This window comes from Erpetoichthys calabaricus, chromosome 5 (assembly GCF_900747795.2).
Source record: "Erpetoichthys calabaricus chromosome 5, fErpCal1.3, whole genome shotgun sequence".
Lineage (NCBI taxonomy): Eukaryota > Metazoa > Chordata > Cladistia > Polypteriformes > Polypteridae > Erpetoichthys > Erpetoichthys calabaricus.
In genome coordinates, this window is record NC_041398.2 from 67,458,177 (window position 1) to 67,602,355 (window position 144,179).

Genomic DNA, 144,179 nt, shown 5'->3' on the forward strand with positions numbered 1-144,179 from the left:
AGGAACTATGTAATAGAGGGCAGAGCATGCTCTTCTTTCTTAGGAGATTGTGTTCCTTTGATGTGGGAAGTGACATCCTTCACATCTTCTGCAATTCTGAGATGGCTAGTGCAATTTTCTCTGAACCCCCCCTGGAGGTATAGCAAAGTAGAAAATAAAAACAAAACTGAGTGCCATTCTGAACAATGCTGCACATTCTCTCTCTGACTGAGTATGTTAATCCAACATATCATTCAGCAAGAGTGTATCAAGAAATGTTACTGGGGCTCCTTTGTACCAATAGCAATGCGCCTGTATAATGCCTCTCTGCTATAGGGCTGTGAAATCAATATCTATCTATATCTATCTATCTGTCTTTTATTTATTTATTTATATAGCTTCTGTAAAAAAAATTTAAAAATCACATGGGGAAAGCATAAAAATCTATCTACTCCACAAAGGAATTGATCACTGAAGATCAGGTATGTTCACGAAAATCCCACGGCTGTCAGATCTTTGCTTCTTCTAGTGGCGCTTGGGTTTTTTATTTATAACACCAAGTCCTGTCCTAGAATTATAGGACAGTTATAGGACTTTGTTCCAGTTAAGTATTCATCCTCTTTCTTTAAGGGACAGGTAAAGAGACTTGCCCTTTTAAGAATGTCCTACATTAAGATCTTATTTGGGGAATCATTTTCTGATTTGTTTTGGAAATACAGTTACTTCACTATTAATCCACATGATTCAGTGTAACAGCAAGTTGAACAACGTGGTGTCACAAAACATGTATTCCCTTACTACGAACGACCACATCTGCCCCAAGTTTTAGATTATGCCCTTGAACCGACGCCGCATCATCCAGCTTCTCTCGTTCTCTAACACTCCATATAAACACCCAAGCACACGCGTACATCCATTCATTAGTGAAATCAATGGGCGCAGCATATTCTCAAATAACAGCATGGTAAAAGACCGGCCGGCCTCTTGTAAAATGATTTAGATGTGTTGAGCTACTTTTATGGTGCCATAAAATTGCCCCGTCAAAACAGGCTAGAGAAATGACACTCATTGTCGCTCATTTACGATTTACTTTTGCCAAATTAGCGGCACGGTCGTACCACTTTATGACGCTAATTGGCTCATAACCCTAATGAGGACATGATAGGTTTACTTAAACAAGCAATAGACTATAAACAGTTCAACAGGTTGTCTTGTTTGAAACAGATTTTTACAAGTATACGTGCTCTCCACGCCAATTAAAAGTATATACTGTAAATAAATAAATTGGCTATTACAGTTTTTCTCAGTGCGTAAATATTGTAATATTTGAACTGTAAACTGTAATTGCTCCACTTTTTAAAAGTTGTTTCATAAAGTCACTGATATGACTACAAATGTATTTCGTGACAGCTATATCAAAAAAAAACTGATCTTATACACCTCTCTCTGTGTGAAAAGTAGGCCTATCTATACATCAGCATCGTATAAGAATGCATCTGTTTCAGAAAGAGTGCTAAAATATAACGAGCCAGTAGAATAAACAGCTGCGAATACGTAGCCAACTTCAGACTCGTATAATTGCTTGGAATAAGCAGTGCTGCAGTAGTGCACATTAAATTAATTATTAAAAAGTTAAAATACCTATCGCTGAAACGTTTTGCGCAAAAAAAAAAAACTGAATTAATCCTGATCTACAAATTAACGCGTTAGCAAGTACAGGTATACTTCCTGGATTTGTCGATTGTCAGTATATATTAAACAAGAAAAATAATATCGAATCTGGAAACAAATGTGGCCAAACGTGTGTCTGCAAAGTGTCAACAAATAGTTAATTGAGATATGAAGAATGTCACTTTAATATTCTATGTATAAAATTGTTAACTCTAAAATAATTTATAATCACATTTTTAAAGTATCCTTAAGACGTTCTCGAAGAGTTACAGTTTACGCGTTGCTTCTTAGATCTCACAGGACATGTCAAGAAGACATCGCGAACAAGTGAATGAAACTAAACGCGATGTCTTAATTACATCGCCAGTGGAATTAAGAAGAGGGGGCAGTGTGTAGTGCTGGCGATCTTATAATTTATTACAGAGACTTCTGCAATTCTAATGAGGACCTGTGAATCAGAGTAGATTAGAGGCGCCTTTATTTTGCGAAGCTGCGGCTAATCTCTGAGAGAGTCATGAAGGTGTGACCTGGGCTGAATGGTTACTGTGACTTTGTGTTGATTGTCTTCTCTCACGGAACTTAAAGTTACAATAGAAAGAAGGGAGCGCTGCAGCCACTTGGTTTGCTGGAACCGCAGGGGGGCTGCTGAGCGCAACAGAGCCCTAAATCAAACTCAACAGCTCACAAACTTTTGTTTGATGAGCTGAGGACGTGTGTTAGTTTGGCTCCGGGTGGCCATGGGAGTCCTCCATTTCCCTCAAGCTTCTGTCAAAAAGGCTTTTCTTTAGCCAGGCTGTCCGAAATGATGTATAAATCATGTCAACACCAAGAGATGCAGTTCGCGGAGGTTTAACAATCTCCCAAGCGCTTCAGTAATGTTTGGTTTTTGTTATACTGAAAACTTGTTACTGAACGCACGGAACGCAATTCTTTCTTTCTTTCTTTCTTTCTTTCTTTCTTTCTTTCTTTCTTTCTTTCTTTCTTATAACCTAGATATATTAAAATCAGGGAAAACACATTGTGACTATACATTCTCCATTTTGTTGTCACTTATTTCTAATGTATAACGCATCATGGTTTACTGAAATACATTCCTAGGCTTTTCTTCCAACACCAAAAAGGGACTGGATAGCATGGTTACATAGTGGAGTCCATATTAGAATTACCTGTTTTAGTTTAATTCCATCATTATCATATACAGTAATAAATCGTAATAAATAATTTTCTTGGCTGAAGGTGATCAACCTTTTTTTGCTACAAATGTCGAAGTCGTGCATTACCAGTTTCATGGTTCCTATATAGGTTATGAGGTATACATTTACTGTTTGCTGCGACACTGGCTGACCATATACCTGGATATTGTGTTGCTTTGTTGTGTTTGCTCAGAGAAAAATACTAAACAGTTTCCTGCTTAAAATAGGATATGCTTTAGTTCTGTTGTTGTTACTTCAATAGCACTGTCTCACAAAACATGGCACGCTGTAACACGGACGTGGGAATACCTCAGCTTCACAGATGTCTAACGGGTTAGCTTTTGATTGTCTTGCTTCATTCCCACCACTCCCCAATCTGGACTTCAAACCGCAACTATTATTAAATTACGTTTACTTGTGGGTGTGTGTGTGCGTGTGTGTGTGAGTGTGTGTTTGCGCGCTACACTTTAATATTTCATTGTGGTACTTTAAAACGCATATATTGATATAGTTTTCAACTACTGCTTTAGCACGATTTTTCCTGGCTTAACAATGTGAACTTCTATCGCCACGGTCCTCGGGAAACGAGATTAAAGTAAAATAGTTCTGCTCCCAAATCTTTAAAGTCACCCGTATACACCATCACGGTGGACTGTTTTTACTTTACAGTAACTTTAAACTAAGTAAATGCAATATGATTTTTAAGTAACAGCTAGATATGAGCTATTTACTATGACCAATACAAGGCACAACCACTCATTCATTCATTCATTCATTCATTCATTCATTCATTCATAGATAGATAGATAGATAGATAGATAGATAGATAGATAGATAGATAGATAGATAGATAGATAGATAGATAGATAGATAGATAGATAATGCCTTCACCGCTGTCGTTTGGAGTTCATTACAACTCATAAAACTTTATAACAGCGGACAAATGTTAATAAAGCCCAAAGAAAGGATAAAACATTTCTGTTTAATGTGTTGCTTTGCAGATATTCTAAAATCTAGTTATGTTTTAATGCATAAGCCCATATCCAGCGTTCTTTCTTTCTTTCTTTCTTTCTTTCTTTCTTTCTTTCTTTCTTTCTTTCTTTCTTTCTTTCTTTATCGGATACAGTTTACAAGACATATTCACATATGCACATGATCCATATGAACAACAACAACAAAAATGTTTAAAATGCACTGGGATGAATATGCGCTTTCTCTTAAGGCAAGCTCTGCCAGGATAGGAGGCTGCGTGTTTGTAGAGTGGCAGAGGGCAGCTGGCTCGGTCCTGAGAAAAGGAGGACTCTCATTTACAAAATATGTTAATCGGCAAACTCACGGGTGTATTTCTTTGTGTTAAAACCCCTGCCCCACGGTGAGTTAATTCGCATTCCTGATTATTGCACATTTCATTACGCCCATTAAAAGAGGATTTAGAATAAAACCCCGAAGCGCTGACGAATTAGTAAAAAAAAAGAACGAATTGAATAAGCAAAAGGACGATTTTATCAAAATCTAACGTTGTCATTTGGTTGCGTTGTACTGGTTACTCCTTTCTCCGTTGAAAATTTAAGATATGTGGTAACATTTCTTTTTCTAAAACTTTTGCTTGTCTTTTCAATATGTGTTTCCCGCTGTCTTTAGTAACAAACAAGCGAGGCATCTTTATCAATGGGCATTTATTACGTCAGGGTTCCCAAGTTTATTTCACGGTTTAATCTGTGACTTGGAAAGGGTGCGTTGCTACTGCAGTATATTTGTAAATTAAATTACAACGGCTGACCTTTACCTAAAAAAACAATTATGTTTACTTATTATTACGGTCAATTTAATAGTATGCAATGATAGCTGTATTACCTAAGGAAAAAGACAAGTCTTTATCCTAAATACAGCTTTTTAAATTCTAATATTGTGGACGGGACAATAGGCAAACAAATTGAATCTCTGCAATATTGACCTTGTTCAAAGATGAAGCACGTTTGTGGCAATTGGGAACAGCACCGCCTAGAGTATTTAGCATGACAATACAAATAGATGATCCTCTCATTGTCACAGTATTCAGCAGCACTATAATCAGAGTCCAGGACTTCCAAGTAAGTATGAAATATTTTTCCGTAAGAGAATCAGACCTTGCTTTAAAGGCAACAGCTAATATGCACCTTTCACTTACTACACTTACTCCAGACAGAAGAGCAGCTTCAGCGACAGAATGCTGTCACTGTCCTGCTCCACAGACAGATTGAGGAGATCGTTCCTCCCCCAAACTATGCGACTCTTTAATTCCACCAGGGGGGGTAAACGTTAATATTTAACATTATACATAGTTATTGTCTGTTTTTTTCACCTGTATTATTATCATTCTTTAATTTAATATTATTTATTGTATCAGTATGCTGCTGCTGAAGAATGTGAATTTCCCATCGGGATTAATAAAGTATCTATCTATCTATCTATCTATCTATCTATCTACATATCTGAATGTTTATTTTACAATATATTTTGTTATTCACATATTTCTTCGTTCGTTTTGTATTATACTACAAGTTATTATTTGAATATGCAGTAGACTCATCTTTTGGTATCTTAATTTTATGAGTTTTGTTACTGTTCGTCCTGAAAGGCGCTATATATTATATAATATAAAGGTTGACTGGTTTACTCTATAACCCGTATGTTATGGGACTTACTTGTTAGAGCGGATTATAATTGCAAAAACTTTGTTTAAACAGTACGACCGTATTTAAACGTAGAACACAAGGATAATGACAGTGTTTAGTTTTGTGCTTAGAAAAGGGGCATAATACCAAGAAAACATGTAAATGCAATGAGTTCATTTCAGATGCTCGGAAACATAATATGAAAGCTCAAACGTTTCTGTAATTATAAATAAATCAAGTATTTTATTTAATTGAATATTAAGCAGTTTAAATGGTGATTAATATCATTATAGAGCAAAGCTTACTATCTGAGTGACATTCGAACATGCCACCTCAACAAAGCTTCTAAACTAGACAATGGTAAAAGAGGTGCCCACCCTCGAAAGACAGGGGGGAGGGGGGACATCGATTAAGTGTAAAGATATCATGCTCCCCTTCATGTTAGCGAAAAAGCTAATCATTTTACTAACATTTTTCTGTTCACAAAACCTGACGAATTTGTCAGCGTTAATAAGCTAACATTTAATGTTGCACGGCTGAGGGCTGCAATGAGTTAAACCAAGCGCGTCTAAACATTTATTTAAAAACCGTGATTGCGGATGAAGTGGGAGGTGCTACGAGGAATGGCCCCGCCCCTTCTCCCTAATTTTCTTTTGCCAGTTCCTTTAACTCTCATGGGGGTGGGACAAACGGGGCGCTGCGAGTGGGTCTGGAGCCTGAAATCTGATCCTCGTTAATTTTTTTCTGCGTGCCTGCCAGTTGTGGTGTGTAAGCCAAGCTTTTACACACACACACACATACATACATAGATACGTACAAAGATCCCCAGGCTCTCACACACAACAGTGCATCTCAGATTTTTCCCTGGCGCTGCTGCAAGCAGAGTAGCACGCTTCACCGCCTAGCACAAGTTATCTTCAACCCGGGACCGGCACTTTAAAACTTGCACCGATCGTGTTTTTTTTGCTCCTGTTCGGATTAAAAAAATATTTTCTGTCTTTTTCTTTTCTGCGGGTCTTGGACACTTAGAGATACAAAACAGATTACAGCACGAACACGAACGCGAACGCTCTAATAAGGATTGTGGTTCCACCAGATGATCTTGAAAGGCGACTAAAAATTTGGGACCTCAAGTACTGATTTTCCTGAATGGATTTATAGCTGTTTCTTTGGTTACTTTTTTCATTTATTTAATGGAAGTGACGGAAAGAAATTTGTTGTAATAGTCGTTCTTCAAAGCAGTCAGCGAGTCAGTAATCCTATCGGTTTTTAAGACACTTTCGAGTGCAACTGGACTGACAGAAGAAGAGAACCTCAAAAATTCTCATCCAAACTGGTCCCTGTGTGGAGCATCACTCTGGCTGGAAAGGGGTTAGTATTTATATTTCACTACACGCTTATATGCTTCTATCATTTTCTAAAAATATTGGCGTAGAGGTAGGATTTGGGGAGTACACAGATAAATGTGTTGGCTGTGTTTATTTTATAATTCCGGTAGAGCAATTCCAGTAATTTGGTTGCAATGTGATCTGGGTATAGCTATATGGAGTGCTGAGCACATCGGTTGGTCTTCAACATATGCAAATAATCAGTACCCACGTAACGCCGATTTTTGTACACTTAAAGAGATGGCATTGCTCTATTATGAACTCACAATGAAATCTTGAATGTTTGAATTTAAGAGGAAGTGATTGGCGTCTTCTCAAACGGGTGGAGTGACTAGATGGTGCAGGAACAATTGCGAAAAATCTGTACCCCGTGCCTGTGTGTATGTGTGTGTGGAGGGGGGTCTCTCTTTCTCCTCGGGACTTCAAGGCTCCAGGCTAATTAGTTCAGCGTGTGCCGTATAAACAGATACAGTCTGCAGTAGAGCAGCAGACTGATTTTGGAAGTGTGAAATTTGCTGTACGCGCAGAACTGGAGAGAGTGAGCGGAGCCTGTAGTTAACTTGCAGACGAGACTCAGATGCTGAACTCTTGCAGAACATCCCGGTTATTAAATATGTCTCTGAAAGCAGAAAAAATATAGGGAGTGAGGTTAAAAATGATGCACACTCTTTAATTAAGCTGCTCATGATTGCTTTCTTGATATTGTGGTAAGCGGAATAACAAATTCATTTAGTATACCTAACAGAATGACGTGCATAATTAAATAACGAGTAACTAAATGAGAAACGGGGAAATGACACAATCGCAATTATAAAATAAGAACTGGCTATCTATATAAATTATTATTAATATACGTGGATTTAGTAAGACATATAGAGGACACGTTTGCAACGTTAAAATATTGACTCGGCGCTGATAATGTATAAAGCCACTCAATGGTACCTTAGCAATTTCTAATTCCCTTAACTGCTTACTGTGCCCAATACAAGCCAGTCAGTGGTTGCTAAGCGTTGTGTTACTCACGCGGAGACCCCAAAGATGAGCTCAGGTTATTGAATAAACTAAGAGCCGGTTCCGAGGGTGGACTTCGCGATGTTATTGCAAGGCTTCAGCTTCACAAGCGCTGCGCGGAGTATAGGCTACTGTAGTTTGGTGAACAAACTAATTCATTATTTAATTGGTGCTGTGCAGCTCACGATATATACTTAAGTTTAAACCCAGCGATTCCTGAAATGGGATTTACATTCTGCCTGTTAATGAGGAATATATCGGAGGTTAATTATATAAAAAAATATTTTATTTGGCTCCTTTCTCACCATACCTTTTAATGATAAATTTGTATGCATTTTGTATTAAACTCTTGATACTAAGATACTTGCATTAGTAAAATTACTTGTGAAGAAACGCTGCTCAATCAGTAGAAAAAACCAATATAAACGCTTAACATAGATTTTCTTTGTTGTTTTGTTTCACATTTTTTACACATCTTGACGGCACCTTATGCTGAGGTATGCAGGAGTTAATGTCAACAAATGTTTATTATCGTTGGCAGTCTTGACTTTTGCTTGCCTTTTAATGTTTTAATGATAACGATTGAATAGATAAAAGGTACTTAGTCGGGGGTAAAGCGTTTTTTCATTTTATTTCCCAATAGCTCACTATTATTTATTGCTGTTCTTCTTTCCTGTGCTAACACATACCAAGTGATAAACATGCGCTAGAAACTCGCCAATAACAATTTGATATTGATGAGGTTTAGTTGAATGCGCCCAATGTGTAGCAAATAGTTACAGCTGTGGATACAGTGCTATATAAACATGACGATATGCAGTCGATTTTCTGTCTCATTAATCATTAAAGCATTAAATCACATTCGCAATTGTTCTTAATTCTTCGTGCAGGTTACTCAAATCATTCGCTGCTTATACCGGTTTTCTTCTATAGCTTACGTCATAAAGAAATGGAAGTAGCAATAATGAAAACAAGCCGGTTTAAACGGTTACCGATGCCTTTCGTTTTCAGGTAGGCTTTTTTAAATTAAATAATGCACCGCGTGCTAATGAGTGGACATTATGAGCGATGTATATAATATGTTTATAGCGCATTGTACGGGTTTCCCCAAATGTGCCTACAATTTTGTAATGTTTCCTGAGCCCATTCATACATTCAGTGGGTTCGCTACTGTATCCTGGTGCCGTGTTCACTGATCCACGCGTTACTCATTGCAGGTATTCAAAGAACACACATGTAAATTAGTCGTCTTTTCCCAATGCACAAGGAACAAAGTTAGTATGTAATACAATAATGAAATCACACCTGTACGCTGTAGGGTGCGTACTGCAATGCAGAAGGGAAGAAAAACATACCTGTGGAATATTAGCAAATACGATCATTTAATACAGTCACACAGCTAGAATATATATATATATATATATATATATATATATATATATATATATATATATATATATATATATATATAACACATGGAAGCAAGAACAGCACATTAACGCAATCTCGTGTGGTTCAATTGTAAGCTCCCTGTTTTGGATGAATAACATCGAGAACGTGTCTCTAAAACTAAAAATAAGGCTTGATTTCACATTGATGTGCTATATTTTGATGCTAACCTGAACGTTTCAGAACAATATGAATACACGCTACCGTGCAGCGGTACGGGACTGAACTAAATTCTTCTTGACTACAAATAACTATGGTGTACCCTCGTGCTGTAAAAAAAAAATCTACGTTAAGTTCAAACGGGTGGTGCAACACTTGGACTTTGACAACTGGCACCGACCTCGGTCTTGCTATTGAGAGGAATGAAATGGAACACGTGGATAGATGTAACAGACGAAGAGTTTTGGCGCCAGCATTCGGTAGAGTGCAGGCGCTGCGAGGCTGAGAGAGAGAGCGAGAGAGAGCGAGGGGCAAAAAAGATAAAGACAGAAAAACAGAATGGAAAGGGAGCGAGATGGGTAAGTCGGTAGACAGCCGAGCACAGTCAATGACCCGTCGGCTGTCGTGCTGCAGCGGCAGTGCTACGTGCTGTTTAAAAGTGCGCCATATGAGATGAGCTGGACTTTGGCGTGTTTCCGAAATTGGGAAAAGCTGCAATAAATGCGTTGTCTCACAGCTCTGGGTTGAAATTCTAATAAGGGCACTGTCCGTGTAGTGTTTGCATGACCCCTCGCGCGTGAGTCTTTATCGGGTACTCACGTTTTCATCCCTGGGGTGAATCTGACAAGATGAGTGCCGGAATGTTCAACCTTCGCTATAGAATCGATTTCCGCCTTGTGCCTAATGCTGCCAAGATGGGTACCGACCTTCACCTGCCGACCTGCAAGGAGCTAGAGAATGAATTGAAGGAAAGCTGGAGTTAAGGTAGCACATAATCTGTACTTGTTAGTAACATTGAATATGTAAATCGCAATATATTAATACAGAATAATAGATGTTAATTTTTGAAGTTGGATAATCTGCATAATGAACCTAGTTTTAAACAACAACAAAATAATTAACCTTTAAATATATACGTATATACAATGTGTATATATAGCTATATATATGTTTGCATTTAGAAAAGTGTTTTTTTTTTTAAAGTTGACCTTGATTGTTACAAACACCTCAGTCACCTGTACAAAGTTACAATGTGGCAAAGACATCTGCATTTATGTTAAAAGTAAACACATACTTAGTCATTTAATAGCCTGGTTTCTGCATTATTGTAAAGAAGAAAAGTGTGGGCGTAACTGTAATACTTTAAAAGTCTCATTACCAATAGCTAGCCTAGTGGATGGTCGTGAGAGGTAATTAAAGGTAAGGCCCTAGTGGATGGTCTTGAGAGGTGATTAAAGATAAGGAATACAGTACAGTCCTTTTTGTGCCTGCACAAACAAATCAATATTTTTTTTCTCACAGTGCTTTTTGTATCTCGGTTTAAATTGTGCAACATGTGTCAGTAAATATTTACAGTATTTATTGGCAGTGACTGTTTAAGAGATCTAAATATGTAAAATCAGTATCTTGAGTAATAATGTCAGGTCTTTTCTAAACTCCACCTATCTGTCCATTCTGCATTCCTGTTTCTACTTGTACTGCAGGTTTAATGTACTTGTGAGTTTTTCTGTGTGACACTGGAGTCTAATCATGTTAGTTCTGTTAATCACCCTGCAATGAAGCATACTGTTAATAGTTGTTTTCCCCACAGAACAGCAATCCTAAAGCAATTGAGCTCTGAAAGGTGATAAATTTATATTTTAGGAATACATATTTATTTTCTTGCCAGGGCAGAATGGTGACAGAGTGGTTAATTTTTGCAGATCCAAAGATTTGATTGGTCAATTTCTGTTTGGAATTTGTATGTGCACCATGTGTCTGCAAGAGATTTCCTCCAGGTACTCAATTCTTCTTTGCACTTCTCCAAGACATGCGGGTTTGGTTGATCGGGAACTATAAAATCCACTGTGATTGTGGGTGTGCCCAGTGATATACTGGTGTCCTGTCCAGAGTAGATGCTTGACTTGTGCCTGATGCTGCCAGGGTTGGCTCCAGCTTCCAGAAACCCTGAAGTGGGCAGAGCAAGTTTGGAAAATGAGTGGATTGAAATCACTTTACTGGTGAATAAAATCACTGATTTAAATTTTTTTTTGAGAACTTTATAAAGAAATGGAATGTTTTTAAAGTGCCATAAAACAGTAAGCATGTTAGGTGTATTTGATTATAGTAACCCATTTAAAGTGTAACTTTATTTATTGCTATGCTGAGAGATGCTGTTTAAAATGCAGACCATGCAAACCTGTAAAATTATTATATGCCTGAGTGCTTCAAGGGGTAATTTACTAGTCAGTGTGCTCAAATTGCCACATTATTTTTAGATTCGCTGTGCCTCTTGACTCTTGTAGAAGTGTTTATTAAAATGATGCTTTAGTAACGTACAGCAGGGATTCTGCTTTTAATTTCAAATACCTAATGCTGGTGTTTTTTTTTTTAAAAAAAGGAAAAAACACAGATGCCACAGGGACATTTACATTTAAAAAAGTAAATGTCCTTGTCATTTTGTTTTCGTGTTTCAAACTTTGTTTTACCAATAATGACCTTTTTGTATCTCTAACCCAGTGAGGACTTAATATTAGAATACTGAACTGAGCTTGCTTTTAAGTACATATAAACTATGGAAATTTGGTACACTGTATTAAACCCAGAGGAGAAATTGTCTTTTTGCATGACCTTTGTCATATAGATGATTTTGAGGTAATAGATATAATTAGCTCCATGTATTCTATTTCTTGATTATAGTGGCATTTGTGTATAGCAATTTTTTAAAGTCAAAATAGGCACATAATGTGTTTGTTTTGTTACTGGATGTAATGTGTTTAGTTAGTGAAAAGTGAAGTTCATAGTCAAACAATTTTATTGGATTGCTCATGAAGTTTTAACTTGTGCAGAGCCAAGTAATGCCAGTCTGCTTGACTTCTATCTTTAGATTTTTGAAGTATTGATAGGTCAGGTTTAAAATTCAGATTTTTCACTTATGATTTAGAGAGTGGGAGACATTTTGATTGTTAAATTTACTTGAATATTACTGATAGTTATTAAAATACTAGTCAAATTAATACTTACATATTTGGGGGGAAAACTGCAGTAAAACCCACACAGATACAAGGAGGTTGTAAAAGCATTACAAAGACAATGACCATGCACAGGATACAAATCCAGGACATTGAAACTTTGAGGCAGCAGAGCTAATAATTCTGCCATTATGCCCTGTTTGAATGTAACTCATAAATACATTGATTAAAGCATTCCTGTATTTATGTATTGACAATCTTGTAAAATGCCTTTAATGCAAATCCCTCCATTGCATTAAAACCAAGAAATGTAGGAGAAGTTCTGTTCATGTAATATCTTTCTCTTATATTTCTGGCACCTTTCGTGATTAATTTTAATGATTTTGATGCCCTCTTAAATTGCAGTGAAGGTCATCCCATTTTAACTTCACTCTTTGTTCAAGAAAAGGTGCTGTTTTTAACATAGTATAAATTAAACTGGTAGATATGGCATCCAGCTTATTTCTCTTATTTCATTACCTAAAATATAATAATCTCTGTAAATCAAACAACTGTGGCATGCCATTGCATGTGTTTTTGATGTGGTTGTTGGAGATCTATAAAGTACTTTATATCTAGCAATCTGGAAAAAGAGGAAATATTTTGATTATTGTTTTACTCTTATTCCATAGATAGACAATCAAAAGTTACATTTCAGAATTTGTGTGGGGAGGAGAGTAGCATCTGAGAGCCTTCTTATTAACTTCTCAATTACAAATCACTAACACAAGGTGTGCATTTGTAGCTGTTAACACTTTTAGCTTAGTCAATGGGTTTATGTCCAGTGATTAATAAGTAAGAACATATGCAACCTAAAACAACTTTCTTGGTAAATAGAATAAAACATTAATAATTTTCTACTGCCTCATTGGTAAATGCATGTTTCATTTCAGGTTCTGTCCCTACTGCCCTCAAAACTGCTACAGTTACCCCAATCCTTAAAAAACCTGACCTGGATTCTTCTTCTCTCTCCAGTTACAGGTGTATCTCTAATCTCCCTTTTTTGGCTAAGGTGATGGAGTGCGTGGTTGCTACACATCTCCATGCTTTTCTTCTAGAAAATACACTCTATGAACCTTTTCAGTCTGGCTTTCGTACACAGCACAGCACTAAGACAGCTCTTCTCCGTGTAGTCAATGATCTTGTCCGGTCTGCAGATTGCGGTTTCCTTAATATTCTCCTCCTCCTTGACTTTAAGTGCAGCATTTGACACCGTTAACCATGAAATCATCCTGTCACGTCTCTCTGCTGTAGGCATTTCTGGCTTAGCCCTTCAATGGCTCACATCATATCTTTCTAATAGGCAACAGTTTGTCACACTCTGCCTATATAAATCCTCCACCTCACCTGTCGCATGGTGTCCCTCAAGGTTCAGTCCTTGGGCCATTACTTTTTCTACTTTATATCCTTCCTTTGGGTCAGATTATTCGCAGACATGGCCTTAACTTCCACTGTTATTAAGACAATATACAGTTATATCATAGTACAGACTCCCCTACAGATTCACCTCCCAGCACACTCACTGAATTCATCACTGATCTTAAGCTATGGTTGGAAACTAACTTTCTCAAACTTAATGCCAATAAAACTGAAGTGTTACTGGTAGGTCCAAAATCCCAACTTTCTAAGTCATCCAGTTTCTCTATTTCTGTTGATGGTACACTTGTCAAACCTGCTCCTGTTGTCAGAAATCTTGGTGTTTTGTTTGATTCATCACTTAACTTTGAGCTACACATTAGGTCTCTTTCCAAAATTTCATTCTATCATCTCCGTAACATTGCCCGCCTCCGTCCATTTCTGTCCTTTAATGATGTTCAAACTCTGGTTCATTGTTTCATAATGTCTCGTATAGATTACTGTAATTCCCTCTTCATTGGCCTCCCTGCAAAATCTATGCAGAAACTACAGTATATTCAGACCTTACAGCTAGAGTCCTCACCCACACAAAGCGTTTTGCTCACATCTCCCCTGTTCTCTCCCAGCTTCACTGGTTACCGGTTCCATCAAGGATTAAATTCAAGATTCTGCTTCTCACCTTCAAAGCCCTACATAACCTTGCCCCCCTCTACCTCACTCAGTTACTAGCTCCTTACACTCCTTGTTGTTCTCTCAGGTCCTCGAGCAGTAATATCCTTTCTGTCCCATGCACTAGACTCTCCACCTTGGGAGGCAGGTCCTCCAGTGCTATAGCCCCTCATCAGTGTCTTTGAGATTGCTCCTGTTTCTGCACTTTTAAATCTCAACTGAAAACTTTCCTCTTCTACGAACTTTTGTCATCTGTGTAATTTTTTATTTTTTTTACTCTGTATGTAAAGCGACCTTGGGTTTGTGAAAGGCGCTCAAAAGTCAAGCAAAATGACACCTTTTATTGGCCATCTAAAAAGATTACAATATGCTAGCTTTCGAGGCAACTCAGGCCCCTTCTTCAGGCAAGATGTAATGTTGTTAAGAAGAAGATGTCGCTGTTCGTGTGTGCCAGTTTCTTCCACCGGGTCTTCAATTCCATGTAGTAGCGGTACATTTCGGTGTCTTGTATGTCTGTAGTGCTAGAGTGTTGTACCGTGTTAGCCATTATGAATGTAGAGAAAAGTCAAGCAAAATGACACCATTTATTGGCTAACTAAAAAGATTACAATATGCTAGCTTTTGAGGCAACTCAGGCCCCTTCTTCAGGCAAGATTACATGTCGTCCATATCGTCCTGTCTTCTGCATCTTGCTCTGTTACACCCATCACCTGCGTGTCCACTCTCACTACACCCATAAACCTTCTGTTAGGTCTTCCTCTTTTCCTCTTGCCTGGCAGCTCTATCCTTAACATCCTTTTCCCAATATACCCAGCATCTCTCCTCTGCACATGTCCAAACCAACGCAATCTCGCCTCTCTGACTTTGCCTCGCAATTGTCCAACTTGAGCTGACCCTCTAATGTACTCATTTCTAATTCTATTCATCCTCGTCACACCCAATGCAAATCTTAACATCTTTAACTCTGTCAATAAACATAGATAAAGTCAATGCATATATTTTTCTAAGGCCTATACTGCAAACCCTGTTGTTTTAAATATTTTATATATTTTATTATTATATAGTTATTGTTCTTCTAAAAATATAACAATATTTAGGACAAAATACTTTATTTTAGGTTCAAAATGTAGAGTTCCTGGTGGGCTGAAGTTAATTAAGAGGTAATGGAGACCTTCCAAAAGACTGATTTTAAGTAGGAGGTGAAGCTATTAAAATGTATATGTGATATCTGCTTTGATAAAAATAGCAATATGGACAGTTTCTGTATGGTTTAAAAAGCAATCTTATTATTGTCTTGGAACCAAATATGGATAATATTAAAGGACATATGAGATTCAAAATTAAGTCAATTGATATTTTTTCATATATTTTTATAGCAAGTAACATGGCATGGCACTGGCTAACCATGCTCCCTGATAACTCCAAGTATCGTTTTTGACTCTGGATAAATCACTATCTGTGGGAAGTTTGAACATTGTTTGTTTTTCTCAGGGAACTTCTGTTTTCTTCTACATTCACATCAAGTGCATGTTAGTTTGACAGATGACCCACATTGGCCATGTGTGAATGAGTGAGGGTGTGTGCATAATGCTGCCCTCCATTGGACTGTAGTCCTGTAATGGACTGGTTAATGTCTTGCACCTTGACACTGTCTAATGCAATAAACAGGTTTAGAAAATGGATTAACGTTTACATTTGTACACGATCGTTCAAATCTAAGGAAATTTACAGGGACTTATGGAATCTCCAAGTGAGGGTTGAACAAATGTTAAAAACTCAGTATATTTAGAATTGTAGTTACCATAAGACCTTACATAGTATATTAGATAATCTTTTAGTATGATAGGTACAAAATAATCCTTTTTGAATTCCAGGTGAGCTTATGAAAACTCTGTTAGATAAACAATTCTTAGACAAGCAGAAATCAAGATGAGATCTTAGGAATAGTTTAGTTACAGAGTATTGGGCTGAGACATTCATTTTAATTTTGTTCATTGGTTGTGCACTTAATCTATTTTATTGTATGAAGTGCCACTAACAATAAACAATACTACAAAGTATACTAAATGATATAGAAGATATGGCATTTAGTGTGAAACTGATTGATGTGTTTGCAGGATCCTGACAGAGAGATATTATACATAACATTTGCTATATAGTAATTTGTAAGACTTTTATCCAGTATCAGAAGCAGTGGGTATAATACAGGAACCAGCTTTGGATAGGGTTTTCAGCCTATCACAGGACAGAATATCTACTGTACTTATCAAAAGAAAGTCAAATTAGGATTATATAGGATAGGATATAGGATTTTGCCTATATATAATGTTGATTCAGCCTGTGTGGGCCAAGAAATCCTATCATTTAAGTTTCAGATGTTTTTAATGTGTGTTTTAAGGAGTGGTGGCTCTGAGGCTAAGGATCTGCGCTGGTATCCCGAAGGTTGCCGGTTCGAATCCCTGTTACTGCCAAAAGAGATCCTACTCTGCTGGGCCCTTGAGCAAGACCCTTAACCTGTAATTGCTCCAGGGGCGTTGTACAATGGCTGACCCTGCGCTCTGACCCCAAGGGGTATGCGAAAACTAATAAATTCCTAATACAAGAAATTGTGTAAGGCGAAAAAAAAAAAAAAAGCTTAGCATAGTTTGTTTGAATTTGGTATTCTCTTTTGTTGATATTTTAAGATTAGCCCACTGTTCTTGTAATTAATGTTTAGTAGCAAAGGTCTCTAGGGTCTGTTGACCAGTATTGCAGTAAGCAGCCCTGCTGAGTGGACAAAACTTGTGCCAGGGCATGCCTCCAAAAAAAAGCAGATGGCTCTTACAAGGGCACAGCATTTGACACTTGGAATTTTTGTTTATGTAATGTAACTAGTGTGTATGTAGCTTGCAAAATACTAGCCTTTGTTTGAGTGTTATTTATGTATACATGGGTTATACTAAGCAGATAACAGCAGTAGCAGCTGCTTTGACCTTATAAAGTGCTTTTTATGACAAGAGTATTAATTAAAGGGACTGTGTGAAAGTTTGGCTTGGAAAGTATCAGTTAAATTTCCAAACGGCCATATTTTATAAATGTATTAGTCAAACACAGGTTTGAATTATAAGGTTAAAACGAGAAGCTGTTTATATTGTGTGCTTGCTGAAGTGTTGGAGCCACTGGTGGGAACTGAGCTAGCAACTCTGTGGTTTCAGGCCCAAGTGCTGGCACTAGATGCAGCATCCTACATTAGTCAGGTACTTTTATTTTTTCTGCTATGTAGTCATGAGTGCTGTCAGATTTGGATATATTTCTTGACAGGATAATGGATCCAGATACTATAGGTAGGGTAGCTCTAAAATCCCCAAAAAACAGTACATCACATGCCTTATTTAGTTTGTAAGATGAGGATAAATAACCGTTTTTTACAAGTCAAAGCCACCACATTGTTTCAGTATATTCCAACACATAGATGTGCTTAACAATCTAGCAACTGTTTTACACTCTTGTATAGACGTTTTTTTTTTTGATAAATCCTTTCTGAAGTTTTCAATGATTGTTCTTTCAGAGGGAAAGTATAGCATGTATTGTAAATCAGTCACAGTTTTAATCATACATCAATGGATGTTGAATTTTATATTTGACATTTTTTTATTGTGTGGTGTTGGTTGTGTGGTTAGCATAGCTTCCTGTTGCCTCCATTAGTCTTGTGTCCAAAACCACACTTAATTGGCTACTCTGAACAGTATGTATGCATGCCAAAGTGTCTTGGGTTTGATTGGCATCCCATTTATGGCTGCTTTCTGACTTGAGAATGATGCTTCTGGGATAAACTCTGACTCTCTGCAATCCTCTATATAATGCATATTAAACAGAGTAACAGAATTATTCAGAAATGCAAAGGGAGTAAAGACTTTAACAAGGATGAGCTTAAGGAAAGTGTGACATTTTTGATTGGGTATGAAGTCTTTCATTCATTATTCACATATCATGTTTTCCAGATGAGATCCCTCCTTTGAATCTGCTGCTGTTTCTTCCTCATATGTAATTAAACTCCAGCTTTCTCATTTGCAGTATTATAGTGTGTTATGATCTAGGTGGTTGGAAGGAACCATGTGGAGTAACAACTGCAAGAACCATAAAAAATTATTTATTGAAAAACAGTAAATAACAGATTAAAACCCCTGAAACACAAACAATTCAACTTTAGAAGGCAAAACCTGATTTATCTTTAGTCTAAAACAGAAATTCTAAACAAAAAAGGTCTAGCAATGGTCAAAGCTATTTTACTAAATTTAGAGAAAAAATTGAAAAGCAAAGCAAAGTTCTAAGAATGATTTAAATAATTATAAATGAAGGATCTCAATATCATGCTTTCTCAAAAAGATAAAGAAAACATATCTTAAACTTTTGCCAGTTTCTAAAAGAAAGAATCCTTCTTCTACAGAAACAGAGAATACTAATTTAAGGTAAGGAATCAATTGAGACCTTTAAGACAATTTCATCTTACTTGCCATTAGTTGTATCATACTTAAATGATTATAATTGATGTCCCAGGTTCAATTTGTAGAACAAATTTAAGTTATAAATAAGAAGCAAAAGGTAATTAACTAATTTAAAACAATTAACAAATACTAACAAAAAGCAGATGTCAACAGTAAATACGCATGAAAATTGGTTGTAATAATTTGGAAAGTAAAAGCAAAATACAAAAACCAGGAACAAAGTTCAAGCTCAGCTCTGATGGAGTGGAACAGATGCATAAGTGACCTTAGTAGCTGAGCCAAAGAAGAAGAGTCATAGCAGTTTAGGACATTTCATTGTTATCTATAAAACTATAACAGGCTTTCTTGTCAAACACTATTGCACTCTCCCCCACTAAAATCTGTCATACTCAATAACAGTTCTCCCACCTCTAACAATATTATAACCAAGATCATACTGACCTGGGGCAACTGTCATGACTCTTCCTACAGCTAGGATCAAACCTCAGGCCTTATAATAAAATCCCCACATGGGCCAGCTATACACGTGACACAGTTAAGTGAGCTAAATAAAAATGTATCTAGTAGAAATGGCTGACATCAAACTTCTTTGTGGAGGCAGTGCCTCCATTTAATGTTTTTTTATTATTATTTCAGTGTTTTTTTGTTGTTGGATTTTGGATTGAAAGGGAACATTTTAAAGATAAATACTCTAAATAAACGCTAACAATGCCTGGTAAAAAGTGTTTCAACAAAATAACTGCCTTTGGAATCAATTTTGTTTTTTTTGTGTCTACGATACACTTACTGTAATTAAACAAGACCAGACTTGTGCTTTAGTTTATGCAAATTGAGCATTGCAGTACCTTTCCTTCTATTCTGGCAAAACTGAGAAAAGAAAAAAATTAAGTTTTGAATGCATAATGGCACGCCTTTGAATCTGAACTTGTTTTCAGACATTTTTCTTTTTCTTTTTTTTTTTAAGAGGTAGGTGGCAACCATCTTGGCAACCATGCTCATAAATATTCCTGACTATTACACTAAAATTACACTAAACAGTTACTCTAAAAGTTTCTTTTACTTTCCCCAACTCTGATATACAAAGTAACCATTGCGATTTCTGAACATTTTGGGCATCACATGATAAAAGAAATGTGCTGTGATTGCACTGTGACTGATTAAGATTGAAGTACGGTGTGCTAAAAATAATTTCAGAGTCGTTTGGCACAAAAAATGCCTCCAAGGCCTCACATAGAAAACACATTTTTATTTTCAAAGCATACTGTTGCCAAAAACCTAATGATAGTGCCAGTTACTGTTTATCAGCAAGATGTTTTGTTAATAGCTGTTGTAATAGATTTAGTATTCGTTACTTTTTTTAACAACAAAAAAGACATTTCTATGAGAAAATGTAGCATGAAATGGGTTTTGATAAAAAAAAAAAAAACTGTTTTGTAATACCATTCCATGCTTACTAGAGCCAGTAAGGAGTTCACAAAGTTGTATACAAGTTTTTTCTTAGCAATACCTAAAACATGTTTCATTGTGCTTTTGCCAGACAGCTAAAATGTGTCATCGAAAAGCAACAGAGCACATAACACACTGCTGAATTTAATCTTTATTTTCCAATTTTCTGTCTTCTAGTGTGCGTCCATTGGGAGGAGCAAGTAGTGGCCACAAGCTTAAAGCATGAGTCCAGAGGATGCCTAAGGCTGGACAGGGCTCTAGCAGTCGGCTTCTGTCTTTCATTGCATCCAGAGGAATGATTACCTTGTGGTATACCATCTGTTTCTCCTTAGTGACTGTGAACAGCATACCTGCAGCCCGACTACCTGCAGCCCAGCCTTTCGAAAGAACAAGCAGCAGAACAGGTAGGAATACACAGAGAACAGTGATCATACTGGGGACATTAGTGATGTCTTATTCTTGGCTGAAGTCAGTTAAAGTCAATTTTGGAGAATGTGATCTAGCTATTAGTGGACCACTGAGCTATTTTTTTTCTCATGTTGCTAATAATATTTTTTAAAAAACAAAGTTGTCTAATAGCAACTAGAATCTTATTTTTTGACCTTCCTGAATTGCTGCTGTGGTTGCAATGGTTGACATTTGATTTTTGTATGTGGCTTCATTGGTTTGGAGTTTTGCTCTTGCGTCCAGTTTTATTATCATTATTGTTGTTGTTAACACTCATTTCTGCACTTGCACAGTAGTACTGAGATACTTTAGTGTCATGGGCAAAAATAATGTAATTTCTGATATTTATTGTTTTATCAACAACTCAAATACTGTACATCATTCATTCATTCACTTATAAAGTTTTCCAAACCCATTTATTGTATTCCTATAAAAGGATGCAGAAGTTGTGTTATTCAGCACATGGTATGGAACAACCATACACTCCTTAACACCCCTATAAAAATGATTGTGTGATTAGTTTACAGTTGTCAGTTAACCTGGCACACATCTATGGGATGTGGGAGGAAACCAGAGTTCCTAAAGAGAATACACATAGGCACAGTTAGAAAATGAAACTCTGCCCAGACAGCATTTTAGCTGGGATTTGAATTAAAGAGCTGTAGAATCACTGCACAACCATGTCACCTTCAATCAATTATGTGCAGCAAAAAATAAAATGGCAAAGGAGAATTTCAAATAATTGGACATTTGCAGGTGATTTACCCTGTTACGACAACTTGCTCTCATATAGCCACAAAGCTCTTATATAATGTGGTCTGAAAACAAAAAGGCCAAAGGGATAGACTCCAGCTAAAATCCCAACAATCATAAGCTGCTTTAAAATGTAAATTAAATATTTTAAAGAGAACAACCAATTTACTGTTTTTAGAGCTAATTTGGAATGAACCCTACACTTCTGAACACCAGAGTAACTCATGTTTTCATTTTTTTTAATGTGTTGATAAAATATGAATTAAAAATACCTTTTAAAAAGCAGTAAAAGCAATTGTTATTCATAAGCTTACAAATAAAATTAAAGTAATAAAAATGTGAAGAACTGCTTGTTTCAGACAAGCGGGAGAATGGGAGTTCTAGTGCATTGCCTGCAGACATATCCTGTGCTCTCACTACATTACTACCTAGTGAAACTCTAAAATATCTCCTTCTTTGTAACCCTTTCAGACAATGAGCAAATTAGGGACACTGCTAAATGTTCTTCTGCACAGTGTTACAACTTGAATTAGCAGGTTAGGAAGTTGCCAGCTGCATTTCCCCTTTTTTCACTGAGAAGCTCTCTTTTCATGTCAGTTTTGGTTGTCAAGATCAGTACAGTAGTGTGCAAAATCTACACATTTCTTCGATTTTCTTGTTCTTCCCCAAGGGCATTTTTTATTAGATATCTTTCACACTTTACTTACAGATAAGCTTTAATACAAAATCTTTGCTAACAGTTTTAGGTTAGAATTAGCATTCACACGAAAGTTGACACATAGTTAGGTAATTCTTGGATATTTCTGCTTTTCCTGCTTGACAATGTTTGTGATTGTTTGAACATGAACTTCCAATTCTGAAAATGAGCAAACATGTGTATATGCAGATCACTGTGATAAGAATCAAAATAAGAATCAAATCCAATTATTAGGAAGGAGTTACCGGTACTTTAAATATCCAATCACGGTGTTACTACATGTAAATGATGAAGTATTTTCTTAATGTGCTATTTTATACTTTTAGCTAGAACCTCATTGCTCTTTGATACAAGTGTAAAATCTTAGCTTTTTTTATCACAACAGCACTGAAGTGGTGTCAAATATTAAATTAGCTGTTAATATATTTATGGCCTTTCACAATGAGGACTATCACAAACAGCCTCACCAACCCCACAAAATTAAAACATTGCAGGATGGTCATAGGCTATCATAAATCTGGACTTCTTTGCTTGGCCACAGTGGGTCATCTCCAATTTCTACATCTCTCTTAAAAACTGTAGCTATGATTTATGTTGATCTTTTAAAAAATCAGTTACTAAGCAAGGTCATAACAATTATTGCGTTTTTCACTTTGTAAAGGCCCCAGAAGATTGAGTTAAAATCCTGGCATGGTCACTTTCCATATTCACTTCATTTAATCTTCTCTCCTTATTGTTTTTCTCTTGGTACTCCAGTTTCCTCCTAAAGATGTATGGGTTATGTTAATTAGCCAATTTTGATGTTGTAGGGAATGTGTGTATTAATGGACTGGTGTAATTTCAAAGATCATTTCCTTCTTAACACCTGATACTACTGGGGTAGTTTCCAGCGGTACATGCATCTGATTTGGAATGCACCAGTTTCGAAAAATGGATGGATGAATTAGGCATTCTTTTTTATTATTCTTGTATTAACCAGCACCCCATTCAAGATTTGTTACATTATGCTACTGGGATAGGCAATGGCTTTTTATAATTCTTTACTCAAATAAGTGGATTAAGAAAGAATATTGATGAAAGTTATAATTTAAATGGAATAATGTGTATGTCTTTGGATTGAGTAAGTCAAGCCATTAGACAGGATAGCCAAGTTTTTTTAACTTTGTCATTTGTTTTTTAAATGGTCACATTTGTTGTTTGAAACTTTTGACTTTATTTTTATTGATGGGAAGTAAATAAAAATTTGATCCCAAAAAAGATGGTAATTGTTATAGTAATCAGTAACTTAATGAATTTAAATAAATTTCAACTTGTGCCTGATGTTGCAGGAATAAAGCACTTCACATTATGGTGAATATCACATCTGAGACTGTCTGGAGTTTAGTGACAATATAACTCTCACTAACAACCCTCCCACAGATAAGCACTCAGTTTTTTTTTTAATAAAATAGACCTCGCTGGAATAACAACAAGTGTGTAGTGATGCGTGTGCCATAGTACTTGTACCAACTTTATGTTTTATTAAATGATATAAAGTGAGAGTTAGATAAGGATATATCAGATATCTTCATACACAACACAGCACAGACAACTACACAGTATGTATTCTGGAAATGTATTGGGAGTTTGTTTTTTTTTTTTTTTTTTTGGAGAATACTTGTTTGACATATTAGAGGTATGTTTCCACAATGAAGATTGTTACCTCTTACTGGCACTTTTGCTTTTTGGTGTGTCGCTGTGAAGGGCTTGTTTTAACTTGGCTACTGAATAAACTCCGCCTTGGTCAAAATGAGGAAGGTTGAGAATGAATGGGAAATGGATGATGTCTTTGGCTAGTCTGAGCATTTGTGTTTCCCTAAGTGTAGGTAGGATGGCATGGTGAATGAGTGGTCAGTGCTGCTGCCTAAAGCTTTAAGAGTCTTGGATTTTAGTGTGTGATTTGTACATCCCAGTTTTCCTCCAGACACATCTATCATTGGTTAATCTGTGTGAGTCTGACTGATTATATTATGGGTATGAATGTTTCAGTTTCACTGTGATCAACTGGTACTCCACCTGTGCAAACTCAACATAGATAGGATTTGAAGCTGGAACACTGAATCCATGAGGCCTCAGCACTAAATTCCATGCCATATACTAAAAAATGTTTATATCTTTGAAAAGTACATGCCATGTAATGAAAACTTTTAAGGACAGTTGAAATTACAATTTTTATTAAGTATATGTGAAAGTTTGCATCTTGTAAACCAGTCCACTTACTGTACCTAGTCAGTCCTATATTATGGTCACAGAAAGCAGAAGCCTGTCTCAGCAGCCCCGAGTGTAAGGTTGGAATCATTGTAGGGATTTTGTCCATCCATCCATTATCCAACCCGCTATATCCTAACTACAGGGTCACAGGGGTCTGCTGGAGCCATTCCAAGTCAACATGGAGCGCAAGGCAGGAAACAAACCCCGGGCAGGGCGCCAGCCCACCGCAGGACACACACACACACCAAGCACACACTAGGGACAATTTAGAATCGCCAATGCACCTAACCTGCATGTCTTAGGACTGTGGGAGGAAACCTGAGCACCCGGAGGAAACCCACACATACACGGGGAGAACATGCAAACTCCACGCAGGGAGGACCTGGGAAGCGAACCCAGGGTCCTCCCTGTGCCACCGTGCCGCCCAGGGATTTTGTTTTCCTTGTAAATGTTCTTGTAAGGTCTGATTTGATGTTTTGGGAAGATGAACTCATTTTTATTGCTTCCCAACTTCTATAAGTACAATACAATACAATACAGTTTATTTTTGTATAGCCCAAAATCACACAGGAAGTGCCGCAGTGGGCTTTAACAGGCCCTGCCTCTAGACAGCCCCCCAGCCTTGACTCTCTAAGAGGACAAGGAAAAACTCCCAAAAAAAACCTTGTAGGGAAAAATGGAAAAAACCTTGGGAAAGGCAGTTCAAAGAGAGACCCCTTTCCAGGTAGGTTGGGCGTGCAGTGGGTGTCAAAAGAAGAGGGTCAATACAATACAATACACAGAACAGAACAAATCCTCAAAACAGTATAAAATACAAATTTTTTTAGAAGTAAAAAAAAAATAAAAATTTTAGAAGTACGGAGCAGAATTTAACAGTCGATGATATCACATAATAAGATTTGAATATTTTTAGAGTCCTGGAGACCTCATCCATCAAGCTGCCTCTCCCATTTGGCCATTCCATGGCTGAAACAGTGCTGGGCTAGCCAATCCGATGAAAGGACCCCTCTTTCCCATGAATCCTGCGATCCTCCATCAAGGATGACTTTAGCTTAGGCAGGCAAAACAACTTGGCAGGTGGGCCGTGGCACCAAGTGCCACAATTGAGTACAGAGAAGAGAAACAGAATAGGTGAGGGTTAGTATCCAATTCTAACTATCATGTTACTTATGTTTAAGTGCTAATGACTAACAACGGAGATGCAGTATGTACAGTTAATCAGCAGCTCTAGTCAGGATATGCTAAACTGAAGTAGTGAGTCTTCAGCCGGGATTTAAAAGCTGAGAACGAAGGGGCATCCCTTATAGTAGGAGGCAGACCATTCCACAGTTTAGGGGCCCAGTAACTAAAAGCTCAACCTCTCATTATTATTTTATTAATCCTTGGAACCATAAGCAGACCAGCATCTTGAGATCTTAATGTGTGCTCTGGTTTGTAAGTCATGATAAGTTCAGACAAGTAAGCTGGACCTTGGCCATTTAATGCCTAATATGTTAAAAGGAGGATTTTAAAATCTGCCCTAACCTTAACCGGGAGCCAGTGTAAGGATTTAAGAACTGGAGCTATGTGTTCGTATTTTCTTGTTCTTGTAATAATTCTTGCAGCTGCATTTTGGATTAACTGGAGGCTGTATAGAGAACAGTTTGAACATCCAGTGAAAACCGCATTGCAGTAGTCAATCCTACTATAGATAAATGCATGAATTATTTTCTCAGAATCCTGTTTATTTAGAAAGCGCCTTAATTTCCTAACATTTTTAAGATGGAAGAAACATGTTTTGGACAATTTTGTAATATGCGCTTTAAATGGCATGCTAGAGTCAAAGATAACTCCTAGATTGCGGGCTGATTCAGTTAAATGATGACAAAATATTGTTATGATCAGCGTCATTCCCTCCAACAATTAACATCTCTGTTTTATCTGTATTTAAAGACAAGTAGTTCTCATTCATCCACTCCTTTAATTAGCTAACACAGCTAATTAAAGACAACATCAGAGAAACTTCATTTGATTTAAATGAAAGGTATAACTGGGGGTCATCTGCATACAAGTGAAAATTAGCATTATGTTTCCTAATGATAGATCCCAGTGGAAGCATGTAAAGTGAAACAGTAAAGGTCCCAGTACTGAGCCCCTGCGGGACACCATATTGAACTTCTGTGTATAATGATGGAGTACTGTCAGCACATTTCGGTACATATTGGAATCGATTTGATAAGTAAGAACTAAACCAAGCGAGCATGGTGCCTGTAAGCCCAACATCATTTTCTAGCCTGTGCAGTAAAATAGAATGGTCGATGGTGTCAAATGCTGCACTTAAGTCCAACAGCATAATTACAGTGGAGTTTCCTTCATCAGAGGATATCAGAATGTCGTTTACAACCCGCGTTAGTGCTGTTTCTGTACTATGACCAGTGCAAAAACCAGACTGGAATTTCTCAAATAAATTGTAATGCGTAAGGTGTGTCTGAAGCTGACTGGCGACTACTTTTTCTAGTATTTTAGAGAGAAACGGTAGATTTGAAATAGGCCTATAATTATTTAGTATGTGTGGGTCTAGGTCTGACCTTTTAAGTATTGGTTTAATAAGTACAAGTAACACTTTTTCATAACATGCTAGTTTATTATTTACATGTGAATATTTGTACGTAAGACACAATACAGTAATATAGCTTTTGATTAAAATACAGTAACTCTTCTATGGGCTCAGCACTGTCTAGCTGTGCAGAGTGTTTGAAAGAACCACCTAAATTAATTTGTAGTTTGCAGAGCTTCTACTGGAGGTAGGTCAGAGAGTAGGGTTTTGCATCTGACCTTGTACTCCTTTCTTCCAGCCTTCCTGCTCCCTCATTCTATTCACTTGACACTATAAATCATGCCAGGGGTTGGTTTTGTCGTTAAAGTGGCAGTAATAAAACACCAGATTCTAAATGCAGGGTTCATTTTTCACTGCTGAAGTGAGCTGATTTATAGAGCTCACTTCTTAACGCCATGGATAGTGTTAAACTGAAAGTAAACAGCCACTCTGCTAGATTTTGTTCATCCTTGTCCCAAGAGTGTTATTACTTTAGATATTTTCCCTTTCGATTGAGTCTTTTTCTTCAATAAGTGAATGTCTGAAAATAAATACTGTGCAGCCAGTAACAAGAGATCTTTATTTCATGTGATGTCTTTCGTTGTGATACATATTACAGAATAACTCACAGGGTTGCTTACAGAAACAGATGCTATGTTTATATCATTTGTCAGAATTTTAAAAAAATCTTCCATTTAATCAGCCACCTTTGAATAGTATACCTGATAATAGGGTACAAGATAAATTCAGGATTGCAGTATAATTGTTGATATATATCTTTATCATTGGAGGGAAGCTTAGTGACTTGCTCAGAAATCTACATAGATACAGGAAGACGATGTGACAAAGATTTGAACCCAGCACACTGAAGCTGTGAGATGAACCTTCCAGTCTTTCAGCCTGTAAAGCATTCTGTCAGTGATGTAAGGGTTGGATCTTAATGTGTGCCAGCTCTGGCGTCTGCTAGAAGCCAAAGGACGCTACATTCAAGACTTGAGTCATTCATTGTGCAAAGTGAATACAACTGCCCAGAAATGTTGCTGATGCAGACATCCCATCTTTGCTCAGTAAGATCAGGTTAAGTAGACTTTATCACCCTATTTGGAAATTTGTTTGCAGCAGGAAACTACAGAAACAGAGAACATTTGTTACACAGATACAAAAAATAAATAAGCAAGACACAACATATAACAGTATTTTTTGTAATCAGTGCAGACACCCACAAATTTTCTGTAAATAAGTCAAGAGCACATTTGAAACAACAGAAACTGACAGAAATTCCATACAGTTTCCATAAATACACCAATAAATACATACAGTCAATAAATATAACAAAATTATATAAATAAATTTTAAAAATAGTACTCTGAACCAAGTTTTAAAAAGCTAAGGTAAAAAGATAGGTTTTCAGAGTAGCTTTTAAAGTGCCCAAAGTTGGTGCTGACCTAATATAAAAAGGTAGACTATTCCAAAGCTCAGGGGCAGCTACTAAAAAGGCACAGTCCCCTCTGAGCTTAAGTGGAGGCCTTGGCACAACCAGTAAGTTTTGGTCAGAGGACCTAAGTAATTGTGAGGGAGAGCAAGGTGAAAGAGATACTGTATATACTGTAATAATAATGTGACATTATTAATCATAATTATATTATTCATAAGTGTCTGAATCACTTATTCTAATGAAACAAGTTAATAAAACAAGTCATGTGGACTTAGCCTTCTCCTGAAAAATATCTGCTTTACTCTGTTATTATTTTTATCTATGCAAGAAAAACATGACAAAGTTTTAACAACCTGCATTTTGTTAAGTAAAGATGTCCTCTGTCAAGGTAATTAAGTAGGTTAATCAATGTGTATCTTATTTGAAGTTGAATGAGACATGACAGAAACACAAAATAATAGCTGTGAAAATGGAATATGTTAAATCGAAAGTATTTTTAATACTGAATTAAGCTAAAAAAAAACTGGCCAATTGGGCTCTGCTTTTTAAAGTGAGACTGTCCAAGCTGCATAGATGTATTCACTTTTTCAAACAATGAAAACCTAAAGTGAATCATTTGTACAAAATTAATGTATAATGCTGTAATAATACCAGAAATCTTAGAGCTTATCTTAGAGCTCCATGATTCATAGACTGAGCTGTAAAAAGTACTCATGCAGATTTTCTGAAAGCATAGTGCTCTTTCACATTCTGTTATTAGCAGCTCAGTTCTAAGCAGCATTTAAATATCATTAACTATATGCATGGTTTTATTCATTGGCATAGAGCCTAAGTACTAATTTCAGCCAAGTCGACTGTATAATTACTTGGTTCTATTTACTGCAAGGCACTGGAAGTACCCTTACTATCTGGTGCCCAGTATCCCAACACATGTGCAGCACTGCTTTTTCTGAACAATAAAACAATTTAAAATAAGAATTAATCTCTGGTGTCTGCACCAAATAACAACGTGCAGATGGCTTTGCCACATCAATCTAAAAAACCCCATCTTATTGCACTGACAGTTTGATTTTAAGCTTCACGATGGACAATTTTCTGTTTTTTTATTCAGAAGAGCTAAGTAAATTATAAGACTTTTCTAGTTATTGATGCTATTGTATTTAGATGGTTATAATGTAGAGGTTGATTAAGTGAAAATGTTATATTATCCAGTAACAAATAGCGTATTTTAATTTGTTAAAGTATGTATTCAATAAGAGCTGACAGTAATGAAGATCAGCTGTAAAAAAAGTGCACTATTTATGACAATATACTGTTGTCTCGCTCTGTAATATTCCCCCCTTTTCTCCTTGTATACAGTTCTGTAGAGTGTGCATATCTTGGATATACACCAAAGTATGTACGTAAAGGTTGATTTCGCAGAAACATACTGTTTACATCTATAACAACATCAAACTAGAAATTCCATTGGCTCCATGTGAATGTGGATATTTGTTTTAATTCTTCCCCACTGATGGACTGGTGCACTTTCTAGCATAGGACCTAAAGTCAATTAAGTCTGTTTGAGAATGTTATGCTATTTATAAATATATCATTTCAATAGGACCAGGTGGTTTAACATATACAAGTAAAAAAAAATTAATCAAGGTATTTTAAGGTTCTTTAAGGGGTCCAATTGCTCTGCAAATTCCCTTGTATTGGCTTTTATATTTAATGACAGGACATTTCAGTCTGCAGGAAGAATCTGCACTGTCTCAGTAACAGACCATTCAGTTTTCTCCAAGAAATAGGAAAACTCTACTGATAAATTGACATTTATATGCAATGCATCAGCATCTGACAACCCTCTCACACATTTTGAAGAAGAATCATACTCTCCACCAATAAACTACCCCTTAACCAGCTTCATATTTTAAGAATTTACTAGTGGCAGCTCATTTACTAAAGAGTTTCCACAGCTCATTTACTAAAGAGTTTCCTCCAAGCCTTTTATCACACAGCGCACTGGAGTTCACCTGCTGTCTTCTGTGTCTCCTCCTCCTTCACCTCAAAGCAGCAGCTTTGTCTTTCTTGTGTTCACCTTCAGGCCTTTTGCTTCTATAGGTTCTCTCTTTCTTGTTAAAAATCTTGCTTCACCTTCTGCTTTTACCAAGATATCAATAAGTGCTCTCACAGCAGTACTTCATGCACCTCTCTGGTTGCCCCCTCCATCAACATCATAAATGACAACATATTCAGAACAAAGACCCTGATGAAGCTTCACTTTCAGCTCAAAACGTTTATTCAGTTCTTCGGTCCTGACCACAACTCTGTCTGTCTGTCTGTCTGCAAAGGTAAATATGCGGTAACATTAAAAAAAAAAAAACAAGACCCTTAATAGGAAATAACAACTCAAGTTTAAAATCCTGGCTCCTGGCAGATTTGACACACAGAAGCGTGGAGAGCTATACCCCCACCAAATGACTTTTTCCTTCCGGAAGTCCTCAGGAAGTTTGGATTATAGCAGTTAATTAAATTAACCAACAATTCAGAGTTTAATTCATTCCAGAGCTGGGTGATTAGCAAATTATACTCATTCCTTAATGACAGAACTTATCAGTAACAAAAAGGTAATTTTTGAGTGCTTATTGAGCCTTTCAGTTTTCTTCTTTGTATTTCTTTTAATACATTTTGCTAGTCTATTGGCCAGCATTTTTTCTGTTCAGAAAAACTTTATTATTCTGTAACTTTTTACTTTATGCTAGTCCATGCTAATCTTGGTCATCTTAGAATATTTTCTTTATTAACTCAGGTGTATGAAAGCTTTCTTTATTATCACATTGTCAATTTAACATCTCAGTGGTGCAATTATGTTCTTTTTTGTAATATTTCAGAATTGTCATCCAAAACTATATGTTTTTTTCCTGCAAAACTTAAGTGATTTATGATGCTTTTCTTCATGTGTTATTAGTAGTTGAAAATTATATTCATTCCTGCATAGAAAGATGTTAATGAACTCTCAGATGGTGTCTTCCTTCCAGGAGAAGCCCAAGATAATGCATTCAGTTTCTCCAAGTCAGTGAGAGTCAGAATTAAGTTGTCATGCTTCACAGTCATTTGTGGAATGGAAGAGTATCCCTTGTTACACAACACATCCCTATCATTATTTCATACACATCTTTCTTTTTTATTGTGCTCAGTTTTAGAAAAATGTGCATTTTGTGATAGTTGGGTGCAATGTGAAAGATAACAAAAAGAACAAAAGAAACAAAGTCAGCATTTCTCTAGAAATTCACTCCAACTAATTCAGCATTTAGGCTAGTAAAACTGCAGACATATTTTTTGCTTTGAGGTATATGAAAGGGCTAGTTACAAAAGTGGTTTGTGCCACTCAAAACTGGCACTAAACAAACAAAATATTATATGACAACAAAAGCACACTTCATTCTACATTTAAGAAGTACATTAAGAGTTACAAGGAGAACTCCCAATACTTGTTGTGGGTTTTGAGCTTATCATACTGAACTCCCAGCAGTGTGTAAATTACTTGAGCATTTAAAGAACAAGATTTTTAGTCCTAATGTAAAATGACTCTGATTTAGAATAAGAGTCTTCAGAAAAAGGAATAGTTATAAAATTTGTCAGATTTATGTTTATCTAACTTTGGCCTGTTACCAGAACATCTTGGTAATTGGTTAAGGTCGATTGTTACTGTTGTTGCATTCTGTTAGCATTGGTTTTCAGTGTATAGTAGCAATTCCAGAATTTCATTACTAGCATAATGATTTCATTTTTGTTGTGAAAACAGCTTTATTTGCTTCATTGCCATCTCCAAGAAACCCTACCCCCCCAACCCACACCCATTCCCACAGCTAGATAGTATGACCAGAGAATAGCAAATGCAGTCTCTACTGCTGAGATTCAGTAGTTATTAGGGGAGGAGTAATAGCTTTAAAGGAGAGTCTTTGACATCTGTGTTAAAACCTACTCAAGACATGTCATTGAAAACTTTGGCCTTGTGACCCTTCACCCTTCATTGCTTTATCATTCTACCATCCATTTTTGTGTTGTTGCTCCTCCACAGATGTGGTGGTATGAACAAACAACATGCTGGCTGAAAAAAAAGATGCTGTGATATCTTTTTTTTAGTTTGAGATGTCAACCCCATTCAGGCTTGAGGGGGGGAAAAAGAGGGAAAAATAGATGAGTTCAAGCCTAGGTCAAGAAGGTGAAAGGTGAAGTGCTCGGTTGGGATGCTATATGAATTAAGTGAAAACAACTCAGGCTGCTGACTGAAGTGAGAACATGCTGGTTTGATTTTGAGGCTGTAAAATAAACTGTAGATTGCAGAGGCGAGATTAGCTTGTGTTAATATCTTTGACAGTACCGCCCAGTCTGCAGCAACACTTAAGTGGCATAGTCAAGTTTACTGTTTGGAGTAAAGGAGCCATTGTTTATAGGATTAATATGAAAATTTCTAATCACAGATTTCTTTGTTGTTGATTGAATAGAGTCTTGGTTTCCAGCATGCGGTGTTGTTTGAAGTTTTGTGGCACACGGTTTGACCCTTTAACTAAACTTATGCTTTTTTACATTGTATTCCTGGAAGAGAGATTGGTGTGAGGGAAATGTTTGGGTGTCTTTTTTTTTTATCCCTTTAAGTGCAAGCTCATATAGTGCTGAACTTATATTAAAACTAGAGCAGTTGTTGGAATGGCAATCACTGCTCATTAAATGCAGTCCCAGTTGGAGAGTGAATGTTTGAAAAGCCTTGAGTCTTTTACACTGGACAAAATATGCAGTATAGTATAAATTTTTTTTTCTAGAATAACATATATGTGCTACTCTTATACTCTTTTTTTAGAGATTGAATTATAACAAATCCCACAAAAGTGATCTCACTTCCCCTATCCAGACCCACTAAGACTGATTTCCTTTTTATATCATCCTGGGTAATTACCACAAAAAACACCTACCTAGGACAGAAGTTAGTGATGATTCTCTTCTGGTTGTGGGATAACCTCAATATGTAATGCAAAGGGTAGTCTGCATATTCTTATTTAGTATTTATCCAAGTTTGTGACAAACTTATCCTCAGTACTGCTGTGCTGAAATCAGGAGCTAATGCTGGATCAAACACCAATCCAATAGAGATCATACTCACATACAAACTGACACACTCATTCAGAATGGGACAGTTTAGTTTTGCCTGTTAACACAAGCATCTTTGGGATTTGGAGAAAATCAGACTACTAGAAGAAAATAAATGTGTACAAGATGGATTAATTTCTTCTTTGATATTTCATATTTCCAAGTTCCTTGATCTGAGAAACACTCACTGCACCATGTTCATTTTACTTTTCTGTATTTAAAGTCTCAAGTGTATCTCACATATACTGCAATATGCACAAACAAAGAAGTAATATCCATGCAGCACAGATAGTAAGTCTAACTATATTTTTTTAATTAGATGTTTCCTCCGTCTTATAATTTAGTTGTGAGTCAAGAAATTTCACATTTTTCAGTATGACTTTGTAACAGTTGAGGCTGTTATCGACCTCTCGAACCCTCAGATAGTACGCCAAACACCAGGTAAAAGACCAAGACTTTTTATTTTTATGATAATAATGTGCACTAAGCACCCTCCACTCCACACTACACATACAAATACGAATAATCAAATACAATAACCACTCCTCCTCTCCCAGACACTTCGCCACCCTTCCTCCCAGCTCAGCTCAATGTCTGGGCTTTCCCAGAGTCCTTTTATACCCCCTGACCCGGAGGTGTTTCTGTCACACAATCCACCAGTTCTCATTACTTCCGGGTCAGGGTAAAAGTCTTTTTCTTCAACCTGGAAGCACGTCGTTTCTTCTTGTCATGTGATCATGACGCACTTCCGGGTTATAAGAGTCCGACAGCCTCCCTACAGCGACTCCCGGTGGTCCCCAAGGTATCCAGCAGGGCTGTGTATACAAACTACAAGGTCCATAAGGCCCTGCTGGAATTCAGGGAACCTCCATGCTGTTGGGAGGGCTCCACCTGGAGGCCTGGAGGTGTGGGCTGGAATATTTAGCCGGCCATCCATTACACTTATAAACTGTTCAAATGTTCAACACCTATAGAATACTTAAATATTTTTAGAAGTGATCCATTCACCTCAGAAACAGGATACATTTTTACAACTTCAGTCTGAAAAGGAAAACATCTGTAAAGTGATTGAGAAATGAGACAATGTAGTTTAAGTACATCCATGAAGGACTTATTAACATAGACACTGACTAGGAAAGTAATGTTTTTTCTTACATAGTGTTGCACTTAAAAATGTTAGTGTTTGACTTACTGTAATATTACTGAGTCAACCAATCATCCTATAACATAGTGTGATACTGAGTACCTGACGTTTAGGGATCTTTAGTCTCCTGAAAACATGAAGACACTCTTTCATGGTGTTTCCAACAGGTTACATATAAAGGAAAGGTGAAACCCAAATGGGGTTACAATTAGAATCTTTATAGTTATGAATAACAAGAGTAGTATGGGGTTACATGCTGCTTAATTTTGATTTTTTTAAACCTCATTTGAAGTAGTTGCTCTCAGGACTATAAAAGTTTTTCAACAAATAATAAACACTTCTTATCATTGGCATACACAAACTCTGTACAAAGTGCACTTGACGTTTGTGAGAAGTCAATTATTCACTCATCTGCATTTTACTTGTTTTATAATAACAGTCACTGTTTTGGGCACCTACCTAAGAGAGCAATGTGAGGTGGAATATATAGAGACACTGTATTATTGTATGTGTAAACTGGTTGGGTCTTAATGTCTTGTTTCAAGGTAATGTAATAAGGAGCTGCCAGTAAAGTTCATTACCTTTGACTTATGTCCTTGATTTAAAAGGATAAGATATTTAATAAATCCCTGACCTGTGATTAGAGGTGAAGCATAATATGAAATTAATTCAATGAGGGGTCTCGACTTTCAGTTGTAACATTAAACAATTCATTTTTGTAACTGTAAGTTTTCATAAATAAATTGAAAAATTCTGCCTTACCATGCAGTCATTTCCTCCAGAGTTATTGAGGAATGTATATTTCAAAATTGCATAAGCTTGGGAAACTTTTTTTTTTAATTCTTACACTCATTTTGTTGTGCTTTATATCATCTGATTTGGTTTATTGCTAAAAAAAATGAAAAAAAAAGTTAATTATTTGCTATCCATTGAAGGTCTATTGATGAAATACTGTATGGTCTGAATGAATGTATCTTAGCAATAAATGTACTGCTGTAAGGCAAACAATATGACAAAGTGGGAATATAAGCTCCTTTATTCAAATGCCACTTGTCTGTTACCCTCAAATGCTTGGGTGAGATACTGTATGCATTTGTCTATGATAATAATTTTTAAAATGATACTTCTGACTTGTTTCAGCTGCCACATATTAAAAGCATTCAGGCTAAATACTAAATGAGTTTCTGTCTAACCAGTTGGGCAATATAAGGCAGTCATCTCTTAATCTCTGTCTTGTGACATGTGCAAAATGAAGTGCTTCATTTTTTTAAGCATTCATAGTTTTTTCATATAGAGATTTTCAGCTTAAACATTTCCCAAAGCCTGGATTCAATTGTTCATTTTTTGTTCCTGATGTAGAACAGTTTGTATTTGAATGGTGGGCTTCAAGACAATTCAGGAAAATATGGCTGAACATCGTCAGCTCAGGATGAAAGTTGCACTGCATGGAATTAAATCATGCCCCGCATTCCAGTGTGAAAATCACAAAAGACGTTTTAGAAACATACTGTATTAATTATTTTTAAATTTTATATTGGGCTTGCTACAGGATTTTTTTGTAAAAATGTTCCAACTTTAATGTAAACCCCAGTCCCATCTTTCCATTTTTTAACCAGCTTTCTCCAGTTCAGTGTCATGTGAATGATGACTATTCTGACAGCATTGAGCACAAGGCCGGAGCCAAACCTAGACTGGGTGCCAGTCCATCTTGGGAACTGCTCACATATCCACTTTCACACTGCAGCAGTCTTGCATAACCAAAGAACCTAGCATATACATCTTAGGAATGTGAGAGGAAAATGAAGTACTAGGAAAACCCAGATATACATGGAGAAAGCTACAAACTCCACAAAGACAATGCACTAGCAAAGATTTGGGCACAGCACTCTGGAGTTATGAGACAGGAGTACTTGAATTGTATGTTTAAAGAGAACTCTTGCTTAATTTGCCAGTCTGCAACCTCAGAAATGAATTAAAGTGTAGACTTTGCTTCTGTTTGAAATTAAACATTTTTTGTTACTCATGCTTTTACTCCACAAGTCTAATTTTGTGCTTCATATTAACACATGTTTGTTGCAATTTTTTAATATTTAAGTTTTCTTTCTTCTTAGTTAGTTGCTTTTCAGCAATGTAACACAGATAACAGATGATCATCTTAGTACCATATGGACTTGTTTATGTTTTTTCAAAAGTAATTACACACATTGACTGTTTAAGCACAGGTCATAATGCTATCATTCCACAGTCCAGAAACATTAATATGTTACATTTTTCATGTTTTCTGTTTTTTATTTTTATATTGACTTTAATCTGATGGCTTAGATCTCTGACATTCTAAGCAAATTGTGCATTTTCTTTGAACTTGCTGTATTCAGATGTTTGCTGAAAGTAATTTCAGAAAGAAAAGACAATTCCTTAAAGCACGCAATTCATGCCCTACCTTAATAGGATGGATGACGCATAATAAGGTTTCCATTAAGAAACTCCACATTCAAGATTATTATAGACTCAGAAAAGAAATGGAAAGCATGTGGAACATTCATCTGTGACTCTGAATACTGAGCTTTAAGTTTATGACTGCTTATTTCAGTCCAGAGTTAATCAGAATTCAATTGTAGGAATATCAGCTCTAAAAAAAAGATTCCTGAATTCAGACCTTTAATAAAACCTCTGTATTTTTCATTTGTAAAATGACTACTTTCATTTAAGCAGTCAAATAAAATTGTTACATTTCTGTGTTAATAGAAATATTTTTATTTCTAAAATAGTGCATCATTTTTATTAAATCTGTGATGGCACTTTATCTTTTGGGAATGGAAGAAAATGTTTTACATTTTTTTCCTTACTCTGCTGGGTTAGATTTGCTTGATGCCATGAGATACACAGAGAAAATGCAGGCTTCCTTTTCTGTTTCATAAATCCACAACAATTGCTCATGTTTGGTCTAACAGGAAGAGTGCACTTCATTAGGGCTGAATTAAAACCAGATCTCTCTAACTTATCAAATTGATTTTTGAGGCATTAGGCAAAAATTTCTCTTTACTAAGGCTCATTTAATTTGCAGCACCAGAAGCAGTTTATTTGAAATCTGTTTACACATCTTAACACATGCCATACAGCACACCAAGTGCATTGTACCAAAATTAACAAGGGTGGATGTTTCATATCTGGTTCATTTATATATTAGCATTGTAAAAGACTGGAGTTTGGATCTGCTACTTCTGCACAACTGGGTTCTGTGTTTGATTCTAGTTGAACTAGCAAGTTTCTTTCTCTTACTAAAGTCTTTTTTATTTGGCAGGTTCATTTTGTTGAAACAGGCACGTGTAATAGCTACAATATGAACTCAGTATGAGACAGTGGAATACAAGTATATTTCAGATACATGTGTTGAAAAATACTCAGTCAGTTTGGTGACATGCAATCTCTCAATTCATTTTTTCACAGCATTTCTACTGAAAATAAAGATTCACTTTATTTCAGAAAAAATTGCAGATTTTTTAATACTTCAAAACACAATAACAGACGTGATATATTCTTAAAAATGTACCCATCCATTTACTATCTTGCTTATCTAATTAATTTTCATCTACAACCAGTATATACCTCATCATCACAGATTGCAATGTGGGTGCCAGTCTATTTCAGAGTACATTCCCACATACGCAAACACACAGACATACACTGGTTTTCAAACAGCAAAATCAGAGTCAGCAATTTACCTAACAAGCTTGTCTTTGAAATGTGGAAGGAAAACTGGTGCTACTAGAAGAAAATGCAAACAGACATGGAGAGACGGTGCAACCTCCACACATTAATCCATTTGTTTCATTTCAGGGTCACAATATAATTGAGCATAGGCTTACGGCAACAGGCTTACTTACTCACTTACTCAACTGCAAACAGAAATATATGGGTAATTTGGAATGTATCAAAACTCCATTCCATTCTAGAATTCAGCATGAGAAAACTTAATGACCCATGCTGTCACTTCAAGTCTCAGACCCGTTTGTGGCCTTGTTGTAATCCAAAAATCATTTCCACTTTTGTGAAACAGTAAATTCTCAGAGAGCATGGATAATAGTTTGGATATAATGAAACTATGCTTTTGTCATTGAGTTGATTCTTGCATAGTCACAGCCTTGCATCTTTTGAGTTTTTGGCTGGCATACACTCAGTCCTCCCATTTCTATGAGTATTTACAAATAGTATTTTAAGTGATATGGTGCAGCAATGTATAGGGCACGATAAAGAGAGACATTCGTAGCTAAGAGTTCCTCTTTATGTCTTCTGCTATATTTCTTAGCCTATGAAGAGTTTCAAAGACTGCCCACCCTCCGCTTTCTTCCCACACTAACTTACTTGCACATATTTTAGTCAGCATATAGCCTCCTGATTAGAAACAAATGGCCTTCATCTCTATTACTGTTTGCTTGCCAGGAATCTCTCTTGGATTGCATTTGCTTGTTTTTGCTCATTCCTATGAACGATGCCTGTCCATTCATCCATTTTCTGAACCAGTCCATTCACACCCTCATCTATTTTGTAAATCCACAGAATTACATTTTTGGGTCTTTGTAGATGCAGTCTATTTTGACAGCACTGGGCTTAAGACAGGAAGCAACTCTGGAATAGGCACATTTACTAAGATTGGGAAAATGTACAGTTACCAGTTGGTTCAACCTACATGCCTTTGAAATCAGGATGATAATCCACGAAGACACAGGAAAATGTTCAAAATCCAAACATGGCCATTTTATAGACTTCTGGAGTGTGGAGGCAGCAGTGCTGTCCACTGCACCACAGTGCCATTCTATTACTTAATTTAATTTGCAATGTTTCATCCAAAAGATGTGTTTCATGTTAAATGGCAATTCTAAGTATAAGTGCAAATTTGTACATCAGTGAGAACTGTGATGGACTGGCACCCCATCCAGGGTTGATTCCTGCCTTACAAATGATGCTGCTTAAATAGGTTTCTATTTCTTGACTTTGATTTAAAGCAGGTTTGTGAATGTTTATGTTTAATATTTCAATAAGTACACTAAAAAAACAGTAAAAATGTAAAAGTCAGTGTATTAGCATGACTTGACTGTGCTGATAACATGCTCCAGAATGATTTGTCTTAATTCTTTTCCATTTATGCTCAAAGTAGGAACCATCACTGGATTGAATGCTAATCCACAGAATGACATTCTTAAGTATACATTGTGATATTTGCCCGGACACCACCAGTCGGAGACCACATCTTTATCAAACTGTATGCTTTATTTTCGTCTGTGCCACACAACAACATGACTCAGTCCCGCACAACATCACAGTGTCTTCAGCCCCAGTCACCTTTCTCCTGGGCCTTCTCTCTCCTCGTCCCTGGGCCACCTGTCTCCTCTCTCCAGGAGCTTCGTCCTGCTCCTGCTCCTGACTCCAGCTCAATGACAGGAGGGAGGTGGCCCCTCTTATCCTCACCCGGATGAGCTCCAGCTGCTCTACCTGATGTCACGACCTGGTGTGGCGGAAGCATCAGGAGAGCACCCAGAAGCACTCCGGGTGACCCTGGAAGGATCGTCCTCCATATGTGTGGCGGAAGTAAATAAGTCCCGGGCTCCATGAGGCTCGGGGCGCCCCCTGGCAGTGACCAGAGGCCCCAACGGTCTTTAGCCTCCCTGCTCTCCTTCCATGGGCCTCTTCTACTCCAGGGCGGTTGCCCCCTCATGGCCCGGAGGACAAATATGCCACAACTCCGTCCTTCCAGGCGTCCCGGCCGGGTCTGACCCCCAGCCATGTACGACAACATCCTTACTAACATACACATTAAATTAACATGCAGGTTCTTGGAATGTTAAAGCAAACCAGACTGCCTAGAAAAAGTCCATATAGATTCAGGTAAAATATGCAAACTGTACACAAAAACTGACCAGCCTGAGAGCATAACCCAGGACAGCACTAGCTACATTGCCAACATGCCATCCTTATAGAATAGCACTAACAATTAATATTTTGCATTTTTTTTCTTCCCTCCCACATTTGAGATATGTTGACATGTATTAATATGGAGAATATACCAGAGCAGATTTACAATATGTACCATAAAATATGTTGTTGTCCCCCCATTAATCTTTGAAACACTGTACTGTACTGACATGAAAGTCACCAGAAAATAGGATACTTGTTATTTTTATAACATTATGAGCTTCTCAGTTTTGCAAGTCAGGGGATTGTTTTTCCCTGATTTCTGTATCTTTAAACAGTCAATGTGGCATCTCATCCTTGTGCCATTCATGTGTGTAATCTCTTCCAGGCCCTTCTGTTAAGAAGCATATAGCTTCTGGCTGTCTCTTTGCTCCAAGCTGTAAGACTAAGTAGTTGATAACACTAACACTTTCTGGACAAGATAATCAACAGAGTGTAGAGTTCGGAAATAAAATAAATAAATAAAATAAAATAAATAATGAATTGAATAAATAAACAACACATGCACAGAGTGCTTGATTTCTGGCTTGTGTTTGGAATGCTGTAGGAAATGAGCTGATAGCTATGAGGAGCCAAACGTCTCCTTGTCTGTGTGGGGATGGTGCCTTTGGAAATCTTCAAGGAGGCCACATGTAGTCATTTATGGAAGCATGCGTGCTGTGGGCAACACGCCGCCTGCCTGTCGGCATGCTGGTCTGCCTCTGAGCTGTGGTGTCACATTCAGGGCAACAGATTAACATCTGCAGGCGGTGACAGAAATGAACTAGGACCATGCTTTAAAACACTGTGACTTCAATATTGACGCATGCAGCTGAGATTCCAACATGTGGTTTTTTTTCTTGAGTGCCACAGTGATGGGATAATGCACATGAACAATTAGGAAGCACAGCTGTATTCTATCCAATTTCGGGTAATTTTAAGTGTCTGTTTTTCCAACCCCAGGTGTAAAATCTGTGTCAACTATTGCATTGCCATGGTAGGAAAGGTTGTGCATGTATGATGATATTCACGCATCAAGGATATAACTATAACAAGACTGACCCAGGCCATTTACTAAAGCTTTTGCAGCCATACTTATCGTAGACCAGTAATACATTTTAAAGTGGTGAATATCTAGCAACAATATATTGTAGGTTTTGTAATATAACACTGCATTATGTTTAAAAATATATCCTTCAATTCCCCTGCACACTGAACCAATTCAGAACTCCACAGGGCCGGATTAAGAGCTTTGGGGGCCCGTAGCACATTTCAGATTTGGGGGCCCTTTTGGTCTGCATCATCTGAAGTTTAGATTCTGAACAGTTCAAACCGGACTAAATAATTATTTTACTCTCGATTATAATAAGAATCTTATAATAATTATGTGAATTTTATGTGTTGGGCCCCTAAAGTTTTGTTGTGTAAGAAATTTACAGTTTAAAAACGTAAAGATAATATTTTTAAAGACCAGTTTTTCAATGCTACACTTTTTCATTAAATATTGGGTCCACCATTTGGGGGCCCCCGAAATTGCGGGGCCCGTAGCATATGCTACATATGCCTATTGGTTAATCCGGCACTGAAACTCCATCATTCAGTTTTTGAAACTCATTCATTTATAATTCAGAGTGACAGAGAGAAGAGATCTCACTAGTTGCATTGGTTATCAGATAAGAATCAACCTGGGATGGAACATCTGTACATTACAGAGCACAATCCCACACTCAATCATAAATAGCTATATTACAGTCACTGTCAACCTATCATGCACAATTTTTGAGTAAGTGCAGAGACAATGATCAATCCAATGTACTAAGCCAATTTCTTGAAGCAGTTAGGAGTACCAAGCTCTGCATCTATGTGCTGTTATATTATATTATATTATATTATATTATATTATATTATATTATATTATATTATATTATATTATATTATATTATATACCTGCCTGATGATTGCACCTTGTGCTACTAAGATACAGTAGGCTCTGGCCCACTTCAACTCCTTATTGTGGATTTGAGAATGTTACAGTATATAGTATGTATTTGAGAATGTGTGTGATATAATATACATATTCTTTCAGCCATGACAATGGAATTTGATTGATGAAGATGATAGAAATATAGAATTTGGATATTCTCCCAATGTCTGTAGTTTTTTTTTTTTCTATAGGCACTTTAATTTTGATCCAACATCCCTGAAGATGTGTGTGTTCCTTTAAGTGACAATTAAAATCTGTCCTGCAATAGCTTGGAGTGTGTATAAGTGATGTCTTGTGCAGGGCTGAGTCCTTTACAATTATCCCAAAACTGCTTGGATAGGCTGTGTCTACCCCACAAATTCCATAAGGAGATTCAGCAAATTTGCAAATATTATACTATTTATCATAATATTTAACCATTTATTAAACTTACTTAATGAAAATAGTGGTTTTGGGAATATCCTGAGATATAGAGAATATCCTGGCAGCACTAAGCACAAGGCAGGAACTAACTCTGTCTCTCTCTCACACACACACACACACTATGCCAATTTATAGCTGTGAATTAATCTGAACAGCCTAGGAATATAGTAGGAAAGTGAAATTCCTGTTTGCCGGAATAGCAAAAATTGCATGAGAGAAAAATATCAGGTTTGAGGAGAGACTTAACCGTTATGAGCCTCATTGGACTTAAGAAGATTGACAGAGTGAGGACACCACAACTGAATTAGCTTTTTGGGTATTCTTGTCAACTTTATATAGTGTGTTTCAATTTAAAAAATTTTAAGTTGCATGTGATAAGCTACTGTACTTTCTTATATATACAGCATCCATCCATCCATCCATCCATCATCCAACCCGCTGAATCCGAACACAGGGTCACGGGGGTCTGCTGGAGCCAATCCCAGCCAACACAGGGCACAAGGCAGGAAACAATCCTGGGCAGGGTGCCAACCCACCGCAGTATATACAGCATACATAGTTTAAATAAGGGTTCTCAAACTCAACTGCAGGTTTTCATTCTAACCCTTTTCTTAATTCGTGTTTTTGCTGCTAATTAACCCCTTTTGAATTCATTTTAATTGACTTGTTTTTTAAGATCTGTTTCCCTGAATTTCTTCATCATTCCTCTGAATTGCTTTATTTCTTTCCTTAAATGGGTCTCAAACAGAATGAAGTGAGAAATGAGTGAGCAAACAGAAGACCAACTAAGTCAGGGCCACAAATACCAACCAATTTCATTCCAAGCAGTTGCTTAATCAGGCGCTGATTCTTGTTGTTAATTAAACCGATTCTTTAGTTCCATGGCTTGTTTCTGCTCTCATTGTGCAATAGCGTACATTTCAGAAATTGTTGATTTTCTCTTTTCTAAGAGCACTGTTAAAATGTTTTGTGGACCTGAGCAGATCAACATTCTCAAGACCTTCATCTTTCTTTATTTTCAGACACTGTATGATGGAGACAGTCTGCTGGTCATGTTTTGGCTCATTTTGTGTCTCACTATTGTTTGGTAGCTAATTAAAGAAAAAGAAACAATTAAGGGGTCTGAGTCTTCAAGAGCAAGTCAATTACAATTAATTCAAATGACATTAATAAGCAGCAAAAACAGATCACTAATTAAGAAAAGGATTAGATTGAAAACCTGCAGCCACAGCGAGAACCCTGGTTTAAATGGTGAGATATACAGAAGCTAGCAGCGTAGAAGATTGGACCCAGCATTTTAGTTCATGATATATCCAGCTCTTTTGTCACTCACACGCAATATGCTTATCTCTGTTGTTCCTGATATGCTGTGAGTAATAAGTACTGGTGAATTAATTTTGTGATTTTTGTTATTTTTGCATTGTACATGTCTACTCTTGAAATACATTATTTTGTTTAAATGTTTTTATTCCATGAAAAAAATGTTATACAGTAGATAAATAAAATTATAAATTCACTTTGTCTTCCTTAATAACCGCCCACATAAAAATAATGAAAGAAATTCTTTGGGTACTGTATATCATAACAAAATATGAGCTGGCTACTTATTACAGTGATTTATATTCTTTACTTTTTTTTCTGCCCAGATTGGCAAATTCAGCTTTTATGTGTTTATGGTTTACAGAGCTTAGTAAATATGTTTTTCTTTCCATGACTTGCTGCCTTAAACACACTGAACCAACTTGTATTTCTGAACCCCATGATCCTTGCCAGATACTACTTTTTTGTTAAGAAATAAAAGCCATTTATTTGAGCTTAGACGTAATTTGTTCAATACGTGACAAAATGCTTCAGGCCTGTTTGTTTATTTTGGAAAGTTATCTGTGGCAGGAGATTTTACCTTTAGAACTGAAAAAAACTAATGCAGGAGGCCAGTTCATCTCCTGATAACACAAAATGATAGGTAGGATCAAACCTTAGAGGGAAATAAATTGTACACATACCCACATTTACTCGTTATTTAGAGTTGCAATTTAACCTAAAACACACAACTCTGGGATATGGGAAGAAGGCATTTACCCTGGAAAAACATCCTACAGGATTTAGTTTCCTGGAACTTTTATTATACAGCACCAATCACTGTGCCAGCCACTTCAGTGACAGAGAGCTATTCAATCAAATAAGTTTAGCATGGCTTTGGCCAAAAAAATTGACACTGGGCATGTAATGTTACATACTACTTGATACATGTGTCTCTTTTGTTTGGGATGTAACATTGTTTTGCTGTAGATTATAACAGCCATCTCACTATTGTAGTCAGTCAGTCAGTCATTAGCCAACCCGCTATATCCTAACACAGGGTCATGGGGACTGCTGGAGCCAATCCCAGCCAGCACAGGGCGCAAAGCAGGAACAAACCCCGGGCAGGGCGCCAGCCTACCACAGCACTATTGTAGTGTAAGAGCAAAACTAATCAGCCTTAATTATACAGACACATTAAATCATTCTTATTTTTGTCTGGCTTCTAATTCTGATGACCTTGGTGCCCATCAACACAAGATAATAATGTTAGATTCTTGGCCCAGTGTTTGTCTGTATGGAGATTGTCAATTGTTCCTGTAGTAGTGTTAGGTTTCCTGCTAGAACATCCCTAGGATTGTTAATTAGTGGCACAAAATTGGGCACATCTGACTGAATGTGTGTAAATCGGTGTGCCTAGTAGTGGGTTAGCCTCTCATCAAAGGTTGGTCCCTACCTTGTGTCCAATAATGGTGCTAGGAAAATGTGTAGTGGTAAAGAACAACAAAGGTCTACCTTTTCAATTCCTCTATGATAACAGTATGATCAAAGTCATCAATCACTCCATAATAATATCCATTCACCCATTCATCCATCTAATTTCCCATTGTGTATAAAGATCATGGGGATCTGCAGCAGCAGCAAGAGACAAAAAGTAGAAACAAGCCATCCCTGGAAGAGGTAGCAGTTCTATCATTATGCAAGTACAAAATATGCTTACTAAGAAACAGTTTATAAAATAACTGACACACATCAATCATGAGTCTATTTTGTAAATTTTACAGTTATTCGTACTGCCTAGATTAAGACCAGCTGTTTTAAAATTGAGCCTGACAATATGAAAGCACTGCTGAAGCTCTTTGTAATTCTAAATATCCTTTTGTCTGCCTATATTACTTACTTCACATGCCAAGTGAATAAAGTGTTCCTCTTCAGCCCCTCAAATAAATTGAAATCCCTTATTGATACAACCTAATATTTCAAATATCTTTCTGCACATCATGAAGTTGTTTTTCTGGCACCTCCAACCACATTCTAGTGTCCCATGATGTCACCAAAGTTACAAATCTCTGATGTAGAGCACATCAACCTAAATAACCTGTTTTGAATGGGATACATTAGTTCAAAGAACACTTATGATGAATTGCCTTCCTTTCTCTGCTTACGCTAGGGCAAAACTGTCAGAAATGACTAATGACAAGTGTGTCGTCTCTCTCCTTCACAATACTCAGCTGTTTAGAAACCAACTTTGACAGTAAATGTGTTCTTTAATACAGCAAAGCTAAATATTAAGACATGCCCATTTAATAGGTTTTGTGCCACTTTTCGAGTCAGTGTTTTACATTGCTAGGAAAACATTTTTGAAAGGTTTTTCCCCTCATCAGTGCCTTCCTGTGGAAAAGTCTCCCTTTATCAGTGCTTATTCCTCTAAACCTTAAAAGATTTATAGCAAGCAGATCTTGTTATTTAGTACTTGAAGCCACCATCCATTTTATTTTGGTATTATATTTTATTGTTGCAACACAGATTGTGGTAGCCAAAGTATTTTAAAATCAAAGTAATCTGAATGCACTCACATTCATATGAAGGCACACTACACTTCATTGTGAAGCAAGTCTGAATCATGCTTATTGCAAGTACAGTAAATCCTCTCCTTAACGCAAGGCTACATCATCACTCATAAATAGAGAGTAAAAATTACTCATTCTTTTTAAATGTAGCTTGTTCTGCATGGAGTGGATAATTAAATATCTTCAAACTGCATGGGAAACTAATTAAGATCTTCAGAATTCTAAGGGTGTACTCACACTGGCAATTTGTACCGTGCCTTGGCCTGCTTGGAAGAAGTGGGCCCAAGCACGGTTCAGTAGCGTTCAGGAACAATGTGATCGCTAAACGTGCCCGAGCACAGAAATCAGACATTATGTCAATGATGTGACAAGTCAGATAGTGCCACTTTTCATTTCATTCAATATCTTTTGAGTAAAAAACAGCTTTTTATTCTCACCTTACACATGAACATGAATTGTAGTTTACAAGAAAAGCTGCAAATTGCTTCCTTGACATCATTTGTCACCATAAAAATCTTCTCGTACATGCAACATGATTAACAGGAAAACGCTGTGCTGCACACTCAATAAATCTGTAAGAGGGTAGAGCGTTATCTTGTCCTACACGACTCCAAAACAACCATAAAATAAGTAAAATCATTTTGACATGTATGCTGTAACACCGTGTTTAGATCTGTTTTGGCTTTACATGAAGTCGCATGGTCATGAAGAAAGCACGCCTGGGCCCAGAACATATTAAGTGCAGCGTGAGTAAAGGCAAACGGGGCAGTAAGGAGACACCTATGAAGTCTATCTACCAGAAAATTTCTTAAGGTTAACTAATGAATGAGTTGCTACAGGACACTGGTAGAAATTAAGGATAAATGCTTTTAAGATGGAAAGAACCTAGAACAAACTTCCAAGTCACATGAATGAAGTGGAAACCTTGAAATCTTCAAAAAATTCTCTTAAGATATTAAGATAGCTTAGCCATTAGCTAACCTAAAAAGTTTGGTGGACTGAAGTCTTTTCTTGTTGGTCAAACTTTCTGTGTTCTTGCTTAAGCTGAAATTTTATCTGTGATTCATTATAAATGGTAAACTGGTCTGACATAGCTTTCACCAGGAAGGTAATTAAAAAACATGAAGGTTGATTTCCTGAAACATTTCTATACTCTGATAATGTATATCTGTAAATTTCTACAAAGTTCAATGCAGTATGTGTGCAGGCCCAGACTGCAAACCAGTTTGTCATAATGTATTTATCTGCATTGTGTGCACTTTACTATTAGTCAAATCTGTCAAATGATTAAGGATATACTGAATTGAATTAATTTTTAATACTGTCAGAGTGTTTGTGCTAGTTGTCCATGTGTCAATGAGTAATATACTGTATGAAATAAGGAGTATTTTGTGTGCAATAAGACTTAGAGGTGTTGTAGGGTGTAGTCCTACATGTCCTTTGCATTCAATCCTGTAGCGGCTAGCTGTTGGACTGTTAATAAAAGTAAGAGGTTCCTTAGTTTTTAGAACACAGGGTCTCACATTTTAACTGAAAGTTAGTTTATACAAGAATGAACTAGGGAAAAATAAAGTATAATTTTAAAGTGGATAGCTATTTAAATACCTTGCATCTTACTATGCAAGAGACTCTTTATCAAGTTCATGGTGCATTTTCATTTCCTTCTTAAGTCTGAACAACACCCTTCTTTCGCAATCTTTTATATGAGGTGCAAAGCTACAGATCAGGTTGCATGATGTGGAGCAGCCGCATAAAACTAGATTGCTCTTTTGGGTTAAGCTACCAGTGAGACAAGTTAAACAAGAGTCACAGAAAAAGCAGTAAAATACTTTATATCACCAGCGGCTAATTTTACTTTATGGATTAACATTCTTCACAAATCTTTTTGTTCTTTGGAAAAAATGGATTGATTTAGAAACAAATTGATCAGATAAGCGAATGTAATTGAATTGCTATGAATGGAGGACAATGACAAATTTCTAATATATTAAACAATCATATTCTTTTATAGTGAAAGAATGTGATGCTTTTCTTATCCTTCTAAATGCTGTAATTTAAAATCTTACTTTTGGTTTTCTTTATTTTGTCTTTGTTTCAGATTCTCCTTCAAGCGATGCAGCAATCGAGAAGATAGACCTAGGAAGTGGTGACAATCTTGATCTGTCCTGCAGCTCGCAGGGTTCTCTTCTACCTGTTGTCTGGTACAAGGATGGTGTTGGTGTAATACCAAGCAACAGAACACAAATAGGACAGAGGCATCTAAAAATTATCAACGTCTCCTTTGAAGACTCTGGTCTATACAGCTGCAGACTGACTCTGAGCAATGAGATCTTGAAGAATTTCACAGTCAAAGTGGCAGGTTAGACTTCTCAATTACTATCCAGAGGGAGATAATGTTTGTGTTTGCTTTTTTATTTGGAATACTAGTTTTTTTTTACATTTGCAAAACAATATACCTGTTATGTCTTCTGTAAGGTTTTCATGAGTATTCACAAAGCGTTTGCAGGTGGTTTTCTACTTCATGCTACAACCTGAATTCATGGTGATAGCTTAATTAAAGATGGTAAATGCCATGCAGAAATAATGGGTAGTTTTTTTACAAATGCCTTCTTAGGCATATTGCATTTCATATATGGTTATAAAACAAACAATTTCTATCCATGCACATATCATCTGAACACATGTAGTCCAATATTAGGATCATAGGTAGCTGCAGTTTCCTCCAGCAGCACTAATACGTACAGAACCAAGTTTCAGGGCACAGTAACTGTCACTTATAACAACACCGATTAACCTAACACTAAGCTCTGTGGAATGTGGTATGGCAACCACTCTACCAAAGATTCAAATCATAGCACTAATCACTGAACCACCTTGCCACTCAACAAAAAAGTAATGTACTTTAACGTTTTTAAAACTACGCTGTGAGTTCAAGTTTCTGCATAATTATTGTTTCATGTTCATCCATGTTTCTTATTAGACTGATATAGGAATAATATAATACAATGTGCATTATAATTCTGAACCCAAACATTTGTTGCATTTACTTCAATATGCCTATCAATTTATCCATTTGTAATCTTTCAAAACCTCTTGAATAGCGGTTAAAGGTAATGGTCTTGAGAAATTTAAAGATACCATCAGAACCACACCTTTAGACTATGACATGAAATCAGATCACAAAGAAAGCATCCACACTCCACATAAAAGCATATTATCTAATGAACCACCATGTCATTTTACAATAATTTAAAAAGCACTACATTATATGTTATGTTACTTAAACTTAATTGAGCAGCCTTTAAAATGCCCGAAAATGAAAGTGGTTTTGTGAAGAATTTTTTGTTTATTCATTCATTCATTTTGTCTATTTTATTTGTATACCTTTTTTGCCATATAATAACAAGTAACCATCTGCTTCTCATGTCTTCATGTGAAATTGTAACATAATTGAAAGCCCCTTATGAATTGGCTTAATCAGGGCTGTTTGTTGCAGCGCTTGATACAATTACCGGCAGTCCATTAAGACAAAGTGGCATGTCAGCCAAATATCTTATTTGTTACATCAGTGAAGACTGCAAATGCCCTAGAGCCATACCTTGGAGATATATCACATAGAAATGCAGTCTGATATTAGATACTACCAATATCTGATCAGGAAACTATCTCAGTGTTTGCAAACAGAACACTTGCTTGCATGGATTATATGGCTTTTTGGATAAGAAGTGTCGGATGTCTGTTAGCCACCTGCTAGAGATATGCTCACTGTTAATGTTTAATTTTTGTATTATTATGTAGCGAATTTCCTTGAAAGATTTTAGAGCCATCTAAACCTGAAAGAAGGTCTCTGACATGAAGACATCATGTTAAATTTGGTGACTTCAGTCACTGTCTTATCGGAAGAGAGTGGAAGATAGGAAGAGGTAGAAAAGCAAATTACAGGAGCAGTGATTTTTTATTTACATTGTTTATTGCTTTCCAGAGGGAATTAGAGTGATAATGGAAATTCACAGATTTTATTGTTCTTATTGAGCCTATCGTACTAGTATCAGTTTTTATATTTATTTATATTTTTAAAGTACATTGTATGTTGTTTAGAAACATGTTGAGTTTCATCTAGTGTGTTAAATGTGACATATAAATGTATTTATTATTATTATTATTATAAACAATTTTCAAGGCTGTGTTGTCATTCCAGTTAAAAAAAAAAGTGGTTAGTGCTTTTCCTTTCTAGGTAACTGAACTCGAATCCTGGCCTAGTCATTGCATGTGTGTAGCAGTGCATTCATGAGAACAGCAAGATGGGCAGAATGTGATAATGAGGACATATGTACTGTAAATGAAAAGTATACAGTATAATCTGTCTAAAACAATACATACACCAGAATAACGGACAATTTTAATGATTAAAAGGAATATGGATGGAATGGTGATGAAATGATTAGCACTTCTGTTTCACTGTTCTAGAATACTGAATTCAAAAATGAGCTTGACCTTTGTTGAGATTGTATGCTTTAAGGAGTTTCTTAATTATATTGGCCAATGTGGTTGTGTATATGTGTATGTCTTGTGACAGCCAGACACCCTGCAAATTTTCTAATGCTGCTGGGATGGTTTCTGTCAATCTACAATCTTCCCAAGAATGAATGATGAAATGTTTTTTATCCAACATTCCAAACATGAAAGGTATGTTAATTGGAGACTTGGTCCATTATAGATGTAGGAGTGTGCATGAGTGTGACCTACAGTTGACTGGCATCATGCTCAGTGTTGTTGCTTTGTATGTGATGCTGCCAGTACAGAGTACAGCTCCTTGAAATTAAAAAGCAAATATAGAAATTGGATAGATGATTTATGATCAAGTATGTTATTAGTCTGTTTCTAATATATTTCATATTTCTGATAACACAACTTTTAGAAGTTAAATATATTTTTACACTTTGGAAATCTCAACCTTGCATATATTGCTTTTCCTGCTACTAAGCACAATGTATACTGTGAATCTGTTATGACATAATACAAAAGTGGTAAACTTTTTGTTTGCAAAGGAAAGTATGTCCAGTGAGCGCCATGCAAATTGTAAATTAAGAAAAAATCATTTTATAGTATAATGATAGTTTTGTGAAATTTGCCAAAATTCTTCTTTAGATCATAGCGACGTTTTTCAGATTAATTATACAAAATCAGGTCAGTTCTCCTCCCAAATTGTCTGATAACAAGAATTTAGTCTTATTTAATGATCACTTCATTTTTTGTGTCAGAATTTATTAAGGAAAATTTATCACCTGATAAAATCAGCAGCATCCTATAAAATATGTTAAATTATAAATTCAATATGTGAGGTCAAAGACTATAAGTCAGCAACTCCAACTAATTCTATGCGAAAATTAGTTTAAAATTTTGCATTGTTTTTGATCTGATCCTTTTCTCCCTTCTTAATAATACCTCTGTATTATTGACAGTTTCAAATGATTCTGTCACAGCTGTGGAGCCTCCTCCTTTCAGAACTGTGCTCCTTTCAGTTCTTCACTCAACTATGCACTTCTGAGAGAAGAATTTGTTTGTCTAGCCACACATCAGTGCCTTTCATTTCTTTGGTTTTCAAGTTTCATAGAAGAGACTAAAAATCTTGTGACTCTCCCGCCTTTGGTTATATAAACTTGCTGTGGATTTTTTTCAATTGATGCTCTTTTTTCAACACATTAGAATTCTGTGTATTATGCTACATTCACATTATGGAAAATTGAAGATTTTAAAGGTAGGCCTCAACCTTGATGATCTTTAACACCCATTTTTTGTGAATTGCAAATCTTATTCTAAAGTCAAAGCTTGATAAAAAATAATAATTTTTTTAGAGAAGATTTCTGATCCTTCATTTTGGAGGTTTCCCAAATAAAGCAATGTTCTGTACTTGTCTAGACATCAATTTGTCAGTTTTATTCTTTTTCCCCATGAATACTTTTATGGTCTATTTTGTTTTAAAAGTCAATCTTGTCTTTCAACTTAATTTGAAAAATTCTCCCCATACAAAAGCGCCCTTCTTGTAACTTGGGCATCCAGTAAAGTTCCATTCCTCCAACCTCCCAGTAAGTGTTTAATATAGAATTTATATCAACATTAGTGCCGTCACCCTGAACAAGAAGCCCTTTGTACAGAGAGTGTGTGTGCCCCCCTTTTAAACCCTCAAAAGCTGTTTAGTCATTGGCAGGCAGGACTGAGGGGAAATGGGACACATTCATGATACTATCACTCAGTTTCCTTAGCAGAGACAAGCTGCATGCTTCCTTAAGTGTGGAGACATTAAGTGATATACATATATGGTGACAGTAAGCAATGATTACTATGAACTTTTCCAGCACCCAGAATATGCAGAATAACTTGGGCTTACCCGAGAGAAATGATTGAAGATTTAGTGTGCATTTTATCCCACATGTTCTAAACAGCATTGAAGGCGCCAGCTGAGCCCATTAGTGACAACCAATTACAACACAATTAGCTTGAAATGCATCATTATTAAAAACAGATGGGGTGGTCAGGAATCAGAAACTTTGCTTCAGTTCATGGATTGGGATTTGTGCCAAAATAAAGCAGCCTTTGCTGGCATAGATCAAAGTTGTCTAGCAGCCCTCACAGTAGGTCCAGTCATAATGTTTAAATATACAATTATATTAGCATCCACTGTTTTAGGCTTTACCAATATATTTTTATGATATTTTAATACAGGTGGTGGGTTTAAATCTGGGCAAAAGAGGTTGGGTGGTATAGTTTTCACAATTGCTTGTGTGAATGTATATATATGTTTGTACAGCTTAATGGAAAAGTAGGCTGAGAAAATGGACGAATGGAGGGGTGTACCAAATTTTTTTACAGAGCTGAAGTCTGCCACAGTTGCATTTTTTTCACTCAAAAAAGTTAAGTGGCTAAGCCACCCAGACTCCTACAAAGAAGCTGTGACTCACATCTGGCTCCATTTAAGCTCACTGGGAAATTACAGCAGGCATTTCAAGGTTGGATAATTTAAACTGCTAGTGCAATACCTGTTATTTTAAAGGTTTTGTTACTGTACTTGTGTGATTATTGACTCTAGGGCAAATAAGCAATTAATTTACTGTAAGAAAAGATCTATTGAGACTTAAAATAGTTAGCAATAATCTCCTAATAAAGGCCATTATTGATATGAATGCCTCAAGTTGTTTTGGGGCATTGTCCTCTTATTAAAAACATAATAATTAGGGTTTGGATATGTGCAATTACCATGATTAAGATTCTCACTCTATGTAACTCTTTTCCCTTGAAAGGATTTATTGAGCCTTTAAGAACTTTTCCCATTCAAATCACATTAAGATCTCAGTAAGGTTCCTTCTATCATTCGTTTACATATGAATTTATTTGGAGTAAATGTTGTTTTTCAAGCCAGAGTGTTGAGCGCTCTCTTTTGTGGATAGCATGAATCTCCCAGTATTGTCCTTTCTTAGTCAGTTTTTCTGTATGTTATATAATAACCAGAACAGTGAAGGACAATTAAAAATTATTTGAATGTAAAGTGGTGAACAGCTGGTAAGATCACCAACAAGATAGTACAGAATACACTATTTCCAGGAAAGAAAAAGAGAGAGAATGAGAAATTAAGATGCCCTGTGTATGCTAAGTGTGAGAAAGCACCGACTACTGCTATAAGCAATTTTTAAGTTATGAATATGAGGTGGATCACCTGAGAAACATATGCTGCCAGAGTAAGAAAATGAAATGTTTCCATAGGGAGACAGAGAGCGAGAAACCCAACAAATCACAGGAATATATGCTCCTTTCTTTGAAGAGAGAATGAAACTAGATGGGGCAGGGAAGACCCTGCAGGACCTCCTGACCCACAGGTGACAGAATATTGTTACAAATTAGAATCTGCTTGGCAATTCAAGATTGGGTCCAGTGTATACTGACAGCAGACCAGTTTTCTTATGCCTATCCATTATGGGCCATCCCTTTAAGGGAAAGAACAATGAGGACAACTGGAGTGTCACATAAGTTGTATTAGAATTTTAGCCTGTTGTCCATATAGGAAATGTACAGTATTCTTGGAAGTGATTTCAGGGCTTGGCTTGACAACTATAAGGTTTTAAAGCTGTTGCATGGTAATGGGGATCTATATGTCAGCAGTAAGGAGGTGAGTTGAGATCACAGTTCATCTCACAGTAGCAAGAAGTCAAGGTGAGAAAGAGGGAAGTGTATGGAGACAGAGAGGGGCTTCAGTAATTTTTTTTTTTCTAGGGAACCTGAGAAAGTTACTCATACTTTTATCATTTTCTCTGCTTGATTTCTGCAGTACATTGTATTCTGGGATCAGGAAATCCCTGATATGCAGGTTGCAGTTGGTTGGGATTGCTACTGCCTGTTTTTTGGCCAGGGCAAGAAAGTTTGATTCTGTATCTCCAATTTTAGCCTCTGTACACTGGCTTCCTGTTGGTTTCAGAATTGATTTTTAAATTTTGCCACTGGTTTTTAAATGAGTACATGGGTATGCTCTCACTTATTTATGTAAATTGTGTGTTATACACCAGCCATCCAGAGAGCTTGGATCTGCTGGTCAGTTGCCTCTTGTTATCCCTCTTAATAAGTGCAAAACTAAGGGGGATGAGACTTTTTCAGCTGGTGGACCTCATCTGAGTAATTCTTTACCCACAAGGAGTCACCCTCAATTGAACTGTTTAAAACTAAATTGAAGATTATTTCTATTCTCTAGCTTTGCTTGACTTTCAGTGATACTGATGGCTATTTCCTCATAGTCATTTGCTTGTTTTCAATTTACTGCTGGTTTGTATTGTGTTTTATTGTATTTTACTCTATTTATTTAATTTATGTTTATTGTATAATATATTGTAAAGCACTTTGGCTACAGCATTACTGATGTGGTTTTAAATGTGCTCTATAAATAAATTGGCATTGACATAATTAATATATAAGCAAATGGTTGAGGCATTCCCACTAGACAGATAGAAATTTGAGACCTATTTAATTTGGCAAGACTTTTGATTTCTGTGTATTTGTGCTTTGCTTTTTTCCAGTGTTTATCCTCTACTTGCATTCATTTATTAATTTATCAGTTATTAAAGGAAATAATTTTATCTACTTTTGGCTTTTTGGGTGTTATTCTTGGGTGCTGAAAGGTGCAACGAAACCTCCCCCCAACTTAAATGCAACACAAATTAAACTGAATGTCATTTTAAATAGTACATTATGAGAGATAAGTGAATATGTTATTGATTTAAAAGAAAGGCAGGAGCAAGAAAGTGTTTTGATTTCAGGACCACCTCCTTAGATTTGTAAGTTATATTGTGATTAATAAAATGTTTAATGAGTGTTCAGGTCCAGGCCTTTAAGTGAGAATAAATGCCAACAGTGATGATTTATTTGAGCAAATGTGTGCTATGCCACATTTCTGTATAGAAAAAACACAAAAGTTTGAAATGTTAAATCAAGCTTAGCTTTCATTTAATGTTCAATCATTTTCTGAATGTTATTTGTTTTATTTTTTTGCTCATTTCACTGTAAAGAATTTCAAACCTGGAGACCTTATATTAATAATATTATAAAGAACCTGTAAAACATGCAGTCTCCACAATACATATCGAATGTCTCGTATTTAGTGCAGACCTTCATAAAATTAAAAAAAAAAAGACTTTAATTAACCTGCTTATTCTGATATGAATCTCAGATATGCAGGGTCTGGATAGGATGTCAGATAACTACTAGGAGATTAAAGTACATAATAATTAATTGTTTTATTTTTTCCTTTTCACCAATTAGATTCATTATCTTCAGGTGATGATGAGGATGATGATGATGATGAAGAATCAGAAGATGCAGGTAATAATTTTAGTGAAAACAGTTACCTTAGTAATAGTCTGCAGTGTTGGGTAACTTTATTAAATTCTGGCTGAACATTGTACAGACCATACTTTCCAAAAAACTTTTGAAGTGTTTTCTGAATATGTTTTCTAGTAGTATTTTCATTTCATAAAAAGAGATTTTTTTTTTTGTGGAACACATTTTAAAATTCTTTGCAGTTTCTTTATTTGTCAAATTATAAGTAACACTTAGAATTATGCTGTTATCTTTCAAGCTTAGATATTTCTTCATAATTATGGTATATATACTGTATTAATTTGACACATGAAACTGCATATTTAAATAAAATATGTAAAAATAACTAGCAAGGATCACACTCCTCAGCCTCCCTGGAAAAGTCTATTCAGGGGTCCTGGAGAGGAGGGTCCGTCAGAGAGTCGAACCTCGGATTCAGGAGGAACAGTGTGGTTTTCGTCCTGGTCGCAGAACAGTGGACCAGCTCTACACCCTTAGCAGGGTCCTGGAGGGTGCATGGGAGTTTGCCCAACCAGTCTACATGTGTTTTGTGGACTTGGAAAAAGCGTTCGACCATGTCCCTCGGGGAATCCTGTTGGGGGTGCTCCAGGAGTATGGGGTACCGGACCCCCTGATAAGGGCTGTTTGGTCCCTGTGCAACCGGTGTCAGAGCTTGGTCCGCATTGCCGGCAGTAAGTCAAACCCGTTTCCAGTGAGAATTGGATTCCGCCAGGGCTGCCCTTTGTCACCGATTCTGTTCATAACTTTTAACTAGCCCGCTGTTGTGTTTTATAATAGAACATAATTTTATGTTGCAAATTAATCTAGTAAACAAATTAAAGTGTTAAAAAAGTAATGATTTATACATAATTCTATACATTTTTAAAGCCTTCTGTTTAGGTTGTTACATTTGGATCTCTCATGGTTGGGACAGCACAGTCTTGCTACCTCCAGTTAGTATTTCACTTTTGCTTTGACAGCTTAATTCAAGTTTGACTGTTTCATAGTTTAATTTATTTGGTTGCATTATGGCATCATGGTTGTTTTGGCATACTTAAGTTCCAGATTATATTTTTCATTGTTGTTCCTTGATATAATAGAGCCCTTGCAGACCTTCATGTTATTCACAAGGAAAAGAGTTTTTTTAATGGAAAAGACTTTTGTTCCTTCATACATTTTTCAAAGTTAGTGCACTTTTAGTGCAATGTTTCAACTTTAGGTACAGTATGTATTTCATTATGAAATTATTTAGTTTTCCACATATAAATTAGCCTAAAAACCAAGGCTGTTTTTTTGTCTTTAATCCTAAATAACAGTGTTTCTTGTGATGATCATTTTGTGTAAGTCACAGGGCACGAGCATTTTAAAGACAGGATTAGTAAATACTTAAAACTTTTGTGTTTAATGTCTCCTAATCCACTCCTAATTAGTTTTCAGAAACAAGTCCCTTCTATAAGCAGGTTATGGTACATGTGACAGTCTTTATTAAGTGTGAGAAAAGTATAGGAGTATCCCAGATTTTGTAAGTAGTTAATAGCGTCAGTAAATATGTGTTATTTATCTGTCCCTATCAATTCAGTAAAAAGCTAAACTCTGGGTTATATATGTTACATGTATTTAGTGTGGGAATGGTGCTGGATTGCAGGAATTCAGTGAAATTGTAATTAAAGTTTTGTCATACATTTATTTTCTATGTAATATACTATACTTTAATCAAATGATTTCAAAGAAAATTAATATGCACCATTTAAGCTTTCATTTTTCTTCTTGTCATTATACTGTCTCTGGACAGAGGAATGTCATAGAATGGTGATTAGTTCACACACATATAGTCTTATGTGTTTTTAACTTTTTGTTTTTATCTCAAATGCAGGTTTACATGATTTCCCCACATCAATTCTATAGTTAAACTTCTGTTGTTGTAGCACATTGGTTTTAATCTGCAGTCTACTGTGATTTTGCAGTGCATAAGCTATGTTTATTCTGACAAAGAGGCAAAACAAAATGCATTTTTTTCTCTGAATTGGCTATTTACGTTATGTCCCAACGGGATGAGTTGTGTTCCTTTAAACAGCCGATGTAATCTCTAATTAAATCTGGCTGTGTGTTCACAGGCATCATCCAGGCAAATTACACAATTACATTTGATTTGGTTTGCTTTAAAACGTCCATGGTTAAGCTTCATTTCCAAGCAGAATACCAGTCCTGCTAATTACAGTATTCCCAGTAAAGATCTGCAAAGCTGCCCATTTTTCTTTGTCGCCTGCTGATATATACCAGACCATTTATTAGATGCAAATACCAGCAAACAGGACTGAGACACTATCAGTTCTGCAATTATTTAAATTAACTTAAATTGCTGCTGGTTGTGGGGAATTGGGATCACAGTTCACCTAAAGGTCATAAAAGGTGTTGCTTTACTTTTGTTCTTTCTACATGTATTTTGTTTTAACCCATTTTATAATTGGGTGATTTAACTTAAATATTACCTTAAGAATATACAAAATTGTTTTTATTTATTTGGCTGATGTGTTTGCCTAAAGTGACTTAGAAGATCTGGTTGCATTACAGTTTTTACTTGTACATTTTTGCAATCAAGAAACTTGCTGGTTAAGTGATTGGCTCAATGTGACACAAAGTTAACACTCTCACCCATTAGGTGCCTGTTCACAATAATTTGTTTTAAATTTGATCTATTCACAAATGCTTTTTCTCCAACAATAGTTTACATTAATTGGACTTCAGTGTGCTAGATTATGTTTATGGTATCTTTTATGAATATGACAGATATTAAATCATTAAAGAACCAAATTGTGTTGACCAGCTAACCATTGCTATTAGAATTAGGGGTACTAAGGGCAAATGGCAGAAAAACTGAATACCAACCTATGTATAATACTAGCATATCTACTTTGTGTAATTACCAGTTAACCCACAACATGACAGCAAGAAAGTACATAATGGATTTCTTTAAAAATCCATCATATTCGGAAAATTCCATGAATAGCTGACAATGTATCTAACAGGAGCATCACTCCTGTTGATGCCAGGCCTAATAGCAGGCATCTTATACTCACCAGCAAGAGAAGAGGAAGTGAACATATGCCAGCTAGCTAGCTAGCAACATCTGTGCCTGGATCCTTTGCTAAGTGCTGTAGCTCCCTTTGACCAAGATTGGGAGGAATATTAACTAAGATTACCTGCTAAAACATGGAGCTGAGCAATGTTTTCAACCATAGCGTTTTGATAAATGGAGGTGGTTAAACTACACTATTGAAATAAATTGTGTTTTTGTTTTGCATGACTCCAGGCCACACAGAAAAAATAAGTGTTTTTTTATTGGCATGGATGGATGGATAGGTGTTTTGTGAAATGTGAGTTTTTCCCAGGCCACTTCAAAATTCAGTTTTTGCAAGAAACTCACAAAGATACTGTTCAGACACCCATAGGGTCAGAGAAAATTCCAATAAGCAATGCAATTACTGAAATATTGTTTACCCCAACACATCCCATGGCTATGCCTCTGCTCTCTACTATAGCATTAAAAGTAATTTGACAATAATATGGAATCCAGCATTTTGTAACAAGCACTCAGTATTACATACCCCTTCAGTGAAATTCAGACTTGAGATGATAAATCAAAAACTGAATAAAAAAGTACAAAATACACTCAGGCCATTTTAATAAAAGTTAACATCATAAACCCCCATTTATTCTAGTTCAGTGCAGCAGAAAAGCTGCTTAGGGGGCAAGATGGGAAACAGCCCTTGATTGGACACTAGACTATCGCAGGGCCTGCTTACATACATACTCACAGAGAAATTTGTGGAATTGTTTGGGCATATTCAAGGAGGAATACCTGCACAGGCATATGGAAATTGTGCAAATGTCCAGGCACGTGAATTGAACCCACCTCACAGAATCTGTGAAGTGAAACTTCACTACTGCCAAGCCACCTTAAGGACGTCTTACATCATCCATTTTTGATTCCATTATAGGAGAGTCTCTGTATACCAATGCAGTTAGTATTACAGTAAAGCTCCAAAAAATGAGGCATACATAAGGCGCCACACTGCAGTTAAACAACTTCCATAGTCCGTAAACCAGCAGGTTTAATTTGGAGAAGGTTTTATTAATTTTCCTCTAAACTATTCTATCCTTGAGAACATGGTTTCAATTAAGCTGTTTTAAAGAAATTCCATGAATAAGCCCTAAATTAGGTAACATAGGAATGGAAAATAAATTGAATGCAACACAGTAGAAAAATAACTATGGTAACACAGATCATCATGGCCATCCTCTCTTTCAGTGTGTGAATAAACTATGATTTAAATTTTCTGAATTGCAAAAAATAAGGAAACAATTTTTTAAGACAATGATTTGTTTTGTATAAGTACTGTTCCTTAAGTTAGCTTACATCAATAAGTGAAAGTGCCTATTTTTATAATTCAACCATTCATTTACTGAGCGCTAGTTTTAGGTTCACAGGAACCCAAAGTTTATCCTGGCAGGATCGTGCCCAAGTCAGGAATTAGGCAATTTAGGGCTGCCAATCAACAAAGCTGGAACATAATAAAAAAAAATGGAACCAGATAATTTCCAGGTTACTTCCAGAATTTGAATTTGTTGTTTGAGTTAGTACTAGGGTGTTGTACCGTGTTAGCCATTATGAATGTAGAGAAAAGCCAAGCAAAATGACACCTTTTATTGGCTAAATAAAAGGTGTCATTTTGCTTGGCTTTTGTTTGAGTTATAAAGTTTATGTTTCACCAACTGTCCTGTTTTTTTTTTGGTTTTTTTTTATTAGTACTTAACCTGGTGTAATTTGATCCATTGTCTGATGTTTTTAATTGTCTGGTAAAGTAGTTCGTAATAATGTCAAATGGTTTTTTGAATAGTCAGAAATAGAATTATAAAATATTTAGACAAAGAAGCCCACTTCTAATAATTTTCTCTTTGAAGTGCTCTGGTGTCCCATACTGACTGGTTCCTGCCTTGTGATTAGTGCTGCTGGAATGAGCTCCAGTTCCCTGCCGATCAGACTTATTAAATGGATGTCTTGATAGATTAAGTAATTTATAAAGCAATTCCATAGATGGAAATAGACAGTATCAATTTTCATGGCACCTTCCTTTTAAACATAAACCTTCCAAACTGAGTGTTTACAGCTGAGTCAATGATGAAGAATGTATCCAATGCAGTGAAAAGAATCATTTGTTTTATTGTTGTACTCCTTTATTTAAAAGCTCTGTAGATTAAATGATAATAATTTTTTAGTGTAAATTAATAATCAGGTTTTATTTGAAAGAGCTCTTTTTCTGAAAATATTTCCTTGTTTTCATTTTGGCCATTATGCTTACTTCAGTTAATTTGGAGTGAGAGCAATTGTGAAATGAAATTTATTTTGTTGGTTTGCAAAACATGTTTGAACTCCCTTAAAAAGAGAAACATGATACATAAGTAATCTGTTAGTAGAGGGGTTCAAGAATTAAATAAGTAAATGTGTCTAGCCTTCTTTTGTATAGCATCCAGTAAGGTTGGTATCACACTGGAGTACTAGGATCTCCACCCTTCTTACTATAAACATAACCCACTAAAAGAACAATTAATTGGCTGGTCCCAGTGGACACTTTACATCAACCCATATTTCTTTAGTTGGAAATATTCCAGTCATCAACTTCATATTTGAGAAATGCTGATAATTTTCATGGTGAGAAAGGTGGCAAAGTTTGCACTCTGTCAGAAACATAAGGATGAAATGGATTAATTATTATTATTAACACCTATGTATGTATCCATTCATACATCCATGTGTGTTCTTACCTACCATTCCATTTCAAAACCGCAGGGGCAAAAACCTGTTCTAGCAGCATTGGGTATAATGCAAAACCAACCAACCATAGGATGCTGCTGGAGTATGTGAATTTCCCCTTGGGATTAATAAAATTATCTATCTATCTATCTATCTATCTATCTATCTATCTATCTATCTATCTATCTATCTATCTATCTATCTATCTATCTATCTATCTATCTATCTATCTATCTATCTATCTATCTATCTATCTATCTATCTATCTATCTATCTATCTATCTATCTATCTATCCCAATGCACTCTCTGATTCAGGACCAATTTAAAAGAGCTGATCAAAGTCACATGCACATCTATGGCACGTCACAAGGAGAAAAAGTGTACTCAAAAAAAATTCCAAGTTGATACAAGGAGAAATGTAGACTGTCACCAGGCAGTGGTCAGGCCATAATTCAAAGCAGCGCTAACCACAGTGCCACCCCAGATGATACTGCATAACATTTTCTGCTTTCTTATCATTACATTTACATTTACATCATTTAGCAGACGCTCTTATCCAGAGCGACTTACAACAGTGCTTAGTAGTCTACGACTGTTCTTCAGTCTTTAAGGCTAGGATTAAATCTACTGTCATTAAACAAGTTACCGCTGACCAAGTTGTACACAAAACCATGCTAGAAGAAAATACTAAGTTGTTAGTACAAAATTTTTTTTTTTTTTTTTTTTTTTTTTAGAAAAAGGGTAGAAAAAAAAGTATGGGGACTTTAGTCCAAGTGCTGTTGAAAGAAGTGTGTCTTCAGACGACGTTTGAAGACAGTGAGGGTCTCCGCTGTTTGTACAGCAAGAGGAAGTTCGTTCCACCACTGAGGAGCCAACACTGCAAAGAGTCTTGATGCATGTCGTCCTCTTCTTTTAAGTAAGGGTGGTTCGAGACGAGCAGTGCTTGATGTTCTGAAAGAGTGAGAAGTGACACGCTGCTTAACCAGTGTTGATATGTAAGGTGGTGCAGTTCCAGTTTTGGCCTTAAAGGCAAGGGTTAGGGTTTTGAACCTGATGCGGGCAGCCACAGGGAGCCAGTGCAGGTTCCGCAGCAGAGGTGTAGTGTGTGAGAATTTGGGAATATTAAAAATGAGTCTTGCAGCTGCATTCTGGATCAATTGAAGTGGTCGTGTTGCCTTTAGTGAAAGTCCAGACATCAGAGAGTTGCAGTAGTCCAGCTTAGAGATGACCAAGGTCTGGACGAGAAGCTGAGTAGCCTCTGTAGTGAGAAAGGGGCGGATTCTCCTGATGTTGTAAAGAAGACATCTGCAGGACCTGGAGAGGTTGCTGATGTGTGGAGAAAAAGACAATTCTTCATCTAGAGTGACACCAAGACTTCTTGCCGTTTTTGAGGGGACGATAACCGAGTTGTCGAGAGATTGCAAGGTCAAGATTCGGAGATAAGTTGCCTTTGATATACAAGAGTTCAGTCTTGCTGGGATTCAACTTGAGGTGGTGGGAAGTCATCCAAGAGGAGATATCAGCAAGGCAGTTTGAGATGCGGGTTGAGACCTGCTGGTCATCTGGTGGAAAGGAGAGAATGAGTTGAGTGTCATCCGCATAGCAGTGGTAAGAGAATCCATGTCCAGCTATTACCTTCCCAAGAGAACCTGTATACAAGGAGAAGAGAAGGGGTCCTAGGACAGAGCCCTGAGGAACACCAGTGGTCAGTCTTCGTGGAGCTGACTGGGAGCCTTGCCAGGCAACCTGGAATGTCCGGTCAGCAAGGTAAGAAGCAAACCATTGCCAGACAGTGCCTGAGATCCCAAGACTAGAGAGAGTTTCCAGAAGTATCTGATGGTTGACTATGTCAAAGGCTGCAGATAGGTCCAGAAGTATGAGGACTGAGGACAGGTTGGTAGATCTGGCTGTGTGAAGTGTTTCAGAGACAGCAAGAAGTGCAGTCTCGGTAGAATGAGCTGCTTTGAATCCAGACTGATGAGGGTCAAAAAGGGCGTTATTAGATAAAAACACATTAAGTTGGTTATAAACTACTCGTTCCAGTACTTTAGAAAGAAAAGAGAGCAGGGATACTGGTCTGTAGTGGTTAATATCTGAGCAGTCCAGAGTAGGTTTCTTAAGAATTGGTGTGACAACAGCAGACTTAAAGGCAGTGGGAACATGGCCAGTCGTTAGGGAGCCATTAACTATGTGTGTGATGTGTGGGAGAAGATCCTGAGAGATGAGCTGAAACGTACCTGAGGGGATTGGGTTGAGTGAACATGTTGTGGGGTTGCTGGCCGTCAGGATCTGAGACACTTCCTTGTGAGAAAGTGGAGTGAAGTGATGAAGCTGGGTTGCACAGGTCGGTTGAGAGTGGGTGGGCAACATGTCAGTCTGAGGGAAGGAACTACAGATAGTAGCAACCTTATCCTCAAAGAATGTAGCAAAGTCCTCTGGTGAGAGAGCTGGGGAGACAGAAGGAGATGGTGATTTAAGCACTGACATAGGGAGGGGGTGCAGCTGACATCTAACAAATATTTTCTATCAGCAGATATTATCAAATAGGGAAATGCAGCCATATGTTAAATAAATAAATAGTAAGGAGGAGTGGTGAAACAGTAGGTAATATTGCCATTTCATTGCACTTGAACCCCTGTTCATTTCTTGACTGATCTGCTTTCTGTGTGAATTTGTCATGCTTTTCTTCCAGATTTAGTTGAGTTTTTCAGATATTTAGCTGATTGGTGACTCCTGATTGACCTGATGAGAGCGAGCAATACATTGTATTGGTTCCTACTTTGGCCTTATTCTACAATAATATGCATTAACTCCCTGAAACTCTTCACTGGATACGCAAGTTTCAAAAATAGACAATAGTATTACACTTGTTGTCAGGGTTAGCATAATTCCTGCTTTTCAAATGTTTACATATTACAAACTCCTGACAAAGTGCCAAGAGTTTTCCAGTTGACTAAAAAATATAATAAAACTGTTTACTTCTTCACAATTTGATTTAACATGCCTGTAAGTTTTGCTGTTTTTCTTACTGTCATTTTAAAATTAAGATTCCTTTCATAAAAGAACAAAATACTATAGTATAATAGCAAACATATCTAGCAGGTATTTCAAGTTGAAAATAAAGTTTTTCATAGGCATATAAACTCTGTTTTTGGTCTGGCTACTGGAAGCACATTAGAGGAGATGCTAAGTCCATTCAGAACAGCTTTTGTCACAATGACCTGTTGCAGGCCTCCTTTTAGCCGGCTTTGTACAGCGGGACTCGGAGCTGTGAAAAGGAGGAATTAATTATCTGGCTACGACCCTCATGCCGAATGAGAAAGACATCACATGACAAGTCTGCAATTGTTAAGCTAGGCAACTCTTCTTCCTGAGAGAAAACATGGCCACTTCATAGCAGCTGCCAGCCCAGATCCTCATAAAAAGCTAAAAGTGAAGATTAGCTCTCCATTTAGGTCTGAGGAGAAGAAATGTGAATGTGAGCGTGGCCAAGGGTTGTTGTCATATTGGCATTTCTTACTAAATCCTAATAGGGGGATGGCTTGATAACTGGGTAATGTTAATTTTACTCTATATGCATTGATAAGAATCAATATGATGATTCAACATGTGCTAATACACTCTTTTTCATACTTTAATTGAAATGTTCTTCAGGAGACATAAAGAACATGAAGCTCTGCATCTATATGACCCTTCAGCATGGAAAAGCATTTAAATCCAGAAATGGCTTTAGTTTGTGTTTTTGATGAGGTGCAGAAGTCATAAAGCAGGCTTATGACACTAATAAAAAAAACTGCCTATTTTGGATAACTTTAGTGAAAGTGCTTGTTATTAGCTTCGTGGTATGTTAGATGTGCCTTAACTTAAACTGTGTGAAACTTGCTGGCACATAGATAGATGCTAGTGAAATTCAGGGCGCTGCCTACATAATTTTATGTTTCACCCCCTGCCATTAACTCAAAATATGGTCTATGGTTCTCACTGATTTGCAACAGGATATCTAATTGTGCCTTTTAATTTAACGAAAGCAAATAAAAGGGTTTTGGAAGTGAAGAGTGGATTAGGGCTCTTTTTTCTATTTTCACTTAAACAAAGATACAGTATCTATACTGTGATATAAAGTTCACAAAAATTGCAGCCACTTTTAAGAAAGGATATAAGTAACTAGAAATCAGGCTCCTGGGGGTAGTGCATTTTAGGCAACTATCATCGTCAGCACAAAACCTTAATAGCAGTTTCGGATGTGATCAGTATGATATGTTTTATATTCATCCATCCATCCATCCATCCTCTTCCGCTTATCCGAGGTCGGGTCGCAGGGGCAGCAGCTTGAGCAGAGATGCCCAGACTTCCCTCTCCCCGGCCACTTCTTCTAGCTCTTCCAGGAGAATCCCAAGGCATTCCCAGGCCAGCCGAGAGACATAGTCCCTCCAGTGTGTCCTGGGTCTTCCCCGGGCCTCTTCCCGGTTAGACGTGCCCGGAACACCTCACCAGGGAGGCGTCCAGGAGGCATCCTGATCAGATGCCCGAGCCACCTTATCTGACTCCTCTCGATGCGGAGGAGCAGCGGCTCTACTCTGAGCCCCTCCCGGATGACTGAGCTTCTCACCCTATCTTTAAGGGAAAGCCCAGACACCCTGCGGAGGAAACTCATTTCAGCCGGTTGTATTCGCGATCTCGTTCTTTCGGTCACTACCCATAGTTAATGACCATAGCTGACGGTAGGAACATAGATGTTTTATATTAAAGTCAGCAAACTCTCATGTATTAGAATTTTTGCTTCTAAAATTTAGAAAAAAGATATGATTGGACTGTGTGAGGTAACAGTAAGTAGGAATGCAGAAAGTCTGTTTAGTTGCTTGTTATAATTAATAATATCATAACTCCACAACAACTTTATTATGTAAGCTGCATGCAACTATCCATCTAGTAATTTGTTTGTTATATTAGTTAGTATGAGGCAGTATATGTGAGTTTGAACTTTAAAATACAAAGTTTCAGTTTCAGTCTCAACTTCAGGCTCACTGTATTGCATAAGCTTGTCATTTAACCCACCTGTGCTCAGTTGTATAAAATATATATGTAAATCTAGCCAATTATACACTAATATACAATGCAATAATAATTTTACATTCAAATAAGTTATATTAAGGCAAGCTTTCTTTTTATGTGTAACAAAGGTCAAGTGACATGAAGTGAGCATGTTGTAATATGAGCACTTGTAATCAAAACCTCAACAGTATATTGAGAGAAAAAAATTGTCCTTTTGCTTCACTGCCTATTATGATTATTTTTCACCCTTGACATAGAGGACAGAAGCCACATCCCAGTCCAGAGAGCTCACAGTCCACAGCTGGATTTGTAAATCACCACTATTTTTTTAAAAAAAATGCGTCTTTGGGTAAAAGGACGTAAACTGTTCGGTGCAGGACACCAATCAATTGCAGAGCATATTCACACATATACGTACACACATAGGCCATTATAGAATTGGCACTTAACACCATCTAAATATCTTTAAGATGTGAGAGGTAGTACCAGAGTGCCTGGAGTAAGGCCCATGCAGAAACAGGAAGAATGTGCACAAATCACCAAAGCAGTAGCTGGATCATAATTTAAACCCAATCTACTGCAGGTGTGAAACAGCAGTACTAACAAATGTTCCAATCTGCTATCCCCACACTATACATGTATAACCATATTTACCTTAGATGTTAAGAATAAATTTAGAGCTCCGTCATAAATGACCCTTCTTTCTTGAACCAACCAAATTAACCATATTTTTTAAATGTGCATTTTAAACTTCCACAAGACATTTTCCACTTTATAGGCATGACTATGCAAACAATTGAATAAAAATGAATATGTGAATCTGTGCATTATAAGATCAAAAGTGAAAAGGTAAAAAATAATCTGTTGAGAACTTGTCAACACCCCTTATAACAAATAGTATTGCTATTTCCAGAATTTTATTTGGACTGAATGAAAATGCTGTTTTCTGTTCTTTGCTTTCATACTACACAGTACATTTGCCTATCCCTATTTTTTAATATTGCCTTTCTTTTCTTAAGAACATTTTACACTGAAGTGAGCTCTTGAAAACTAAACTCTTGCTGTTGTGTAAAAGCTTTCCAGAATTATAATTAGATAAGTGAAAGTGAGGGCGGCACAGTGGTAGCGCTGCTGCCTTGCAATTAGGAGACCTGGGTTCAGTTCCCGGGTCCTCCCTGTGTGGAGTTTGCATGTTCTCCCTGTGTCTGTGTGGGTTTCCTCCCACGGTCCAAAGACATGCAGGTTAGGTGCATTGGCATTCCTAAATTGTCCCTAGTGTATGCTTGGGTGTGTGTATGCCCTGTGGTGGTCTGGCACCCTGCCCGGGATTTATTCCTGCCTTGCACCCTGTGCTGGCTGGAATTGGCTCCAGCAGACCCCCATGACCCTGTGTTAGGATATAGCGGGTTGGAAAATGACTGACTGAGTGACTGACTAAGTGAAAGTCTGGATCTTACTCAGCATCTTTTAGCTTCAGAACGTTTTGCCATACTAAGGAAATTTTTTCACCTGAAACTCAAAATACAGTATGCACCTTTTATTTATTTGATTATTTAATTATTTAATTTTGCATTAAGTGAAGTTAAAAAAGCAATGCATATTAAAATAAGGTATTTTTTACAAATAATTGTCTACTCATTACTTGTTACTATTTTTAGTGTGGTTTAAATGTGGCTTTTATTAAAACAATTAACTGCATGGATAAAAAGTCATTTTCCTCTTGAACTACCAGATATTGAGCCACTGTATGGCTGCTAGAGAATGAAAACAAGGATAAAAGACCCTACTTTTTCTATTTCCTCAGAAGCACCCCACTGGACACGCCCAGAACGAATGGAGAAGAGGTTGCATGCTGTGCCTGCTGCTAGCACAGTCCGTTTTCGTTGCCAGGCTGCCGGGAATCCAAATCCTACTATTCAGTGGCTAAAAAATGGCAAGGAATTCCGAGGGGAGCATCGACTTGGAGGCATCAAGGTAGGATTTATCATATTTTTCCTCTGTGGTCAATTAACTTACTAATCATTTTGATAGTCATAGCAGCATAATAATAGCTAAGTGGAAAAAGGGAGATTGTATTGATGACCTCATGCTCATTCTTCAGAGAGGCTGAAAGCAGTACAGTATGTTAAGTGATTTTATCATGTCTGTTGGAAATATATTCTGATTTGCCTTGTATACTGTTTTGTGGTGTTGTGTTCTGTGAAAGATGCTATGTAAAATTAAGATTTCTTGATTCATTGAAAAGATAAAAGTTTAAGAGAGCAAAAGTTAAATTATTATTATTGCAAGAAAAGGGGCCTTTGTTTGGCAACAGTTGTGATTAAGTCCATTCATAGTCTGCTCATTTACATTTACATAGTAATGTATCCCTCCTAAATATTTAAGAAAGCAGCTGATGGTATGAATTTGAAAAATTCCTTTATCATTCTTCTCACCTCTGTTTACTTACATTGTGATGCTAAAAAATTATCCACTCACCACCCCTTTTAACCCTCTATTTAATTTAAGGATACAGTGCAACTGGAGCCTTGCACTGTATGTACTTTTTACTTTGTTTTTGCTGACAGATTTCACAGCTTCAAGTCTACATCAAGGTTAAAACTAAGATTGTTTTTAATCCTTTCTAGATCTCAGCCTTTGGTTTTATGTGAAAAAGCAGCTTTGCTTTTCATAGATCAAAAGGTTGTGTTCAGCAATTGCTAATCAGCTGTATGACTAGAGTTTCTGACAGTGAGAGCCGCCACTTATTGTTTTGGTTTCCTTTAATTCACTTGCTTGTTATGGTATTGCTAACATAGTTTATCTTTTATGTGTGCTATTGAGAGTGACCAGACATAAGTGGTAAAACGAGCAGCTTGCTCATCGCCAATTTGTAATTGTGCATTTTTCATTAAGTGGTTGCTGTGAAAAATATTTAGAATATATCCCTCCTGAATATAATTAGCCTGAAGAAGGGACCTGAGTTGCCTCGAAAGCTTGCATATTGTAATCTTAGTTAGCCCATAAAAGGTGTCATTTTGCTTGGCTTTTCTCTACAATATTTTTTCTAGATAACTTACGTAGAAAACAGTGTGGTTTAATTTTGCCCTTTATTAATTACAGCATACTGAAAGAAGAAACAAATGAAAGACTTCTCTTTTGCTTTTGACAAACTCTATTTGTAAGTCTTGCTTATTTTAATATCTTAAGCAAGGCTGAAAAACTCTGACTTTGGAAAAAAATGTTAATGTTTACAATTGATTTGTAGTATAATCTGTACTGAGAGAAAATTCACCAGCCTTTTACCCACTTTCTGTCTCCTGGGTCCAAAACCCATGTCACCCACTTCAAACTCTAGTGATGAGTAACTTTTAGAAGTGGTTTAGCCCCACTAAAAGATAGTTTATTTGTTTCACGCTTATTTTTCCTTTGTTTATGTCAGTTATTTCATATTCAATAATGCACATTAATTGCATATTTCATGTATTTCACAATGGCAGTGACTAGAAAAGGTGTTGAACCCTAGACCCTATACAGTAACTTGAGACATCAACACCACTTTTCAACTGAAATAATTTAATTCCTTCATCAGTATATTGAGGTTACATTGAAATTACTGTAGTGTTGCTCTAAAGTTTAGTGCAGCAGTGTATTTACATATTGTTCTTGGAAGGTACAAATTCTAAAAACCGTTGTCCTAGCAGAGTTGAGAAAGACTCCTGTCACAGGTCTATAGCTCTGTGTCCATGTAAGGCACTGAACACACATAGTAAAAACTTTCAAAATGACTTTTCAGTGAACTGCCTTCCATTTCACTGAACAAGGGTTAAAAATGTGGAAACTATAATATACTGACTGTAGCACTATTCTTCTTGTCTCAGAAGTTCCAGAGTATGCTGTTAGGTAGCCTGAGGCATTTCACATTTTATAGTAGAAAGATATGTGTTGACAGGTCCCTCAGAGGAATTGCTCACTTTATACTGAAGATATCCCTAAATTAAATCATTATTCAATAGAATTTAAAAAATAGGACCCCTGATTTTATGCGTGAAAACTTTTTTTTTAACAATTTCTGCCAAATTTCATTTACAATCTAAAATATTAATTTATTAAGTTAGACTCAAAAAAGACCTATACAACTTCTGAAAAGAATTTAAAAAACAGGACCTCTGATTTTATATGTGAAAAAGATTTTTTTATCAATTACTGCCAAATTTCATTTACAATCCAAACTATTCAATTGGTAGGTTAGACTCAAAAAATAAAAACATATACCCCTTCTGAAAAGTGGGTACAAAAAAGGCCAATATAAGTAATTTGACTTATATATACAAAGCTTGGCAAATTCTTTATTCCAAGTTGATTTACATGAAAAATGCACTCCTGTATGCCCTGTAAACAAACTATGAATTAAGTAACCCTACAAAACTGAGTTTGATTAAGCTTGCTTGACAGTGGTTGGATGAATTAAATTAAAAAAACTTAAGTTAGGCATAACTTAAAAACTGTATTTAGAAGCAATTGTGCCCAACCCTGTGTTTGCTGAGATTGACAGTCTGGGGTCAAAGCGGGTTTGGGTAGTAAATAAATGGTTTCTATTAGCAGTGTCACATTAAACTTACATGGCAAGTGATTGGTACTTGGTGTCCTTAAATGAGTTTTGGCTATAAGTGGACTGTGTGTTTCACTTTGTTTAATCTGTACCTTAACATATTTAAGATTATTAAGCTTTCAGTCCATATCTAATTCTAGAAAAAAACATATTTAAGTTTACAACAAACATCCAAACCAGCGTGACAGCAGTGCACAATAGGTTTAACATGTTAATGATTTATTTAAATGACTTGCCACACATGCAGTGCAGTGGGAATTTTTACATTTTTGGCATGCTCAATGTAGATGTAGATAATTGATATAGCAATGGCTGGCCTTTAGCCTTAGTTCATCCAGGTCAAAGAAGGACTCATGAGAATAAATTAAAAGCTGAGGTCATCTCCAAAGGATAGGGGTCAAACCATGGCCAGACGTGCAGTACTTTCACTGGCTAATGCCTAGCAGTGACATATTTCAGTAGCGTCCTGAATTTCTGAATTAGAGTAAGTTGTATAGATTAATGAAACAATTAAATAACTGTGATTTAGTATACATGAGACTGTTAACTCTCATGAAAACAAATAAATGATGAAAAAATCAGTATGCAATAATGGAAAATACAGCTGTGTGTACTCAAAACTTAAGTGCCAGTCTGTGATCTGAACATATTTGTACATACTGCTGTTCAAAATTTTATAATGCTTAATCTGGTTGCATTGTATATCTTCTTCCTGAAAGTTTTTTCATTTTTTTTAAATATTTAACTACCAGGCAATTGGTGTTACCAGAGCTAGCTGCCCATCAGTAAATGAAGCATTTGCTTTTGTGCTCAAAGTTCAAAGGTGAAGGTTTTGTTGAGTGGAAGGTCTCAGTCCAGTGATCCTGTAAACAGTTGAAAAACACAGTGACTAAGTAGTTGGGGATATCATACCACAAGAGAGATATAACTTGCCGTTTTGACAGGGGGACTTCCCTTTTTTCCCCTTGTACTCTTTTTGTTAAAGATAATTTAGACTGCTGTTCTTTGTCAGAGCAATGGTAGATGTGTAAGGCTGAAAATATAAAAAAATTAAACTACTGGAAAGGAGAAATTCAGGTGTTATCCCAGTCTGATATGCATTTGTGGTTTGGCTATTTACCTACTTAAGAATAGTTGACATAGTTGATTCAGAAATGATCCAAGAATGGCAATAATAATTAAACCAAAAATGTGACATGGTACTCAGAAGGAATAGGTCACAATTAATCGTACACTAATGGAAATTACAATTACGACTACCTCTATTCACTTATCATGGAAAGTGACAATTAGTGTTTTAGGCAAGCATAGAACCAATCACTAAGTGCGAGTCCACTGGCAAATCAGAGGCACTCATTTCATAGGACGAACTATGTGCTAAGTGTTAAATGCATTTTTTAGAGTCTGATCCCAATTAACATCTTTTAAAAAGTGTGCATGTATTTCTCTTCTGTTTGTAGCAGCATTCAGAAAAAAATTGAAAAGTGAAAGAAATGTAGAACCTAGATCACCTGACACTTTTCAGACATTTAAATACTGAAAAAGGAGAGAATTGTCTGTAATTTGGAAATACTTTATTTTCAAAAATGTACTGTGCAAAACATTAAACCACGTCACATAAACATTTATAGTGCCATTTAAAATTCAACTGTATAGTCCAGTATGAAGAGTGCATGAAAGCAAAGCAAGCAGTACCAAGTTCCAGTAACATTAAGTCCATGACACAGATAACCATTAATTATCTGTTTATGCTAACACATGTCCATATAAAGCATGCTATGAAAAGTAAAATCAGATAACAGTAGTCATCATGTTTTGTTTATCAAAAAACAAAATTTTGATCAAACTGTGCACAGAGGAGGTTTTAAAAAATGATCAACACTTGGTGTAAGAGAAGTCATCCCCTCTGCAATTATTTTTCCGAAGTTACATTACCTTTGTTATTCCCATTGATAAACAAAAATAACAAGTGGTGCTTTATGCAAACATGACTGATTTGTTTTTGAACAGAACCATGGAAGCGCTTGAACATGGTTATATTGATGGGGAATATACGCTGAAAAGCTGATGCTTGTAATGCTGCTTATTTTTTCCGGAAAACAAAGACATAGCTTCTCAAGGACTGAGTGTATTAGCAACATGTATCAATATGTTACTACTGAAATACTTCTTGAGCTTGCAATATACTGTATTCATATAGTTACATTTAATTGCTTTTATATATGAGTACACTATCAGGTTATGTTTACATTAACTTTTAAATTTTACATTACTGTCACTTAAGATTTTACCATGTACTTTAATTATTTACATACACGTGCAACATTTGTTTTCCTAATACCGCAGAACCTCAATTTCACATCCATCCATCCATCCATTTTCCAACCCGCTGAATCCGAACACAGGGTCACGGGGGTCTGCTGGAGCCAATCCCAAACAACACAGGGCACAAGGCAGGAACCAATCCCGGGCAGGGTGCCAACCCACCACAAGACACACACAAATACACCCGCACACCAAGCACACACTAGGGCCAATTTAGAATCGCCAATCCACCTAACCTGCATGTCTTTGGACTGTGGGAGGAAACTGGAGCGCCCGGAGGAAACCCACGCAGACACGGGGAGAACATTTAAACTCCACGCAGAGAGGACCCGGGAAGCGAACCCAATTTAACATTCACATGCTTAAAATTTTCCCTCATTTTGCATTTCTGAATGGTGAATGGTGGTGATGGCTGTTTTTTTAGATGTAACATTTAATTCGAAAAAGGAAAGAAATTTAGAGTTATACTTAAATTTTATTTTAGAAATGTTTATATTGCTAATTTACTGCATTTAAAAACAGTGACACATTTTATAACACGTGTCCTGTATATTTATTGTAAAAAATAAACAAGAAACATTATTTAATGTTACATTTTTCATTTTTCAATTAATCCAGCATTTAACAATTTAATAATAACAATTTTCTAAATGGTTCCCTGCAAAATGGAGGTTCTACTGTGCAGTGTTTAAAAAGAATACAGTATTTGCAGTTGGAAAGACAAGGTGCATTTTTCACTATACTGTAATTGAAATTAATAATTGCAATGGTAATATCAAAAGCAGTAATTTTCTCTTATTAATTTTGTCATAATTATGTACCCCTATTGAAAAGTATTGCTTTTAGTATAATAAACAGCATTGAACTGTGTCCAGTTTGTCTTATTTCAAATTAGTGGCTCTTCCATTTTCAGACCTCATTTTTAGAGTGTCAAAACAGCAATATACACATTAAGGAAAACTGTGAATTAAAAGGGGTTCAATTAACAGTAAATAAACAACTTAAATGTATGCACTAGTTAGGGTGAGGAACAACTCTTTCAGGTTCATTCCCCATCTCACACTGATTTACAACCCATCCATAAGCATTTTTTAACTCTAGAAATATGCCTAAGTTTTGACAAAAAATGTTGCAAAACAGGTGGCATGATGATAGAGCTCTCATAGTTCTAAGGTTCATATCCCAACCTGCTCACTGTCTGTATGGAATTTACACATTCTTCTTGTCTCTACATACTTTTTCGATGGCTGTTATGCCTTATTCTCAAAGCTCAAAAACATACATGGAAGGTTAATTGCTGTCTCAGAATTTCCTAGTCTGGTTGTGTGTGAAACTTACCTCACATCAAGGGCTATCACATTCTTTTGCCTGATTTTATAAAGATGTTTGCTGACTTTCCATAACATGACTTTTTTGTTTTGGTAAAATGAATGAATGAATACACCATTCCTCTGACCAGTTCAATCTCAGTATTTATAGACTATTATCAGAAGCCACCCTAATACTGTAAAATCGCATACATATTCTCTGCAAAACCTACTCTAGCTAACCTGATTGAACAATCTTCAAAATTATATAGCAGGTAAAATTCAGCCTCATCTTTTACTGAAAATAGTAGTGTTAAAGAATGCTGATTGCTAAAAATATGCATGACTAAATTAAAATTCATTATCTTTTAATTTCCAAATCTCAGAGAGTGAGAGTAACCCTAAATAAACCATCAAGTTTCATTGTGTTCCTTAGCTGAATTTGTATTGTCAGGATTTCTAGCTTTTAAACAGCAATAAGCCATTTATCTGCACATTATTCTGCTCGAAAACACATTGCACACTCAACATTGTTTTGCTGTTTAATAGTCCCATTGAACCCTTTTTTTTGTCTATTACAGTGAAAATATTGGTCAGTTTCCAGAACGTGCTGGCTGTTTTCAATAAATTAATATCCTGTTTGGTCAAGTCAGTGGCAGGCTAACCTAGCAGAGGGAATAACATGAATTCAAGGCTTGAAAGAACCTTCAAAGCCTGGTTGTCTAACTACCAGATATGTGCATCAAGGGTCACTTTCTATTTCCTCTTGTATATTTATACAAAACTCTAATAAAGATAATTTTGTATCTGGATCGACGGACATATAATTTATCTAATGAGCTAAGGAAGGTAGTTAGATGCCTTTTCTTCAATTAAAAACATGCTGAGTTTCCCTGATCCAAAAATCCCATCATCCCCTACAAAATACTTCTGCTTCTGCAAAACTTAACCAAAAATAAGCTCATTAACTTTCTGATCCTGTCCGGAATCTTTAATACCATAAACTACCTTTTCCAACACTGCAGTATGTGAAAGCCTATTTATTAGCTGCAGATTATGCCAGTCTGATGTACAACTGTGGTTTAGATACTTAGCTACTTAAAATAAATGACATAAGCGACTCAGAAATGATCCAGGAATGTCAATAATTAAACCAAAAATGTGATGTGGCACCCAGACACAATAGGTCATTAGTGTTAAATGCCTAAATGGAAAATATTACTTATAGTATAATAAATTGCATTTTTCACTTTACACTAATTAGGTACACAATTATATTTGTTAATTCACTCACTAAATTACTTGCTATTTTAGTGAACATTATCCTGGCAGAAAAATAGTGGTCTTAACCATTTGGAGTCTTATTAGTCAATATTCTTTATTCTCTCGGGCAACTTATTCTATCTTTATAAGGATAAGGATAAAAGAAGTCTCATGCAGCACTATGAAATAGTTTTTTCATTGCTCATCATGTTATGCTAAGAATATAGGAATAGTAAAGCAGTGTTAAAAATAGATTGCTTTTATCTGTGTGGAAAATACAGTAAAGTATGACACCTGTCATCTGATCATTATGAATGTATAATAACAACAGGACAAATTTTCTGTTAAGTAGCATTAATATAAATAAGCCTAGCAGCATGAATATTTTTGTAGCAAAAACTCTAGTCACCATACATGATATTTTTAAAAAACGTCTTTGAACTTATGCTCACGTAAAGATAAACACTCTATGGCTGTCAATGTTTAAGAAGTTCTTGTATCCCGAGTTCAAATCTAGGCCAGGAATTGCTTATTGTGATATAATGAGTTGTATGTCCTGTGAACACCTGGTGGTATTGTGTTTTCTGGTCTGAAACCCTAAGTAACTTTGCATTTAATAATGTGCCAAACAGACATCTGCAAAAAAAAACACTTCTTAAACACTCCAAGCTTATACATCATTTTTGTTGTCCAATAAAAAGTTTTATCTGGCTAGTGGCATAGAGTTAAGAAGTTTAGTTCTTTTTGGGATGCGCCAAGTTGTATAGCGCAATGCGTTATTGTAGGAGATGCTTTTTATGGCAAAGATATAGACACAATTCAGTACAACAGAACATAACTTATTTGTTTTAACTGAAGGAGTACAGGCTTATTAAATAACCTTTACTGGTCACACAAAAAGCTAAAAGTACAAGCAGAAAGTACAAAATTGCCGTTGTTACTGTCAGCTGCTGAGTGCTAGATCACACTACCTGATCTTAACTAAATGAACTAAAACAGTGCTCTCAGGCAAAGCAGAGTAAATGTATTTCTACCCTATGATAAACTATTGCCTATGCATGCTAGAGTCCAGAATTTGAAAAAAGAAGTGTTGTCTTTGAATAGGCAGTAAAGAATGTTCTTATGATAGGTATTTGGTCTTTAACTTCCAAGGTCTTTAACATAACAAAACACTTACCAGGAAAATTTTAAAATGAAGTGGTTATTATGTTAGATTCTGAAAGAAAATGTACTAAAGTATATTTACATACCCTCCCCTGTATTATGTTCAGCAAGAAAATAAAAGCAAGCAATCTTAAAAATGTTACAGGCATTATGTCCTAGGTTTGGTCTTGTCTGTTTTATTTGGACTGTTTGTGTCACCCTGTCAAAGCACATGCATTGGTAACAGACAGATTTGTTCCAGGTGATAATAAAGGAAACAAAACCAACAACAATATTTATTTATATAGCACATTTTCATACAAATGATGTAGCTCAAAGTGCTTTACAAGATGAAGAAAGAAAAGTTTATAAAAAATCAAAATATAAACATAAGATTAGGCAAACACTAAATAACAAAGAATAAAGTAAGGTCCGATGGGAAGAAAATGAATGGCTTCCACTAAAGTCATAATGGCAAAGTTATTTATTAAATATTATCAAACATACGTGAGCAAGTCTTTATAACTGGATATTTAACAGAAAAATGATTACATTAACATATTTGGCTGCATTACTATTTCTATTATATGTTTTAAGTTTTTTACTCCTTTAAGTCATCCATCCCTTATGAATCAGACTTGTTCCATTTCTAGGTTATAAATGCAGGAGCCTATCTGGCCATTGTGGGATCAGTCTTGCGTGGCTAAATAAATAGGCAAAGGTGATTACAGCAAAATAAGCTAAGCATATCTCCAGATTAATAACTTTTTAAAACTACATAGGCATTAGAGCTGGCCACCTTTTTGTGGCACTGACACGTCTGTACTCTTTGTGATGTTGCAAACTGATTTAAAGATTTTAGGCTTACATACTCACACATACTTGCTTTGCTGATTTCAGACGTATTCATGATACTAAAGTTATTTCTGACTGTGAACATCCTGGTCAGCCTATAGTGATTCAGGAATACAAAGGTATTTTTTGTCAGTGGACTTGGCTGTTTGCTCTGTAGTACACTGCAGTATTGTTCAGAAAAGTAATTAACTCATTTTATAGAAAGTATATCATGAAACATCAATATGCATCAGAAAGTGGAATAACAAAACAGGAAGAAACAATGTAGCAAGGAAAAAAGATTTTTTTTTTTTTTTTTTTTTACTATTTTTCAGCTGTTAGCACCTGATGAACAATGTGTCAAAAGCACACATGGAAACAAAAGCTGGGTCTGTATTTTGTAGTAGTGATGACATAAAAACACACTGTTATCAAATGCATCTGACGAAAGGTTGTACAGGGCACAAAGGGCTCATTCACACCTAAGCATTTTTCTAGCATTTTAATGCTACAGCAGAATGCTCCAAAACCTCTTGTAAATTTATTTGCCATTGTTTTCAATGACACTGTTCATATCTAAGCATTTTAGCAGGGAGCAGTTTAGAAAACCCCTATCAGCAGCAGTTTTCATGCAGTTTTAGCCAAATGCTTTTTCCATTGCAATGAATGGTAACACTTGTAAAACACTGATAAAATAAGTGTTTTTGCATTGTGGGATGAGCCGGGAGTGAAGCAGGAAGCCTTTAAACTATGCAGGGAAAAAACATGTTACGCCCCTAGAACATTGTGAGGACTGATTTCTTCATTGATCTAATCAAGCAGCACGCTTTGCTACATGACACAGGTTTAACTGTACTTTTTTAGCAACAGAGCTAAAAGAAATCAAGTCTGGAACCATATTACTATCAAACTTTTAGAAAACTTTAGTAGGCTTTGTCTGCATTACAAAAACAGCAAAAATAATGAGAGAGATGTGAATCTTTTAATATGTTTAAAAAATTCTACATAAATTTAAAAATTATAATATATCTTTACATAATTCTATACAGCCCTAAGCAGAAATGTGACAACAGCTTAGTATGATTTAACATTAAAAAATCTAAACTGAATGGACAATAACATCATAAAGAAACTATCACATATTATTATACTTTTGTGCTTATTGACATCAGTGTGTAATCCCAGAATTTTTCAGGATGTTGCCCTAGTTCTTCATAGATAATCCAGATTTGTCCCTTTTCTGCAGAACAGGGTAAACACAATATCTGTGCACGTGATGCTGACGATGCCTCCTTTTCCGTACTGTGATCATAAGGATTAAAAGCACTAAAGTCATAGAAGACATTTTGGAGTAACCATTTTTGGAGTAACACATTTGGAGTAACCAAAATGTCTTCACAATGCTAGAACACTCTACAACCCACAAAATGGTGACAGAAAATGATGTCAATCATATTTTCCTTGCAATATGCTTCTTTGAAAGCACTTGAAAATGCCTGAAAACCCCTTGCAAGAGTTGAAAAATGCAAAACTTTGAAAGTAAACAACACTATATACAAGTGTGAATGGGCCCTTACAGTAAATGCCAAAAACTACTTGCATTCCCTGAGGTTATAACTCACTGGCATTTAACAAGTTCTGCAACACTAGTGACTGCTTGGCTCTGCAAATACATGTTGTGATAAAATGGTCGGCAGTTTAGTTCAAAAGAAATAAAAAGGGTTTGAACTGTGTTTATTATTGCTGTGTGTGTCATAGTGTATGAGACCAGTAAGAAACAAGTACTGTATAAGTAAAGGTAAGTAAGTAAGCTAATATAAGCAGCCTAGCTAAATATTGGTCTATAATAGATATAGTTCATCCATCCATCCATCCATCCATCCATCCATCCATCCATCCAGCTTATATCCTAACTACAAGGTCATGGGGGTCTGCTGGAGCTAATCCCAGCCAACACAGGGCACAAGGCAGGAAACAAACCCCAGGCAGGGCGCCAGCCCACCACAGGGCACACACACACCCACACACCAGGAACAATTTAGAATCGCCAATGCACCTAACCTGCATGTCTTTGGAATGTGGGAGGAAACCGGAGTACCCAGAGAAAACCCATGAAGACACGGGGAGAACATGCAAACTCCACATAGGGAGAACCTGGGAAGCGAACCTGGGTCTCCTAACTGTGAGGCAGCAACGCTACCCACTGCGCCACCCAGATATAGTTCAATCAAATGATAATAATGATGAAATTGTAGGTGTTGATTATATTCATTTTACTAAAATAACCAGAACACGAGTCTGTGATTCTGACTGTTTTTTGATGGTTGTATGATTGGAATTCCAGTCCATTAACTGTTAAATTATGGTAAATTTCCTAACTACAGTAGGAGTTCTTAAACTCAGTCCTAATGACTCCATGTGGCTACAAGTTTTTGTTCCCAACAGTTTCACAGCACTGAATGCTGAAAGGCTGTAGTTGGTTTAGTTTCAGATCCACTAACATCCACAATAGTAAATAATGGAGGGTAAAACCTGTAAAACCTATCTTTAAAAATAAATAACACTAAATATTCCCCATGTAACATACATAAATAGTTGGTACATTCGAATTAAAATGTACCAGACTTAGTTTTATTTCTGCATTGCCCCAAAACAGAAAAACTGAGAAAGCACAGCTTGCTTCATTCAAATTAAAAAACAGAACTTGGTAAGCAGCAGCCACATTTGGTCCCCAGGACTTAGTTTGAGACACTATATTTTTAAATCTTATTTAACATTGTTTGGTTACAGTTTCCTTTTTTGAGTCTGGTGAAATCAATTCTATTTTTTGGTAAAATAATAGAGCCCTAATAAAGTCTATGCATAGAACTCCATGACCTCTAAATTTGCCACTGGTTCTAGCCTGCTTTGAGTATATGAAATGTTATGTTTGTCCCTCAATAAAAGTTTGACACTCATGCCCTGTAATGTCACAAACTTGCTTAACTACAGCGAATGGGAATACAAATATTGGAGTACTGTTTGTGATGAATTCTTCTTGGTTTTATTTATGACAGCTGAGGCATCAACAGTGGAGCCTAGTAATGGAGAGTGTGGTCCCATCAGACCGAGGCAACTATACTTGTGTTGTGGAGAACAAGTATGGCCAAATCAGTCACACATATCAACTGGATGTCTTGGGTGAGTAATTTCAGTTTCAATTCAGATTTCTATCTATCTATCTATCTATCTATCTATCTATCTATCTATCTATCTATCTATCTATCTATCTATCTATCTATCTATCTATCTATCTATGCCTGTCTGTCTGTCTGTCTCTAATACATCTGTCTGACCACCTATTAACAAAAAAAATTTACGTTTCTTTTGTAGAGAGGTCACCTCACAGGCCTATCCTCTATGCAGGGCTACCTGCAAACCAGACAGTCGTTTTGGGTAGCAATGTGGAATTTCACTGCAAAGTGTACAGTGATGCCCAGCCACACATTCAGTGGCTTAAACACATTGAAGTCAACGGTAGCAAGACTGGTCCTGATGGAGCCCCCTATGTCACTGTCCTCAAGGTATGTTGCAAGCCACACCCATCCTTTGTTTTTACTGTTTTCTTCCAGTAGATTTCTTCTAGGATACCTTGTCTGGGATATTTTAATTTTAATGTGCATTCTTTGTCATCCACTCTCGGTTAAAACTTTGTAATCAAACATGATTAAGTGATGCTCAGGTTCTTAATGTACTATGAAAATAAAACAAGTGATCATTTCACTAATGTACAAGGCATTTCCAGCTTTTTCAAAGGTGTCTGTTTTCACTCCAAGACTCAACAAGGGTTAGTATCAAGGAGTGCTATAGCAATAGAGAACAACAAAGTGCTTTAAATTGCCTCAATAACACTTTTTAAACATGGATATAAAAGTACTGTAAATACATGTTCTTTTGACCTCCCTGAAATAGGAGTGATAGTTTATGCAGACCCCACAACCACTGCTGGAAAATTAGTTTTCAGATGTCTGTCACGATCTAAGGCTATGGTCTCTCCATCTTATTCTAATGGACAGATCCCTTTTGCCTAAAATGTAAACAAAGTGCCTCAAGACTGCCCAGGCTGAGCACTGTTGCCATGACAACATGCACTGTAACACTGTTTGTTTAGCACCTCCATTCAGTGTGGTGAGAGCACTTGCACTTTTTGCATGCATAAGCATTCCTTCAAAATGACAAACTGGTCTGTGAGATTATTTGAAATGATCTGTCTTCTTCAAGGAGCATTTTTAAAGGACTGGGTGGAAAGCACCCACTCATACAGATAGAATGGTGCTGTTTAGGTTTACCTCTGGAAACATGAGTTTTAAGTATAAGATTACAGTTTTAGTATTCACCACCTATGGGAGGGGCCAAGGAGGTCGGGTGCAGTGTGAGTTGGGTGGCGGCCGAAGGCGGGGACCTTGGCGGTCCGATCCTCGGCTACACAAGCTGGCTCTTGGGATGTGGAATGTCACCTCTCTGAAGGGGAAGGAGCCTGAGCTTGTGTGCGAGGTTGAGAGGTTCCGACTAGATATAGTCGGGCTCACCTCAACGCACAGCTTGGACTCTGGAACCAATCTCCTTGAGAGGGGCTGGACTCTGTACCACTCTGGAGTTGCTCCCGGTGAGAGGCGCCGAGCGGGTGTGGGCATACTTATTGCCCCCCGACTTGGAGCCTGTACATTGGGGTTTACCCTGGTGGACGAGAGGGTAGCCTCCCTCCGCCTTCGGGTGGGGGGACGGGTCCTAACTGTTTGTGCATATGCACCGAACAGCTGTTTGTAGTACCCGCCCTTTTTGGAGTCCCTGGAGGGGGTGCTAGAGGGCATACCTTCTGGGGACTCCCTCGTTCTGCTGGGAGACTTCAGTGCTCACATGGGCAATGACAGTGAGACCTGGAAGGGCGTGATTGGGAGGAATGGCCTCCCCGATCTGAACCCGAGTGGTGTTTTGTTATTGGACTTCTGTGCTCGTCACAGATTGTCCAAAACAAACACCATGTTCAAGCATAGGGGTGTTCATATGTGCACTTGGCACCAGGACACCCTAGGCCTCAGTTCGATGATCGACTTTGTGGTCGTGTCGTCGGACTTGCGGCCACATGTCTTGGTCACTCGGGTGAAGAGAGGGGCGGAGCTGTCAACTGATCACCACCTGGTGGTGAGTTGGCTTCGATGGTGGGGGAGGATGCCGGTCAGGCGTGGTAGGCCCAAACGTGTTGTGAGGGTCTGCTGGGAACGTCTGGCAGAGCTCCCTGTCAGAAGTAGCTTCAACTCCCACCTCCGGCAGAACTTCGACCATGTCCCGAGGGAGGTGGGGGACATTGAGTCCGAATGGGCCATGTTCCCTGCCTCTATTGTTGAGGCGGCTGACCGGAGCTGTGGCTGTAAGGTGGTCGGTGCCTGTCGTGGCGGCAATCCCCGAACCCGTTGGTGGACACCGGTGGTGAGGGATGCTGTCAAGCTGAAGAAAGAGTCCTACCAGTCCCTTTTGTCCTGTGGGACCCTGGAGGCAGCTAATAGGTACCGGCAGACCAAGCGGAATGCGGCTTCGGTGGTTGCTGAGGCAAAAACTTGGGCATGGGAAGAGTTTGGGGAGGCCATGAAGAACGACTTTCGGACGGCTTCGAGGAGATTCTGGTCCACCGTCCGGCGTCTCAGGAGGGGGAAGCAGTGTAGTGTCAACACTGTATATGGTGGGGATGGTGCGCTGCTGACCTCGACTCGGGATGTTGTGGGTCGGTGGGGGGAGTACTTCGAAGACCTCCTCAATCCCACTAACATGCCTTCCAATGAGGAAGCAGAGTCTGGGGACTTGGAGGTGGGCTCCCCCATCTCTGGGACTGAGGTCACTGAGGTGGTCAGAAAACTCCTTGGTGGCAGGGCCCCGGGGGTGGATGAGATACGCCCGGAGTTCCTCAAGGCTCTGGGTGTTGTAGGGCTGTCTTGGTTGGCACATCTCTGCAACATCGCATGGACATCAGGGACAGTGCCTCTGGATTGGCAGACCGGGGTGGTGGTCCCCCTCTTTAAGAAGGGGGACCGGAGGGAGTGTTCCAACTACAGAGGGATCACACTCCTCAGCCTCCCTGGAAAAGTCTATTCGGGGGTTCTGGAGAGGAAGGTCCGTCGGATAGTCGAACCTCGGATTCAGGAGGAACAGTGTGGTTTTCGTCCTGGTCACGGAACAGTGGACCAGCTCTACACCCTTAGCAGAGTCCTGGAGGGTGCATGGGAGTTCCCCCAACCAATCTACATGTGTTTTGTGGACTTGGAAAAGGAGTTTGACCGTGTCCCTCGGGGAATCCTGTGGGGGGTGCTCCGGGAGTATGGGGTACCGGACCCCCTGATAAGGGCTGTTCAGTCCCTGTACAACCAGTGTCAGAGCTTGGTCCGCATTGCCGGCAGTAAGTCGAACCCGTTTCCAGTGAGAATTGGACTCCGCCAGGGCTGCCCTTTGTCACCGATTCTGTTCATAACTTTTATTGACAGAATTTCTAGGCGCAGCCAGGGTGTTGAGGGGGTCCGGTTTTTGTGGACTCAGGATTGGGTCACTGTTTTTTGCAGATGATGTTGTCCTGTTTGCTTCATCAGGCCATGATCTTCAGCTCTGTCTGGATCGGTTCACAGCTGAGTGTGAAGCGGCTGGGATGGGAATCAGCACCTCCAAATCCGAGACCATGGTCCCCAGCCGGAAAAGGGTGGAGGGCCCTCTCAGGGTTGGGAGCGAGATCCTGCCTCCAGTGGAGGAGTTCAAGTATCTCGGGGTCTTGTTCACGAGATACAGTCGATCTGTGTTCCTACCCTCACCTATGGTCATGAGCTATGGGTAGTGACCAAAAGAACGAGATCGCGAATACAAGCGGCTGAAATGAGTTTCCTCCGCAGGGTGTCTGGGCTATCCCTTAAAGATAGGGTGAGAAGCTCAGTCATCCGGGAGGGGCTCAGAGTAGAGCCGCTGCTCCTCCGCATCGAGAGGAGTCAGATGAGGTGGCTTGGGCATCTGATCTGGATGCCTCCCTGGTGAGGTGTTCCGGGCACGTCCAACCGGGAGGAGGCCCCGGGGAAGACCCAGGACATGCTGGAGGGACTATGTCTCCCGGCTGGCCTGGGAACGCCTCGGGATTCTCCCGGAAGAGCTAGAAGAAGTGGCCAGGGAGAGGGAAGTCTGGGTATCTCTGCTCAAACTGCTGCCCCCGCGACCCGACCTCGGATAAGTGGAAGAGGATGGATGGATGGATGGAGATTGCAGTTTTATTTTTTTTGCTCTCACTTTGTTTGAAATATATTAAACGGCTTGGTCTAAGAATCTAAGGAGAAGTTTGTGCTTTAAGCAGAAAAAAGATTAACAGTGATCACTATTATATCAACATTGTTAATATTTCTAATTTAACTACATTAAAGATATGTGTAAAAGTTGCCTCAAAAGTTATCTAATTATTTTCATTGTAATGCAAATTATGTTGGGTGAATTTTATTTCTTTAAATTGCATTTTAAATGAGACCACTGATAATGACTTTTTTAATTATAATAATATTTCTTTACGTTTATGTAGTGCTATTCTCAGTACTCAGAGCTCTCTCCACACAGGGAGGACTCACATCACATGGGTGGCCCAGAATGAAAAGATGTGCATAATTTCAATAATAACAAATTCTAAAACCTCAAATTATCAAAAATGTATTGTGTAAAATCTTTGCAAATCTATTTCAGAAATGGGAGGAATTTCACAATTTGTAAGTTATAGAGTAAGAAGGTTACACACAGTTTAACAATGATTTGGATTCATTTTGGTGACACAGTAGCCCAGTGGACTGAGTTGCCATTGCACAGCACTTCTGTTCCCAGCTGAAACACTTTTTGCATGGAATATGCATGCTCTCCCCATGCTCACTTAAATTTTTACAGGCATTTCAGCTTCCTCTAACAATGCCTCAGGCATGCCAGGAGACCAGTCAGGCTGGTAGGAGTAGCTATGTCCCATATTACTGTTACGTCCACTGTTGTGGAGTTTTTTTTTTGCCTTGTAAATAGTCCATTGGAATTCCTACATTTACCTCTCCAAGTCAGATCTTAAAAGTAAATAAATAAAAGTTGAAAGCATGCAGTTTAGAAAAGAAATAAATATGTTCAAATGTGCTGTACGTAGTATGGTGATTTTTAAACTATGTCCTTGTCTAAAGGATAGTAGCTATTTGGTAAGATTCCTTCCTTTATTAAAAAACACTGTTTCTTCGTTTACTGGTCTGTGCTTTAAAGCTGCAGCACCATAAGGAGAGAACCTTTTGCACGTGCCAGCAATTGGAATGCTTTATAACAGAGGTTTCTTTAATCACAGTGCTTGGAATAGATTTTTACAACTCACAACAAGTCAGATGGTTTGATTGTGCAGATCTCACAACCCCTTGAACGGCCATTCCACCCAGTGTGCTTATGTTATCATGTCACATGAGTGATGCCTCCAGTAAGGGAAGTTTCTGTGGTGCAGTGCTAAAAGTTTTAAGAGTTTTCTTTTGTTCATGTGGAGATGCTCTTGTGTCTCTTGCAATATGATTTAAGCATTGTGTGTAGCTCAAGTCTTCTGTCTGAAGAAGATACTTTCTACTGTTGCTACATGATGCTGATCAGAGCATAGTTTTCCCAATGTTCCCTGAAGTCCACAATGACCCAAAATTTGCATGGCATAAGTTAAAAGTGAGTATAACTTGGAGTGAAGGCAATGAAGTTGTAAAGCAGGCCTTAATATTAGGTGTGACTATTTCTGCCAGGTAGAAGCAGAAGTAATTTTAGAACATTTGCTTCACAAAACCTGTTAGCAGAGTCTTACAGAAAGTTATCCAGTTCTACCCTTTATACAGGGATGAATAACATTGAATTTTTAGGATTTTTTACTCTAAAATGTGTACTTATTTGAACCCAAATTTTTTCCAATCTACAATAGGTGTGCTTGATCAACAAATATGTTACATGACAAAATGGAATAAAATTCAAAAGCTTTTCTATTCTTTCCTTCTTATATTTTTAAAATCTAATCATCATTTTTTAAGTAATATGAAGTAATTCTGACAGCAATGAGTGAAATCCTGAAAGGGATGAAAGTCCAGTTCACATTTTCACCCTGGAACAATTCTAATTAACCATTCTGACAACAGCATTTCTTATTGCTGTGGCAGGAAGTCAGAATTACAGTGGGGGAAAATGCAAATCTCAGAACATGCAAATTCCATACAGAAGGCTTCTCAATCAAGAAGTAAACCAGTGTGCACAAGCCAATGAGGTGGCAAGAACTATCCTCATGGCTACTTTACTTTTTTTTAAGTGCATTTCAAAATATTTTTTGATACACTGCTTTACAACCTTTTTTTCGTCCTTGAAGAAGAAGAATTAACCAGATGTTGCAGTTATCTCAAAGTTAATTTGAATAATATGTTTATTCAGTGTAAACTTTTTTTTTTAATTTTTGTCTCAAAAATCTTTAGTTAATTTATTTTAATGTGACTGCGTGAGTTTAAGTTAGAGTGGTTCATAAGAAAATCAGGCTTGATTTCCTCTTTTAAAGCAAAGCAAAAACATCTGGTTGGAAATAAGCATGAAGCCTTGGTGGCAGCATCGAGAGAAGCCATTAACAGTCAGAAATTCATTTAACTCAGATGCACTGCTTAATCTGGTAGAGAAGTGTCTCCCAAAATGCTATGGAAAAAATGACTACCAATTCACAAAGGGCAAAGTCAGTGGGAGAGACAGACCACTGACTACTCATATTGTGTCTCTGCGTTCTATTTTAGACTGCCAGCTAATTGAAACAACATTTGCCTTGGAGGTTTTATGAAAGCAGATCTCTGCAACTTATGACGTTTCTTGTGCAGTGCAGAAAAATACAAGAAGCAGGGTGTTCCTTACATGGAAGATTCTTGGCTGCCCTTGTGGCTTTTCAATCATGCAACCAACCTCCCCCCCCCCCCCCCCCACCATCTCCTTTTAAAATAAATGAAGAGGATTTTTTCTGCAATATTAAATGATGTGGGAGGTGAGGTGCGGTGACTTGATGTATAATGTATATCTATTCAATTTGATTAATATCAATTTTACTACTGCCTTAATGTTAAAGAATATTTGTCATAAAGGGTTTGTGACAAAATCTCCACAGAGGAGAGCTGTCTTTGGTAAGCAAAGATGCTGTCTCCTGGTTGCCAGTTAGCAGGAAGAGGTTTAAGCTTCTATGTGCAAACCTTTCAGGAAGTGCACTTTTTATTCATTGAAATATCTGTCTGTTTTCTGCAGTCCTGGATAAGTAAAAATGCCGAAGCTGATGCTAAACTAACTCTGTACAATGTAACAGAGCAAGATGGGGGAGAATATCTCTGTAGAGCCTCCAATTTCATAGGCTCGGCTGAAAAGCCCTTCTGGCTTCAAATTCACAACCCTAAACCAGGTAAAATCTAGAACTCTGTCCCAGTTCCTCATGCACACAGCCTGTAAGCCAGGAGAACTCTAGCACCTACTGCACCTAATTCTACACTCTCTAAATGAGCAATGCTTCTTCATCTTGGCATAAAAGACCTATTTGCATGAATATGGTGCGGTGTTGGGAGGGGGTCAGTATTCCCTCAGTAACAGAAATTTCTACTGCTTTTTGCTTATAATATGCCTTTATCATTGCTTTTTGCAGCTTTTGCTTTCCTTCAAACAAGGACTGTGCAGAAACATGTCTGACTGATTGCCTTTCAGTCATTAACTGCACTTGTCTATATGGTGGCTGCTTCTTAGATGCATTCTACAGCAAATGTACACAGCACTCTCAGTGACACAGCCTCTGCTGAACATATCAACTCTCCTATATATAATGGCACTAAAACTGCAGTCTAGAAACTCAGTACCCAAAAATCAAGCCCCATCCGGTGATGTGTATTGAGGCCACACTTTCTAATTTTCAAATGCTGAACAAAAAATCAAGTGAAAAAATTTAGTTACATGTAGCTCTTTAAAATATACTGGAGAAATTCGGATTTGGTAGAGATTAGCATGACAAGAGCAGGCACTTGTCAAGATTGCCAGTGCAGTGCCAGCCTCAGTTGAGATCAATTAACCTCTCTGTATTACAAATCTAAAAATCTCTATGGATATTGAAACTATTGGTGCCTTTGATTATTGTTTACTATAGAAAAAAAAATACATATATATATATATTTAAATATGGCCTGTTTATTAGATTAATGTTTTATTTATTACCACATGTCACTGAATAGTGCACAGATGTTCAGGGCACATAAATATAATTTCACATTAAAGTCCTTTAACTTTCCTTAAATATAACACCTTTTGAAAATGAACACCATTCCAAGCCACTATATAGAAATAATTTAATGCACAAGCTAGGAACATTAATCTATGCAGTATCATGATGGAAAAAATAGTGTACCAAAAGGTGGTTTACTAGAAGGCTGCACAGTTGTCAACTTTAATTGGATTTTGTGGCTTTAAAGTCAATCATTTATATATTTCTTACATTCATGGTATTCATATTACTTGTGCAAACTGGCCTTAAGCCCCTTTTAGTTCTAATGGTGGTCTACATATCCATCTTAACAAAAACAAAAAATTGACAGATTTTGGCTGTCCTTTAAAAAAGACCGGGAACATAATACAAAATTATAAATATTTTGATTCTCCCCGGTATTAAATTTAGAAGTTGCTGTATTGTTCTCCTTGATCTAAAAAAAAATGTAATCTTGTTATTTAAAGCAGTTTACTTTTTAGACACAGTATATTTATTGTATGTCACTGTTGCTGGAGAATGCCATCCCTAAAATAATTGCTTTGATATGCCCTCTTCTATCTTCCTTTATTTTTTTGTCTCTTTTGCTTTTTTGGTCTAACATTCCTATCAATGCTGCTGCACACTATTTCCTCATTTTTGCTTTCAGCTTGCATGTTTTGTGATGGGACAGAGTGAAAAAAACATGCCTGGTGAAGGGATCTTTTGCTGCAATGCAGGTGTCGTGGAACAGGTGTTTGTGCTTAAAGTTGCCATGACATATTGGAGAAAGGGTTTTCTGCATATGGAAGTCTGCTTCACTTCTGCCTGGTGTTTTTTGGGGGGTTTGTTCTGGTGGTTTGTTGGCTAAGGGTGGTGTCTTTTCTAAGAAGCAGCTTATATTTCTTTCCTGTCTCTTCCCCCCTATCTGTACCTTTCTGCCCTTCTCCCAGACGGCAGGTATTAACACAACGGATAAAGAGCTAGAAATTCTGTATCTTCCGAATGTAACTTTTGAGGATGCTGGGGAGTACACCTGTTTGGCTGGGAATTCTATTGGGCACACGTATCATTCTGCATGGCTGACCGTGTTACCAGGTACTTGTTCTCAGCTTCTTTGTGACTTACCTTTGAAAAGATGCTTAGCTGATTGCTTGTTCTTTTTTTTGTTCATGTTCGCTTTCTGCTTGGTTTACATTTGGTTGGAAAAAATGTTTAGAGATTCTCTTTACTTGCAATGGCACAGTCTGTTTCCTATTATTACACTTAAGAGAATTTTATTTGTGTGACACTTTTGCCATAAATGAAAAATTTATTTATAATGCCGTGGGTCATTTTTTTCTTAAAGCAGGAGTCCAATTTTGTAACTAAATTAAGCTCCAAAAAAGTTTTGAAGACGCTTTGCAATCTTGATAATGGTTTTCTTTTCTTTTTCTAAGTTCAGAACTAATGGTCACCCAAATAGTTTCTTTTTAATAAGCTAATCTGATGCTTCTCTGCCTTACTAGAATCCCACACATTGCTGTGAATAATGATTGATGAAAGCTGCATCCTTGTTTTTATCCAGCAGCATTATGTTCTGGCTCATAAAGCTAATATTTCTGCTGAGGTGCACAGGATGATCTGTCTAGGGCCACTTGTGTAACCATAGAAGGAAAGCATTTCTGCTGTATGATTTTTCATAGACTACCCAGAATTCAACTAGTATGATACAGCACTGTCACCCAATAATAAAGTGAACATCCACATTCTACAAGCTATTTCTATATATTATTTCAATCTACAAGTTCCACAGTTACTTTCCGTACAAACCAATATGTTCTTCTGTAACCTTATGAATAACTGTTTATGATATCAACTTAGAGTACTCACTTGCACACAGGAGTAATAACAAATGCCAGGTTGCCAACTGGGTAGCAAAATAGTTAAAACAGCTCCATGAACCAAGTTGTAATCCCTGCCCTGTCATTGATGTGGGATATGCGCATTCTCCCTATGGCTTTTCTTTGGATAGTACTTCCTTCTGTCTCACAAACACATACTTATTAAGTTAATGTGAGTGCCCAATTATTAGCATACATGGTATGAACAGGCAACCATTCAATATTGGTTTCATTGTTGCTGGCATAGGTTATGGCTTCCTGTGATAATGAAAGATTATCTAGAAAATAAATAAACATGAAAAAACAAAAATAAAGTAGATGTTCATTAGTCATAATTTTATGCATATTATGATTATTTTTTAGCCACTTGTGGATGTTGACGAGACTTATTTATATTAAAATATTAACATAATGTTAATTGTAAGTCACAGCAGCATCTCCAGTCATTATCCAGTTTCTTCTATTTGCTATTGTGTAAAAGCAGTAGAATCTCTCATTCATTTTGGCCTTAACCCTTTCGATCATTTCAAAATAGTTGAACATTGCATTTTTGGGAGAAGGGTGAGAGTGCCAACATGTTTATATAACTGTTATGCCCTAACCACCTCCCCAAGACTCTATACTGAACAGCCTTTTACATTGCATATTCAGTATGAATACTCCAAGTAACTCATAACAACCAACTTAAGCCTTTAATCAAGCAGTATCTTCATTATTGCCTAAGAGAATGCATCCCTACAAAGATCGTAAAATATCTTCATAACCTGATTATATTTCAGCACATAGTGAATCTTTAAACTAATTTATTGTTTCATTTCTACAGCTTAGTGTCACATGTGTATCGAGTGTCTCTAAAACATTGGCCTCAAGGCAACAAAAAATTGTTTTTGGTAGTCATCAGAGACCACAAAACACATTTTTCAAGCTTCTTTTCCAGTCGTGTCAACTTTTTGAGTTTTGAGTAATGTTACTTTACAGTGTTACTTGCATGTAGTTTTTACTAAAATGTAAGTACCAATGAAATAAATATTTCAATATCTTCAGTGCAAAGTCGAATAGGCACACACTGTAGATATACTGAATGGTGTCAGTCAGCTACCACTGTTTCTTCAAAAACACTTAGAGTAGGATTTTCTTGTGTACACTGTGTCTTGATTGTCGCCATACAACATCCAGGAGAAGTCGGCCATCATACTCTCATTCTAGAAACCCTGATGTCCTGGTGAAAACATTCTCCTTGCTTGTCCCTCACCATACCAAGATTTTCAGGAAAAAACTCAGGATTAGCTATATTACAAAAACTAGATGTGCTAGAGGAAACTAGACAGACTTGAAATCAGCATGAAAAACACAACAAAACCCACATAAAATTATCTCTGATGAAAATGACCTGTTGACCTGTGAATTATTCCAGTTACACGCATAATGTATAAAATAAATGTGTTGTTCCCTTCCTTTCTTGAGACAACTGTCTGATTGCTCCAGTGTCTGACCCTGTGTTGTTTAGATGAATAGGAATGGTAATATGAGTAATGCTTCTGTCCCTGTTTTCAATAGTTTTGTAGAATTATACCTGACAGTCATTTGTGAACTTTGCTATATTCCCATTGCCCTGAGAGTTTTTTATTCCCAACTGTGAAGTCCAAAATTGCGTTTAGACAACTCAGCACCTCAACAGTTCAGCAGAGTGCAAGGCTGACTGCAGTGCTACCAGTTATATTGTTTAAATTCACGTGCATAGAAGAAAGGGATGAAAAATTGAACTCCTGCTTTAACACTTCAGAAGTACACTTTTAATTCAACCACATGGTCCCATCTGATTAGCGCTTAAATATTAACATTTGTCATATGTATATATTCATCAAAGAAGAAAATTAACGCCATATTTAAGAAAGCAATGTGGCAGTTTAATGTCTGTTATTGTTATGAGAACACTCAATTTCCAAAGTCATGTCTCATTACAGATTTGAACAGGCTGAGGCGTTCACAGCTAGAAAGTTGAAAACTGTAATGTCATTTGAGCATGTGCTAGTATGTTAGGAATTTAAGACCTGAAAACCTGTTAGATCTTTCTATCCTTTCTTCAATGTTATCGTTTAAGTAATAAAGCCATGGAGCTTGCCAACAATGAACACTGAAGCTTTTAGCTCATTGTGAGTCATTGATCCTATTTAACTTCTGGTAATTGCTGTGGCTTGCCCCCTTATATACTCAGTCACAGAGCATTTTGGCAATGTGGACATGGTTTATTACATCTGTATGTTGTGAAGTCTGGGCAGATGAATAGAAACCAAGAGTGCTTTGAAAAAAATTTAAAAACATACTTAAAATGCCCTTTAAATCAGCACCAGAAATATGAGTTGAGATTTTTTTTAAATTTGAGAACATGACAAACGAAATAAAAAGTTTTTCACCTTTTAGAAATTTTAAAATGTAAGCATTCTATTAAATGCACCAGTCCCAAATATTTGAGTTGTGGCATTTCTCAATAAATCTAAAACCACAGGCCAAGTGATAAACATCCCATATGGCAACAGCTCAACTTTCACCATTTATTACTCACAAATAACAGTATATCAGTTGGGACCTTGTTCAAGCACAGCCAAAAGTTAAAACCGAAAACAATTTTACAGTGCATTGCTGTTGGTATTCTTTTTTTAACAACCAGGTGATAGCTTGCTTAAAACTGAAAGGAAAATTGCTGAAAAGAAGTTATTTTTAAAAGGACTGTTGTGCCATATTTCAGTTTCCTTCTATTTTCCCTTAACTTCTATCAAAGTTTTTACTAACAATAAATAACATCCTTTTATGGTATAATGTATAATTCAGAGAAAAATAAAATGAGGGCATAGTGTTTAATAGGCTTCTTGCAAAATGTGGCTTTATTGTTTGTAACTGATTATTAAAGGAAAAATATACTGCTATATCCCAAAGTTTCCTCTGTTTAACTTTTATCATCTCAGGTGAACTCATTGACTGTATACTGTATACATTGTTGCAGCAGCATTATTCCATCTGGAAAATAAAGCTGCTTTCTTCCACAAAAAGTTCTTGTCACATTCCTCATTAAAGGAAGCCAGAAGCCAATCCCAATGCCAAATTTAAAGCATGAACTACATTAACTTATGTTTTTTTTTTTCTACTGCATCAAAGTAGGTAGATTTGTATTTTATTCGTGTAGTGTCAGAAAAGTTCCAAGTGAGCATTTATGAGCCACAGAGATGAACTCTCACTTCCCAATAAGGCAATTTGTACATGGCATATGCGTCCCTGACTGGATGAATAGTGGAAATGATTGAAAGCCCTTAAATTATAAAGACTGCTATGGTTTATTTTGCTTTTTTGTCCCATCAAAGTTCCATATCAGTAAAAAAAAATTACAGTAGATTCTTTAGATGGTTTATTTATTTAATTGCTATGTTTATATCAAAATCAAAGGCTGTGATCAAAGATAGATCATTATTAGTGCACATACAACATATTTTGCCAGGAGCCTGGTGACCATGGTTGTCAGCACACAGTTTACCAAATAATACAGTCATTTTTAAGTGTTGCTTTTAATGACTATGGAGTACCCTGTCCAGATTGACAGCAAATCACATCGAACATTTCCATTTACGAAAAGGCCTCTAAGTAGAACTGGAGCTTTGGATCAGGAAAATTATTAATTACTGAGCATTTCACCATAGCAAAAAGCTACTATTGAGCAGTAACCCCACTATGTGCAACTTTGACCAACATTATGTATGCACTGTGGATACCTATAATTAAATAATTGATAATTATAATTGAGGAATAGAGTTGCGATATCCACTATGAGCACAAGGAGGATTTGTGACTCTGCATATCTGTTCTGACCCAGAAGAAAGCCCTGGACTCAGGCATAAAAGTTGGTCTGGTGCAATAGAGTGGTGAAAGGTCAGAAGTGGTATCATGAGTGGGGAAATATGGAAAGTTAATAAAATGTTTACTAAGGTACAAATGGGATATAAAGGCATTTGTTATTTTATTGAACATTTTCCCTCATACAGACCCATCTTTTTTGCATTAAATTAATAAAGAATCTGTTTTACATTTTTGGGGTCTGGTACTAATAGTTTTTAGGTTACTGACCAATACCTATGGATGGCACTGTGGCATTACACTAATGCATATTCAAATGCCCTAAAGCCATTGAAGCTTACATTATTGCCCTCCTGACATACACACTCCATTTATGGCTTCTGAGTAGAAATCATCTCTACTCTTCTCCTGCATGGCAGCGTGCCACACTGCATCTGACACTTGCTGATGAGTACCAGTCCTAATAAAAATATTCAGCTAGCTAATTCGTGCCTGCCAAATGTGCAAAGTAAAAATATATATTTTATGAATAAGTGTATCATTCAGTTGAAGTTGCTACAGTCTAGAAAAAGCCTACAAGTGCATAATACATTTTATCAAGTCAGAATGTCACTAGAAAACTTGCTAGTAGAGTGGAGGTATGTCTGAGATGTATAGCACCTACATTGAGATAAACAGTTACAGACAAAACTAGTATTAAAAGCCAGTGATACTTTTATGTTTAAGAAAGCCATGTCAATTTATTTTTCTCTGTATCTTTTTGTCTTTGTGCATGTCATCCTCTTTACGGCAACCTAGCTTGGCTATGTAATTTCACACATAATAATTGCTTTTATTGTTTGTCTCCACTGTGGCAGACATAAAAAATGAGTGTTATCTCACAGCTACTAATATTCGCTCACAATCCTATATTAAGAGTAACCCTCTTGCTTAGTGAGCCTGATTTTTTCTGTGTGCTGATCCTAGTTCTTTATCCCTCCCCACAGCGGAAGAGGTTGTGAAGGAGGACGTCTCAGGCTCGCTTTACGCCGAAATTCTAATTTATGTTACGGGTTGTGTGCTTTTCATCTTCACCATTGTGATTGTCATCCTTTGCCGAATGAAGATGTCAACCAAGAAAACTCTCAACACCCCTCCAGTCCAAAAGCTCTCCAAGTTCCCACTCAAGAGACAGGTAACAGAAAGTAGATACAAGATTTCATCACAGTTTACTTTCTGTATGTTTCTGCAGAAAAAATTTACTGACAGTTCATTTTCTTTTCTACGTATTCTACATTGTATTTTTTCCCTGCCTATTACTTTCTTTTAGTGTCTCCTCTTTGTATCTTCCACCCTTATGGATTTCTTCCTATAATTGTTAAAATTGGTAGCCTTTATAAAGTCACGTCAGGTGAGGTCGGGGAGCATGCACTGGTACAGCTCATTGCCACACCCACGACATGACGAAACAGCTCAGGATCCCAGTTGGCAACCCCCTGGCAGACATACAATCCAGTCCCACCTCCCCAGTAATGACCATCTGTCTGCCACAGCCAGGTGTTACATGGGCCAGCCACTTGGGTTGTCAACAATGAGGATACTATGAGCCGGATCACCCTCAGGGTATCACGCCACATGGCCGTAGTGCTGTAACTGACGCTCCCTCAAAATGCAGGTAATGTGCTTCATTCGGGACTCCATGAACAACCGCTTGTTCAACACAAAGTCAAACCAGTGGTACCCAAAGAGACACAGACAGTAACGAAGGAGTGCAGTCTTCATCTCAGATCACTAGATAGTGTCTCGCATCCTTGTAGCAAAACAGGAAGCACTAGGACTCTAAAGACTTGGACCTTTGGAGCTCCACACTCAGGAGCACCACACTTACCTTTCCAGCGACCCCATGACACCCATGTTCTGCCAATCCCTCTGCTAACTTCATAGGAAGACTCACCAGAGACATGAATATTGTTGCCAAAGTAAGTAAACATCTCTCATCGAGGTCGACACTCTCTCTGTAAACAGACACACTGCTGATGGCTGTGCCCACAAGGTCATTAAAGGCCTTGATCTTGGCTTTTATCCAGGACACTCACAAGCCCAGATACTCAGAATCCTTGTTCAGTCTCTGAAGAGCCCTGATCAGAGCCTCCATTGACTCCTTGAAGATGACAGCATCATCAGCAATGTCAGGATCAGTGAATCTTTCTTCACCAACAGATGTGCCACAGCTGCGGGACCCCATGACCCTGCCCAACACCCAGTCCATGAAATCATTGAACAAAGTAGGAGCAAGAACACACACCTGACAAACCCCAGACTCAACTGGGAAAGATGCAGAGGTTGTGCCTCCACTCTGTACAGCACTCACAGTACCAGTGTACAGGCTTACCATGATATCCAGCAAACCTGGGATAATCCCGCAAAGTCTCATGATGTCCTACAGGGCAACTCGATCAACTGAGTCAAACTCTTTATTAAAATCAACAAAGGCTGCAAAGAAACTTATCAGGTATTCACATTTGCTCTCCATGAGAACCCTTAGTGCTAGGATGTGGTCGATGATAGACTTCTTAGGTGTAAAACCTGACTACTCCGGTCACTGGTAGGTGAGCAAGTGATCATGGATCCTATTGAGGATGACCCTAGCAAGGGCCTTAAATGGCACCGAGAGCAGTGTTATCCCCACGTAGTTCCCGCAATCCAGGCGATCACTATTCCCTTTCCAGATAGGGACGATAAGTTCCATTTTCTAGTCAGTTGGAATAATGGAGAACAGCCTTACCACCAGCCGGGAGAAGTTCACCCCAGATACCACAGATCCCTGCAGCCTTCCTTATCCTCAGCTGGTTCACCACCTGTGCAATCTCAGTGAGACAAAGTGGTTCACACCTATTGGAGAATCAGCCTCAAGAACCATGAACCCAGAAATGTCCAGTGTCCAAGCCAGAGGATCAGCTTTAAACAGCTGCGCAAAGTAGCCAGCCCAGTGAGTCATAAAAATTACTTTTTACCTGGTTACTTAAGAATTACTTTTTACCTGGTTAGACAGCCATCTTCATACTTGATGTCTTGCTAATTCTGAGTGATTGCTTGCATTGTATTGTAGTCAGACTGGGCTCAGTCGCCCCTATTTGGATTAAAAAGTTGTTTTCGTCTTCAGTTTACTTATAATTTAAGACATATCGTTTTATATAAGAAGAAAATTTTCTTGATGACTTTCTTTCCTTGATGACTTCTGTCATATTTGAGATGAGATCCTTCCTCTGGGACAATCAACCACATTAGATAAAGCAACATAATAAGTAAAGAGTAGTGTCATCTCTTATTCCTCTAGACCTGAAAATAAAACAAAACAACATGGTGATTATGAATTATAAGAAAATAAGATGTCTCCATTCTCAGTCTGCCACAATGCTTAAAATCAAACATACTAATCTAATAGTGTTACATTGTTTTCTTCTTTTAATTGTTTTTTTTCTTAGCGTGAAATATGCATGGAACAGGAGAGTGGTAGTGTTGTGAATGTTTTTCTTTTTGACCCAAGTTGAATACTAATCTATGTGGAGTTAGCATGTTGTCTTGTGTTTTCCTAGGTTTACTATGGCTTTTTTCATTTAGTGCTGGCAATTTAAAACAATACTCTTTTAGGCTGATTAGAGTTACCACACTAATTGAGTATTCAGATCTGCCAAGAACAGTCTACCCACCTTGCTATTAAGCTGAAATATGCAGCAACTGTCAGTAAAAAGCAGTATCTGCAGAATCCTAGATGCCAAAGTAAATTCAACATTTTTTCAGAAACTATAACAGTTTCTGCCTTTTCCATTTAAGCAGGTGTCTTTGGAATCCAATTCATCAATGAACTCTAACACCCCACTGGTCAGAATTGCTCGCCTTTCATCCAGTGATGGGCCAGTGTTGGCAAATGTGTCTGAATTGGAGTTGCCAGCGGATCCCAAGTGGGAATTTCCACGCACAAGGTGAGGACACATTATCACGTTATATTATGCTCTTCTATGATGAGCTACTATATAAAAGACCAAAAACTTCCAGCATACTTGGAAGTCTTATAGTATAGAGAGCAGCAAATTGCCTTAAACTTAAATGCCTCTTCTTTTAGATTGACTCTGGGAAAGCCTCTAGGGGAAGGCTGCTTTGGCCAGGTAGTCATGGCAGAAGCAATTGGAATTGACAAAGATAAACCAAATAAGCCCATGACGGTTGCTGTGAAGATGCTGAAAGGTAAGTTTCCAAATTGCAAATACAGGTTACCCCAGATAAAGCACTATTATTATATTTAAGTGGCAAGCATAACACAGTGATGAAGACAACTTCTGAAGTGAAATAGTTATGATTTCTTCTAAGTAATTACTCCCAAGTTGTATCCGTTTCCTTCCTTACTGTCTTGGTGAAAGATGTGACTCCTAACCAAAGTGAAAAGCTCAAAAGAATACATTCGCACCAATGTGTCAACATTTCAGTGCTCAAGTTAGCGATCACAAAACCACAGTGTGATCTGAAAAAACTAGAATATTTGAGATTCATTTTTTAAGATATACATTAAAATGGCATTTCTTATCTTAATTTTTATTAAAGGTTATTGTAAGGAATGTATAAAAATAGTTCCTATAAAACTTGCTAATTTATACATGGATATAGTGATAGTTTTCAGTGTATTTTTGCTTGAAACATCTCATTGATTGTTGTTTTTTATGTTCCATAACTCCATCTGCCATCATGCCTATGTTCATAAAAGATGGAATAGAGCTGCTATCTTATATCACTTTAAAACATACACATTTGCACTCTATATTGACCTCATTGTGATACAAAAGTATAAAATGACCAACCTAGTTCAAAGTCGCAGGGAACAGTAGGGACAACATACTGTATATTTTTTGTTACAAATTCTCTTTTTTTTCCAAAAACAGATGATGCAACAGATAAAGATCTTTCGGATCTGGTTTCTGAAATGGAAATGATGAAAATGATAGGAAAGCACAAGAACATCATTAATCTGTTGGGTGCTTGCACTCAAGATGGTAAGTATTGGGTCTTATTCAACCCTACTATGCTAATGCTCTTATTCTATGCTGATGTTTATATGTTGATTTCTTTATTTTGCAGGTCCTCTGTATGTCTTGGTGGAATATGCATCCAAAGGCAACTTACGGGAATATTTAAGAGCACGTCGGCCACCTGGGATGGACTATTCTTTTGATACATGCAAAATACCAGATGAGCAGCTCACATTCAAAGACTTGGTATCTTGTGCTTACCAGGTGGCTAGAGGAATGGAGTATCTTGCATCCCAAAAGGTAAATAAGAAACAAAATGTATATCCAATTTAATCAGATATTCATTTTAAGACTCAGATTGCTTAAACTCTAGAATTTCAAATCAGTTGCAGGCCATTCAGAATTAAGTGATTTTTATCACTCACTATTTGATATTCCTTTTTGTATCAACTTCTGTAGTGTATTCATAGAGACCTGGCAGCTAGAAATGTTCTCGTCACAGAAGATAATGTCATGAAGATTGCAGATTTTGGCCTAGCAAGGGATGTCCACAATATTGACTACTACAAAAAAACAACTAATGTAAGTGAACTGTCTGCAATAATCTGACACGAGATTTTTAATGAGTTCTTTAAAATGGAATTTTGAGCACTACACTCCTTTGTTTTATATAACTATAGTTTGCTTACTTTGATAGTTTTGGTTTTTGCATGTGTTCAGAAATCTGGTAAAAATATCATTTTGTATTAAAACTTATAGCTAGCCAGCTCTTGTGTTACAATATATGAAATGTGAAAATTTATCTTATGATAAATGACATGGCTTGGCTCCCAATATGTAGTATGTGGATCAAATGACAAAACAAAGACATAGCATGATAGAAAAGCTGTCTTATTTTCCAGCACTCCTCTCAGCTGACTAAGTTGAGCTCTTGGCCTCATCCCAACAGTAAATTAGCTAAAGCCACTTTAATTTTTACAGTATTGGTGAATGATTTGTGAAACAGAGGTATATTATGTTCTATCACACCGGTATGCATTGTGAAACAAAATTGACGCTAAGCTGCTGGGCTAGCTGTCTATTACACAGCTGCCTAGTGGACAGATGTGATCACAAGGAAGCAATATTAAAAACAGGATTAGGATAAGGGATTCAGGCGGTGCCATTGTGGCGGCCTAGTGTTGCTGATAGATCATTCCTTTTGTCCTCCTTGTTACAGGGTCGGCTGCCTGTGAAATGGATGGCCCCAGAAGCCCTATTTGACCGGGTTTATACTCACCAAAGTGATGTGTAAGTTTTGTTTTATACTTCAAATTTAGGAAAAAAATTTGAAATAACTTTGTAGTTTACTACACAACTTTAAAGTACTACATTCTTATGTGTTTATTATGTTGTGTGTATAGATTGCTTAAAAACTGAACTGACAGGGTAAGGATTGCAATTATTGTAGCTCCTTTGCTTTTGTAAAGGGTTTTCCTAGTAATGTGTGCTAAGCATTTTTCAGGTGACAATATCCAGTAAATCTTTTTTACAGTGAGGGTAGTCTGGCAATACCCTTACTATCCAAAATTATTAGCACAAATACTTTTTATCATATATGTTATATATTATTTATTTTTATTATATATATCAATAAATATATATATATATCTGCGGTGGGTGTGCTTGGTGTGTGGGTGTGTGTGTGTGTGCACGCCCGGCGGTGGACTGGCGCCTTGCCTGGGATTGGTTCCTGCCTTGTGCCCTGTGTTGGCTGGGATTGGCTCCAGCAGACCCCCGTGACCCTGTGTTCTGATTCAGCGGATTGGATAATGGATGGATGGATATATATATATATGTGTGTGTGTGTTAGTCTCAAATGAAGAGTACAGTATAGTGCTTATTTGCACATTCAACCAATATGCAAAATGTCACCACTGTCCAGGGCCATGGTAAACGAAAATATGTTAAAATACACAATTTCATTTTAATTGATAGAATTGATAGCAGATGCGCTTACCTGATGTAGGGTGGCAGAGATATTAGCACAGCTGCTTCATAAACATTTTAAGTAAATCTCATCTATAACTTGATGGCAAAAAGACACCCAAAATTACTGTACAAGTATTATGTTTAAGCCATACAAATGCCAATGCCATAATTTACCAATTAAATCATCAATTTTCATTTAGATCTAATAATTGCAACATCTTTCAAAGTATTTAACAAATAAAATTACACAAAAGCAGCAAATAGTGAAATTTTCATCTGGATTACTTTCTTCAGGTGATGATTTTCGAAAATGGGTGTTTTTAAGCCTAGTTTCAAAGCAGGAGCTGGATAACATACAGTGTTTATTTTGTAAAAATGCTTTGTCTGCTTCTTACAGTAGCTTTTTTTTGTGGAAATAGAGCATTCTTTTGTCACTCATATATAGATATGTAAAATGTAAACAAACCAATCTTGTATGTGTATGAACAATGGAATGATGACTTACTTATTAGAACCTAAAATAGAAAACACTGATAAACTATACATTTAAGAGTAGAAGAATTACATTCAGCTCTCAGGAAATAACAGAACTGGCACACATTTCTAAATACCATTAAGTATAAGGCTAAATTTTGGTGGCCTTAATTAGGGAAATAGAATAATTAATGCCTTAGAAAACCCTGCTTTTGTGAATTTAACCTTATCCCTACCCCATTAAAAACCCAAACTAGCTTTACTTTCCTCCTACTGAGCAAAATTGCACCATCATATATAGCTTAATCAATCATGTACACTTTTTATATAGTAACAAGACATGAGGTGGTTGAGTTGATGCACAGCATACCTGAACTGTTTTAATGGCTTATTTTGAGTCTGTCTTTCTTACTTGCTCTTTTATTTATTTACTTTTTATAATATTAAGCCTTGTGTTTTGTCTTCACTAGTAGCCAAGATCTGTCTTTTTTTATTTGGAATTCTTCAAGCTTAACTTGCAAGAATGTCATCCTATACAAATTTACAATGCTGGCATGTTTACACTTTGCTTTAAAAGCGGCATTTACTTCCTTTTTCAGGATTTTGATTGTCTCTGATCATTGGGTGTTTGTCTGCCTACTTGGTCACACAGTGTGTAGCTTGCACATTTGTAGCGATAAAGCAACTGCTATAGGGATTACTATAGCCTGACATAAAAATGCTAAACTGCATTAAAGCATATCATTAATGTATTTATTAATGAAAAAATACAAGTAGATATAATTATAATTCAAAGGTAACACAACTGATGCAATGAAGTACAGTCTAATTTCTGACTTTACCTTAGACAGTCGAGTGGGTGGCTTGCCCACTTTTTTACTTCTTATTAAAACAGTCTTCCCTTCAGCTCACCTTTTTGTTTCTTTGTTCTTTCATCTCAGGCCTGAGCACTTTCTGGTGTGTAAGACTTTGTCAAAATATGCCATCTAACTGCAAACCCGGTCTTAGTAGGGAGTGATGTTTTAGATAGATAGATAGATAGATAGATAGATAGATAGATAGATAGATAGATAGATAGATAGATAGATAGATAGATAGATAGATAGATAGATAGATAGATAGATAGATAGATAGATAGATAGATAGATAGATAGATAGATAGATAGATAGATAGATAGATACTTTATTAATCCCAAGGGGAAATTCAAATACTCCAAACGCCACCTGGGAAGGTATGGTGATAGCATAGGCTTGTAAAGCCCTGGAGGCATCACAGAAGAGCTGCACCTGGCATCCCCAAAGCTTTCCCTGTACCTGTACCCTGTACCAAAAGAGTCCGGTAAACCACATTCTCACTCTCTCTAGTCGTGTTCCATAAACATTTTCTTGTTTTGGCCCCAGTCTGGCACACTAATTTGGAAAGAAATTAATTGTGGGGTTCTGTCTCTCCTCATATAAGAGAAACCCTTCTCTTGTTCTTCAGCACTCCCACACTCAATTTGGCCTTAGGAACCTTTATAATTTTAATACATTGATTTGACTTAGTATGACATTTTTCTGTCTCTGAGAAGATTATTGCAAAGAAATATAAGATGAAACAGTAAAAAAGCCAAAATGTAAAAGGAAATATGGTCTAAATATTGTAATTCACATCTCATAGACATAATGTTGGCAACACTAAACTGACTCAGTGTGCCTGACAATAAATTATGTTCTGAACTTTGATTGGTTCCTTCTGTGTACCTGGTACTTCAAGGGATATTCTCCATCTCCCCATAACACTAAATTTAGATTAAGAGATTTTTAATCTGACCTTTGAGCTTTAACACAGCACTCCCTTATAAATGAACTAGACCATAAACAAGATGCCAGAATAAACCATTTATTTCTGAAAAATAAATGAAGGGTAAATAAAGGGATCAAAACTGCAAAATAATCAAGGAAATAAAAGCCTGTTTATCTGGTTTTTAGAATAGCATGTTGAGCATGTTGTCTCATCAGATTGATCAGCTGGCAGCATCCAAAGTAGTCATAATCTACAAGAACCACTGTTGTCTTAAGACCGTTTCATATTGTGCAACTTTTCCAATGATTTTCAGTCATAGACTTCACTTACATAATTTAAGCGAGTCAGAGGCAGTTGGCAGCACACTCCCATGAATGCAGTCATGTAATGTGACATGTCCATGACTTAGTCCAACTAGTCTGCAACTTAGTCTGGCAAAATCAAATGTCTTTAGTCATGGGCCAGGGTCTGTGTACATAAGAACTGACAACCAATGAATGCTCATCTGGAAGTACAATGCATATAATGCACTGACAAGGAATATGAAGTGCAGGGGTTTTGGACCTCACAAACAGAAGACAGATTAATTTTCTGATGTCTTATGTACCATGACAGAATGAAAAAAGAGGGGAGATTGTGGCTGAACTTGCCATTCTTGGTAATCTTTTGTGCAGCCCCGACTCTCTCAAGCAGCACACTATTGGCTATCACAAAAAGGGTGAATATGACTTTGATGGGAGGTCATCATGGAGTCGCTAAATGTGACATAACCAGCGATTTTTCAGTCACTTAAACTGAAATTGTCTGGTAACAACATCAGCAACTGCAACAGACAAGTCTGACGTGCCCACCCGCCAAAACAAAAAAAAAAACTTGCATAATGTGACATCAGCTTTATCTCAGTTCTTGGTTAGACTTCTCAGGCCAGTCTATCTCCCTGCCATTGAAGCTTTGCCTAATTCACCTCTCACCTCAAGAAACAATTTGACATTGACAGATATTAGCCTTTTACACTTCAGCCTGAGATTAGTAATTCTCTCCTTTGAGAATTATTTCCATTGAAACAAGGGGGCCTCAATGACACACCCTCTACCCACCCCTGGTAGCTCTGTACAAGTGTGAACTCTTATTAAATGGTCAGGCATTCAGTAGTGTTTCTGGCTTACCTGGCCTTAGTAATAAAAGGTAATAAACAGTAGAGCACCTCCTGGGAATAGTAGCTGCCATATCGACTTAGGTGAGATAAACACCTCAAAATCAAAACTCCATACTCCAGGATACTGACTATAAGTTATTATTGCAGTTCTCTCAGGCCAAATACTGTTGCCTTTTAACTTTCCCTGACCTGATCTCTGCCTTTTGTCCCTTGTTAAACCCACTCCTCAAATTCCCTGACTCTGAAAAAAAAAAACCTTTAGAACAAGAATGGTTGATATTTACAAAAAACAGTATTTTTTTAAAAGAATTTCATAATAAAATAAATATATATTTTAAGACAAATTTTTGAAGATGTATAATTAAAATTATTTATACCATTTAAAATGTATTTATATATAGTAAAACCATAACAGTTTAGAGGCTTTTGCTTTCTGTCTCTATCTCTTATTCTTTATACTCAAAGCATATCAAGTATGGAAAAAAGACATCTCCTGACTGATGTCTGCATTAGTCAGCAAGAGTGGCAATTTTAGGTATCACTTTACATCAATTAGTGATACAGCCGGGCTGTGGCTTCTGTTTTTTGGTCCACTGAAGCAGTGCATGGATAATTCGATTAGATTCAGTCAGCAGCACTGGCGTGGGGGAACTAACAAAGAGCTTCATGATAATAGATGAGCCTGTCAGCCATCCGATTATATGCTCATTTCAATTTCAAACTTTGTGTGTGCCTTTTTCTTTTAATTGACGGGTTTGGATGAAAGAGGAGGGGAGAGATAGGGGGTTGGAGGAATTAATGCTAGCCGAGATCTCAAAGTACCTAATAGCAGTAGGCCAGCAATTAGTCACGCCATTGATAACTATGTTAGCCATGCATGAGCGCACAGAAGAGCAGCAAACAAAATCAAACATTGAATTTATAGTTGCTATCCATCTATGCCTTCCAGCTGGTCCTATGGTGTCTTATTGTGGGAGATCTTCACCCTGGGGGGCTCCCCATACCCCGGAATCCCAGTTGAAGAGTTATTTAAGCTTTTGAAAGAAGGCCATCGGATGGACAAGCCTGCAAACTGCACCCATGAATTGTAAGCAATTATTTCTATCATTTTTCCATTTTAACTGGAGAGATATGTCATGCAGTTATGTTTGACTAAATGCCAAAGAGGATGCACTATTGAATTCAAAAATACCATTTTGCATTTAGGAAAACATTATTTATGGAAAGTGTTTAGAATAATAAATAACTCAAGCTGATCTTTAGTAATATGGATGCAGAGAATTTTTGTTTAATTACACTGTCCATTAATGCAATGTATAGTACACCTAAAATATATGTAGTTATTCAAAAACATTCTTTAAGGTAAAATTACTTGATACAATTCATCTTTATGTTGCTGTATTGTAGCTTTTATTCCAAAGCAAGTGAACTTGGATGTGAAAGTTTCTGTATCAGACATATCACCATCTAGCACATCAGTTACATAATGTCTGATTCAAAGGCATTGCACAAATATATGACTAGTCTCACTTGCTGGACAGTCATAGGAGTTAAAATTAATGAGAGTTACAGGCCATTGGTGTATCTGTTACTAAATGAGTCAGTAAGATGAATTATCATAATTTATATTTTTTCTATAATAAACAGCAGCATTTTATTTAGTGTTTTGAACATGTTGTACTGGAAAATATTTGCTTCCAATTGAAGATTATCTTTTCTTCTTAAGATACATGATAATGAGAGAGTGCTGGCATGCAGTTCCTTCTCAAAGGCCAACCTTCAAGCAGCTAGTAGAAGACCATGACCGTGTGCTGTCCATGACTTCAACTGATGTGAGTTTAACATTGCCAGTTGTAATCCATCTGTTTGTATACTCTGATTTTGGTGAAGTAGGATTCTAAGTAGTTTGAAGAGTCTCAGTTGTTATTTGGTAAAACTAACTGTATATATGTGCCCAAACAATTGAACTGTTTAAGTGATTTTGATATGTAAAATACTTGTGTCTTTAACACCCTTGCCTATCATGAAATCTCCAATTTACTCCTATATGTTAGTTTTAGTTTATTCCAGTATATTTTTGTATAAACATCATGGTGTTTAGTGTTACTTACAGGAGAATGGGTTCAAATTCTTGACTAGTCTTATTCTCTATATGTAGTCTGCACATTTAACTTCTGTCTGCAGTGGTTTTACTTAGTTTATTGAAGTTTTCTTATCATTTCCAAAAGACACATTTTCCTTAGTCTATGGAGTTGTATGCACACTTGGTTAAATATTAGACAAGGTTATTATTATTGTTAATTATAATGAATCCAAAAATGCGTACTGAAGCCATATTGCTTAAAATGTGCCATTAGTAAATAAGTAGACAGACTGCAATTAATCCCTTTCTTCTTTTGTTTCTCAGGAGTATCTTGATTTGTCAGTGCCATTTGAGCAGTATTCACCAACGGGTCAGGACACAAACAGTACTTGTTCTTCAGGAGATGACTCTGTGTTTGCTCATGACCCTTTGCCAGATGAACCTTGTCTTCCAAAACATCTTCATTGCAATGGTGTCCTTCGGACATGAACAACTGGACCTTTCAACAGAGTAAAAAATTCCAAAATTTGGGCCTGGAGCCCTAAATGAATATAAACAAATGAGAAAAGTAGTCAAAGGAAGAAAAATATGAGCCTTACATTTTTCTTAAATACTGTATAAGTCAGGAAGCACTGTTCAAGTTAAATTGATCATTTTATCTTTTTCCATGATATATTTTTTTTCAAAAATTGAGGGCTTTTGTTACTTTTCTAAGTAATACTTACAGAGAACATGGCTTTTTCTGATGGAATTGCCATGTGAAGCAACAGTATTAGAGCAACGCCAACATCGTGCCTGCAGAAATGCAGAAAATGGCAGAGGCAATATGAGACAACAATAAAAAGCAAGTGAAATTCTGTAAAGAATGTGGAGCCACAGAAGACCTTCATCAAAAGAAGTAACTAGCTTCATTGGGAAAAGACGTCTGCATTGGGATTTCAAGTGTAGATGACAAACAGCAATAGTCCCAGGATGAATGGTCTATGTTCCTTTGGGAAAAGAAGCAGAAAAAAGGTGGTGTAGACTGCATCTTAAGCTATTGTGCTCCCATAGCATCAGATTTGCAATTGACTTCTTGTTGAGAATCTGTATCAGAAGAATGTCAAAACACATCTACAATATTGCTTAAAAGAGCAAATAAATAATCCTTTTGGTCCTGAAGAGCGTAAAATGTCCAGACAGCAAAAACACGTAATGGAGTGTTGTGTCTGTGAAGGACTGTACTGACCTGTGGAAACATGGGTTTAAAATCACGCATGGGTAGAAATGTCATGTCTTGGCATTCACATGCTTTCACTTTCTGATGCACTTCCATGAATATTCCACGAATATTCCATGTTTTATGAGAAAAAAAAGTATATATATATATGTATGTATTTCTTAGACAAACACACCTGATGATTCAAGGGTACGGAATACCTTAATCTAAATATTTGAAAGAAACTCTTGTTTTGGGCCCCGGAAATTCATTTCTAAATAAAATTAATAATAAAAAACAATACATAGAAACACACACTGCTATACAGTGATGTAAGTATTTTCTTTTACATATTTTACTCTACCTGGGATGCTAGTTCATTATACCATAAAGGTATACAAATCATCCATCTCAAAAATCCAATTTAGAGACACTAACTGACCAAAAAGTACATCTTTCAAATGTAAAGTAAAATCGGTGTGTCTACAGAAATTCAGTGCCAACACAGCGAGATAAAAACCTGGGATTTAATCACTGTCTTACAGTAATATTACTCTCTCCAGTATCATGCTATCTGCATTCATGTCTTGGAATTGGCTGGTCTATAAAAGGAAATTTCAGTATCCAAACTGAATTAAAGGCATCATTAATTCTTAAATAATTCTAAATTTTAATAAAAGTATTTCAAATAATAAGTTAATTATGCACAACTAGTCAACAGTGTGAACTGTAGTTTAGCAACAACTATGACATATTTACAATTCTGTGCAGATGATGAATTAAGTTTTAAAATTATGCAATAACTACACATGCAGAAAACTCTGTTTATGTAGGACATATTTGGAAGGCAGAACAATGGTCACAACCACATCCAATGTCTAAACTAAACAATCTCATCAAAAATGCTCCCTACCAATCACATTTGAATACTAGTATGCCCAAAGCTATAGACAGCAACCTATCTGTCTTTAGAGTACCACTTTTTTGCTTTAACCAATACTTGAAGTCATTCCAGCAAATATTTTTTGTATGACACTCTTATCTAAAATGTTCCCATGATGGTTGTTCTCCCCATTGGCTTCTCCTATTACTTTAGTCCTGTATAGTCCTTTGAAAATATTTATACTATATACTTCAAGTGTTTTTGAGGCTTAATTTTTAACAAACTAAGATAACAAAATACTGTATCACCTAACTGGCATAACCAGTGCAACAAGACACACTGAAACTGGTACATGTGAAACCTTTTTACTCTTCGCTGTTCCTCTACAGCCTCCGGCCATTAATTACTACATATCATTTTGAAGAATTTAATTTGTGTTTAAGTTGGACTTGCATGACATTACTGTTGGCATATTGTGATATAAGTAGCCAACAATGTTAAGTGCCATCCCAGGAAGAGCTGCTTTTATATGTTCTCTTCTGTAATCCATTTTAAATTTAAACTTGTTTCATGTTTTAAGAAGATATTCAGTATCAAACTGTCTTCTGCTAACTTTTACACTTAATATGATTTAAATGCCGGTGCTCTGATGCTGCTGCCTTTTAATTTATATCGGAAAGGTTTATATTGTAAATATATGATAAATATATATATATATATATATATGTACACACATGAAAATTTGTATGATATGCAGGAAATCATCATATGCGCAGAATATTGCCTTTTTTGGTTAAAAAACATTGCAATCTAGGATATATTGATGTAGTTATAGGCCATCTTTGAAATATACAAAAAAGGATTTCTATTTGATTAATTAACATGTATATTTGTATAGTTATTTATAGACTTGTTAACATAAGTGTTTATAAAGTTTAGCATTTAATGTTGTTACACTTAACAATTTAATTGAGAAACATTTTTAACTTATTAACATTTTTTGCTGTTATTTTGTCAAACCCCTTGAATATTGTTTACAGGTAAAAGAATGTAAATGTACCCATTGTGTTTCGTTTTATCCTGGATTGCAGTGAATAGTCATCTTTTTTTTTGTTGTTGTTGTTTTTTGGTTTCTGCAATGCAACATCAGTGGTTAAATCTGTTACCTAAAAAAAAAGAAAAACCCTCATATATTCAACCTTAATACCAAGGGTGTTAAAATATTAACAAGCACTATTAATGGTCAGTAAATTTAAATGATCAGGCTTACAGTTTAACCACTGCCCTACAGTGTTTCTCTTGTAAATGAAGGCAAGACTTTGCAGTTCGCTTTTAAGGAAGTATACTGTAGAGCAAATTTAGTGACTCAGAATGGTGCATGTGTATTTATATATATTTTGTATGAACTTGCCATTACATTCTATATAACATGTTAATGCAGACAAAAGATACCAATAGATATATGACTTATAAACAGTCAGTATAACGTGCCATAGATTTAAAAGATTCTAACACTTTTTTCAGTTTATAATTACACCAGACTAAACCTGCGGACAACCAGCACAGTGAAACCAACTTCTAGCAAGGTTGCATTTTTATAGCTTACTTTTTTTAACAGTTCCAATGTCTTCCTGGAAATGTTCAGCTGTGGTCACATCAGTCAAACCAAACTGCATATTTTAAAGTACAGTAAAAATAATTACATTCCAAATACTAAATTATAAAGGCGTTAACTTTTTACCAAAAAAAGTATGTAGAAGAGTTATTAAAAAAATTGGAAACAGGTTGCTTTTTACAACCCACCTTCTGCGAATCAAAAGTCAAGGCTTTGCATACTGGATGAAAATACTGAGCCAGGCAGACTTAATCCTATTAGGACAGTCTAGAATTTTTTTTATATAAGGAGCATCCTTAGGTAAAGTATAGTGTGGAGACTGGCAAATGATAACTTTTAAAGTTCACTTTTAATAAAGTATATTATCTATATTGTATTAACATATAGTATATAGCATACATGGTGTCTCAGTGGCATGGTGGTTAGCACTTCTGCTTCACAACTCCAGATTACTGTGTTTAAGTGTTGGACCATCAGTATCTGTGTAGGGTTTGCATACTGTTAACGTACTACATGGGTGTTCTTCAAGAATTCAGGTGCCCTTCCACATCCCAAGAATATGTGTTACCGCTTTCATTGTCAGCTTTTATCGAGCCCAGTATAAATTAATATGGCCTGTAGTGGACAGGTATCTCCTTGATGGAAGTTGCCTAGGCGTACTTGAGAAACAGCAGGAATATATAACAGCTTTCCACAACATTATTCTGGCGAACAAAACTTCAGAAAATGGAAAGTAGTAGATACAATATATACACTCAGTTACGAAGGTGTGGTATCAAAAAGAGCCACCTCGTGGTCTACACAAACATACAACATGCAGTGTCTTTTTGGTTTTATTAGAGTTGGATCTCTCTTTCAGCTAGAACACCAAAAGAAAACTTCTGTCTCTCCCATTTACTTTTACTTGCTTTTATAAGGTAACCTTTCTTGTTTGGGCCTACTCCCATGTATCTATGCAGTGAAGTTCTCAAGCCCTTGTCCACTGGAGGCAGAGAGAGCCGTGACTATCTAGCATCTGTTTGTTATATCTAATATTATTGCTGTATCTCTCCATCCATTGTCTGAACTTACTTGCTCTACACTGAATTCATTTGTAGGCCTTCTCATAATAATCTAGTAAATCATGTAAAGAATGCAATCAGTGCATATACATGTTGACAGAATGCAGTCAGCTACCATTTGTAAATTGATTATTTTTTTCTATTTACAATCCTGTGGATGGAGCTAGACATTAATTAAAGAAATCTTCAATATTAAGAAATCTGATTGGGAGTAGTGCAGGACTTAGATATTTATTAAAAAGAATGTATTCTAGTTTGTAAGGATCGGCTAATTTTTAAAGCAATTTAAGACCTTTGACAGTCAAATACTAGAGTTAAAAGCACTTTCCTGTATTTATCTATGGTAAAAGGGACAGTTTTTATTAGGCACCTGTCCTTTGTTTGATTTTCAGACTCAGTCAATTTTATTTCTGGTATGGAAGATAAAGTGTTATCTTTATAGTTTGTTTTTACAATTTAATACTGTGTTGTGTTGTCACAGTACTTTACATATGTATTCCTGTTGTATAGCACACCAGAAACTGACTGGGAGGAGAAACAATGAATAAGCAATGTCACCACTTCTAAAATCTAATTTTTGGAATACATTTCCTTCTTCAGTCATTTTCATGGTGAGCTGTAACATGCAACACTTTTGTAATACTATAATATTAAAGTCATAAGCATTTTCTGTTGTTTGTGAGAGTAGCAGAATTATTCCGCACATTACAGTTCAGGTGGCGAGAGGTCTATTCTGGCAGTTTCAGGCTATAGGAAGGAAACAGCCATGGGCAAAGTGCTAGTCCATTTCAGGGCATACCGTTACTACTAAGCAGTCTAGAGTGCCTAGTTTTTTTAATCTGCACAAGAAAACTGGACTGCCCGGAGAAAAACCCCTGAGTACATTGGGAGAGCATGCTAACTCACACAGTAAATGTGTTGTTAAGCAGCAGTGCTAGCCACAGCACCATCCTGACATAGATCAAACAACAACCACAAAATACTTCCTTAAGTCAAAGTTAATTTGAACAGTTCTAGGCTTCACTGTGGAATATTTAAGTTAAAAAAAGCTAAAAAAAATCATGCTTTCCCTATGGTGAAAGCAGTTTATTTGCCTGTATCATTATTATTATTTTTAGGAATTCTAACAACAGGCATTCATTTTGGAAATATTCAATTCTCAATGTCCATTCAATTCCACGTTTGCTGTCAGTCCAAAACCCGGCAAATGTTTTTACACAATACAGTTGTCAAGGGATGCAGGTAACCATAAGCCTTCACTGTTCATGTTATTTTAAAGAAGAATGCTAACATGATCACAGCAGAAGGATCAGATCATTTGTGCACCCTGATTTTTTTTTCCCCTGTGGTCAGATGTGTATATTAGCAATACTGGATGGCAATCTCCATCTTCTCTTTCCACACATGCTCCCTGCCTTTCTTCTTCTGTCTCAGAGTGTTTTATTAGTGCCATGAAGCTCTTCCTACATAGAAAGATTAATTTATAGTTTGAAGTTTCTTAATTGTTTCTTTTACATAGTGTAGATTTTATATAGCTGTGTGATTTGTTTTGTACAATTATAGAAGAAAAGATTTTCTTTACAGTATTTTCTTATAAAATCCAACAAAATGTGTACATTCCACTTATCTGATACATTTATTTTTGTTTCAATGTAAAAAAGAAATAGCACCATTTGTGCACGTTTGTTTTGAAAAGTTAAACTAGATATATATATATATATATAATTTATTGTGCTTTTTTTCCACTTTTTTAATTATATGTTGTAGAATAAAAAGCTTAACATTTTGTATTCCAGTGCTTTGATAGTTTTCAGGTCTGCTTAATATTTCTACAGAATGATTTTTCATGCCACATTCCATCTATAATGAATTGCATAGCCCAATAATGGCAGCATCTTTTCATTTTTTCTTTCTTTCTTTCTTTTTTTTTTTTTTTTGTCATTTCTCCTACCACTCTGTGCCTGAAAATGTGCGCTGTTGGAAGTTTCCAATAAACACTAAACATAACCTTCTTCTTGTCCTCTTCATTGTTCCTTTACTTTTAAAACTCAAAAGATGCTTTTGTTCTCTGTGTTAATTTTGTCAATGACTGTAAATTACATAAAAATAAGCTTATTTTAATACTGGTGAAAATACATTTATATTTAAAAGAATTGTTTTCATATAGTTACTCATAACATGCACCTCTTGTCGTTACTGCCAATATTCAGTAAACTTCTACATTTCCTTTGGCTTTAGAAGGGAGTATTGGGCTTGAAACCCAAACCAAGAAGTCTCTATGATGTCTGCACAGTCTCCTGCTGTCCTGTCACATCCCCAACATTTACAGCTTATACTGAGACCCTGGGTGACTGAATGTGAATCTGTGCATGATGGTGTCCTCCAATGGGTCTGTGTCCTGTCCAGGTCTGCTTCCTGCATTGCATTCAGTGCTGCCAGGATACACAAACTGACCCCACGACACTGAAGTGGCTTGAATGGGTTTGATCATGAGTGGATGGAAACTATTTTTGTTTCAAGGATGCAGATGCACTCGCACACACAAAACCAAACAGGCAAAGCCAGGCCATCCATTAGGCAGCTGCTATGGGTGCCATTTATGAAAGGAACCTTTCTGTTACATCCATGTTATAGACAGCAAGGGATGCCATTTTGGCATGTCAAAGAGAATGCTACAAACTCCCTCCGGTACTCAAAGTCTAATAATACTGAAAGCGTGTTACAGACACCAAGGGGAGCCATTTTGGTAAGTCAAGGGGTGTACCACAGACAATGAGGGGGACTTCCCTCTGGTTCTTGAAGTCTAATACTACTGAAAGTGCACTGTAAACACTAAGGGGTGTCTTTCTGGTAAGTCAAGGGGCACGTGCTACTGATTCTTCCGCTTCATATGGGCTTCAGCTCGCGCAGCAAACAGGTTTGATTTGGTCGTTAGTTCTAAGGGCAGACTTGTGTGTGCAATAATTGGCAACCAATGAGCACTTAGCTAGAAGTACAATGCATAAAGTGTAGTGCCAAGGAATAATGAAACAGAAGAGAGCACTTCTGTTTGATGTCTGATGGGGCAAGTTGTGGACTGGTTGGACTGAGTCGCTGGGTATGTCATACTACATGACCAGATTCACAGGAACTGACCCAAACTCACTAGGACTATGTAAATTATGTCTGCAACTAAAAAGTCATGTAATGTGATGACTTTTACTCAAAAGAAGTAATCATTTCAGAATAACACGGTTTGATTTTTACTACCAATAAATTGCCAGTGTTTAGAACACCCCCCTAGGATAGAGAAAAAAAATATGCAGAAGTTACTTAGAATCAAAGTAAATATCAAGCATACGGGTGGCTCATTGGTTAACGATTCTATCTACTGGGGGCTGTGCTGACAAGCCACTGTCTGAATGTGTTTTCTTCCATGCACATCAGTGTTCTTCCAAAGACTTTCAGATTAGCAGAGTGCTCAGGTCTGTGTGATTGTATACATGTGCATGTGAGTCTGTCCTTTGACGTTTCTGTGACCATGAAGTAGAAAAAGTGAATGGATCATTATCAAACTTCTCCACCAGTTGAAAAATACTTCCTAAAAATCCATTCCATTTGGCTGTAACTGAGCAGAGGTAAGTTTGTAAAACATCCAGGTATTCATAGAATTGCTGTAAATGGAAATGCTGTAAAGGAATTTCTCCCTCTATTATTCAAAGCTTTAACTGTAAGTTTAAAATCTAAAGATCTTCAGACCTCACAGGCAGGGTCATTCCAGAAGTCCCAAGTTCGGTACATTCTGTTCTGAACAAATCCGACTGATGTATGAAGCAGTGGAGTGGAAGCCTTGGCTTTCAGAAGGCACCAAGCTAATATTATCCTGGCAACTCTTTCAAGGCTATCCAGAAGGTGCAGAAATACACACTCAAATATGTTGGATTTCACACATGATGGACATTTGAACCCATATTCCTTTTACATATTTGGCAAGTATCAGTTACAAGTACTTCTTATCTTAGAAATGGCAGCTCGAAGCAGTAAATGTGAAGGACTCTTTGGACTCTTCCCTTTTTAATAGCCTTCAGGCTATCATTGATCTCGTCCATCCCTCCTTTCTTCACAACAGCACCTTTTAAAGGCAAACATAACTTGAGCTACTAAAGTCTGGAGTGTAGCTGAAGCTTTGTAGCAAAATCAGATGAAACCGGGTCATCTTTTAGCTGCACTCTTTTAGAAAGATATTGTTTTGTATTTGTACATGGCTGTGCAGGTTGTTAGTTAACGTGGATTTCTAGATGATAAAGGAAGATGACTCACCAAAAGATGGATGAAAAGAAATAAGCCTCCATTCAAGAATCTGTACAGTCATTACTTTCAGATCAGGCATTTTTCTTTCCAAAAACACACATGCACAAATAATGCTGTGCAGTGAAGAATACAATGTCAATGGTAACTTTTAAAGGGAAATCAATCAAACCAATTTTACTTTCTTGGTTGAGAGAGTTGCTTGCTGTCTTCTGACCTTTACTCTCTTGACATTTTTTTGATTTTGTCTTTTATTGTTTTAACGCCCATTTTCCAGGTTCTCCACTCAAAGTTCGGGGTACTATGGCCAGATGCCCTTCCAGACCCCAAATGCCTTTAGTCACTGTTTATGACACCCAAGATGGATGATAATCTTTTCAAACCGCTGATCTCAGAAGTTGTGATTTTCACTTCTCGTCCCTTAAAATTGAAAAATTAAAATGTAACTTTGCAGATTGACGAAAACATTTTTTATCGGTTTATTGATATTTGCATATTTATTATTGCCATTGTAAATGTCAGTCTAACTGGAAGCCATAAAACAAGTAGCTCACTGGAGTTAGTGCTGTTAGATAATGTATCTTTGTTTGATTGCTATCTTTGCCATCCTCACCCACACATGTTAAAAAACATATATAAGTCTTTGAAGTTGATTTAAATGGATAAAAAGAGTTTAAATATGCTAGGTTAATTGGTGATTCTAACCCTAACCCTTGGGCAAGTGTAGATTTATGCATGAATAGAATCTAGTGTTAATTCCTCCCATGTTTTCAGTGCCTCTATGATCTGTTCTGGCCGCCTGTAGCTCAGAATTAAAATGTTATGCATGTTATATATGCTTATCACATGCTGTGCATTAAGATATTCTTGTCAAAGTCCTCCTTTAATAAAAGAAACTGTAAATAGTCTGGCATGGTATGATGACACAGTGGTACGTAACGATGCCTCATTGCTTTCCCCAGCATCCATAGGAATTTATTCAGGATGATCTTACGTTGGATTATTACTAAATTAGCCATTATAAATGATTAGGAATGCATGTGTGAGTGAGTTGGTCTTGCGTTGGACTGGCTTCTCACCCAGGTTTGTGACCGATACTGCTGGAATAGGCTCTTTCTCTCTGACAACCTGAACTGAAGAATGGGTGTTTAGGAAAAAAGGGATTGTTGGAAATAATCTGCTAATGAGGGAATCCTGAATGGCATCTTCAATGAAGAAGCCTTCCCAGTGTTAGGAAGGATGGAGACATGTCACCTGCACAGGCCAAACATCCCTTAAGCTGGTATGACATTACACGAATTTTATTCACAGAGGATGTCAAACATGACGACAGCAGTTCCTGCTCTTGTAGCGTAAGAGTGTCAGATTCCATGATGAGAAACCAATGGGGGTGACAAATTACACAACTCCGTACAGACATTTCAGTATAGTTTTCACATTTCCAAAGTACTGCAGTCTTTTTGCTGATAGCCAATAATGTGCTGCCTGGCTATACCGATGTTGTATGAATCTTTTAGAGGTATGGCGAGTTCAGCCACAATCTCCTAAAACACATAACATCAGACAAATAAGCCTCTCTTCTGTTCCATTATTCCTCGGCACTGCATTCTATGCATTGTACTTCTGGCTAAGTGTTCATTGGTTGCCAATTATTGCACACATAAGCCCACCCTTACAACTAAAGACCAAATCAAACCTGTTTACTGTGCAAGTTGAAGCACATATGGAGCAAAAGAGCACCCCTCAGAGCCAGTAACATGAACGAGAGGGGAACAAGCGAACGAGCCCCTTGATTTACCAGAATGATACCCCTCAATGTCCATAGTGCCCTTTCATTAGTATTAGACTTTAAGAACCAGAGGGAAGTCCCCCCCCCCTCTGTGTCTGTAGCACACTCCTTCACTTACCAAAATAGCTCCCCTTCGCGTCTCTAGCACACTTTCAGTATTATAAGACTTTGAGTAATGGAGGGAGGTTTTTCTCAGTGTCTGTAGCATTCTCTTTGACTTGCCAAAATGGCACCCCTCGCGGTCTATAGCATGGATGTAACAAAAAGGTAAATTCTTAAATGGCACCCTAAGCAGCCGCCTAAGCCGCTTAATGGATTGTCCAGCTTTTCTGGTCTGGTTTGATTTTAACAGTGCAAGCCGGAGATTGTTTGGAGAGACTCACTAAGATTACATAAATGAAGTCTGCGACTTTATCGCTCACAAAGTCCTGCAATGTGACAGGGCCTTTAGAGAAAGGATTTAAGTAAGCAAGGGAAAGTGAATGGGACTGGCTACCCAGTATGTTTGAAGGTCATGTCATATTAGAAGACTTTTTATATGGGTGTGTGGACTACCAGTGGGTTTACCAGCTTCCCTACCCAACACAGACAGACACAAGACACAAGTTCTGTCCAGCACACAAAACACCAAAACACAGTCCCTCCTTCTTCTCTTCCTTAGTCTACCGCCTTCACTCCTCTCCCAGCAAGCTTCATCGACTTCCTACCGACTGGCTCTTCGAATGGAGTGAGGCGGCCCCTTTTATAGGGCACCAAAAGGTGCTCCAAAAACTTCTTTCAGCAGCACTCCTGGGTGTAGCGGAAGTGCTGCAACCCAAGACTCAGCAAATATCCAGGCGCCCCAATGGCGGTGGCCACGGGCCCAAGCAGGGTCAAACTTCTATGCTCCAAACCTGTAGCCCTGCTCTGAGGCAAGGGGGATCGCCCTCCATTTTTTGGGGGGGGGGGGGGGATTTATTGCCATGAGTATGCCTTCTCCCCCAGTCCTTCCATCACAGGGTGCTTTGGACCTGACAAACAGAAGACTGGCTTATCTGCCTGATGTCTCATATTTAACATACCACAACAGAATGGAAAAAAGAAGCAAACTGCAGAAAGTGTGCTGAGCTTGACATAACTGTTAACCTTTAGTACAGCATCAGCTCCGTAAGGCAGCACATTATTGGCTGTCAGAAAAAGGGGCGAGCACGACTGTGCTGGAAAGTTGGCATGCCATTGTTAATTTGACATGCCCAGTGATGTTCTGTTACTTAAACTGACAATGAGATCAGCAACCACCGTCGGCAAGTCTGACATACCCCATGACTAGAAGTGGTTTAAAGTGGCATGGTTTTGAGCTTGGTACTACTTAACTGACAGTGGAAGAGCGTAAAAGAAAGGAAACACAACCAAATAACAAAGAATAATATGTTTGTGCATCAAAATGTGTTAAAACTTCCATCTTTTGTGTTTTGTTCATGGGATCATGGTGGCACAACTACAATACAAGTACCTCTTCTCTCCATGAAATTCAATTTGACTCTGCACTGTCATCGTCGGTGTGAAGTGTTCACATTCTGCTCATGTCCGTGTTGGTTTTCTTCAGATACGCCTTTGCTCTCCTACATCCCAATTTCAAACAGGTAAGTTTAGTTGTCTACTCTGAACTAAAAGTGTGATGGTTAGCAAGCTAAGTCTCAGGCTGGCATCTCCTTCAGAATTTTTTCCCTCCAGTGTCAAACCCTGTAGTGAAATAAAAACAGCTCAGAAATGCATGGCTGGCAGATTCCCTTTAGAGATTTTCCATTTTCTACCACCAGTGCCCAATAATCATAATTCTTAACACATTTTATTCACCAGGACCCTCTTAGTTTAAATTACAACAGACAAGATAAGACCCTATCTGAATATACAGGCTTTCCCTGGCAGGCCCAAGTCCTTTAGTTCCATGTGGTAAAATAAACTCTCTGGCTGTCTTGTGATAAGGGAGGCTCTGAGACCCCAAGCCTAATCCTCCCAGACTGGATATAAAGTAAACCAAAAGGGGCACATGTCTCACTTTAACTATCTTCTGATGATTCCACAACTTCTTGTGCAGCATATTTATGGAGTTTATAACACTCTCCTCTACTTAGTCCCGTTTAATTATCTTCGGTGCAGCTCTGTTATTTCCATAAAACGATTATTTCCAGCCTTTAATTACAATTTAGGCCTTTAATTGCAAAAATGTTTTCCTTTCTCTAATCTATTTCTGAAACTTTCACGTTCCCATTTTAAGAAGAGACTTACAGCTACACAATTTTGGATGCCTGGCTGCTGTCTTTGTGGAGTTTTCATGTTCTCCTTGTGTCTGCAGGGGCTTCTCTCCTGGTTTTCCCGTGTTTTCCTCACATCTCAAAGATGGTTGGGTGGTGACACTAAACTGGCCTTGTATGAGTGAGTGAAGAATGCCAATGAGTTTACCCAGCACCCCACTCAGGTTTGATTTCTGCCTGACATCCAAAGCACCATCTCCATCCAGGACCCTGAGTTTAGAAAATGGATTGGGTGGGCAATGGTATGAAGTATTCACTTTATTATACAGCTTGGGACTGTGCTTTATATTACAGCACCATTTTTTCTGCCTGTGTTTTCATTATTCTCTAGAGATAAAAAGGCAGAAATATTTATAACCTAGCAACTCCCTAGGTGAAGCTTCAAAGAGTCCCATTCATTCATCTTTGTCACATGACATGCATGTCTGTTATTACTAAACTAAATCATGTTTTTAGAGATGTCTAAGCAATTCTGAAAAACAAAGTTTTTAATATTTCTATCATCTGCACATTCTACTTGTTGGTATTTAATTGCTTTTTGCTGAGTGATAGCAATACTGTAGTGCTTGTTATGAATTATGCTGTGGAGTGAAAACCTTTCAAAGATGAACAATGCAAATTAAAATGGGGGAGAGAAACATATTGGTGTATTATTTTTGACTTGCTTTAGATCACTCAATAAATGATCAGTAGGATTTGTGATCCATAAAGACCAGCTCCCTTACTCCTGCGCTATATTCCTTTAATTTTTCCTGTCAGTCACATCTCCACATTACCTAAAACAGTCAGAAACTCAGCTACCTTTACATCTCAGTACTCATGTGAGCCTAAAAAACATACACCCCTTAGTGCACAGTAAGTACAGCATTACAATGGACAACTGTGGTGAAGTTACACAGGCAGCAGCAGAGTAATGACCAGGCATGTCTTTGTAGTAATGTGTTACTCATAGGCGTCTCTTTCATTTTGTATGCACATACTGTATTACATACCCAGAACCACTTACCGATGCTAATCCTCCTCATGCTCTTGTCTTCCCATGTATTTGTATCCAAATGTTGCTAGCTAATTCATAAACATTTGTTCCACATCTAGCCAGATGCAACTATTCCAAATATATTACTATAATTGAAAACCAGTGGGGACAGTGGGTAATTACACTGCTGTCCGTGGCTTTTTCAAGTTCTACACTGTCTACAGACAGCGCTTAGGGAATCTGAAAGGAAACAGAGAAAAGTCAAAGGCCCAGGCTGACCTGGATAAGTATCAGTCTCTTCTATCTTCTTTCTCTTCTGCTTCTCCAAACACTAAGGTAGGTTTTTTCAAAACAGGATTAGCAGCACTCCTGGTATTCATAGCTTGTTCTTTGCCTTCACCTCTCTCCTCAGCCAGCCCTCAACTGCCTCCACCCTCAACCTACTTGACTGTTGATGACTTTGCAACCTCTTTTCAGGAGAAGGTATCTGTCATCGGCGGTCAATTCTCATCAGCCACTCTGGCTAGCCTGCTCCCTCCTGATCACACCACAACACAATCCTCTTTCTGTCCACCACTAATGTTTCCAGCCTCCTCTCTAGCTATCTTACTACCTGTCCACTTGACCCAATCCCCTCCAGGGTATCTCTCCCTCACTCATTTCTACTCTCACATGTGTTGTCAACATCTCACTTATAACAGCCGTGTTTCCTACATTGTTCAAACAGGCCCTAATAACAACTTTTCTGAAGGAGCCCACTCTTCTCCCATCTCAAGTAGACAATTACAGATCAGTATCTCTCCTCTTATCCTCTCTATCCAAAACACTGCGACCTGCTGTCTCTAACCAAGTCCCTTCCTTTCTTCAACAAATCAGACTGATTGATCCTAATCAATCAGGCATTAAGAAGGGCCATTCCACAGAGATGGCTCTACTTACCATTATCAACATTCAGTATCATGGCAGGCTAGAGCTACCAATATGTCTTCTATCTGTTCTCATCCTCCTAGATCTCTTCTCTGCCTTTGAAATGGTCAAACACAAGATCTTCCTTGTCACCCTTTCTGACCAGGTGGTTTGAGGCCTATCTCTTGGGCAGATACAACCAATGTGTCCTGGCACTGAGAAATGTCAAGCACGGATGTACCCCAAGAATCGGTGCAGGGCCCTCTCCTCTTCTTTCTATACACCTCCTCACTCGATCCTATTATCCAGTCCCATGGTGTGTCACATTAGAGCTATGCTGATGATATGCTGCTGTCCCTGTTGTTCCCTCCAGACAAACCTCTGCGTTCTGCCTCACTAATATTGCAACCTGGATGTAGTGACACCATCTCCATCTCGACCTAGCACAGATGGACTTTCTTATTTTCCTAGCCTGTCTGTCTATTCAGCACTGCAAACTTGGGGCCATGATTAATAATCTCTTGTCCTTCAGGGATTTTGTTGCTATGATCTCTCATGTCTGATGGATTCACTGTATATACAGTATTATCTGCAAGATTTGACTGTATCTGACAGAGTATGCAGCATAAACCCTGGTCCAGGCTTTGGTCCAGTCATGTCTGGGCTACTGGCAGGAGTACTGGCATGTGTCACCAAGCCACTGTGGATATTTCAAAATTCAGGAACAAATTTGGTGTTCAACAAGAGGAGACGGATGCATGTCACTTCCCTTTTCAGATTACTAGAACCGGCTTCCTGTAGTGGAACAGTACAAATCCTTAATGCTTGAATACAGAGCAGCTAATGGGTCAGCACCTATATACTATATATGGAGACACTTGTGAGGTCCTGGGCTTCTTCTCCACCGCTAAGCTTTGCCATTGAATGGTGTCTGGTGATGGCATCTCTGTGTATTGTCAAACCTCAGTTAAGACTTTTTTCATGTGTAGCTGCTAGCTGGTAGAACCTCCTTTTGAAATTCTGACTCACACAATGCGTTTAAATAAGTGTTTAAAGACTCTCTTGTTTGTTGATTTTATGTCTAACTGATATTAGCTTTTAGGTTTTTCCAACCTATTAATTCCCAGTAACTTGCTTGTATTTTGCTCTGAGATCTTCACTTGCGGTAATCGATTTTTGTAACCTTCTCCTGAAATATTTGTTCACAGTCTCCCAAACTGTTGTTTACTTAATTATGCTGACCACTTTCGTAAATCACTTTGGATAAAAGCATCTGCTAAAGCATCAGCCTTGCTCACGGGGCCAGTGGAGTGGAATCACTTCTGGCACTTACAGGATTCAAACTGACAACCTTCTAATTACCGATGGAGATCCAAGATTTCAAATTGGTAACCTTCTGATTGCTCCATCCTGGTATGACATTAACCTGCAGGTTCTCCAACTTGCAGGAAAAACTCGGGGGTTGGTGGCAAGACTGGCACACCAGCCACTGTATAAACCTCACACTGTTCCACTCTACTCAAACTAGTGTGGCGCTGAGGTGTCACCCGCTGCACAGCTGCGCTCGGATCCTAATTTGGGATCCTGAGGTGGGTTGTCATGTGGTGGGTACACCAGCGCGCTGTATCAGTGCATGCTCCCAGCCCCTCTCTCTATGACTATAGAAGCATGCTGAGAAGTCTCAGGAGCTGGAGATCATTCCTTTGTAGTGGAGTTTCAGTAAGTATTGTATTTCTTTGTTGGAGTTTTCTGAATTTTTGATGATTTCTCACTCTGGTAAAAGAATTCTGATTTTTGAACTTCGTATTGGGACTTGATTGCTGAGTTGACTTTTAGGTCAATCCTTCAGATAATATTTGCCCTTTTGGGCTTTACTTTGTATTTTTGTATTTTTTGTTAAAGACGTCTTCCATTTACAACGATTCTGTATTTGTCCTTTTTACACAAGTTGAAAGCTTATGGTCTTCCCTTGTCTTTTGGAGATTTTCTTATATACAGTATTTGAACATTTTGAGTTGTTTTGCCAGCTCACTCTTTTTGGGGCCTGCTGTAGCTGAAGCCAGCAGGTAGTATTTGGGCCCTGGCTGGGTTAAGGTGTACCTCTTCTGGGTGGGATAGTGAAGATTACTAGACTACGTTTTGTGCAGCTTTTGGAGGTCATGTGAAATTTTTTCCCTTTATGGAAGACTCCACATCATGACAACCTGAATAAAGTAACTTGGGTTTCATCAATGCTGTTATAGTATAAGTCTTTTTACTTTTTATGTATTTTTCTTTTGAATTTTATTTTGTAAATTCTACTATTGAATGTATGTGTGTGTGTTTTGTTTGCATTTTACATGTATTTATTGGTTACATTTTCAGGTGAAGTAACCTGCTCATGGTCACACTGTGTCAGTAGCCAGATTTGAACCCACATCCGCAGCGTTTGAAGTCCAAAACCTTAACCAATATTCCACTGCCTCTGTTTATATCTTGTTATTTCTCAATTTCTGTTATTTTGTTCATTAATTACTTAACTATTAATTATTGCAATATGTTAATTATAAATTTCTTTGTTCCTTTGTGTATGTTTCTTGCAATCTGAAAGTTGAACCTATGGGAGTGCTTCTTCCACCCCCAAAGTTGCAGAAGAGAGACCTCCCTCAGCCTTTAAATGGGTTGAGAAGCTTCACTTCTATGCTGTGGTGATCTGAGAGCAACTCCAATAGCAAAAGGTTGTGAGGCCTCAGAACAGACCCATAACCCATAAGAACAATAAGAACAATAAGAATCCTGGCCTTTCAACCAGGCCTTCCTTTACCTGCCTAGGATAGGCCTCACCCTAGGCAGCCTCACCCACCATCTCCACAGGCAGGCTTGAGACTAAACAGGACTAAAAAATGGAGAACAGGATTTTAACATTTAAAATAATATAAATTGACCAAAATATTCTCAGCCTTAGAGATAGGCTAAGGAGCACAGAGTAGAGCATCTGCTTCATTGCATCAAAAGGATCCAGCTAAGGTGGCTCAGCCATCTAATTAGGATGCCCCCTGGGAAGGTGTTTTGGGCATGTCCAACTGTGAGAGACCTCTGGACAGACCAAGGGCATGCTGGAGTGATTATATCTCTCAGTTGGCCTGGGAATGTCTCTGTAACCTCCTGGAAGAGTTGGTTGAGGTGGCAGGGAAAAGGGGTGTCTGGGAATCTCTGCTCAGGCTTTTCCCCTCATGACCCAGGTAAGTGGTAGAAAATGGATAGATGTGTCCAAAAACACACAAAAATATCAAAAATGCCCTTTGAGAGAGAAAAAAATAAAAAAACTTTAGCTTGAAAAGAACAAGGCTAAATGGAATCTTTATTAATAACTATTTATTAATAGACAATTTATTTCAAAGACACAAAAGAGGGTCAAAAAAACTAGACAAAAAGAATTTGCCTTAAAGGCAATCCAGGGCAAATAAGTCTCAATACATAATCGAACAATAAGAATCCACAATAGCAGGAGCAAAATCCAGACACCTTAAAATCAATACTTACAATTAATGCTTTCTGAGAGAATCAATGGACCACTGAAGTATTTACTCCCAGATTCGGATATAAAGGCTGTCAGCAATCCTTCAGCACTGACATCAGTGTGGCCCCGCCCCTTGGGGTTCCAGTCCTAAAACACAAGGAATATCTTTAAAGAACATACAGTAGATCCAAATAACTTAAATAAATAATTAAAAACATAACCCAAGAAAAACATATTTTTACATGAAAGCAACCCAAAACAAAATACAGAATCTTAAGAAAAAATTATTAAGTATTCAAGAAATAAGCTTATGTCAAGGCAATAACCCCAACTGAACATCACATTACTTCACACTTCAATTAGTGTGAATGGAGTTCAACACTCGGAATTTTATTTTTGCTCTTTATGATTTTCTAATTGATGAACTTGTTTCTTATATTTGAATTCTGATTATTGGATTGTGGACTTGGCTTTGTTAAGTTTGCCTTTAAGGTAAAACTTTTTGGCACCTTTTGTTATTGTTTTGCTCTTTCAATTTTTGATTAAAACCACAAATATATTAAGGAACATTGTTTGTTTTTTTTTATGCCAAGGTTTTATACAGCTTCCTATACATTAAGCCTTGTATCCTTGTGCACCTCAAAGCCTGCTTCTCAATTTTGGGGTCTGGGCTGATTTTGTCAGATGAGGCCTACATTTTTTAATCAGACCAATGTGGGAGTACTTATCAGATTCTTGTTGTATGGCCTTCCACCCTTTGGGAGTTTTATGTGAGCCAGCCTATCATTGCAACTACAGAAATGCTTCATGTAGGGCTTCTGGGGTGGTGGGCACTGGGAGATTGACTGCAGGACTTCTAGAGGGCATTCCTGTTCCAAGGCTAAGACCCCAGTGTGGATCCACAAGAATGTCAATGAGCCCCCTTCTTGTCATAAACATTTGTGTTATATGCAGGATGATAGTTTTTTTATTATGGAGAACCCATGTTAATGTATCTGACAAAATTTATTTTTGGTTTTGTGTAACTGTTTTTTTTTATGTGACCAGCTGTTACATATCATATGACCATGAGTGGCATTTTTTTTTTTGATTTTCATTTTTGTTTCATTTTTTGATTCATGTACTTTTCTCAGCCCTTAAATTATCTTCCTGGTTTTATTTTTGCCTTTCCAATGTTCGACTTCTGCTTGCCTTTTGATTACACCTTGTCTAGCATCTATCATGTCCTGGTTATTTTTCTCAAAATAATCCTCAGATGCCTATTAGTGGTCATAACATCAACTACCCTTTCTGCGTGAGAACAGAGCAAGGCATGTTAAGTGATTTGTTTTAGGCATCATAACAGGTCAGAGGGCAGAATTTAAGTGGCAATTATCTTATATAGAAACTAGATCCTTAGCTATTACATGACACTCTCCAGATTCAAGTTCCGCCATTCTTCACTTGCTAGGGTAATAATGATAATAATAATAATTCATTACATTTATATAGCGCTTTTCTCAGTACTCAAAGTGCTATCCACACAGGGAGGAACCGGGAAGCGAACCCACAATCTTCCACAGTCTCCTTACTGCAAAGCAGCAGCACTACCACTGCACCACTTGTGAGGGTATGCTGCTTCATTTAGTCCATTTTTACACCGTATTTGTTTCAGTGGAATGATAGTGATTTTATGTTGTTCATCAGAAAATGGGTTAGTTGTCCCTCCATCCTTTTTCTGATATCAGTTTATGTAGCACAAATCATATCCTGGCAGGAACTAAACCTGGATTGTACACCAGTCCATTCATTGCAAGGCAAGTAACTCCTTGGACTGTGAAAAGAAAGCTGCTCTCCGAAAGAAACCCAAAAAAATGCAAAGATAGCAATGAAACTCAAAAACTTATCTCATCATTGTGCGTTTTAACTCTTTAGGTCGTACAAATTTATTGTTTATTAACTTTCACTTAGACTAATCGTTTCTGTCTTTTTCACTGCCAGATTTTCTTACTAAACAGTATCTTTTAGCTGCATTTTACAAAATATTTCCTTTTTAAAGTTATCTTATACAAACCTGAATGCCATATTTTTTAACAGTTAGAAAAATATGTTGTATTGAAAAATGGGAACAGTTCCTATTGAATTTATAGACTGACATTAACAGGCTTGAGTGAATGGCCGGCCCCTGTGATGAGCTGGCGCCCAGTTGTGTTCAGAGATGGCTCCTGACTTGTCCACACTGCTGTCAGCTCCTCGCAACCCTGAGTGAGATGTTTAGAAAATGGGTGAAAGTTTGCTCGAAGTGTGTTTGACGTAAAACAACAATCACCTTATTTACCAATTTCCAAAGTACGTAAACCAAAATAAAGGTTAAACATGTTTACTCAATGAATGCATAAGCAGGCTGTCAGTGAAGTAAATCTGCCATTGCGTAACCATTCCTCTGTAAAAGAGTCTTCTTCTCCTCCTCCTCCTTCTTCTCTTATCCACCCTCCTTGTGTATTTCATGTTGATTTAGTATTAAAATCATGACACAACTTAACTGAAATGTTAACCTTGGATTAGTAAATGCACTGTACATGTTGACACACCTGCTTTGGGCGATATTTAAACACCGGGCAGGTCAATGTGCTCTGCCCTACCCAGGTTTTGTCCTAATCCAGCCTAGTCCTGACAATGAGAAAGGAGCCTTTGATTGCAGAAGGTGTAACAAGGTGTGTCGGGGTCTTGTACAGTCAAGTGGCCAAGGCACATACACTGAGATAAGCAAGAATGGCAAACTGTCTTCAAGTATCTCTGCAAAATAAGGAAAGCTCCAGTCTATTTCTAATGAAGTAATGTATTTTATTGAATTCTGTCCTCATCACACGTCACCAGTGTCTGTTACAAAAAAAAGTATGGATTATTGACAAAATAATATAAATTATGTGAGGCCATCAAAACATTACGCACAGCAAAAGAAACTGATATGTGCACATTATATGATAAATACATAAGACAATGTGAAAATGTATAGGCATTTACTCCAAGTCCATATTCTGTAAGACTTTATAAGTAAACATAGTAGGGTGGGTGGGCTTTTGACCTTTAACGTGTTCAAAATTAATGGTTAGATTTGGTTACTTTGCCAGAAATACTGGATCACAACAAAGTAAACATCGTCCACACAGGTGGCGCAGTGGTAGTGCTGCTGCTTTGCAGTAAGGAGACTGTGGAAGATTGTGGGTTCGCTTCCCAGTTCCTCCCTGTGTGGATAGCACTATGAGTACTGAGAAAAGCGCTATATAATAATAATTTAGGTCAAGCACAGATGATCAGACATCTGAGGATGCTGAAGTGGCACCAGGGGTTATGACTGACTAGAGTGACAGCAGCTGAAAAGAAACCATTTATGCGCTGAGTGACTGATAACATAGCTACATATGGTTTCTAAATAAAGTGCAGTTTCATTCATAGTCCTTCCTGCTCTCAAAACAAAATGATGAAGTTTCTTCTTTGAGTGATGTCTAGCACCTGCTGGTGTTCCCCATATATTAACAGAAAAGCAGCAAAAGTTCCTAAAATGCAAAAAAGGTAGCAATGCCTTTCCAGTGAACATGACTGCTGCTCTGTTGTAGTCGTGGCCATAATAATGTGTCTTCCCCAGAAGGGGTGTGGCATCTTGTGCAAGAGGGCGTGTCTTCATGGGTCATCAAGTCTCGGATCCTCTGGTCTAAAGATGAAAGAAGAGAAGATGTGAATGACAGTGCCATCTCCTGCCCCGGGGTGGAATTGCAATCAGTGTATAAGCCCTGAGGATGTCTCCTACTCACACGTTTGTGACACTTTAAAAACAATGATTGGGTCCTCATTTGTGATAGTTTTAACTATTAGCTCAAAGTTATTTTTATTCTAATCATCAAACAATGTCTTCCAACGACTAATACAAACAGTGTCTGTTACAGTAAATATCACAAAACTATCAATCACTATTTAACCTAAAATGCAGACAATAAAAGCACATTCTTTTGTTGCTTAGTTATCCTGAACATCAAAACTGTAGAATACTTTTGTACAAAATTTAGAACTGGCAATGTGGAAAGACTTGAATATGTAATGAATTTTAAAGCAAAATCAGTGACATTTGCATCGCTATAGAATCTCAACATAGGAAGCCAATAAGCCCAAAAATTGTGAATTATTGAAACTTCCTCTTTGAAAAGTTACATGTTGATTAGCACATGCAAGTAAGAATTTCACTGTATTCTGTACGTGTGACAATAGTGAACTTATACAGTATACCAACCAGATAGAAAAACAGTCAAAATCAATTCCTGGCCATTATCATACCTTTTCCTCGGGTTTAACATGTTCAAGGATGAAGACCCATCCTCTCTCACATTTTCTCTATACATCCCAGTACCACTTGGCACAAGGTGGAAGCAAACACTGGACAGGAAGCCAGTCCAGTTCCACTACAGAGCACACTCAACAACAACAACAACAACATTTATTTCTATAGCACGTTTCCAACAAATGATGTAGCTCAAAGTCCTTTACAAGATGAAGAAAGAAAAAAGAAAAAATATAAAAATAAAATTAGGCAATACAAATTAACAAAGAATAAAGTAAGGTCTGATGGTCAGGGAGGACAGAAGAAACAAATAAAAAAAAACTCCTGGGCTGGAGAGAAAAACAAAATCTGCAGGGGTTCCAAGGCGATGAGACTGCCCAGCCCACTCTGGGCATTCTACCAGACATAAATGATCTCAATCAGTCCTCATGGTTTTCAGGCTTCACATGGAAGAATTAAACAATGATGGTCATTTGAACATCTGGCCTTCAATCCATCAATGTAGGGACTGCACGGTGCTTTGATCAGGTGGTGGTGGTGCATATCACCACCACAGAAAACCGGAAAAAAGGACAGCAGAGAAAGTAGGGGTTAGTATGGATTTTGGAGCCCGGAAAAAATAAAGATAAAATGCATATACAGATTATCAGGGTTATACTAAAATGTAGCTATGAGAAAGCCATGTTAAAATAATGGGTTTTTTAGCAGTTTTTTAAAGTGCTCCACCATATTAGCCTGGCGAATTTCTATCGGCAATTTCATTCGGCCTGGACTTACAGTATGAGTCAACCTAAAATGCATCCCTTTAGAAGGTGGATGGGAACTAAACAAAACTCCTAAAGTCAGAGGGAGAGTATGTCAAGTCTATACAGACACTGACCATGCTAAGAACTAAACCTGCATCTTTGGAACTTCTCACCATACTCCTAAACATGTGGTTGTGTCAAGAATTCACCTTAAGAGTTAATGAAGAGAAGACATTTTCAAAGCAGTAAATATGAATGTTACACCCAGTATAAGCAGAAGTTGTTCTTCACTATTAGAAAGACACCCATCTTTGAAATAACAGAGTGTAGTAAATGCAATGATGAAAATAAGAGACTGCAGTAACAGTAATGATATTTAAGTGAAACTTAAATGTAAGTGAAAATTGTAACTTGTTGAACTCTAACCACACATTATCCTTGGAAACAGAATGAATGGATAAAGTCATGAATGAATGAAAGAATGAATGAATGAATGGACATGCTTTATCCAGCATCACAGTCACTACAAGTTTGTCTTAGTTTTTCAAACATACTGTAAGCATAACACTTGCAAAATACTATTGACAAAATAATATAAATATTAGCTGAGGCCATCAAAACATTAAGCACAGCAAAAGTAACTGATATATGCACATTATATGATAAATACATAAGACAATGTGAAAATGTATAGGCATTTACTCCAAGTCCATATTCTGTAAGATTTTATAAGTAAACATAGTAGGGTGGGTGGGCTTTTGACCTTTATCATGTTCAAAATTAATGGTTAGATTTGGTTACTTTGCCATAAACACTGGATCACAACAAAATAAACATAATTTAGGTCAAGCACAGATGATCAGACATCTGAGGATGCTGAAGTGGCACCAGGGGTTATGACTGACTAGAGTGACAGCAGTTGAAAAGAAACCATTTATGCACTGATTGACTGATAACATTTTCACGATAGCAATCATTTAAAGAAATGGGAACATAGGTGTGTGGGGTCTATAGTGCCTGACTCTAGCTACATATAGTTTCTAAATAAAGTGCAGTTTCATTCATAGCCCTTCCTGCTCTCAGAACAAAATGATGAAGTTTCTTCTTTGAGTGATGTCTAGCACCTGCTGGTGTTCCCCATATATTAACAGAAAAGAAGTAAAAGTTCATTAAATGCAAAAAAGGTAGTAATGCCTTTCCAGTTAATATGACTGCTGCTCTGTTGTAGTCGTGGCCATAATAATGTGTCTTCCCCAGAAGGGGTGGGGCATCTTGTGCAAGAGGGCGTGTCTTCATGGGTCATCAAGTCTCGGATCCTCTGGTCTAATGATGAAAGTACAGAAGATGTGAATGACAGTGCCATCTCCTGCCCCGGGGTGGAATTGCAATCAGTGTACAAACCCTGAGGATGTCTCCTACTCACACGTTTGTGACACTTTAAAAACAATGATTGGATCATCATTTGTGATAGTTTTACCTATTAGCTCAAAGTTATTTTTATTCTAATCATCAAACAATGTGTTCCAACAACAAATATTTCCAGTAAGAAAAATGGTAAAGTCATAAAAGAATCTACAATAGAGATAAGGCCAGGAAAAGGACATCTTTGGTAATTATCCTGAGTAGAATTCCTCTTGGAAATGAGTTCTGCTCTTTTTCCAAGTTTCTTTGTTAATGTGTTAGGGGACATTATATTATAAGAGAGTTATTGGGGACTGGTGGTGCTCATGTATTGGTGGAGAAGAGCTGACTTTTCAAGAATGCACTGTCATACCAGCCGGAGGGTGGCACATGAAGTGATTTTTAATGGCACTCTGATTGAATTGAAATATAGTAAAAAAACATATTTTAAGTACAGTGCACACATTCGTGCCCTCATCTACGTTTTGCACATGTGACTCACATGTAAATGGAAACCATGTGTTCAGTGCAGGCTGTGGTATGTTAAAACCAACCTCTTGTTATTATGTTTTAATTACAGCGCATGCGTTCGCGCTCCATGTCCCTACCTAAGTTTTGCACATGCGACTCACATGTAAAGGGAAAGCATGTGTTAGTGCTGGCCATGGTATGTTAAACAAACCTCGTTATTATTAAGTAATATACTGCCCTAAAATGACTCAGAAAAGACAAAAACTTGATGTTCGCTCTTTTCAACACTCTTGGACAAATATGGATTTGTACAACAAAAGGATCGTGCTGTGTGTGCGTTATGCTGTGAAAGCGTCGTGTATTATACGTCACATGTACAAGGACATTATCAAACTAAACATCAGTCCACGTTTAAAAACTCTGATGGGAAAAGTGAAGCTATAAAAAGGGCTGTTTCTAGCTTGTTTTGTCTTGGTAGAGTATTATATTACTCTACTTTCCCCTTTTGTATTATTAATATGTAGCCTTCGTCAGAATGCCTGAAAGGTATTATAGTATATAACTTCTCCCCACCTTCCCTCCTACATCTATAACCTCAGGCAATGAGGTGTAGTAAAAGACAAGCAGGAGTTAAGTTACACTTTAAATAATGTATTATTGATAATATTCATAAATAATAACAATATGCAAAGTACATTTGAATATTGGCAACCATACAACCAGATAAACGGTGATGTTTAGTTTCAGGCAGCACACAGACATGTTAGTTACTTAAAAATGTCTCTAGTTAAGGCATCATTTGTGGTCATCTTTCTTCAGAACAGGCCGCATGCCTGTCTCAATATGGCTGCCGAGCTGTGCTCTTCATTGTGTTGTCCTTTTCAGTTCATGGTGTGAGATGGTCATTCATCAGTTTGGTAAGATAGAGAGAGTGAGGGAGTGAGCAAATTTATAGATGTTCTGTCCAACCCTTAGAGCCAATAGGACGTTGTGGTACTTAAAGGCTTCTGATACAAGCCAGTTCCAAACAGCCATACTTCAGACCAATGGGGGATTAGAACACCTTCACACCTGCCCTCCAAGCCATATGTTAAGGTAAAGCTTAGCAGTTAGGAATCCTGGCTTAGTGTGGGGGATAAGAGAAAGAGACTTTAACAGAGAAATATTTGTCAAACTGGTTTGAGGCACTTCCCCCCAACCCTATCGTGAAATTCAAAGAGACCCATTCAGATAAACAGGGGGGGGAGTTGTAAACATGAATGCTTCTTACTAATGTAACACTAATATTACATTGCTTTGCCTAAGTTACAAATAAAGACATACACAGTATTTATCAATTTATATGTAAAATCTCACATCACAACATGGCTTTAACAAATAAACTACTTATTTTAATCAAATAATTTGAACCAAAAATAAAGCCATCGAATGTAGTTATAAAAAAATTTGACAAAACAAAAATATACTTTTGAAGCCCATTATAACCGGACCAATTTTGATACTATATATAACAAATTTGGTAGAATTATGTCGGCACACGGAATAACATTGTAACATAGGTTCGGCACGACACCACTGAAAGGTTGCCGACCCCTGGCTTAGTGAATTGTTTGTGTACTCTAGGTGGAGGTGGCCACACAGATTTAGTGTTAGATGAGCTCAGAGTTTGGAGTAACAGAACACCTCTGCTTACAATCTAGAATACAAGACTAGAGACCTTTGAAATGGAAAAATCATAGAAACCTAGGAGATGAGCGATGTAAGGATATCTAAAGAGTCAAACAGCAAAGAATTCAAATTCCGTCCCTGAGCTGGAGGATACCTGTAGGAATTTTCCTGTTTTTATTTTGTTGATTATGCATGTTATCCCCACTCATCAATCACTCTATTCAGTTACAATAACTTCAGTGTATGACTGTTTTGATTTCAATGTGCAGAGTGAAGCCATTGTCAAAGACACAGATATGCGGCCCCCAGTGTGCATTTGAGCTGTTGGACAGGAAACATGGAAAACAAACCGAGGAGAATTAGACTATTAGCCTAAGAGGGCACAATGGTGAAAAGAAAATTTAGACAAGAACAGAGTTTCAGTTTTATGTGACATTGGTTACAAGGATAACATAATTCTTACTTGTATATGACTATTTATTTAACAAACTAAAAACAAAAAAGGATTTAGAAAATGTGAATAAAAGACAGCAAAATTAAACAACACATGCAATGCCCATTGCAATGTACAATATACTGCTAAACAACTACTGTACATATCATAAAAGTCAGCACTGAGAGAAAAGTACATACTCAGCAGTCTCTGGTCTTGATATCTGGGTACCGGTCACTGGAATGCTGCTCTCTCCATTAATTGCAGGTTTCTCAGAAATTAGAAGCAGCTACATAGTCATGCTGATGAAGATCAGGATGTATCTCTGGGGTATCATAAGCAAATCTCCAACTATTGCAAAGTTCCAGAATTCCCTAGACATGCTCCTTTGTCAGATTACAGTAAGCGGGAACCTGCATGTGCTTCCTTTTGTGATCACAAATCACTTTACCTCTCATTGTTAGCTGATTTAAGGCACAGAGTGAACAGTCAGCAATGTTTGCCAGGTCCAACAGCCATTTCCTGCAAGAGAAGTATCCCACAGCCAGACTCTGGCATCACATCCACTGCTTTTTTAATTAGGCATCTTTGCCACTAAAATGAAGGCAGGTGTTTCACAGCCACATGAGATTCAGGTAAAAATGACCATTATCAATACATATGTGAAGCATATAAACTAAATAAAAGATCAATATTCATAATTAAGCTTATGGAGTTGTGGGGATGATAACGATATTCACCTTTTCATTCCAATGTCAAGAAGCATGCATGTTAATAATAAACAAAGCCTTTTCACAAAACAACATGCATTCAGTCACTCTAGGCCCCTCAGCCCCTTGCATTGCAGTGCCCTACAAAATATTTGGAGCAAAGAAACATTTTTCAGTTTAAAATTACAAATCAAACAGTTCAGATGTGATTAAAGTGCACCTTGCAGACTTTAATTTAAAGGTATTTGCAAACATTTCGCTCACATCACATAGAAATTACAACGCTTTTTCTACATGGTCCCCCCCATTTCAGGGCACAGTAATGTTTGGGACATAGCAATGGCAGGTATATTAAAGCAGTCATGTTTAGTGCTTTGTTGCATATCCCTTACATGAAATGACTTGTGAGGGATTGCCGGCCATATATTCCGGCCAACACCTCCAAGCCGCCAGATGGAGCCCTCCTTGAAGCATGGTGGTGCCCCGAATGCCAGCAGGGAATCATGGACCTTGTTTTACTTCACAGCCCTGCTGTATACCATGGGGGCCGCCAGGAGTCGCTGCAGGGAGGCCCAGGGATTTATGCTTTCTGTATAGCCCAAAAGTATTTCCAGGTCACGGGAACGGAAGAAATGATATACTTCCAGGCTGAAGAAAAGGAGAAGTTTTTACCCGACCCGGAAGTGATAGAAAGTCACATGGACTGAGGGACAGAACCACTTCCGGATCAAGGACTATAAAAGGATTGTGGGAAATCCCAGACGTTGAGCTGAATTGGGAGGCAGGGTGGCTAAGCGTCTGGGAGAGTGGATGATTGGTTATTGTTATTTGATTATTGATTTGTTATTGAGTATAGTGTAGTGGTGGTGCTTTGTGCACTTTATTATTATAATAAATATTCATCTTTGGACTTTTACCTGGTGTCTGACGTCTGGTCTGAGGGTTCAAAGGGTCAACAGTGCCTCTATTTGTTACAGACTGTTTGAAGTCTGTGATTCATAGACATCTCTACTCACGAGTATCTTCTCTGGTGAACCTGTGTAAAGCCTCTAATGCAGCCATCTTTAGCTCCTGCTTGTTTCCGGGGGCTTGCCTCTTTAAGTTTTCTCTTCAGCATTGGATGACTGGCTTGGACATTCAAGAATTTTCCCTTTTTGAGATTTGAAAAACTCCTGTGTTTCCTTAGCAGTATGTTTGGAATCATTATCTTGTTGTTGGAGAAAAAGCCATCCATTGAGTTTGGAGGTATTTAATTAAACTTGAACATTTAAGATGTTTCTTTATACCTCAGAACTCTTTGTGCAACTGCCATCCGCAGTTACATCATCAATGAAGATAAGTGTGCCACTACCTGTGGCAGCCATACATACCCAAGCCATAACACCCCCACCACCATGTTTAACAGATGAGGTGTTCTGGTTTGGATCTTGGGCATTTCCTTTTTGTTTCCACACTGTGCACTTGCCATAACTCTGATACGCGTTAATATTTGTCTCATCTGTCTACACAACATTTTTCTAGAATTCTGCAGTCTTTTAAGTACTTTTTGGCTAACTGTAATCTGGCCATCCTGTTATTTTGTGGCTAACTAGTGGTTTGCTTCTTGTAGTGTGGCCTCCGTATTTCTATTCAAGAAAACTTCTAGTTGTCTCTGACATATCCACATTTGGCTCCTGAAGTCTGCTTCTGATCTGTCAGACAGGCCCTTGGGGCTTTTTCTTTACCATAGTGAGGATTCTTCTGTCATCGGCAGTGGAGGTCTTCCTTGACCTATCAGTCCCTTTGAGATTATTAAGATCACAAGTTTGTTCTTCCTCTTAATGATATTCCAGACAGTTGATTTACGTAATCCTAAGGTTTTACCGATATCTCTAATGGTTTTACTCTTGTTTTTCAGTCTCATAATGGCTTCTTTGACTTTTAATGGCAGAGCTCTTGTCCTCATGGTACATTATGGCAACTACTGTGAATTTCCCCTTGGGATTAATAAAGTATCTATCTATCTATCTATCTATCTATCTATCTATCTATCTATCTATCTATCTATCTATCTATCTATCTATCTATCTACAGACTCCAAAGCGTAGAAGCTAGCCGAAGTATCTTATGGCTGCACTAATGAAACAACGAAACACATCTGAGGAATCACAAACACTTGTGATGGCAATCATCCCAAATATTATAGTGCCCTGAAATAAGTGGACCATGTATTAAAAGTGTTGTCATTTCTACATGGTGTGATTGAAATGTATGCAAATACCCTTAAATTAAAGTCTACAAGGTGTACTTCAATCATGTCTGAATTGTTTGATTTGTAAGAGCTATATAAACTATGGAGCAGAGGGGCAGATCAAGAAGATAGATAGATAGATAGATAGATAGATAGATAGATAGATAGATAGATAGATAGATAGATAGATAGATAGATAGATAGATAGATACTTTATTAATCCCAAGGGGAAATTCACATACTCCAGCAGCAGCATATTGTTAAAAAACAATATTAAATTAAAGAGTGATAAAAATGTGGGTATAACAGACAATAACTTTGTATAATGTTAACATTTAACCCAGGGGTGGAATTGAAGAGTCGCATAGTATGGGGGAGGAACGATCTTCTCAGTCTGTCTGATATGTGATATGATATATGTCTTTGTCTCAAACATTATGGAGGGCACTGTACAGGCAGTTATGATACAGACAATTTTTGACACAGCTTGATGATCTGCACACAGACACAAAACAAAACAAAAACAAGCAACCAGGAAGAATAAAGAAAGACAACATAACAATTTAGCAGAATTTGAGGTTTGTTTCTATTTTTTAAGCGTTTGTGCCCCAAACATGGATCAAATGAGTTGGAAAATCAATGGCCATGTAACCAAAAGTGAGTCATCCCGAGATGTGACTCTGCAGTGAGAACAGTACTGAAGAAATCACCAAACCCCTATATTTACCGGGTGTCATTACATGTAGGTCTCATAGATAAATCACATCAGTTACAAGACTCCGACTGGGCAGATAATCTATAAAAGGGTTAGGAAAGTGAGAGTACAGAGCATTCAGTAAGTGATTACTGTCCATTTAGCTTAACGTGTATAACATTATTTGCATGATGTCAGTATGTCGCTTGCAGTGCATGTAGGAGTATGAATCTAACACACAACTGTGACATACTCCGGTGTACTGCCCTCCACATCCAGTTACTTAATCGCAACAACTTAGAAAAAGAACATGTCTATTCATCATGAATTGCTCAGTCAGTTCTCATTTAGAGCCATAAAACACAGGAAATTCTTTTCTATGACTGACTGTTTGTTGGTGTTTATTGCACTGTTTTTTTCCTGTTGTAAAATATACCATGTGCCAAAGTCTTTATCTTCTGCACGGTTCAGACTATTGTTTCCCAGATATCATTGCCATGATTTATGTAACTAAAGAAAAAGGAAACAGCTTCAAAAATGTATACATATGCTGATGCAAAATGTGCCAAGAAGTTATTAGAAAGATCAGATGACAGCCCTTGGCTGAAGTTCTCTTATCTGAGATTGCTCTGGAAGTCATTTGGAAATAGCATGAACTTGAACAGATTTTAAAGGATGAGCATATGGAGGATTGTGCAGAAAGATGACATATTTTCATCTCTGACTATATTCTGTGACAAAAAGTATTTGTGCCCCAAAAAACAGTGGTCCAGTTCAGATGACATTCATGAAACTATTTTAGTGTCAGATCAAAGGATATGATTTATTGGGTTTACGTGCAGTGGTCATTAATATCAAGTAAAGTTGGGGATACATTGTGGTAAGTTGCACCATGATGACAATTTTGCTGGCTATCTGTTTATAGATTTTGTTTTTGTTTAAATAGTTATAGGCACATACCTTAGGTGTTGAAAGGTGGTGCCAATGAGAGAGCTCTGGAATGAGAAACAGCAGGGCAGCTGCATGGGTGTGTGCATGTCTGTGGGAGCTTGTGGAACGTTACGTAAGTCATCCAAACCTGGATGTGAGGACGCAGCCCAGCGTAAAGTACCAAGCTGCAAGGTAGAGAAGCTGCTTCAGTGTGAGAAAAGGGTCTGAGAGAAAGAAAAAAAAAGTTTATTTACTGGAGGGTAATCGAGACTGGAGTGTCTGTGGCCATGCATACGTGCGAGCGAAAGTGTGGGTCGTGGATTTATTGGCTCCCATCTGGTTCATGGTGCGTAGAACAACCTACGTGAAAGTGAACTAGGTAATTGGAGATAATTGCAGTGTTATGACATTGTAATTTCTTGGATCCCCTTTGAGCAACCTGGATAGGGGAAAGGGTAAAAGGACTAGAGTCAGAATGTTTTTGTCTGCATTTAAATTTTTATTTGTTTCGTTATTTCAACCCACCTATATGTATTATGCATTGGTGGACTTACCGGTGTGATTTTCACTCTGACAGATAAACTTCAACTTTTGATATTTGATATTTGGTATCACCTTGTTTTTTATAATAAATAACTGTCTATTTTTCTATCATGTTCTCTGTGCCTCTCTCACTCACCCTAGTTTATCCTTAGTACCACTACCCAATGCCCCATGGTCAATCCGCTGCAAGATACATGGTGGGTATGGGGTGTCACATTCATGCATTGTTGAACAAAGTCATACAGGACCTAAAAGGGCACCTTATGGCATGTCCAATCAAACACTGTGCCAATACTCTAAGGAGATAATGGTCTGCACAGTGGAAAGTCATGGGTATGCATGGGTATGTGCCTACATATTGTATCATTTATTTTTTGAGAAAATGTGTTGATGCCCAATAGGCATTCTTAGAAGATGGGAGCCATGTGTGATCAGACATTACACTGTTGTAAAATGACACCTGGCAGGTCTTTCATAAAACATCAAATAATGAGTGAAAGGACTCCTTATTCCATTCCATGGTAAGACTGTACTAAATTGAACTTTTTGTTCCGGTCTTGCTTTTCTTTTATACTTTTTCTTAATTCTTTTGAATCCATTTAATACACTTTTGAAATATTAAAAGAACTTTGATTTCTAATGGGGTTCCTCTCCTCCTTTTTGGACATTTTTTAAAGCTTTGCTATTTAAAAACCTTTGCTCTATTTTTGGGCCTTAGCAGGCCTTAGCCCTATTTTTTGAGTTTGGGGCTAGGCTTCCTGTGATGTTTAAGCCTGCTCATTATTTTTTTTTAATATTGATATGTAGTTAGCTGATAAATAAAGCTGAACTTTTCTTTTTGGATATATTCTCTTAGTAGCATTAGTGTGAATGTGATTGAATGATAGTATAAGATCATTTTCTTCTTCAGTTATATATTAGTAGTCGTTATAGCCTAATAAGACAATTTATATTTCACAGGATCGCAATAACTGGCAGGAAGAAGACAGGCCAGTGAATAGTAAGGAGGAAGAAAAACAGAGCCATTTCAGACAAAATAAGATACTCTTACAGCTGGTACCCAGTAGACAGAGCTATAAACCTTGCATTGGAAGGCCAGAGAAGCATTAGGATTACTGTTTTCCCTATTAATTTTCTACTGTGACTTCCATTACTCTGTACCCTTATGTTTTTATTATCATTCTTATTTTTTTAAAACCTTTTTTGATTTTATACATTTTGATTCCTTGGCTGTACTTGGGTTTGGAGCCCCCGGTGTTTCAGTTCTTTCTGTACATCATATGGTATGATTTGATTTAGCCAGTGGCCACTCCTTGCAGTATGAAAGGTGCTATTCTCATTTACAGTTATGAGTTTGTTGTATGAAAGTGTGGAGTTTGTCCCACCATAAATATATAAACAGGGCTCTTGTACACAGAGGCGATCTTCTTAAAAGGCACTGGAAGCAGAGAGAGAAGTAATATGGGAATAATGTAGTGCAGCGGTAAAAGATTACTTGTTTGTGAGCATAATAAGTGTATTTACCTGCTCTAGGGATTTGCTCAAACACAGTCAGTCTGAAAGCTTTCCTTTATTTTGTCTGAGGTACGTCCTGACCTGAACATCCTGTAACTTCCTTGAAGTGTGCAAACAGGTCATTGAGAGAGAAAGAATGAATGAACAGGAGGACGTTGTATTAGCACTTTGTGTCAACAGCACTGCTCTGTCTGTGTGTGCATGCACTGAGATTTTTCCTCCTTATCTCTCTGTTTAAATTAGTCAAACACTTCGTCCCATAAGTCAGAGAGGCCAGTGGTTCTTAAAGAAAAAAAAAAGGAAGCATTAACTCTGCAATGGTGATTTTTGATCCTATTTTCTTTTGATTTTTAGAATATGGAGATAAAAGATAGTATTTCTGGAACCCATGGCTGACTAAATCCACTTTGTCCTTATTTTAGTTTACTTAATCTTGTAGTCTCCAATTACACTACTGGTCAAATGCTTTAGAACACCTCGGTTTTTCCAGTTTTTCTCCAAGTTTAATTAGTTATGGTAAAAAGGTAAGCAGTAAGCAGCCAGTAGTTTAAAACTAAAGTTTAGGTTAGCAAAATATGAAACAAGGAAATTTCAGAATATTAAAAATGGACCTTCTTCAGGGAGCAACTAATATGTTACAACCTCCAGATGTTCTGCAGCAATAAAAGTAAATTAAGCCTCATAAGTTGAAGCAATTTGCACAGGTGTCCAGACTTCTGTTGATTACTTAAAAAGCCCTCTGCCTGTCTTAATGTAGAGTTGGAACAGACTGTGTTAATACAGTCTCTGAAGTGCTATTTGGACGATATTCCGGTGATAATTCACTGAAGACAGATTCACTTTGTCATCACTGCTCATATCACTGTCAAGAGCGTGCAACACCTGGGCTTCTTAAAAATGTTTCTTACAAGACACCATTATGAGACTAGGAGAAGACATGTCTGTTCCATTGCCTGGGTAACACTCAAGCCTGATGCTTACACAAGACACACCTATATTGTTTCCCGTGCAATACTCGCCACTAACGCTGTTGGCACTTTTACAGCCAGAGTAATCCTTGGGTCTAATGCTTATGCGAGGTGTTCCCTAAGTGATTCTTGGGACTAACACTTTTAGCACTGTTTTCACAGCCCGAGTGACGCTCAGGTCTAACGCTAAGGGCGTTAATGTCCCATAAATTTGCAAACTTCCTTAAAAAACAGATACAGGAGCAGACTGAATCTAAAAGCAAAGCTGGGCAGCCATGAAGCAGGCTC

General features: G+C 37.3%; 1 protein-coding gene across 7 annotated transcripts; it reads left to right on the top strand.

The window, feature by feature from the left end:
• The first annotated feature begins 6,242 nt into the window (after positions 1-6,242).
• Positions 6,243-115,526, top strand: fgfr3 (fibroblast growth factor receptor 3). Of its 7 annotated transcripts, none has more exons than XM_051928393.1 (18): positions 6,243-6,868; positions 20,627-20,853; positions 49,204-49,464; positions 56,907-56,966; positions 69,636-69,802; positions 82,348-82,471; positions 82,664-82,854; positions 89,594-89,744; positions 97,279-97,466; positions 100,106-100,254; positions 100,395-100,516; positions 101,206-101,316; positions 101,402-101,592; positions 101,752-101,874; positions 102,512-102,582; positions 107,629-107,766; positions 108,406-108,511; positions 109,087-115,526. In XM_051928393.1, exons 2-18 carry the CDS (start codon positions 20,685-20,687, stop codon positions 109,249-109,251), a joined length of 2,487 nt encoding a protein of 828 aa, XP_051784353.1. In that variant the 5' UTR covers positions 6,243-6,868; positions 20,627-20,684; the 3' UTR covers positions 109,252-115,526. The 7 variants fall into 7 exon arrangements, with proteins under 7 accessions (XP_051784353.1, XP_028657451.1, XP_028657455.1 ...); XM_028801618.2 differs by having other exon boundaries at positions 6,244-6,868; positions 69,633-69,802; XM_028801622.2 differs by having other exon boundaries at positions 6,244-6,868; positions 69,633-69,802; positions 100,109-100,254.
• The last annotated feature ends 28,653 nt before the right edge of the window (positions 115,527-144,179 follow it).

Bases quoted from the DNA above. Each gene is read 5' to 3' on its own strand.
- fgfr3 (XM_028801618.2), top strand. From the start codon at position 20,685: ATGCCTAAGGCTGGACAGGGCTCTAGCAGTCGGCTTCTGTCTTTCATT. The intron at 56,967-69,632 runs GTAATAATTTTA...CTATTTCCTCAG, and splicing joins TGAAGAATCAGAAGATGCAG to AAGCACCCCACTGGACACGC. The intron at 100,517-101,205 runs GTAAGTTTCCAA...TTCCAAAAACAG, and splicing joins TGCTGTGAAGATGCTGAAAG to ATGATGCAACAGATAAAGAT.